General features: G+C 44.0%; 2 protein-coding genes across 2 annotated transcripts; one reads left to right on the top strand and one right to left on the bottom strand.

The window, feature by feature from the left end:
* Positions 1-6,630: 6,630 nt before the first annotated feature.
* Positions 6,631-63,218, top strand: LOC116966357 (transmembrane protein 150A-like). The gene is made up of 7 exons (XM_033012538.1): positions 6,631-6,951; positions 40,969-41,016; positions 43,137-43,208; positions 54,394-54,461; positions 56,226-56,356; positions 60,135-60,312; positions 62,608-63,218. Exons 1-7 carry the CDS (start codon positions 6,887-6,889, stop codon positions 62,829-62,831), a joined length of 786 nt encoding a protein of 261 aa, XP_032868429.1. The 5' UTR covers positions 6,631-6,886; the 3' UTR covers positions 62,832-63,218.
* A 15,053-nt stretch (positions 63,219-78,271) lies between these two features.
* On the bottom strand, positions 78,272-105,933 carry LOC116966369. Its single transcript, XM_033012552.1, has 10 exons — positions 105,885-105,933; positions 103,687-103,868; positions 103,053-103,251; positions 101,781-101,985; positions 97,011-97,184; positions 89,941-90,049; positions 86,981-87,129; positions 83,383-83,488; positions 81,906-82,004; positions 78,272-79,350 (listed from the first exon to the last, which is right to left on the bottom strand). The coding sequence occupies exons 1-10, from the start codon at positions 105,931-105,933 to the stop codon at positions 79,099-79,101; spliced, it is 1,524 nt and encodes a 507-aa protein (XP_032868443.1). The 3' UTR covers positions 78,272-79,098.
* Positions 105,934-109,547: the final 3,614 nt, after the last annotated feature.

Here is a 109,547-nt window from a genome sequence, read left to right as displayed (position 1 = left end):
ACAAATCTGTTTAGTCAAAATACTCATATTTCATTCCATCCTGGCCACACACTCATCTCCCCGCTACCTTCAGGTAGAAGGTACAGGAGCCTGAAGACTGCAACAACCAGGTTCAGGAATAGCTGCTTCCCCACAGCCATCAGGCTATTAAACTTGGCTCGGACAAAACTCTGATCATTAATAGCCCATTATCTGTTATTTGCACTTTATCAGTTTATTTATTCATGTGTGTATATATTTATATAATGGTATATGGACACACTGATCTGTTTTGTAGTCAATGCCTACTATGTTCTGTTGTGCTGAAGTAAAGCAAGAATTTCATTGTCCTATCAGGGACACATGACAATAAACTCACTTGACTTCACTATAGTGGAGTAGACAAGAAATGCTGCTTCACCCACTGAGTTTCTCCAGCATTTTTGTCTACCTTTCATTCCATCCTATCGCACGATGCAGGTAAAATGTATCCTAGGTTATGAGGGATGAAGTCACACAGAGGCATCGATCTTAATCTTTCATACATCTGTCAACACAGAAGTGATTAAGTAATGAAGAATTCCAAAGGGTACCTCCTGGTTCGAAAATAACACAATCTGTTATTTGGACATGGTGTGTAGTAATGTGTAATGAATGAGTAAGTTTATTGGCCAAGTATGTAAACATACAAGGAATTTGCCTTGGTGCTCCATTAGCAAGTAACAACACGACATACAGTAAACAATTAAGAATAAAACATAAAACATGAAAACATTAAGAATAAAACATTATAGTTTAAACATGTGAATTAAACAAAATACCAGAGCACAAGGAGGCTACAGACTTTTGGTTATTGAGTAGAGCTACTACTCGTGGAACTGCAGATGCTGGTTTAAACCGAAGATAGACACAAAAAGCTGGAGTAACTCAGCGGGTCAGGCAGCATCTCTGGAGAAAAGTAATAGGTGACGTTTCGGGTCTAGACCCTTCTTCAGCCTCACCTACCAGTCTGAAGAAGGGTCTCGATCCAAAATGTCACCAATACCTTTTCTCCAGAGATGCTGTCTGACCCGCTGAGTTACTCCAGATTTTTGTGTCCATTTGGACATGGTGGACTGATTGGGGAAAGGCGACACAGACCTGTCAAAGAGACATTTGGTTTAGCTAATTTGACATTTAATTTAATGAGGTAACGTCCTGAGTCGATGGAATAAATGCATTTGATATAGCTTAAAAGCACTTTCAAATAAAGTTATGCATAATAGTTTAGTTTAGTTTAGAATACAGGCCCTTCGGCCCACCCCACCGACCAGTATCGACCAGTGCACTGACCAGCGATCCCCGTACACTAGGGGTAATTTACAATTTTACCCAAGCCAATTAGCCTACAAACCTGTACGTCTTTGGAGTGTGGGAGGAAACCGGAGCACCCGGAGGAAACCCACGCAGGTCACAGGGAGAACGTACAAACTCTGTACAGTCAGCACCAGTAGTCAGGATTGCCACCGTGCCAACCTAATAGTCTTCTCATCAAGACTGATGTTCACGGAATAAAGGGTGCAGTAAAGGTATGGGTGGAATATTGTTCACTGACAGTTAAGATAATGTACCAGGGAATGGTTGTCCTTTAGACTGGAAGGAAGGGTAAAGTGATGTTTCCTTGGGATGGCTAACCCTAAAGGTGCATTTCAGAATATACTTTAGATTAGATTAGATTAGATTAGACTTTATTAATCCCCTTATTCAGGGGAAATTCAGATATCCTTGCAGCACACTAATAAAAATACAACACAGTATTCATGAAGAAATTCAACACCAAAACATAAAAACATCCCCCACAGTGATTCCCACTGTGGGGGAAGGCACAAAGTCCAGTCCCCATCCTCTTGTCCACCCAAAGTCGGGCCTATTGAGGCCTCCACAGTCGCCGCCACGGCGCCCGATGTTCTCGCCGGGTGATGGTACTCCGGCGTCGGGAGAACCCCCAGCGGCTTCGGGTGCCAGGAACGGCCGCCTTCCCACCGGAGCCCGCGGCTTCCAAGCCAACAGACCGTGCCAGACGGAGCTCCGCACACTGGCGATCTCGGTGAGAGATCCCAGGCTCCGGGATGTAAAGTTCAACGTCGCAGCTGGCCGCTCTGCAGAACCGCGGCTCCACGATATTTTCATCGGCGGTCCCAGCATACTGGAGTCCCAGCGTGGCGACCCAGGAAAGGCATCGCCTGCCCCACGACAGCGCTCCAGCGCTGCGCCGACGCCAAAGCCGATGTTCTGGCCAGGTCCCCTCGGGGAAACGTCGCTCCAGGACCAGCTGGTAGGCCGCGAGGACAGGTCGAAGACGCTTCTCGGAGGAAGGCAACCCCTCCGACCAGGTAGGGACTTGGAAAAGCAGTTTCCCCCTTCCCCCCCACCACCCCCCACACATAAAAAGATTTAGACCCCCTGACTGTACACTTAACGAACTAAAAATAATAAAAAGGAAGGGAAAAAAACGGACAGCTGCAGGACAGGCAGCCGTTCAGGACAGCGCCTCCTCCGAGAACTTGGATTTGGATGTAAACAGTACATTTTTCAAATTTGCAATTAACACAAACTTAGAAGTATAATCTGTAAGGAGGTTATTATTGGACTTCAATGGGTTCAGTTCAGTTTTGTTTATTGTCACGTGTACTGAGGTACAGTGAAAAGCTTTTGTTGCGTGCTAACCAGCCAGTGGGAAGATAATACATAATTACAATCGAGCCATTCACAGTGTACAGATACATGATAAGGGAATAATATTCAGTGCAAGGTAAAGCCAGTAAAGTCCGATCAAAGTTCAGCGCTGCCCTTTAGTTGTGGTACGATGGTTCAGATGCCTAATAACAGCTGGGAAGAAACTATCCCTGAATCTGGAGGTGTGCTTTTTCATACTTCTATATTTTTTGCCTGATGGGTGAGGGGAGAAGAGGGAGTGGCCAGGTTGTGACCCATCCTTGATTATGCTGCTGGCCTTGCCGAGGCAGCGTGAGGTTTAAATGTGAATCTGTAAATTGAATTAGATTTGTACAAGGCTGCTGGGTGTACAAGGTGTAAAGATAGAGGCTGAGGATGCTTCCTTGCAGAGCACCAGTGTTAAGGGTAATCGTAGAGGATAATTTATCCCCTATCCTCACTGATTGGGGTCTGTTGATCAGTCGAGGATATACTGTAGTTGCAGAAATAAATGCTCTTTTGGTGATGAAGGCAAATATTTAGTCAATGGAAGCATCTGATACAGGTGTCTCCCTTATCCAAGGATGAGTGTAGGGCTAGGGTGATGACAATGTCTGTGGACCTGTTGTGGTGGTAGGCGAACTGCAGTGGGTCAAAGCCGCCAGGTAGACTGGATTTAATGCGTTCCATAACTAGCCTTTCAAAACATTTCATCATGGTGTATGTCAAAGCCACAGGACGGAGGTTATTTAGGCAGGGGATATAGACAGCCTGGTGAAACTGGCAAACCTTTCCCCTGCCTTTTTGTTTTGCCATAGATTCGGGAACACCCTGGGTTATAAACACCCGACTTACATGCAGCCATTTGGCAGATTTTCCAGCTGCTATGAGGCTCTGGGCATATTTTGCCATGTGGGGGGGGGGGGGGGGGGGGGGGGGAGGTTTCAAGTTCAAGTTCAAGTGAGTTTATTGTCATGTGTCCCAGATAGGACAATGAAATTCTTGCTTTGCTTCAGCACACAGAACATAGTAGGCATTTACTACAAAACAGATCAGTGTGTCCATATACCATTATATAAATATAAACACATGAATAAATAGACTGATGAAGTGCAAATAACAGATAATGGGTTATTAATGATCAGAGTTTTGTCCGAGCCAGGTTTAATAGCCTGATTGCTGTGAGGAAGTAGCTATTCCTGAACCTGGTTGTTGCAGTCTTCAGGCTCCTGTACCTTCTACCTGAAGGTAGCAGGGAGATGAGAGTGTGGCCAGGACGTTGTGGGTCTTTGAAGATACTGCCAGCCTTTTTAAGGCAGCGACTGCGATAAATCCCCTCGATGGAAGGAAGGTCAGAGCCGATGATGGACTGGGCAGTGTTTACTACTTTTTGTAGTCTTTTCCTCTCCAGGGCGCTCAAGTTGCCGAACCAAGCCACGATGCAACTGGTCAGCATGCTCTCTACTGTGCACCTGTAGAAGTTAGAGAGAGTCCTCCTTGACAAACCGACTCTCCGTAATCTTCTCAGGAAGTAGAGGCGCTGATCTGCTTTCTTGATAATTGCATTAGTGTTCTCGGACCAGGAAAGATCTTCAGAGATATGCACGCCCAGGAATTTGAAGCTCTTGACCCCTTCAACCATCGACCCGCTGATATAAACGGGACTGTGGGTCCCCATCCTACTCCTTCCAAAGTCCACAATCAGTTCCTTGGTTTTGCTGGTGTTGAGGGCCAGGTTATTGTGCTGGCACCATATGGACAGTTGCTCGATCTCTCTTCTATACTCTGACTCGCGGTATATCTGAACATCCACAGTTAACTACACGTTGCTCTTGCCCTTTATATTCTTGAGTGGCCGTATTTCCGACTTGCGAATTGTTCGGTTTACGAACAGTTCCCAGGAACAGAATCGGTCATAGCTCAGGAAGGACCTGCAGTTTTACATTAATGAACACATAAATATGAGACTGCCCTACACCTGACTTCTTCAGCCCAGCTCTGCTGTGTATACTGACACCCCTACTACTTCAAGAGTCTCTGACTCGAAATGTTGGCCAGTTTCTCTATCCAAGAATGCCGCTTGACCAGCTTTTGTTTCATTTTTCAGACTCCACCGTCTCTATTTTTGTTTGTTTTTTAATTTTACACAATTTTGTTTCTCTTATCAAAGTTACAAAATAGTCCGGCCCCTCCACTTATCTTGGCATTGGATTCCAGATCACACTGACCCTGTGGCTGTTAGAAAGAATGCAGTGTCCTGTGGGAGTCTTCCTGTTCCACAACAATTAAGGCTGGGTCTGTCCAATGAGACCTTAAACTGGTACCCTGTCTTGCCGCTCAGATGAAAGCAAATGATCCCAGGGTATTATTTTGAAAAAAGAGCAGCAGATTTATTCTTGGTATCCTGGTTAATAGTTATATCTCAAAGGACAATTCCCTTATCATGTACTCTGAGAAAATGGATGGATTATAGTCATGTATTGTCTTTCTGCTGGTAGACAAAAGTGCTGGTGAAACTCAGCGGGTGCAGCAGCATCTATGGAGCGAAGGAAATAGGCAACGTTTCGGGACGAAACGTTGCCTATTTCCTTCGCTCCATAGATGCTGCTGCACCCGCTGAGTTTCTCCAGCACTTTTGTCTATTGTCTTTCTGCTGACTGGTTAGCACGCAACAAAAAGCTTTTCACTGTATCTCGGCACACGTGACAATAAACAAAACTGAACAATAATATAACACTTCAACATGGCTTTTACCGCTCAATGTTGTAAATGGCGGCAAGTTTGCAGATTGGTTCAAGTTCAAGTTCAAGTTCAAGTGAGTTTATTGTCATGTGTCCCTGATAGGACAATGAAATTCTTGCTTTGCTTCAGCACAACAGAACATAGTAGGCATTTACTACAAAACTGATCAGTGTGTCCATATACCGTAATATAACTATATACAAATTGGATATAGAAACAAGGAACTGCAGATGCTGATTTACACAAAAAGACCCAAAGTGCTGGAGATATCTCAGTGGGACAGGCAGCATCACTGGAGGAAAGGAATATCTTCTGCCTGAAGCATGGCCCTGACCCAAATCGGGGCCCATCCATGTTCTCCAGAGATGCTGACTGACCTGCTGAGTTATGCCCCTGTCCCACTTAGGAAACCTGAACGGAAACCTCTGGAGACTTTGAGTCCCACCCAAGGTTTCCGTGCAGTTCCCGGAGGTTGCAGGTGGTTGCCAGAGGTTGCAGGTAGTGGAGACTGACAAAAACCTCCGGGAACCGCACGGAAACCTTGGGTGGGGCGCAAAGTCTCCAGAGATTTCTGTTCAGGTTTCCTAAGTGGGACAGGGTCATAAATTGTGTCCTTTTGCAGATTTTAAAAATATAATGACCCTCAGATCCCCATCGCTGACAAGTGATGTTGAATGAAAACTAAAGAGGTCCTTTGGTGGTCGTATATGTGGTGACACAGAACAATAAACTCAGAAGTGACTGTATATGAGTGGAATTAACCCTCGTGGTGGAAGGGGCAACTTCAGGAGAGGAAAAGGCAACATTTAAGGTCTCAAAGTGCTGGAGTAACTCAGCAGGTCAGGCAGCATCTCTGGAGAACAGGGATAGGTGACATTTCGGGCCAAACCGAAACGTCCCCTACCCATGTTCTCCAGAGTTGTTGCCTGACCCGAGTTACTCCAGCACTTTGTGTCCTTTTTGTGAATTAACCAGCATCTGCAGTTCTTTTTTTTTTTACACAAAGGCAACATTCTTGATGTGTACGTTTTCTCGAGGATTAAAAGTGATACAAAATAATCTATAATATCTTGGTGGGTTTGGGGGGGCGCCAAACAAATACTTGTTGAGCCCTGGTGTGTATCAGACCCCGGGGTCTGCGGGGAAAGAGTCACCCGTGGAGAAGGAGCAAGCGAGAGGCGAGAGGGGGAGCTCGGAGCGACAACTGATACAACTTCCTTCAAACTCCCCGCTGTTGCTCTCAGTCTCCGGGTGTGTGAACTCGCTCTCGGAGAGTGATTCATCGAGCCGGAGCTGAATACGGTTCGCGGTTCCGGCAGCGCCCCGGTGGAGAGAGTGAGAGTGAGAGAGGGGGTTCCCACCTCGGATTCTTGTCATTTCTTTTCCCTTCTTGATGGTTCGCCCCGATGGTGTGAGCGACTGGAGCCCGCTGCTGCTGGACGCGGTTTGATCCCAAGGCTCTGGAGTCACCATGAGCGGCTGGCTGTTCCTGCCTCTGCTGAACAGCATTTTATCCATTGCAGGAACGTGGACAGTGTGAGGATCAATTTCTTGTCATCTCCACCTAACTCCCTCAGATTGCAACTCGGGTCTTCAAAAACAAACTCACTGTTTTTCTCCTCTTTTCACTCAAATATTCAGAACAAACTTTCATCCGGCTCCTGTTTTCCCACTCCGAAATTCCCCAGCCTTTTTCAGTGTCTGCTTTTGGATTCTCTTCCCGTAGCTCATATCCACATCTGATAAAAAAAAAAAAATGAGCCCAGTCTCTCTGAGATCCTCTAAGCTGACAATTTTCAAAGGTCTCGGCTCCAAAACGTTACCCATTCCTTCTCTCCAGAGACTGTCTGTCCAGCTAAGTTACTCCAGCTTTTTGTTTCTATCTTCGGTTTAAACCGGCATCTGCAGTTCCTTCCAACATACTTTCTTCATGCTTTCCACTAACTTTAAAGTCGTTATTGTTAGACATGCAGGAGCTTCATTGTAAGTGATTTACTGTTGAATATGATGTTGAAATGTATTTATTAACGTGTTAATGATTTGTTGGGGGGTGTTGGGGATGAGAGAGACGATGAGAGAATTAATGTACTGATATGTGAGCTGCTGATTAGTTAAACTCCAAGGTTTATTTATTCGTGATTCGATCTTAAAAGATATATGCCCTTGAATTTATAACGCGTTCTTTGTTTTAATTCTCAAACATACAATGAGGCCAATGCTCCAACTCTCAAGGTAAAGTGTGTTTTCGTGTGATGCGTTCCTTTTTTGCTTAGTCAAGCACATACATAGTTAAAATAGTCTGTGCCTTTTCATCAAACATTAAAATCAGAACAGGCAGATAGATGCAATGAGTAATTTAGGAATGCCTTCATATTGTTTCCACGACTTTTGCCAAACTCTTTGAGTATGGGACCTCAGAACTGTTTCAAAATGCGCGGAGGCACCAAGGCTGGGCCTTCAGCGACTTCATTCAATTCCCGAGGCTTTCTTTTTTGGGCTGGATGGGGTGCTGTTTTGTGGGGAGCAAAATTGACAGACTTATAGATGCATGTAACAAAATAGCAGCACTTGGTCCACAGCCTGTGGGGTCCTGGTGATTCCAGATGCTCCTTAAAAGTTGTGAGGGTACCCGCATCCAACACTTGTGAGAGTATCTGGCGTTACCACTTTGCTCCAGACGTCAACAACCATCTAGATCAGGGGTTCCCAACCTTTTTCGTCCCGTTTACCCCTGGCAACTTTAATAGCACATAACAATGTCATTTCACTTATTTATGAACCACTAATGATGAACAGATACTGGCATACCAGAACCAAACACAGTCAGTCAATGAGAAAATATATGTACAAATCCAGAATCAACAAATTGACCCCCCCTGGGTTGGTGAAATTTACCCCAGGTTGAGAACCCTTGATCTAGATGAACTAAAAATCTTCCCTCGGCTAAACCTCTTAATCATTACCTTTAAGACCAGTGGACGTCTAAGGTAAGGATTAAGAGGGAAGCTGAGGGAAAACATTTATCTATGCCTCTTGGAATCTTGTACACCTCTCTCCTTCACCCTCAGCTGCCTGTGTCCAAAGGAAAACAAACCCAACTCATCCAGTCTCTCCTTCTTATAAATGGAGTCTTATCAGCCGGTGAAAGTAGGAACAAGGACCTGCAGAGGCTGGTTTACCGAGGAAAGGCATAAAATGCTTGAGTAACTCAGCGGGTGAGGCAGCATCCTTGGCGATCATGGATAGGTGACGTTTCGGGTCAGAACCCCCTTCTTCAGAACCTTCAGATCAGAATCTGAATCTTCTCTGCTCCTTCATCAGTGAAATCATTTAACTCCTGTAGAGTGGTGAACAGAATTGCATGTAGTATTCAGGCTGTAGTTTTGTTAAGTTATAGAGTCATACTGCGCGGAAACAGACCCTTTGGCCCAATCTGCCCACAGCGACCAACATGCCCTATCTACACCAGTCCCACCTCCCTGCGTTTAGCTCATAATCCCTCTAAACCTGTCCTATCCATGTACCTGCCCAAATGTTTAGAAAACGTAAAGGTTGCGATAGTACCTGCTTCAACTTGTCCCATGTACTCCCTGCTCTTACATTCAATATGCCTGATAATCAAGTCAAGTATGCCATATACCTTCTTTACACCCCGACATCTCCATGTGTTGCCACCATCACGGATCTTTAGACGTACAGCAAGGTCCCTTTGTTCCACACTACAAGTCAAGTCACTTTTATTTCTATAGCACATTCAAAAAACAACTCTCGTTGACCAAAGTGCTTTACATTGATGGAGGTACTAACGTTATACAACATTGGTTCATAGATTAAGTACATACATAAATACCTACATATAGCCCTCCCTCAGAGGACGTCAAGAAAGGCTTGAGAGTAAAGATGAGTTTTAAGTCTCGACTTTTTTAAGTCGATGGAGGGGACAGTTCTGATGGGAAGAGGGCTGCTGTTCCACAGTCTAGGAGCTGCAACCGCAACTGAGCTTATGCCTAGACCGCGGGATGTTCAGTAACCCCAAGTCGGCCGATCTGAGGGACCTGGAGGTGGTGTGGTGGGTAAGCAGACTTTTGATGTAGGTGGAGGCAAGCCCCTTTGTAAACATAAAGAAGGATCTTGAAATCTACACACTATGTCCCTGCCATTCATGATATACGCCCTACTTAACAAACACTCTCAAAATGCATCACTTATATTTAGCAGCATTACATTCTATCTGCAATTGCTCTGCCGAGCTACCAACTAATTAGCAGCATTTTGTGCGTTCTCTCACTATAAACAACACCAGCACTTTTTGTATCACCTGCAAACTTACCTGAGTTGTTAATGAATATAAGAGCAAGGTTCCCAGCATCAGTCCCTGTGTTACACCACTGACCACAGGCTTCCAATCACAAAAGCAGCCCTCCAATGTCACCCAATATCTCCTGTTTCCGAGCTAATTGTGGATACAATCTTCTAAAAGGCCTTGGATCCCAGAGGTTCTCCTGTTTGGACCAGCCTTCGAAGCTAGACATTGTCCGAGGCCCTACAGAAGTACAAGTAGATTACGTGAGCTATATTGCATTCATCAATATATTCTGTTTGATTTCAAAAATACTCTATTGATCAGAAAGGATCTCCGACCAATAATTCATTGCTGACTATCCTTGATTCATCCCTGTCTTGCCACTAACATTAGACTAACTGGCCTGTAATGATATCGCTTATCCCTAATGCAGTTCTTGAATCAAGGTACCACAATAGCAGTCCTCCTGTCATCTGGCACCGTATCTGTGGCCACAGAACCTTTACATTTCAATGTCAGGGTCCTGGCTTGGGATAAATCTCATGGCCTGGAGCTACATCTACTTTATGACCACTAAGATATCTAATACTTCCTTCATTTTTATTCTTAGCATGCTTTCGAATTTATACCGCCACAAATGAAATCTCCAATAACAATATCTTTCTTCTTGGTGAATACAGTTTAAAAATGATACAATTCAGACCTTGTCCATGTCATCTTGTTGCCCACATGTCTCTTTGGTTTGTAATGGATCCCATTCTTTCCCTGGTTGCTCACTTGCTCTTAACATACTCATCAAATACCCAGAGATTTTCCTTAATGTCATCTGATATTTGTGGCCCCTCGTTGCCCTACTAGTTTATTTTGTAAGCTACCTTCCTGTTGTCTCGATACTCTCGGAGAACCTCCCTCCGATTTCAGTCCTCTATACTTACCATATAGAAAAATGAAAATAGGTGCAGGAGGAGGCCATTCGGCCCTTCAAGCCAGAACAACCATTCATTGTGATCATGGCTGATCGTCCCCTATCAATAACCCGTGCCTGCCTTCTCCCCATATCCCTTGACTCCAATGGCCCCTAGAGCTCTATCTAACTCTCTCTTAAATCCTTCCAGTGATTTGGCCTCCACTGCCCTCTGTGGCAGGGAATTCCATAAATTCACAACTCTCTGGGTGAAAATGTTTTTTTCTCACCTCAGTCTTAAATGACCTCCCCTTTATACTAAGACTGTGACCCCTGGTTCTGGACTCGCCCAATATTGGGAACATTTTTCCTGCATCTAGCATGTCCAGTCCTTTTATCATTTTATATGTTTCTATAAGATCTCCCCTCATCCTTCTAAACTCCAGTGAATACAAGTCTAGTCTTTTCAATCTTTCCTCATATGCTTTCCTTTGTTTCCGTATCCATTCTGTGATTTGCCTCATACCTGCTCCTCAGTCTCCCAGTAACCGTGGGGAGCACCAAAATATAATGCCATCAAAGAGATCGCTCTTGTTGTTATTTCTGAAATCAACCCATATGGCCTCATTGAAGAGCCTTCTAAGACATGCAGTGATGGTCTCCACCATAAATAATGTCTGAAGAAAGGTCCCGACCAGAAACGTCACCTATGCATGTTCTTCAGAGATGCTGAGTGACCTGCTGATCTACTCCAGCACTTTGGCCATTCTGTTCCATTCACGCCCCCACCCACCTGCCATCATTAGGCCTTAACTTTCTATACCCTGGAATGATGGGTCCATCAGAGCTCATCTCTTCCCACCCAAACCAAACCCTCCCAGGTACCTTCCATTGCGACCGTAGAAGATGCAACACCTGTCCCTGTACCTCCTCCCTTGACTCTGTCCAGGGACCCCAACAGTCCTTTCAGGTTAGGCAGAGATTCACTTGCACCTCCTCCAACCTCATCTACTGTATCCATTGTTCTTATACATCGGCGAGACCAAACGTAGACTGGGCGATCATTTTGCTGAACACATTCGCTAAGTCCGCCTGAACCTATCTCATCTCCTGGTTAGTAAACATTTTAATTCTCCTTCCCATTCCCACACGGACCTCTCTGTCGTGGGTCTCCTCCATTGTCAGAGTGAGGCTAAACATAAATTAGAGGAACAGCATCTCATATTTCCCTTGGGCAGCTTGCAGCCCAGTGATATGAATATTAATTTCTCTAACTTCAGGTAGCCCCGGCATTCCCTCTCTCTATAACCCTCCCACACCCAAGTCTCACTAGCTTCTCGTTTTCACCCAACAAATAGCTAATAACAGCCTGTTTTCTTCATGATCGTAACTTTTTTCATTCATTGTTCTTTATCTCTCCCCGTCATTGTCTATATCTCTCATTTCCCTTATGCCTAACCAGTCTGAAGAAGGGTCTCGACCCGAAACGTCACCCATTCCTTCTCTCCGGAGATGCTGCCTGTCCCGCTGAGTTACTCCAGCTTTTTGAGTCTATCTTCGGTTTAAACCACCATCTGCAGTTTCTTCTTACACATCTTTTAGTTTAGATTAGTTTGGAGATACAGCGTGGAAACAGGCACTTCGGCCCAACGAGTCCATGCCGACCAGCGATCCCCGCACACAAGGGACAATTTACTGTTTTATCAAGCCAAGTAACCTAGAAACCTGTTTGTCTTTGGAATGGTAGGAAACCGTAGTTCCCGGAGAAAACCAACGCAGTACACGGGGAGAACGTACACACTTACAAACTCCGTACAGACAGCACTCGTAGTCAGGATCGAACCCGGGTCTCTGTCGCACCAGTCGGCTTCCTTGCATTAAAATAGATGATATTCTTTAGTCTTCCATTCCTCCATATTCCTTATCAGGCTCATGTCTATTCTTCCTACTGAGATGACTGTGTGTTTGTCTATCATATTTGACTGGACTCACACCAACGTTTTATCTTTCTCCCTAGGATAGTTTCAAAGAAATCTGTAACTGTGAGTTGGTTTATATTGCGAGCAGTCACTTAATAATTGGTCTGAAGTTAGTGCTGAAGGCACAGCAATGGCCGATTTCAAGGCTAGAAAGAAAGAAGTGAGCATATCTCGTGCTTTGAGTTGATTGTGGTGATGCATTTTTATTGTTTTGGTTTCAAACTTTGTATGTACAGTAAATCTTTTGCTTGTGCTCCATGTCTGGGTAATATTTATGAAACACATTCAATGACCTAGAACATGAGGTGCAGTCCACATAGAGTATAGTGTCAGTTGGGGGCGGAAAGGAAATGTATAAAATGCAATATGTGTATTTCTTTGCTAGTGTATTCTGTGTAAGTGTAACCCGGTTTTAAGCAAGGTTGATATTTGTGGCGATACAAGTTTAATGATGGTTGAGGATAAGTGGAAGATAGAATGCGAGTGTTTAGCATTTGTTCGTGTAGTTTCCTTTATGTAGTAGATACTGGTAGCATAGGTGGTGAGAGCAGGTATTGGGGGGGGTAGGGAGGAACTGCAGATGCTGGTTTAAACCGAAGATAGACACAAAATGCTGGAGTAACTCAGCGGAACAGGCAGCATCTCTGGAGAGAAAGAATGGGTGATTTTTTCGGTCGAGACCCTTCATCAGACTGGTCAGATGGTCTGAAGAATGGTCTCGACCTAAAATGTCATCCATTCCTTCTCTCCAGGTATTGAGCGGGGTTGTTCTGGGATGCCAGAACTAAAGGGCCTCTCCCACTTGGGCGTCATTTGCGTGTCACGCAGATGGTGCGGGAAGATTTTGTACATCCCAAAATCTTGGGGCGCCGCACGTGACCGCGCGTCACTGCCAACGTCACCTTGCACGACGCACGGGTAATGCGCACCATGCACGCGTAATGCGCACCATGCACGCATCACGTCATGCGTCGTGACGCGTAAATGATGTGGCGTAAATTACGCGCAAGTGGGACAGGCCATTAACTGTTCCTTCCCGAGATGGCGTGGGCCTAACTCAACGAAACATCAGTGAAGGGAGGTGCCCATTTGAAAACCCCTGTGATATACTTGCATCTACACAAGCAGTTTTTTAAAAGTGTTTGTTAAAATATAGGCAGCTGATTATTGCATATGGAGTTAGTTATTGTCCTTAGCATTAGTTGGTATAATCTGTTTAGATAGCACTTCGTCTTTGGGCTTGGCTTTCTTGGCTTTCGTGGCTTTCTGGTTGAGCACTTATCCTGGTGTTATAGACCAAGTGCTTTGTGCTTTAATTGTAATTATCTACTGCATTTTGAAAATAACAAGATTATGATGTGTGACACAACCCAGTAAACTGGAGTAGAGTGTTCGGCCCCTGAGCCTAATATGTTGCAGCACTCTCTGAGTTATAACAGCCATAAGCTCCACTTACCCGAGAGGCTGATAATATCGCATCCATAAAAACGTCAACCAGAAATACATCAAAGCAGACCGTCCATCAAAGAAAAGCTGGCCCTTTAAAAAACGTTTGTATGTGTTGGAAATTGATGTATTGTCATCAGGCTAAATTCTTAAAGTTCTTAAAGAAGGTAAGATTATCTCAACTGTCAGGTTTATCTCAACTGTCAGGCAAGACATTCAAAAGACTCTCAGTCTGAAGAAGGGTCCCGATCGAAAACATCACCTAGTCCGTTTCTCCAGTGAAAAGCTGCCTGAACCACTGAGTTACTCCAGCATTTTGTGTCTATCTTCGTCCAAAAGATTAGTTGGATTGACAAATTTACATCCAGTAATTGTGCTGTATTGACAAATGGTGTGTAAACTAGGCTAGGTTTCAATTTCAGTGTTGTGCCAAGGCTGCGAGTTTCTCAACAACCAATTCTGTTAAAATGGCTTTTTAAAAGGGTATACGAGAATATCAATTACTTTTTCCAGAGTCTGTAGTAACGCGTTTATTAGAATGTGTGAAAGGAAGTTCCTTTGAGGCAGAAAGATGTACCGTGCCTGCCAAGTTATAGGCTGTGCTGTAAAAATGTTATTGTAATTCTGTTCAATAATAGACTGGCGATTAGCTCAACAGGGTTATTCATCTCATTAGTCGCTTGCTGCATCTTTCAGAAGGTCACATAACTGGGTGGGATTAATTATGCTTAGTCAAATCTTTAATTCATGAAATGCTGGAGTAAATGAGCAGGTTAGGCAGCATCCCTGGAGAACATGGATAGAAACATAGAAACATAGAAATTAGGTGCAGGAGTAGGCCATTCGGCCCTTCGAGCCTGCACCGCCATTCAATATGATCATGGCTGATCATCCAACTCAGTATCCCGTACCTGCCTTCTCTCCATACCCTCTGATCCCCTTAGCCACAAGGGCCACATCTAACTCCCTCTTAAATATAGCCAATGAACTGGCCTCAACTACCTTCTGTGGCAGAGAATTCCATAGATTCACCACTCTCTGTGTGAAAAAAGTTCTTCTCATCTCGGTTTTAAAGGATTTCCCCCTTATCCTTAAGCTGTGACCCCTTGTCCTGGACTTCCCCAACATCGGGAGCAATCTTCCTGCATCTAGCCTGTCCAACCCCTTAAGAATTTTATAAGTTTCTATAAGATCCCCTCTCAATCTCCTAAATTCTAGAGAGTATAAACCAAGTCTATCCAGTCTTTCTTCATAAGACAGTCCTGACATCCCAGGAATCAGTCTGGTGAACCTTCTCTGCACTCCCTCTATGGCAATAATGTCCTTCCTCAGATTTGGAGACCAAAACTGTACGCAATACTCCAGGTGTGGTCTCACCAAGACCCTGTACAACTGCAGTAGAACCTCCCTGCTCCTATACTCAAATCCTTTTGCTATGAAAGGTGACGATTCTGGTCTGGGCCCTTGTTCAAACTTCTGATAAAAGGATACCGACCTGGAACATCACTTATCCGTGTTCACCAGGGATGCTGCCTGACCCGCTGAGTTACTCCAGCATTATAACCATATAACCATATAACAATTACAGCACGGAAACAGGCCATCTCGGCCCTACAAGTCCGTGCCGAACAATTATTTTCCCTTAGTCCCACCTGCCTGCACTCATACCATAACCCTCCATTCCCTTCTCATCCATATGCCTATCCAATTTATTTTTAAATGATACCAACGAACCTGCCTCCACCACTTCCACTGGAAGCTCATTCCACACCGCTACCATTCTCTGAGTAAAGAAGTTCCCCCTCATGTTACCCCTAAACTTCTGTCCTTTAATTCTGAAGTCATGTCCTCTTGTTTGAATCTTCCCTGTTCTCAAAGGGAAAAGCTTGTCCACATCAACTCTGTCTATCCCTCTCATCATTTTAAAGACCTCTATCAAGTCCCCCCTTAACCTTCTGTGCTCCAGAGAATAAAGACCTAACTTATTCAACCTTTCTCTGTAACTTAGTTGTTGAAACCCAGGCAACATTCTAGTAAATCTCCTCTCTACTCACTCTATTTTGTTGACATCCTTCCTATAATTGGGCGACCAAAATTGTACACCATACTCCAGATTTGGTCTCACCAATGCCTTGTACAATTTTAACATTACATCCCAGCTTCTATCAGCATTTTGTGTCTTTCCTTAGTAAACCTGCATCCGCAGATCATAGTCTCTAATTCATGGCCTCCTCTTTCCGCAAAAATGTTAGCAAGATTTTGATTTGAAGCAATTTTTTGATTTGATGAAGGAATTGATTTAAGAAATTTTGTAGACAGAGAAAAAGAGAAGTAGGAATGGATAAGGATACAAAGTGCCGGAGTAACGCAACAGGTCAGGCAGCATCTCAGGAAAACATGGATAGATGACATTTCGGGGCCAGACTCTTCTTCAGTCTGAAGAACTGAAACATCTCCTGTACAAGTTGAGCTGGGATGCTGCCTGACCCATTGAGTTACTCCAGCACTTTGTATCCTTTTTTGTAAACCACCACCTGCAGTTCCATGTTTTTACAGAAGAATGAATTGGTTTAACGAATAACAAGAGTTTTCAAGGAGCGTCAATCTAAAATAATCCCTTGATTCTGTAATGTACTAAACCAAAGATATATTCATTTCATTGAATGAGCTGGATGTCCTCTCACAAATTTAAGTGCGAGTTATTGCTTCTTTACTTAAGTTCTTTGAAAGCCCAGATCTTTGAGGAGCATGACTTTAGGGTGGAAGGCAGGATTGGGTCCAAGGCCTCAGATGAATTAACTGATAATTGCTAAACAGCAAAATGCATGTTACAATTGGATTTAGTTTAGTTTAGTTTAGAGATACACTGTGGAAACAGGCCCTTTAGTCCACTGAATCCACACTGACCAGCGATCACTAGTTCTATCCTACAGACTAGGAGCACTTTACAGATGCCTTTTATATAATAATAATGCCTAATAATGCCTATTATTAAAGAACCTACATATCTGAACATCTTTGTGGGGGGAAATTGGAGCATCCAGAGAAAACCATCCATCGTTAGTATAGTGGTTAGTGTCCCCGCTTGTCACGCGGGAGACCGGGGTTCAATTCCCCGATGGGGAAAACGTTTTATTTGTGGAATTCCCTGCCACAGAGGGCAGTGGAGGCCAAATCACTGGATGGATTTAAGAGAGAGCTCTAGGGTCTAATGGAATCAAGGGATATGGGGAGAAGGCAGGCACGGGCTATTGATTGGGGACAATCAGCCATGATCACAATGAATGGCGGTGCAGGCTCGAAGGACCGAATGGCATCCTCCTGCATCTATTTTCTATGTCTAAAACCCATGTGGTCACAGGGAGAACATACAAACTCCACACAGACAATACCCGTAGTCAGGATCTCTGGTGCTGTAAGGCAGCAACTCTACTGCTGCGCCACCGTGCCGTTGAGTGGCCCCTGAGCAGGGAGGGTAAAATATGGCCTAAGTTCCATCTGATGAATACTTTTGAATAACTTCATTTGGAATTTGGGCAATAATAGACGAGGACAGAGATTGACATCCTTATCTTTGAGTAAGAAGATTGTGGGTATGAGTTCCAAAGGATAGACTTTCAAACCTGACCTGGCTAACTGGTCTGTAATTCCCCCTTTTCTCTCTCGCTCCTTTCTTGAAAAGTGGGATAACATTAGCTATCCTCCAATCCACAGGAACTGATCCTGAATCTATTGAACATTGGAAAATGATCACCAATGCGTCCACTATTTCTAGAGCCACTTCCCTGAGGACCCTGGGATGCAGACCATCAGGCCCAGGGGATTTATCATCCTGCAGTCCCATTAGCCTACTCAATACTATTTCTCACCTAATGAAAATTACTTTCAGTTCCTCTACCCCCTTAGATCCTCTGTCCTCCAGTACATCTTGGAGATTGTTTGTGTCTTCCTTAGTGAAGACAGATCCGAAGTACCTGTTCAACTCTTCTGCCATTTCCTTGTTACCCATAATAATTTCACCCGTGTCTGCCTTCAAGGGACCCACATTTGACTTTGTGCCTTCAAGGGACCCACCCTTCTTTAAAATGATGTTCTGATCTGGAATACATTGCCCAAAGTTTTGAGGAAATCAGATTCAAATCTAATTTTCTAGTATTTTTATTTTTTATAGAAAGCGAGAAAAAGAGAGGGAAGAAAGTTACAAATAAAAAAGAAAGCAAAAAAAAAAAAAAAACACAACAGAAAAACAAGGGAGGTGGAATGGGTTACCTGTAATACATCAATGGAGATAGGTTCGTAGGTTATAAAGTATAGCTTTTCCTCTGTTCCTGAGTTCAAGTTTCAGCTGGGTCCTCGTGCTGTGCCAATCTATCCCTTCAGATAGTTAATGAATGGAGCCCAAATTTTATGGAAAAGATCTTGTTTGTCCATTAAGACAAGTCTAATTCTTTCTAAGTATAGGGTCTCCGACATTTCCGTAATCCACATTTTAATTGTGGGGGTTGTAGGGCCTTTCCAAAATTTTAATATTAATTTTTTTCCGGTTATTATACTGTAATTGAGGAAGTTTCTTTGGTTTGTTGTGAGTGTTAAGCTTTGTTCTGATATTCCAAGTATTATTAATTTTGTGTCTGGGTCCAGTTTTGTATTAATAACTTCTGAAGTTATTTCAAAAATATCTGTCCAGAAATGTTTAAGTTTTATACAGTTTGCAAACGTATGTGTTAAATTAGCCTCTAAATGTAGACATTTATCACAAATAGGAGAGATTTGTGGGAAGATTCTATTTAGTTTTATTTTAGAGAAGTGTAGTCTATGTAAGACCTTGAATTGTATTAAAGTATGTCTGGCATTTAATGAACATTGATGTATTTGTTGTAAACTTTCGTCCCACATATCTTTCGTGATAGGATGACCTATTTCATTTTCCCATTTGTATCTATATGGTTCGGTCGGTGGTACCTCGTTATTTAGTAGGGTGTTATAAATATAAGCTATTAGTTTTTCAGTATTAGGATGCTTGTTCAGACATTCATCAAGAATTTCTGATTCCCTATTCCTGTAAACTTGTGTATTAGATTTAACATAATCTCTAATTTGTAGATATCTGAAGAAATTATTTGAGTGCAGTCCATAATTCTGTTGTAACTCTTGAAATGAAAGAAAAGTACCTTTCCCATAAAGATGTCCTATATTTTTGATTCCATGATTTTTCCATTGTGTGAAACCTTTGTCCATAAAGGATGATTCAAATCTAATTTTAAGCATGGAATTGTGATTTTACTCAAAGATTAATAAACAACTGTGAAAAAGCAAACAAATGGGATTAATTGGAAGGGTCCCGACTTAAAATGTTGCTTGTCCATCTTTTCCAGAGATGCTGTCTCTGAGTTACTCCAGCACTTTGTGGCTCTTTTGTAAAATAGGATCAATTGGTATCTTTTTCAAATATGGTGTTCTGTGCTATGCCCTTATGTGTTTCTACAAGTAAAGGTGGCGTTGTGGTCTTCTAATGTACTTGTTTTATATGTAATAAAAGTCAGGCAAAATAGCCAAGGGATCCAAGCCCTGTGGAATGTTGAAAAAACTTGCCGACCCTGTAGCAGGAAGAACTAGTTCAGGTTGGGGAAGATGTCCTAGTCATAGAGTCATAGAGTGATTCACTGTGGAAACATGCCCTTTGGCCCAACCTGTGCCCACACTGGCCAACATGTCCCAGCTACACTAGCCTGCGCTTAGTTCATATCCCTCCAAACTTGTCCCATCCATGTACCCGTCTAACTGTTTCTTAAAACGTTGGGATAGCCCCAGCCCCATCTACCTCCTCTGGCAGCTTGTTCCATACACCCACCACCCTTTGTGTGAAAAAGTTACCCCTCAGATTCCTTTTAAATCTTTTCCCCTTCACCTTGAACCTATGTCCTCTGGTCCTCGATTCCCCTACTCTGGGCAAGAGATTCTTGTGCATCTACCCGATCTATTCCTCCAAGGAATAGAGACAAAGCCTTCTCAACCTCTCCCTATAGCTCAGACGGTCTTGTCCTGGCAACATCCTCGTCTTGCGAGATTCTGTACTGTATCTAAATATTCTTCTCATTTCTTAAAATAAGTTTATATCATGTAGTTGTACTGAGAACTACCTTCAAGAGTCACTTGCAATCTCACCCCGTTTACATTTGAAACCGAGTAACATACTGCTTCTCTGTACAACAGTGGATTCTATCCATTTATTGCCTTCAGTTAACCTTCCACAAACCAAACAGTGAAAGTTGAGCCACTTACAATATTCCTCTCCACCCCTCTACCCAATCTGACTGCCACAAGCAGCAGTAAATTGTGACCATTAAGTAGGTGTTGCCAATGTTTGACCATCCAACACTGTGTGTGTGCCAGAGTAATGGTTGGATTTGGAGGAGAGCAAGTCGGGAGAGTGAGTTAGATGTAGGAATCAAGGATTTATCAAAAATTGGACAGTCATTTTAACCGCATGAAACAGCAACCTAAAATAAATTGTGTCCTTGCTATTGAGGATATAAAATTCAGATTTAGCTAATTAATGTGGATCAAAATAATAGGAAGTAATATGTCTTACATCTTTATGAGAGACCTTTCTTCAGACTGGTAGAGTTGCTCCCTTACAGTGTCAGGGACCCGGGTTCGATCCTGACTACAGGTGCTGTCTGTACTGAGTTTGTACATTCTCCCTGTGACCTTGTGGGCTTTCTCTGGGTGCTCCGGTTCCTCCCACCCTCCTAAGACGTGCAGGTTTGGTGAACATTGTAAATTGTCCCTAGTGTGTAGGATTGTGCCAGTGTACAGGGTGATTGCTGGTCGGCGTGGACCTGGTGGGCCCACCGTGCTGTATCTCTAAACTAAAACTAAACTAAGAATAGGGAGGAAAGGGTCGTAGATAATGCTCCATAGATGCTGCCTCACCCGCTTAGCTCCTCCAGCATTTTTCTCTACCATAGGGAGAAAGGGAGTGAGAGAAAACAGTGAAGAAATTAAAGTGGGAATGAGAAAAGGAGAAGACTGGGAGAACTGAATGTAGATAAGTACGATGATGGAGAAAGAATTGGAGGAAGAACCAAGACATCGAGCCAGGAAAACAGGAAGCAGAAGCCAGTTTGATTTTCACTCCATGAGGGCAGCATGGTGGTGCAGCGGTAGAGTTGCTGCCTTATAGAGCTTCCTGCGCCCGAGACGCGGGTTTGATCCCGACAACGGGCGCCGTCTGCACGGAGTTTGTACGTTCTCCCCGTGACTGCATGAGTTTTCTCCAAGATCTTCGGTTTCCTCCCACACTCCAAAGACATCGTTCAGTCGGAAGAAGGGTCTCGACCCAAAGCATCACCCATTCCTTCCCTCCAGAGATGCTGCCTGTCCCGCTGAGTTACTCCAGCATTTTGTGTCTATCTTCGGTTTAAACCAGCATCTGTAGTTTCTTCCCACAGGTTTGTTGGTTATTTGGCTTGGTATAAATTGTAAATTATCTCTAGTGTGTAGGACAGTGCTAGTGTATGGGGTGATCACTGGTCGGTGCGGACATTGTGGGCCGAAGGGCAGTTTTCCGCACTGTAAATTAATCTAAATATGGTTTGCACCTGCTGAAAGTCTGTGTTTCCAGGCTGGCCATTTACCAACACTTTGTATTTCCATCTATTTTCTGCTGTCAACAGCTAAAGATAGAAATAACAAGTACACCAGCACGTCAAATGATGGGGAATAAGAACAACAGTATTCTGAGTTGGTTAAAAATGGATTTACGATGCCATTTTAATAATTGATTGTTGGTCCAATGACAAAGGTAGAAGAAGTGTTGAGGACATGTAGGCAATTTTTATTAAAATTATTAAAGAGATTAAAATCCTGAATTTTAAAAGTACCAATCTCTTTATCGATTACTGTGCCACATATCAGTGAGTACAGAACTGGTGGGACATTGCAGATGAATGTGAGGGTTAAGAGATGGTGTAGGAGTTTTACATTCTGTAGGCAATGGGACCTGCCAAGGGCCAGACCAATACTGAGATAAGGGCCGAGGAACACCATCACAGGGTTGACATCTGTTCCTCTAGGGCAACTTTCTTATTGATGTTCGGAGATTTTAAACTAGTTGGCAGGAGGATGGGGAGAATGGATTCAGGCGATAGAAAAGCAGATCTAGGATGGGAAAGCAGGAAATTAATGAGAAGTTTTGGAAGGCAGAGTAAAGTTCCAAAAATTTGAAGAGGCTAACTTAAATGGTGTGCAACTCAAGAGTCAAGAGTGCTTTATTGTCATATGGCCCAGATAGAATAATGACATTCTTACTTACAACAGCACAAGAGAATAAGCAAACAGTATTCTGCAAACAACATAATAAATGAGAAATATATATATATATATACATATATATATATATATATATATATATATATATATATATATACACACAGGACCTACACTGAACATTATTTTCTCATTTATTATATTGTTTGCAGATATATATATATATATATATATATATATATACACACACACAAATACATGCACATAAAAACAAACAAAACAAAAAAATAAAAATAAAAAAGAGACGTGAAAATATTATATTATTACAATATTATTACTATTACTGGAACGCAGCTGAAAGAGGGTCTTATTAACTTAATATTCCCAGTTACAGGGTTTCTAGCTGAAAATAGAATGGGGAATGGCAATAATGGTTAAATGAAACAATTACATCTATGAGAAAGATCATCAAAGTTTATGGTTGAATTAAAGAGGTGTGAAAGGCCAAGCAATCTACTGTGTACTACAAACAACCATACAGTTTAAGGTGAAGATAGATACAAAAACTGGATTAACTCAGCAGGTCCGACAGCACCTCTGGAAAAACACAATAAGGAGAAAAGGAGAAAAGACTGAATTGAATAATTGATGAACGAATGAATAAGTTTATTGGCCAAGTATTCACATACAAGGAATTTGCCTTGGTGTTCCGCCCGCAAGTGACAACATGACATACTGTGACAGTTAAGAATGACACATAAAACATTAAACATTAATAATAAAATAACAAATAATAATAATGAAGAAGGGTCTTGACCCAAAACGTCACCCACTCCTTTTCTTCTTAACCCGGTGAGTTACTCCAGTTTCTTGTGTCTATCTTCGGTTTAAACCACCATCTGCAATTCCTTCCTACACATATAGTCAAAGGTGTATGGAAGTGAAAATTTGTAGAGAAGTCTTTGACGAGTGTAAAAACAATGGGGCTTTGATTATGGGGGATTTCAATTACCCAAATATTAATGGAATGCAATTGGTGTTAAATATGTAGAGGATTCAGACTTCCTAAACTGTATTCAGGTTGGTATGAAGTCACCCAAACAAGAGGGGAAGCTTTTCGCTGATAATTGTTTGCTGTACCGTCCAATTAAGTCAGCTGATGATGAAGATGCTCTCCAAAAGGATCTCGATACTATGGTTGAGTGGTCACAACAATGGGGCATGCAGTTCAACCCTTCCAAATGTGAAACTAGGCGTGTCACCAGAAAGAGGAATCCAGGCGAAACATCTTACAACATACCTGGTGCCACCCTTTAAGAATCCAAACAAACCAAGTATCTTGGCATCAAATTACCTGGATCAAATGATCTGCGTTGGAATGGTCAGACTCATCATGCAACGGTGAAAGCAACAGGTGTCCTAAACTTTCTGAGGCGCAACTTTCATCATTGTACAACTTCTGTCAAGGAGAAGCTATACTTCACCCTCGTTAGACCTCATTTGGACTACGCAGTTGCAGCATGGGACCCATACACAAATAAAAACATTTCTTCCATCGAACGTGTCCAAAGACAGGCAGCTCGATTTGTTACTAACACCTATGAGAGAGAAACGAGTGTCACCAAACTTCTGAATTCTCTGGGGTGGAACCCTCTCCAAGACAGACGTGAAGCTCACCGTTTGACCTGTTTTTACAAAATGTTAAATGGTCAGCTCGACATAGATTACAAGACCTACATCAAACCCAAACCAATTAGGAGCAGATGAGGGCATTCGATGCAATTTGTGATCCCAGCTACAAAGACAGATGTGTATAGCAATTTGTTCTTCCCCCGCACAATTAAAGCATGGAATAATCTCCACGCTACTATAGTTACCCAACCAGATGCAACTAAATTTAAAGTAGCTCTTTCTTCCCAATAACCCTTTCTGGCTTAAGCCCTCTTTACCACCACCTCCAGTTTAAATTCCATTTGGAATATTTTGGAGGACCAAGAAACCAAGAACCAAGAAGCAATTTTCCATTTAGTTTTAGGGAATTAAAGGGGCTGTCCCACTGCAGTGACCTCATTGGCAAGTTTGGAAGAGTTTAGGAGAATTTGAAACACTATCATGTTGAAGACCTCCTTCGACCTTCTTTGACTATGTTGAAGACTAGTTTCGACTAGTTTCTGGAAAATTAGACCCGAATAGTGGAGAGTGAAGACGACCTCCTTTAATCTCCTTCGACCTTCCTTCGACCTCCCTTCGACTATGTTGAAGACTATCTACGACTACCCTCGATTACTTACGAATAAAATGCCGACCTACTGCATTATCCATGTCTGCCTTTATTGAGAAGTTAGTAGAGGGTATTGTGATGCTGTGGGTTTAGGTTGGGAAAGATCCTCGTATTGGGGGTGTTGAGTGTAAGGTAGGTTCTCTCATATGCTTCAGTCAATCAGTCAACGGTATCTAAGTAATAACAACTGCAGATGCTGGTTTATACCAAAGCTTGACAAAAAAATGCTGGAGTAACTCTGTGGGTCATGCAGCATATCGGAGAATATTGGCAGGTGATGTTTCAGGTTGGGACCCTTCTTCACACTGATTGCATTAAGGGGAATGGGAAGGAAAAGCTGGAAGAGAAAAGGACAAATCACGGCCGACAACAAATGACCGCAGTCGAGGGGGTTCCCTGATAGTTGGACAAAGGTGAGACATAGAATCAGGTGTGAGCCCAAGATATATACATAGTTGCAAACTGTGAGGCTAGTTAATGCATTTTTAAATTAATGGGGGTGGAGGGGGGTGGAGAAACGAGAGCAAGGTCAAGGGAGTGGGTGGGAAAATAAGAGAGCGGGGGGTGGAGAAAAAGGAGGGGGTCTTACAGCTTGACCCCCAATTGTGTACAAACACAAGCATTGTTTGTATATTGCAATTTGACTGGTGAAGTTTGGATGAGGTTGGTTCTGGAGTGTAGGCGTTCGTATTTGAACTGTTTTCTATTAGCTGTGAAGACTGACTGCACTGCTGCACGGAATCTGTTGAAGGTGTAATATTGTGGCAATAGAGATTGAGCAATGTGTTAGGGTCGTGATGCTGTTTTGTCTGACATTGATCTTCACTGAGATCAGCTCATTTGGTTTGTATCATGGATTGCAGGCAGTTGTGAAGCAAAAATGAGATGTAGGCAAATTTCAATGGGCAGCTGAATTTGAGGAGAGAGTTTCTCTAGTTCTTCGCTCTGAGTAATCGTCTTCATTCACCCCACCAGGCTCCACATTTAACTGATCAGCGTTCACCACTCCATCAACTCCAACAAAATTCCACTAATGTATCCTTCCCTCCTCCCTCAACACTTCAAGGGGGAATGCTCCCCTCGCGACGCCCTGGTCTCCAGGTCTCATGAAGCACTTAAGGGCCTGTCCCACATACGTGATTTTTTTCGCCAACTTGCTGGCACCCGTCATAGTCGCAGCAATTTGCCGAAAATTTTTAACATCTGAAAATCCAGCGGCGACCAGAAAAAGGTACGACTCTTTGGGCGACCACTCACGACCATACAGGCGTCACCACGCGGGTTTGAGCCAGATTAATAAGCAGGTTGAGCAGAAACAAGGACATTCAAAAAGGGCATCTACAGATTTTAGGCAAGGCATTTGACGAAATCCCACATGGCAGATGAGTCAATGAAGTAAAAGCTCATGGTTTCAAAAGAGGGTAGAAAATTGGATTGTAAATTGGCTCAGTGATAGAAGGCAAATTGCTGTTTCTGTATCGAGAAAAATCTGTAACCAGCGTGCCTCTGTACTCTATACCTTGCTTTGATGAACATAGGTTATTTTTTATCTTTGAGTGCAGGAAGATCATAAATAAGTCTGTAAATTATATAAATATTGGGTTTGTGGAGGAAATCTGATGGTGAAAAGGAAAGGATTAGACTGTAGGAATATGTTGATGGTTGTAGTCAATTGGGTGGTGAAGTAACAAATGTAATTCAATCCAGAGAACTGTGTGGTAAGGCCTCTGAGGAGGTGCAACACATGCAAGTGAAATACATTACAAATGGGATGATTCATTGGAGGTAGTCTCGGAAAGGGGGATCCTTCTTGAACTGCGGGGCATCTTGGACAATACATCTCACCCCCTCCTTGGCACACTGGTCAACCTGAGGAGCACCTCCACCAAGGAGCAACACAGAACGCCACAAGAGATCATTTTTCCCTGTGGCCATCAAACTGCACTCCCTCACCCCATCTTTGCACATCCCTCATCCTGGACTTTCCCATTCAATAATTTAATTTCATGCGATATGTGTAATATCACACATATGCTGTGGAATAACTGTTCACTTACATTTCATTATTATTCTAATGCACCTGACACTTTCAATCCCTTGTAACTGAATATTTTGACTGTTGGCAGACCAATTTCCCTCTGGGATAAATGAAGTTGTATCGTATCGTATACTGAGAATTATGGAAGAGCAAGACAGAAGTGTAGCTATGAGGCAAGTTGGGATAGGCTGAAGTTGTTTTATTTGCAATGGAGAGGGCTGAAGGGAAACTTAATTAAGGTGTATACAATTGAGTCGCCAAGATGGGTTAAATATAAAAGACCAGAGTTACCTCAACAGGGGATCAAATTCTAGTGGATATAGATTTGAGGTAACTGGTGGAAGAAAGATGAGGTGAACATTTTTCAGTCAGAGGAGTCTAGAAGTCACTGCCTAGGGTTGCCAACTGCCCCGTATTAGCCGGGACATCCTCTATATTGGGCTAACTTGGTTTGTCCCATACGGGACCGCCCTTGTCCTGTATTTGACTGCTACTACTCGGGTCGAGGGGACTGTCAAGTCGGAGCGCCTCACCCGTCCCGATGTAGTGCAGCCCATGGAGTGCAGCAGCAGCGCCTCGCCCGTGGCCCCGTTCGGTCGGCAGCCCGGCCAGCTGTCCGACCTCCGGACCCTTGCTTCCCGCCGACACCACCACCCCTCCTTCTCATGGCCGATCATCGGTTCATGAGTTGGATGGGGTGCCAGACTTTGCGTGCAGCAGAACTCAAAGCCTAACAGGCGGGCCTGCTGAGGAGTTTTGGCCCAGGCCGCGCAATGTCGCACGCAAAGTCCAGCGCCCGGGCCAACTCATCATTCACCCAGCCACGGCCAAGTCTGTCAATGAATTGCCGTCGGGAATTTAGAAACATAGAAACATAGAAATTAGGTGCAGGAGTAGGCCATTCGGCCCTTCGAGCCTGCACCGCCATTCAATATGATCATGGCTGATCATCCAACTCAGTATCCCGTACCTGCCTTCTCTCCATACCCTCTGATCCCCTTAGCCACAAGGGCCACATCTAACTCCCTCTTAAATATAGCCAATGAACTGGCCTTGACTACCCTCTGTGGCAGGGAGTTCCAGAGATTCACCACTCTCTGTGTGAAAAAAGTTCTTCTCATCTCGGTTTTAAAGGATTTCCCCCTTATCCTTAAGCTGTGACCCCTTGTCCTGGACTTCCCCAACATCGGGAGCAATCTTCCTGCATCTAGCCTGTCCAACCCCTTAAGAATTTTGTAAGTTTCTATAAGATCCCCTCTCAATCTCCTAAATTCTAGAGAGTATAAACCAAGTCTATCCAGTCTTTCTTCATAAGACAGTCCTGACATCCCTGCAATTTGTCCCTTATTTTGACCTTTTTTGGGAGTGAGAAAGTTGGCAACCCTATCACTGCCTGAAATAAAGTTGGACATTTACGCCTTACTTACATTCACGTACACTTACGTATACTTGAAGAGACATGATTTTCCAGGTAGTGAATCATGTATTAGAAGCTGGGATAAATGTGCACTAGGAAAAAAACTGTGTTAAAACTAACATGTGCCTGTACAGAAAGACCGAATAAACATTGAACTAGTTCTGAACAACACTTTAAAGTTGCTGTGTATCAGCGTGAATAGAGAAGCTTTGTGTGGTGTTTCATTCACAGTGTGTTTTAATATGGGAGTTCATGGTCATTGCATCAGTAGCTGGAACAAGATATATTTACACCACTGTAATAAATCAATGCTGGTTAAACATTGCAGAGAGCATCAGTTTGAAAAGATAGCTGCGGGCAAGCTGGAAAATGAGACATTTTGTATCACAAGATAACAAATCATGGGGAAGGTCATTCAACTCGTCACAGTTCAGCCATCCAAAGAGCCACAAATAATCCCATTTCAGTATCCATCTTGCTCCCGAAGGATTCTAACAACAACAACCTGCTTTTATTTGCCACAATATCGCAAGTCATTGTGCAGGGGTGTTAGACTAAAATGGGTCAGAGAGTCATAAGACTGGTCTCGGTTAGAATTAAAGCATGTTTAAAAAAAACTAATATAGAGAGTTAGTAGATGTTGGCATCTGAACCTTCCCCGTATAACTTAACTAGCAAAGAAATAAATTATCATTGGTCGGATAGTCGACGACTAAACCGTCTCCCCCACCTGTTTTGCCAGGTGAGGAGGGGGCTGTGGACCCCCAGCAGAACCAAAAACAAGACCGTTCAAAGGGTGGATGAGCTTCCAGCGAGTCAACGGTCATCCACACTTCAGTAGAAGTTGCGATCACAGTCGTACATGGCATTGTAAGGAATGATGATAAAGCACACACACACACCAAAATGCTATACTTCCAGCAGCAGGAACTGGAGGACAGAGATGTGTGGTGCGTCCGTCACCGTTCCTGTTGGAAACCAGCACCACTGCATCGCGTCTGAAGAAGGGTTTCGGCCCGAAACGTCGCCTATTTCCTTCGCTCCTTAGATGCTGCTGCACCCGCTGAGTTTCCCCAGCAATTTTGTGTACCCACTGCATCGCTAATGTTTTCAACAATGTTGAATGAATGACTCTTCATCATAATACAGGGTGTCGGGGAGATTTACTACGATGTTGCCTGGGTCCATCAAGACTCAAAACGCTCAATAACAGTCACGACAAAACAACTTAGTTGCATCATACACAATACATCGGTCTTACTCTCTACTTTTACTGTATTTACAAATGTAATACTACTCGGCATAGTGACACAGTGGCACAGCTAGTAAACTTGCCGCCTCATAGAGCCTGATACCCGGGTTCGATCCTGACCCCTGGTGCTGTCTGCGTGGAGTTTACACTTTGTCCAGTTATTCTGGTTTCCTCCCACATCCCAAAGACGTGCAGGTTTGTAGGTTAATTGGCCTTTGTACATTGCCCCCAGTGTGTAGGGAGCGGAAGGAGGGTAACATGGAACTAGTGTGAACAGGGGAACGATGGTCAGTGTGGACTCGGTGGGCCATTGGTCTGTTCCATGCTGTATCATGAAACTAACCTAAACTGTTACAAATAACACATTTTTTTGAGAAGAAGATCCATATCTGTAATCTCAACCATCCACAGGACCAGGTCAACAGATGAATTATCACTTTTAGGTTTCCCTCCTAGTGACACGTTAGCTGGTTTTATGAGTTTTTGCTGTTCCTTTATCATTGCTGGGTCCAAATCCTGGAATTACCTAACCTTAACCAATAGGGCAGTACTGTGGCACAGTGGCCTTACAGTGCCAGAGACCCGGGTTCAATCCTGACTATGGGTGCTGTCTGTACGGAGTTTGTACATTCTCCCCTTCACCACATGGGTTTCCCCTGGGTGCTCCGGTTTATTTTCACACTACAAAGGCGTACGGGTTTGTAGGTTAATTTGGCTTTGGTAAAAATTGTAAATTGTCCCTATTGCGTAAGATAGTGCTGCCAGGGGATCACATGGACACAGTGGGTCGAAGGGCCTGTTTCCGCACTGTATCTCTAAACGAAATGAAACTAAATTAAACCAAACTAAACTCGTTTGTGTGTCAGACGACGTATCGCTCGCTGTTGGCTTCTGTTGTTGTCCAACACGTTGACAGAATTGTTTGCCCAACGCATCACAGAGTGCAACGTATTGTCGTTTCCGGGGATCGCCTAGAGGAGGTTTCTGTCAAGATCCCCACTAAACTAAACTAAACAACACTGCTGGAGTATCCTTACCACACTGAGTGGTTTAAGAAGACAATTTGTCTTCACATTCTCAAGAGAAAGCAGACAGGGGGGATAAATACCGACTCAGTAGTAACACTCACATCCTGGGACCAAACAAAAGTTGTCACGCTTTGTTTTAGATAATGCTTTGGAGTATTCATATTTGCATGAAAATAATATTCTGTATTTTTATTAAATGAAATACCATACCATGTATACTTGTAAAGTAGATTTTGATCGCATTACATCTAACAAAGGTAACATTGAAACTTACAAATAACCATTAAAAATACCACACATTGTGGCCGCATAAAGGGCCTGTCCCACTTGCGTGACCTAATCAGCGAGTTCTGGTGAGTTTGCCCTCGACTCATATGCGCAGCATGGTCGACACGAGGTCGTAGGAGGTCTTCGTAACTCTCCTTCATGCTCGAGAGTGGTCTCCGCGTACTCGAGGCCTCAACTAGGTCGCAGCGTTTTTTTCAATATGTTAAAAAATGCCCGCGAGTAAGAAAAGGTCGGCGTGGAAAAAATCGATACTTTTTTTACTCGTAGGTTTAGCTGTAGTAGGTCGTAGTAGGTCCACATGTTAGTCGTAGGTAATCGAGGGTAGTCAAAGGTAGTCGTAGATAGTCTTCATCATAGTCGAAGGGAGGTTGAACGGAGATCGATTGAGATCGAAGGAGGTGGTCTTCACTCTCCACTATTCGGTGACCAATTTTCCCGAAGTTAGTCATAGCTAGTCGTAGCTAGTCGAAGCTAGTCTTCAACATAGTCGAAGGAGGTCTTCAACATGTCATTTTTTCAAACTCTTCTAAACTCGCCAATTAGGTTGCCCAAGTGGGACAGCCCCTTAAGTTCATGTTATAGGAGCAGAATTAGGACATTTGGCCCATCAAGTCTGCTTCGCCATTCAATCATGGCTGATCCATCTTTCCCTCTCAGCCTCCTGCCTTCACCCCACAACCCCTGACACCCGTACTAATCAAGAACCTATCAATCTTCACATTAAAATGACCATTGACTGGGCATCCACAGCCTTCTGTGGCAATGAATTCCACAGATTCACCACCCTTCAAAGAGAGGAGAAAGTGAGTTTCTCAGTGATAATAATACATCACAAGAAGCTTCACAGGAACATAATTGGGCAAGATTTGAAACTGAGGCATAAGGAGGAATCTGGGCAGGAGATCAAGGGATTAATCAAGGGGAAAGGGTTTTAAGGGATTGGAAGGACATATGTGCATTTGAGAGGGTATCAGGGAGACCCAGTGGTATGAACATTGACTTTTATAACTGCAAGTAGCCCTTGCTTTCCCTCTCTCTCCATCACCTCCCTTTCCCCGGTTCTCCGACCAGTCTTATGCCCCTGTCCCACTTAGGAAATCTGAACGGAAACCTCTGGAGACTTTGCGTCCCACCCAAGAATTCCGTGCGGTTCCTGGAGGTTGCAGGTGGTTGCCGGAGGTTGCAGGCAGTGGAAGCAGGTAGGGAGACTGACAAAAACCTCCGGGAACAGCACGGAAACCTTGGGTGGGGCGCAAAGTCTCCAGAGGTTTCCGTTCAGGTTTCCTAAGTGGGACAGGGGCATTACTGTCTCTGACTACATTCTATCTCTGTACCGCCCACTCCCCTGACATCAGCCTGAAGAAGGGTCTCGACCCGAAACGCCACCCATTCCTTCTCTCCAGAGGTCTCACTTAGTTACTCCAGCATTTTGTGGTCTATATTCACTATGATGTTGCCTGGGATGGAACGTGCCTGTTGCAGGGAGAGAGTGAATAGGCTGAGCTTATTTTCCTTGGAGTTCCTGACAGAGGTACACAAAGCAATGAGAGGTATAGATCAGGTGGAGAATAGAAAACTCTACAACTACAGGGCACAGGTCTTCTTATAGAGTCCACATCACAAGATTAGAGGTTGTTCAGCCAGAGTTGAACACACTTCTCGGCATCTGCATACAATGGCGTCTTGTGCTTCTTGTGCTTCTTGTGCGTGGTGGTGGAAAGATTGGTGGAAACAGGGCCGCGACGTGAACGCTCTTTCCTTGACCCCAAGACATAAGTTATAAGGTAATAGATAAGAGGTTTAGCTGGGATCTGGCTAAATACATTTTTACCCAGTGGGCGGTAGGCTGGAATGCGCGGCCTGATTGGGTGATTGAGGCAGATACTCTCACAATATGTAACAATTGTATTGAGGCAATCATTTGGCTTGGCAACATGTCAGCAAGTACTGTTCAATAGATAGGGTCCCAACCCAAAACGTCACCAAGCCATGTTCTCCAGAGATGCTGCCTGACCCAGAGTTACTCCACCCCTTTGTGTCTTTTTTTGTCAATCAATATTTGCAGTTCCACGTTTCTACATAGATAGATTCTTGCTGGATAACATGGGCTTGCTGGGCAGAAGAACATTTTTCTGTGTGGTATGACGTTAAATATCTTAGGGAGGGATACCTGAGGTATGGGTGTAGGCATGGTTGAAGGTTGTGGAACAATAAAAACCATGACTGTATTAAGATCTGGGTGGAGTGATAGGGAGAGTCATAGCTGTTATGAAATATGAATGCGTTGTGAAAAGGTTAGATTTCAGGCTTATGTGGGTTGGGAAGCAATAACAGGTGACTTGAATCTAGGGACAATAGAAGAATGGAATGTTGTAAATTGGGATATGGGCAGCAATGTTTTGAATGAAGTAAAATCTACAGAGGTTGAGAAATAATTGAAGCAGCCCATGAGAGTATTGGAATAGTCATTCCTAGATGTAACCACATCATGCTGGTTTGCTGAGGCAGAACTGAGATGGACAATGTTAAGCAGGCAATAGTTGAAGAGGGGATGAAGTCAGAACTTGCATTAATAATGTATTTGGTGACTTCAGGACATTGTGAATCATTTCATCGCCAGTGAAATAACTTTGAATTGGTTTACTGTTGTAATGTCAGACAAGTGACAACAAATTTCATAATTCAAAATCCTACAAACCAATGTGCTGTACGGTGTTGGTGGGCGATGCGGTGGCGCAGTGGTAGAGTTGCTGCCTTACAGCACCAGAAACCCGGGCTCGATCCTGACTATGGGTGCTGTCTGTACGGAGTTTGCACGTTCTCCCAGCGACCTAAGTAGGTTTTCTCCGAGATTTCCTCCCACACTCCAAAGACGCACAGGTTTGGCTTGGCATAAAAAATGCACAAATATAACATTATATTAAATGTGCAAATATACCATTAACCTAGTGTGTGTAGGGTTGTGTTAATGTGCGGGGATCGCTGGTCGGTGCGGACTTGATGGGCCGAAGGGCATATTTTTCCGTGCTGTATCTCTAAACTAAACTAAACTAAACTAAACTTTATATATATAAAGTCCATATATTGACTCAGAGACCATATCGCTTCCCCTGCTTTCTTCTCGGAGTATGAAGCTGGTCTTCTATATCTACCTGAGAGGGCAAGTGGAGGCTCGGTTTAACATGTGAAATCAGTATCTCAGGGAGTGTCCTTTGTACAATAAGTATCAGCGTCAGCTGAGAGGATTAACAATTGTTTTTGAGACAAGTTAAATAAACAAACCTTCTGACGTAGAAATGACGATGAAGGCAAAGTTAACCTCAAAATCAATTCCAACTCCTGGTCACTTATTGTGTGAGGAGACATTTTCTTGACACCAGATCTTCAGATCTAAATTTATCTTTCATTAGTTTATTCTTCAGTTCCTTGGCCCATCTGCCTGAAAAGTAAAATGATTTTCAGGTATAGCTTTCATGTTTTAAACGACCTAAATCCTAAGTGGTAAGGGTAGTTACTGGAGAGGATTCTGAGGGATAGGATATATATGCATTTGGATAGATGGAGGCTGATGGTTTTATACTTGGGAGATCATCTCACAAATTTGAGTTATTTGAAGAGGTAACCAAGGAGGTTGATGAGTACAAGGTCGTGGACCTAGCCCATGTCTATATGGACTTCTGGAAGACCTTTGATAAGATTCCACATGGTAGGTTGCTCTGGAAGGTTCGATCGCATGGCATTCAGCGGGAGCTAGCAGCCTGAATACAGAATTGGCTTCATGGTAGGAAGCAGATGGTGGTGGTGGAAGGTTAATCTTCGGACTGGATGCCTGTGACTCGCGATGTGCCTCAGGGATCGGCACAGGGCCCATTGCTGTTTGTGTTTATATCGATGATTTAAATGAGAATGTGCAAGGCATGTCTGAAGAAGGGTCTCAACCCGAAATGTCACCCATTTCTTCTCTCCGGAGATGCTTCCTGTCCCGCTGAGTTACTCCAGCTTTTTGTGTCTATCATGGTTAGTAGGTTTGCACATAACACTAAAGTAGGTGGCATTGTAGACAGTGAAGAGGATTAACAAAAAATACAGCAGGATCTTGATCAGGTGGGCAAGTGGGCTGAAGAATGGCTATTGGAGTTCAATGCAGATAATTACGAGGTGTTGAATTTTTGGAAGTTAAACCAAGGCAGGTCCTTCACAATGAATGGCAGGGTCCTGGAGAGTGTTGTAGAGCAGAGGGAGCTAGGAATACAGGTGCACAGATCTCAAAAATGGCGCCACTGGTAGATAAGGTGGTCAAGAAGGCTTTTGGTGCATTGGCCTCCATCAGTCAGGTTATTGAATATAGAAGTTGGGGTATTATGCTGCAGTTGTACAATATGTTGGTGAGGCTGCATTTGGCTTATTAATTTTGGACACACTGCTATCGGAAGGATGTTGTTAAGCTGGAAAGACTGCAGAGATGATGGATGAGGATGTTGCCAGGACTCGAGGTACAGCTATAGGGATAGGTTGAGCAGGTTAGGACTTTGTTCCTTATAGCACAAGAGAATGAGGGATGATCTTATAGAGGTGTATAAAATGATGAGGGGAATAGTTAAGATGAATGCACAGAGTCTTTTAAGCAGGGTTGAGGAATCAAGAACTGGAGGACATAGATTTAGGGTGAGTGGTGAAAGATCTAATAGGAACCTGAGGGACAACTTTTTCATTCAGAGGGTGGTGGGTATATAGAATGATCTGGTAGAGAAATCAGTTGAGGCAAGTACAATACAACATTTAAATGACACTTGAACAGTTACTTGGATATGAATGGTTTTGAGGGATATGGACCAAATGTGGGCAAAGAGGACTAACTTAGACAGGGCATCTTGGTCAGCATGGACATGTTAGGCTGAAGGGATCGTTTCTGTGTTGTCTGATTCTTGACTCCTTGATCTATGACTCTAAATTGCATTATTTTTCAGGATCTTCCTTCAGTTATCTTCTTTTAAAGTCAAAAAGCTTGAATGTTGCCAGTATATCCCTATAGCTCATAACATGTAATTGATTCGGTTTTCATCTCTGTTCTGCGCTGACTATAGAATTTCTCCTTCCTTATAGATAGCTGGTACATTTTAATTTGATCATAACACTGAGCAGTTTAGTTTGATCAGAGCATGGCACTATTTGGCCTCAACATCTTAATTCCCTGTTATTTCAGCAATGCCATTAATACCCTAATACCTCGGTAGCCTTGTTCACTGATGTTCTGTAGTTGAACACTGTTGAATTTACAAAAACTTCCTGGCCTGCCTTGGAACCACTGTTAGACAATGCAGCTATTTCCATAATGTATATTCCTATCCTTAGGGAGATATTTTCAAAGTGTTCAAAATGTTTGCAATCACACCTTGCCTCAAACATCCACCATCCACCAATCTACTTCTGTGCATTTAAATTGAGTGAGATTGAAACCTCTTCCCTGATTATCCTGGAAAATGTCCCAAGACTCTTTGGAAGAGAATTCTCAAATAAAATTTGACACTGAGTCCCATGAAGGTGTACAGTACAGTACAGGAAGCCACGCAGAATTAAAAAAAAAGTAGGTTTGAAATATCTTAGAGGGAGTGGCGGTGGTTTGGAGAGGTTTCAAGGAGGGAACCCCAGCTAAGGTATTTGAAATATATTTACCTGATGTAGTATTGATTTAATAAACACTGTTGGAATGCATCTCAATAAACTGAATGGATTCTATGAGACAGAAATCCCTTTTCTTTTTTAGTTTACTGTCTTCCGATATTAAACGTTACTATTGTCAAAGTAAATTGGTTAATATTTTTCTTCACATTTATCTCTTCTAATTGTCCCCGGACTTAAGGGTCTGTCCCACTTTCACGACCTAATTCACGACCTTTATACTCGTGGATATTTTTCATCATGTTAGAAAAAACACCCCGACCTACTTGATGCCAAGGGTACCTACGACTAGCTTCACTGCCTGCTACGACCTACCTACGACCTCCTATGACCTCGTGATTACCATGCTGCGAGTATAAGTCACGGGGCAAACTCGGCAGAGGTCGTGAATTAGGTTGTGAAAGTGGGACAGGCCCTTTAGACTTGATTCCACTGCATGGAAGAGCAGTAAAATCTCTTTTTACTTTTAAAAATAAGTTTTTGCTACTTCTGATAAAATGGAGATATTGCAAAGGCAGAAGACCTGATGATAAATTTGACCTCATTATCTATGAATATTATGAATAAAGGAGGATTAAAACCAGCATCCTGATCCAAAACCTTTTCAATTGTAATTGCTAGTGAACTAAATTCACAGCTATACCCAAGCATTCCCCTTCCCATTCCCACACAGACCTTTCTGACCTCGGTCTCATCCATTGTCAGAGTGAGGCTAAACACAAATTGGAGGAGCAGCATCTTATATTTTGCTCGGGCAGCTTACAGCCCAGAGGTATGAATATTGATTTCTCTCACTTCAGGTAGACCAGGCATTAATAATAATAATAAAACATTTTTAGGCATTCCTTCTCTCTCTATCCCCCCATCTCACCTAAGTCACACTAGCTTCTCATTTTCACCCTACAAACAGCTTACAATGGCCTGTTTCATTTATCATCTCACTTTTTTGCAAATCTTTCATTCATTGTTCTTTATCTCTCCACATCACCATCTATATCTCTCGTTTCCCTTATTCCTAACCAGCCTGAAGAAGGGTTTTGACCCAAAACCTCACATTCCTTCTCTCCAGAGATGCTTACTGTCCCGCTGAGTTACTCCAGCTTCTTGTGTCTATCCCAAGCACCAACCCTTTGTTCCTTTGATAAGATACATTCATTGTTATATGGTATATAGTGTTCTTCATGGATCAGTCCAGGGCCTCAAAGGTTCCGCATATGTGGAGGAAGGAATGGAGAGTTGTCCATGTGTTAGCAAAACATGCTCCTGGGAACAGTGCGTTGTATTGACTGGACTGGGAAGTGATAAGAGGACATAGAAGAACTGAGGAGGCAAAACAAAGATGGATAAAGTTCAAGGGAAATGGGAAATCATTCATTTTGGATATGAGAAAAATAAATTAGAATAGTTTCTTGCTAGTGGCATTCTGGGTGTAGTTTTGAGTATCTACAAATCAATGTTTCATAACTTCTTTCCTAAAGCTCCACACCTTTCTGCTACTCCTTCCTTGTTTAAGAATATTTATATCTACTGGCAAAAACACTGTCATGTGTTCTTGTTTATCCACATATGGATCAGTGTCAAATTTTGTTTGATAACCAGTGTAAAGGGCCTTGGGCCATTTCTCTCGGGAGGTTATTCTTCAGATTCAATACTGACCTGACATTGCAAAAATTCATTGGATCTTCTCCTGTTTCCATCACTTGGTCCACTACTGTCTAATACCTTTCCCTTTAAGGTAGTGGAAGGTAAGACCTTTTTTTCACCCAGTTTTATTCCACCAGGGAGGACTTACCTTCCACTACCTGCAACCTCTGGCAACCAGCTTCAACTAGCATCGCAACCGGCTTCAACTAAAAAATCACCGATTTTTAAAACGGCAACCTATTTTTAGACGCGGCCGGTTTTGAATTTCTTTGAAATAATCGCCGGAACATAGAAGAAGCGGAAACCACTTTTCGACCATTAGGGAGACTGACAAAAACCTCTGGGAACCACACGTAAACCTTGGGTGGGGCGCAAAGTCTCCAGAGGTTTCCGTTCAGGTTTCCTAAGTGGGACAAGGCATAGTCATACACTGTGGAAACAGGACCTTCGGTACAACTTGCCCACACAGCCCAACATGTCCCATCTACACTAGTCCCACCTGCCTGCATTTGGCCCATATCCCTATAAACCAACTTATCCACGTGCCTGTCCAAATGTTCCTTAAACGTTGCGCTAATGCCTGCCTCAACTATCTCCTCCAGTAGCTCATTCCATACACTACCCACCCTTTGTGTAAAAAAGGTACCCCTCGGCTTCCTATTAAAACTTCCCCATTCACCTTAAACCTATGTCCTCTGGTTCTCAATTCCCCTGCTCTGGGCAAGAGACTGTGCGTTTTACCCGATCTATTTTGAGTCACCCAAGTGATTTTGTACACTTCTATAAGATCACCTCCTCATCCTCCCGCACTCCAAGGGATAGTCCTAGCCTGCTCAACCTCTCCCTATAGCTCGGACCCTTGAGTTCTGGCAACATCCTCGTAAATCTTCTCTGCACTCTGTCCACCGTGACACCATCTTTCCTATAACATGGTGCCCAAAACTGAACACAATACTCTAAATGTGGCCTCACCGACATCTTGTATAACTGCAACGTGACCTCCCAACTTCTATACTCAATACTCTGACTAATGAAGGCCAAAAAAGGGATAGTCTTTCAGATTCATTTTCAGTTATGGGACATTGAACTTTTTTAACACTTGTTAAGACACAAAAGGCCGGAGTAACTCAACGGGTCAGACAGCATCTTCTAAGTCTTCTAAGAACACTTGTATATTATAAAAGGTTTTAGAAGTAGGGGAAGGGATTGAAGATTTGGAAAAAAGGATCTGGAATGTGGGAGTTGGCAAAAAGGTAAAGTTTTCGACTTTATTTTAATGAATGTTCACGTGGAATACCTGACCTGATATCAGCTGTCAGGATTGAAGTAAAAGGACAAAACAGAAGAAAGACATTATAGACCTTACATTTAGAATAATGCCCTCTCTAACATATCCTGTCATACTCTTGCGTTTGATAAAATATAAAGTTGTAGCGGCTCGCAAGGGTCGGGCCATTTCCACTATCGAACCCCTCGACACGGGAATGGATGAGTCTGGGGGCAGCCCTTAGTTACAGGGATAGAGGGAGGTTGCACCTAAACCCCTGCCCTTTACCCCAAAGATCCTACAGCGAGCAAGATCGACCGCTCGACGAAAAAGACGTAGTACGGTCATGGGCAGATTCATGGGTAATTTTTGGCCCCATTTCCGTAACCGGCTTCCGGCTCCGCACCAAAGATCCCGTAGGATAATAGTGCGGAGACGGAAGCCGGTTACGGAAACATCCTCGTAAAAATAAAAGTTATTTGGTAAAAATCTTCTCCTCATTTTCAGAATTATAATTTATTAACACAAACAGTTCCCCAGCAACATTGATTACACTGCGAGTTGAGTCGGGTCGGGTCGGGTCCGGTTACTGAAATGGATGAAAAAAAGGCCCACGTTCCGTTCCGTTACGTACTACACGTCAGCCCATTGCATTTAACAGGATTGGTCTAACTTGCTCCGCTATAAGATCTTTGCTTTATCCCTGTTGCAGACTCTTGTAGACTCGTCTGGTCAGGAGAAGGACAGTGATTTAAATACCTCCCGAAGCACCTGGCTCCTCGCCTTCACTTCGGGATTATCGTCACGCCACAAAGTCAAGCAATATTAATCCAATTCTTGACTTTACTCCAAGTTTAGATGCACACACTGGAGTTATTGTTCTCTCCATGTGGCATCCTTGCCCTCTTAAATAACTTATTGTCTGGATACCACATTCTCTACTTTCCAATTAAGATTTATGATATATAAGTACAGCTGAAAGTGTTTCAAATTAATTTTCCACACAACACAGTTCAAAGGAGCGAAGGAGAGAGAACAAAACATTCCATAACCGTGGCAGGGTTTCAGCCTCAAAATACTGGACTGTCACTCGCCCCTCTCCTGTTCCTCCACAAAGCAATGGCGTCCAGATGAAATATATTCGTACTGGAGACAGACACAAAAATCTGGAGTAACTCAGCGGATCAGGCAGCATCTCTGGAAAAAATGAACAGGTGACGTTTCAGGTCGAGACCCTTCTTCAGACTCGAAGAAGGGTCTCGACCCGAAACGCCACCTATTCCTCTTCTCCAGAGATGCTGCCTGACCCGCTGAGTTACTCCAGCTTTTTGCGTCTATCTTCGGTTTAAACCAGAATCTGCAGTTTATTCTGGTTTGACTTCAGCATCAGAATCAATGAAAAAGCAATATCTCTGTTTTCTAGAGTTGAGGAAACATTTTACTTTGCATAAACCGGAGACAATATTTTGACGGTATGATTTCCTTGATGTGCTTGCAGTTTAGCTTCTGAAGTGGGAGCTTAATTTATACCGACTGATGACAATGCACAAGTTGACTGAGATAGAGCCATTTGCATTTCCACAGGATGGATGAGAATTACCGGAGAGTGAAATGTTGTCAAACAAGGTTCTATGTCAAACGTGTTTCCATCACATCAGAGGATTGTCATGGTTACATCGGTTGTGACGTTGAATGTATTTTGGGAGGGTTAATTGCTGTCAACAGCTTTCCTAACGGTCTCTGTTTCTCTTTACAGCTATGGTCTTGCCCGGGCTAATGACCATGTGTGTCCCTTGAGCAACTGGTGAGTTGACTTTTTTAAATTTATTAATTTATTAAAACCAAGTAAATGTAGCTTGAAATGTTGGTGCTGCCCTCTCCAGCTATAGCCACCCCAATCAAACGAGAGCTTCCTGAAGCCAGTGCATCAAACCTTATTTGCACTGTTAAGAGGTTTTCTCTTAGTTGAACGCTGGCTTTAGACAATAGCATATTACTGAACCATTGTCAGTAGTTGCCATGCAATGGTTTCAGTTCAGTTTAGTTTATCGTCATGTGTACCGAGGTACAGTGACAAGCTTTTGTAACATGCTAAGCAGTCAGCGGAAAGACAATACATGATTACAATCGAGCCGTCCACAGTGTATAGATACATGATAAGGGAAGGGCATACTGTTCACTGCTTACAAGCGGCAATATATCAAGTGGCGAGATGGGAGAGGAAAGAGATAGCCCCGTCTAGAATACTTCATTCATTTTTGCACATGACTCCTTATGAAGATAGACAAAAATACTGGAGAAACTCAGCGGGTGAGGCAGCATCTATGGAGCGAAGGAAACAGGCAACGTTTCAGGTCGAAACCCTTCCTTATGAAGAATCTACCGGTCTTAATTGCGGCACAAAATGAATTTAAATCGAATGGACACATAGCAGAAACTAAGTTTATATTCAGTTCAGTTTAGTTTATTGTCACATGTACCGAGGTACAGTGAAAAGCTGTTGTGCCTGCTATCCAGTCAGCAGAAAGACAATACAGGATTACAATCATTTACCATTCACAGTGTGTAGATACTTGATAAGGGAATAACGTTTACTGCAAGGTAAAGGTATTGTGTCGTGTATAGAAGGTTTGATTACATTTATAACGGATTTATCAGAGTATGTAGTAGCCATTTAGCTTAACTCAGTATGTTATAACTACGTTTAAGAAGGAACTGCAGATGCTGGAAAATCGAAGGTAGACAAAAATGCTGGAGAAACTCAACGGGTGAGGCAGCATCTATGGAGCGAAGGAAATAGGCAACGTTTCGGGCCGAAACCCTTCTTCAGACTGATGTGAGGGTGGGGAGGAAGAAAGGAAGAGGTGGAGCCAGAGGGCTGAGGGAGAGCTGAGAAGGGGAGGAGAAAGTAAGGACTACCTGAAATTAGAGAAGTCAATGTTCATACCGCTGGGGTGCAAACTGCCCAAGCGAAATATGAGGTGCTGCTCCTCCAATGTACGGTGGTCCTCACTCTGGCCATGGAGGAGGCCCAGGACAGAAAGGTCCGATTTGGAATGGGAGGGGGAGTTGAAGAACTATAACCAGTTATCTTTAAATTTTATCTGCCTGTAATTCTGGCGCAGACTCCCAAGGAGCTTAGTTTAGTTTTATGAAGATCGTGGGAGAGACATAGTTTTCGACCATGCACGAGCATGACCACGAGGTTGTTTGAAACGTACTTATACAAGAAGAAACTTTTATGATTAATCTTACTGCTTGCACTACTACAATAAATAAACTATTAATCAAGAGACTGTTTTTGGAAGATTCAGCTTTCGATGGCATTGAATGTCTCATGGAGAGCTCGTGGGTGCGTATAGATTACCTTCTGATCCACGGTCACCAATTAAGGTGACTATCACGGACTAAATCCTTGTCACTGTCACTGCAGAGCAGATACAGATTCTGTTGGGAAATTCAGGACAAATGAACATGAACATTCAGAAGTGGGATCAGAAGATATTATTATGCACAAAGGGTAATAGCAATCTGGAACTCTTAAAAACGATAGGATCTCCGACAATGAAAACTTTCATGACTGAGGTTTTTTTTAATTGGGTAATGTGTCAGTGAGTATAGATTAAAGGAGATAAATGGGAATTTAAGTGTAGATTAGATAGGAACCAACTGAATGAAGGAATAAGCCTGAGGCATTGAATGATCTACTAATGTTTCTTATGAAACAAGACTAAAGAGGATTGGAGTGAGATCGAATAAGTGAGACTATTTGATGCCAAATTGTGTTCTTTGGAGTTCTTGCTTAATACTGAACTGTTTAAAAAAGATGTCTGAATCATGTAATCATGAAGCAAAAGTAAGCAAGCTTGTCTTAGACTGCTTGCGTATAAATTATCTGAGGTGTCTGCTCTCTTTTTTTTGCAGGGTGTACAATCGTACTTGTTCTGTTCAAGTCTTGGTGAAATGTTGTGCAATTGAAAACATGCCATTCGTAAGGTAAGGAGAGGATCGCAATGATCTTAGCAGTAATGCTTATGAATTCAAGACAGACAGGTACTCCAACATCATACGTTCTCAGAAATCCCAATATTGTGTAGGAAGGAATTGCAGATGCTAGTTTTAACTGAAGATAGACACAAAAGGCTGGAGTAACTCAGCGGGTCAGACAGCATCTCTGGAGAAAAGGAATAGGTGACGTTTTGGGTCGTGACTCGTCTTTAGTCTGAAGAAGGGTCTCGACCCGAAATGTTACCTATTCCTTTTCTTCAGAGATGCTGTCTGACGCACTGAGTTACTCCAGCCTTTTGTTAATCCTAATATTGTGGTTAATTTGATTGAGATATCAAAAAATTATGAAGGGTGGTGACAATAATTGATAGAATAAGACGTGTTTCCATAAATCTAAGGGCTTAAGATGGGACAACAAAGTTTAAACATTAGAAATTTGGAACGCAAAGCAATGAAAAAGAATTACAGAGACTTACAAGGTTGGATGGTTCATTGGCAATGTTAGTGGAGGAGACCATGGTTAAGATGGTACTCATTTTATGAACCACTAAGGTCACCATATGGACAAAGAGAGGATGTACACATTTTCTCTTGTTTGTTCACCTGCTGTCACATTGGGAAGAACAAACAAGATGGTCGCCCCTTTACAGGAAGGAAGTGGAAGTTTTGGAAGGGGTGAAGAGGAGGAGGGTGAAGAACAGAATGGTGCCTGGATTAGAGGATATTAACTGCAGGGTCAGGTTGGATAGACTGAGATTGTTTCCTCTGGAACATTGGAGGTTGAGGGTAGACCAGATAGAAGTATATATAATTATAAGAGACATGGATAGGCTCGACAATCAGAACATTTTTCCCAGGAACAAAGTATCAAATACTGGAATGCATTGCCTTAAAGGGTGAGGGACGGTTTAAAAGAGATGTGTAGGGCAAGTTTTTTTACACAGAAGGTGCAGTAGTGGGTACCTGGATTGCATTGCCTGGGGTAATGGTGGAGACAGGTATGATAATGGCATTTTTAGAGGCTTTTGGATAGGTATGTGGATATGCAGGAAATGGAGGGATATGGATTATGTGCAGGTAAATACGAGTTGGTCTTGATATCATATTCAGCATGGACATTGTGGGCCGAAGGGCTTATTTCTGTGCTGTCCTGTTCTATGCTCTATATGTTAACTATGTATATTTTCTGTATACAAGTAATTGATTTAACCTACCCGTAAGGATCCCTCTGAGGCCTTTATCTTAGAATAAAGGGAGGTCATTTAAGACTGAGATGAGAAAAAACTTTTTCACCCAGAGAGTTGTGAATTTGTGGAATTCCCTGCCACAGAGGGCAGTGGAGGCCAAGTCACTGGATGAATTTAAGAGAGAGTTAGGTAGAGCTCTAGGGGCTAGTGGAGTCAGGGGATTTGGGGAGAAGGCAGGCACGGGTTATTGATAGGAAAAGATCAGCCATGATCATAATGAATGGCGGTGCTGGCTCGAAGGGCCGAATGGCCTCCTCCTGCACCTATTTTCTATGTTTCTATGTTTCTATGATTGTCCTGTGATAGTCAATATCCGAGGAGCGAAGGGCCTGACCATTCTGTGCAAGGAATCAGATCGAACATTTGAGGGCCATGTCCCATGCATGAATAATTTCGTAGGTAGTCGAAGGACAAGAGTGTATTAGAACCAACTAGCAGGACAACCGCTTGGAATTATTTTCTGCTGCTTGTGTGGAAGGTAACCTCAGCATAAATTATTTAAGATGACTGCCCTGTTTCTGCAGTGTGATTTTTATGTAATTCCATGCCACCAACATTAGTTAACTGAAGAAATTCTGTCAGATCAGTTAGTATCAAAATTAGAATGACAGGTTAACAACTTCACCTCATTAGAATAGTCATTGTCTTGAGTACAATATGGAAAACACACAGCTTCTTCTTGCTGCTATCAAAATTTTGAATGGTCCTGTCATGAGCTAGGGTGTAGCCCAGATCTTCCAACCTACCTTGTTGAGCACCTTGCACTTTTAAAAAAAAATCTGCACTTTATAATTGTAATGCTCTAACACCACAAAATTCTGCACTCAGGCATTTATCTCTTTACACCAGCCGTTGTACTTTTGTATGGCTTGATTGAACTCATGCATTGTATAACTTGACTGCATATAGCATGCAAACAACTTTTTTCACGGTATTTTGATACGCGTGACAACAATAAACCTATACTAATACAGAAACTGTGAACTCTTTGTAAATCAAAATGCATAAAATTGCAGCCACAAGACATTTTGATAAATCTCCTTTTCGGGCGTATGCATGCTTTCTTTCAGCATTCCAAGCTGCGTAAAAAAGTGGCACTGTGTACTTACATATGATTATTTGTTAGTTTGTTCTGATAATACATATATTTATGCCTTATAGTCATGGGGGACTAGAGAAGACGAGGAGGTCCCAGTCATTGTAAGGCAGAGGTCCTCGACTACCAAAGCAATTGTTTGTTCATGAGAGAATGCTGGGAGAACAGCAGAGGGGAGGGGTGAGTGAGTAAAAAAGTGTGGCCCAATGGTTAGTGTTTACACTTCACAACTTCAGAGACCCCAGTTTAATCCTGACCCTAGGGGTTGTCTGTTGATCTTGCTGGCCTTCCACCCTGCACTCGACCACTTGGACAACAGACTCATGGGCGGCAGGCTGTTGTTCATCTGCATGATGCGTGACGTTAATGCTATCATCCCTTCCATACTCATCATAAACCCCTGAGAACTAGTTCCTAATGCAACTGGGTCCTCAAATTCCTCATCTTCCTCCTTTGCAGACTTTAATCAGTGCCATTGTTGGGCAGGACATGTAGCAGCCTGAAGTCCCACAACACTAGGTTCAGGAACAGCTACTTTCCTATAATTATCAAGTCCTTGAACTGACATGGACAATCCAAACTCTACCTGGGCAATGGAACAGCATGAAACACCATTGCAGCACAATGGACCTGTTTTCCATTTTGCACCAATTTCTGCACCAATTTTTGCACCAATTCTTGTTTTGCACCAATTCTTGTTTTGCACCAATTCTTGTTTTGCACCAATTCTTGTTTTGCGGTCTCTTTCTGCTCATTCTTGTCTTGCAGAATATATGTGCAATTCATACATCATTTATAATTTTGTCTGCTGTCTGAGTCTATGTGTGTGTGTGATGCTGTTGCAAGCAAGGTGTGCATTATACCTGTACCTCACAACACTTGCGCATATGATAATGAACTCAACTTGACTCTGGGTGGTGCGGATTGGACCAGATTGTTAGAATACACCGATTTAAACACAATAAAGACAAGACAATGGTTGCCAATTACCAAGTAGTGGTCTAACTATACCAGTCCTCATTCCTCGAGATAGCTTGGACTCATTATTCCTATCCACCTAGTCCTTGTCTCACCCTTATCTCCCAATCTCAAAGCGATAAAAACAATTAACATTCTACGCAAAGGCCTGCTGGATCTCCCAGTTACTAACCATTCTAACTCCTCTTCCCATTCCCACTACCAGTCTGAAGAAGGGTCTCAACCCAAAACGTCACCCATTCCTTCTCTCCAGAGATGATGCCTGTCCAGTTGAGTCACTCCAGCTTTTTGTGTCTACCCACACTGACCTTTCTGTCCTGGGCCTCCTCCATTGCCAGGGTCAGATGCGAACAGGAGGAACAGCACTCATATTCTGCTTAGGGAGTTTATAACCTAATGGTATGAACATTGAATTCTCCAATTTCAGGTAACTAATCTGCATACAAACCCTCCCTTTTTTTGCCCCTATCTTCCCTGCACCCCACTTAGAGTTGCAGCTTTTCCCCTTCCCCATTCAAGCAAAGAGAGATAGCGGTGCAAGATCAAAAGGAATAGGAGTAGAATTAGGCCATTCGGCCCATCAAGTCTATTCCGCCATTCAATCATGGCTGATCTATCCCTCCCTCCTAACCCCATTCTCCTGCCTTCTCCCCATAATCTCTGACACTCATACTAATCAAGAATCTATCTATCTCTGCCTTAAAAATATCCACTGACTTGGCCTCCACAGCCTTGTGTGGCAATAAATTCCACAGATTCACCACCCTCTGACTAAAGAAAATTTTCCTCATCTCCTTCCTAAAATAATGTCCGTTAATTCTGAGGCTATGATCTCTAGTCCTACACTCTCCCACTAGTGGAAACATCCTCTCCACATTCACTCTATCCAAGCCTTTCACTATTCTGTATGTTTCAATGAGGTTCCCCCCTCATTCTTCTAAACTCCAGCGACTACAGGCCCAGTGTCGACAAATGCTCATCGTAGGTTACTGTAATGTATTGCAATATAGTGAATTGTGCTGGTCATAGCAGTGTATCAGTGCATAAAATATGCAGCCAAAGAAAAATATTGGAGTATACTGATAGTGGTTGTGTACCAGTGTGTCATCATCATCAGCGGTCACTCGAAACAAATATGACTGTCCTCTTTTGGGAGGATGCCTGTGCGTGACTTTGTTTAACGTGGGGAGACTGGTGCACAGACAGCCACCACACAGTCCTTGACAGATCTGGGTCAGGATCCAGTGGCATGGAGTCCAAGACGACCGGAGACCCTTTTCTGCTGCAGCCTTCATCCGCCTTCCCAGCCGTTGTGACGCTCCACTAAGGTCAGCCATCATCCTCCGCCTGTTCCACCGCTGAGATCTTGGTTGGATTGCTCTTTGTCAGGGGCCTCCCCCTCGACCTTACCGCCATGGGTGGCCCTACCAGGAGAATAGCTCCAGACGGCATCGCTCTCAGGATCTCAGGACCACACAAGCTTCTCCACCACGACAAGGTGACAATCCACAGAGAAGGTGCCAGTGTGTACTGCCAATGAAAGCATACTGGTGGTGTTAAAGGATGTACTGCAGTGAAGAAATAAGGAGCCGCAGATGCTGGTTTACAAAGGAGTAACTCAGTGAGTTAAGGGCCTGTCCCACTTGGCTGTCATTTGCGCCTCACACAGATGGCGCACGAATATTTTGTGCATCACAAAATCCTAGGAAGGCACGCGCGGCCGCACGTCACTGCCTATGTCATCGCGCACCATACGCGCATCACGTGCGTGTCACAACGCGCGCATCGTGCGTAGTGACGTGTAAATAAAGACGCGTAAATTACGCGCAAATGATGACCAATTTGGACTTAAGGTAGCAGCATTGGAGAATGTGGGTGGGTGACATTTCTGGGCTGAAGAAAGATCACGGCCCGAAACGTCACTTATCCATGTTTAGTAATGCTGCTTGACCCACCGAGTTACTCCAGCATTTTGTGTCAGTACTGGAGTGAACTTGTGGTGCAAATGACCTAGAGTTGAATCTGAGTAGCAAAGGCAACTTTCTTGAAACACTCCATGTGGTTTCCCTGAGGAGTATGAGTTGTACCGAAACTAAAGTGTACGTTGATACATTGCGGTGAGATAAGCCCAATGCCTCGCAGTTTGTGTTGAGTCTTTGCTCGATAATGTTGCTGAATATAACCACTGCTAATATGAAACAGGTGGAGTTAAAGCCCCTGGCAAGGGAGAGGCATTCATCAAGTAATGGTTTTGTTATTTGTCACGAGCAACTCAAAAACAGGCAGAGATGTTCGATGGTATGGAGCGCTGATGTACTTAATGTAATCGAAAAGCAAAAGCTGTAGACCCAATCTGAATTGCTTCTTCCTGGGACAGGAACGGTATCTTTGGATTGAACTTTTACAATTAATACATCTAATTGATGATCTTTCAAGAAACTGCAGGGAACTGTGGACGCAGCCCAGACCATCACCCAAACCAACTCTTCCTTCCTTCCAATGACTCCAGCTACACCTCACGCTACCTCGGCAAGGCCACCAGCATAATCAAGGACCAGTCTCACTCCCTCTTCTTCCCTCTACCATCAGGCAAGAGATACAGTAGTGTGAAAACACATGCCTCCTGATTCAGTGCCAGTTTCCTCCCAGCTGTTCTCAGGCAACTGAACCATCCTATCAACAACTAGAGAGTGATTCTGAGTTACTATCTACCTCATTGGAGACCCTAGAGTATCTTTCTTCTTCTTCTTGCGTATGGCGTGCACAGCCTAAAGTTGTTGGACAACTTGTTTAGGAAGGAACTGCAGATGCTGGAAAATCGATGGTACACAAAAATGCTGGAGAAACTCAGCGGGTGCAGCAGCGTCTATGGAGCGAAGGAAATAGGCAACGTTTCGGGCCGAAACCCTTCTTCAGACAACTTGTTCTATTTGATCTTCCGTTTGTGCATGTCGAGTTGATTGCATTAGTCGAAAGAGGGCGGACCACGTGAAGGTTGCAATCTTCCACCCCAGAGTATCTTTAATCTGGCTTTACTGGACTTTATCTTGCTTTAAACATTATTCCTTTCATCATGTATCTACACTATGGATGGTTCGATTGTAATCATCTTTCTGCTGACTGGTTGGCACGCAACAAAAAGCTTTTCACTGTACCTCGGTACATTTGACAATAACCTATACTAAACTAAACTTTCTTCAACTTCTCCCTCCATTGGTGCTACCCGGCCAGCTAATTATTTCCAGCATTTTCTATTTTTATTTCCTGGGCACATGGGTTCAACTAAACCGACCCTCACACACACACACACAACTGGAGACGGAAGAGATGAAGAAATTGACTTGCTAAGAACTGAATACTTGAGCTCGAGGAGGCTCAGGAGACTTAAGAGCTGGTCATAGAGTCAACATGTCTCAGTTCCATAGTCCCACTTGCCTGCGTTTGGTCCATATCCCTCCAAACCTGCCCTATCTATGTACCTGTCTAACTGTTTCATAAACATTGTGATAGTCCCTGCCTCGACTACCTCCTCTGGCAGCCTGTTCCATACACTGTGTGAAAAAGTTACCCTTCAGATTCCTATTAAATCTTTTGGCCTCCACCTTAAAAAAAGTCACGGAAAGTGAGTGGAATACTGAACCAAACAATGTACAGTTCTGAGTTTAAGAAGGAACTGCAGATGCTGGAAAATCGAAGGTAGACAAAAATGCTGGAGAAATTCAGCGGGTGCAGCAGCATCTATGGAGCGAAGGACATAGGCAACATTTCGGGCCGAAACCCTTCTTCAGACTGGATGGATTGACATCTAGATAACTCAGATTTGTTCCCGTGGTGTATCACCCCCCCCCCCCCCCCCCTTTCTCCTCCAGCCTCACCTCTAACCTCCCAAAACACCCAAATAGACTGGATCTCATCAAAGAAATGTGAGCAGATTGAGATCAGGATATATTTGATTCAAAGCAACACATTATAATCTCTGTCTCTTGTGTGAAAATAGTATCACTCATTTGCTCACCGCCTGTTCCGCCTTTCCACGTAAGACCAGCCTCTCATTGCGCTGTTTCCTATGAATGTAAAAAACCTCTTTAAAAAGGAATATTAATGTCGTCCTATCTGAAATCTGAACCTCGATTTTTCTGTTCAATAAATGAGAACGTTCTGTTACTATTCCCGGTTACTTCCTGTATCCAGTGACTAATGGAATAGATAAGGGGGAACGAATGGATGTGATACGGTGGGATTTCCAGAAGGCTTTTGATAAGGTCCTACGCAAGAGATTGTTCAATTAACGTTAGAGCACGTGAACTTGGAGTTAACATACTGACGTGGATTGAGATTAGGTTAGTGGAGTGAAAGCAAAGAGTGGGAATAAGTGGATCCTTCAAAGGCTGATACGGTTGATTAAAATGGAAATTGTAGATTGCTTTCTTCAGAGAAGGTTTGATTTCAGTAGTAGGGAAGTTTCATTGCACTGAGTTTGAATCTCAGTATTATGTGGAGTTTTGTTCTACTTAAAAAATAAGACACTCTCTATCAAGGGAGTGTGCCAGAAATTCATATTTTCCATATATGAAAGATTGAATTAAAAGGGAGTTTCAAAAGATGTGAGGAAGTCTCATTGAAACTTAGATCATTCGCAAAGGGCTAGACAGGATAGATGCTCTCCCTGGCTGAGAAGGCTCTGAACACATGGTGTATTTTGATAATAAAACTAGACTGCGATAGGAGACATTTCTTCACTTAGAGCAGTGGTTCCAACCTTTTTTAGCTCATGGCCCCCTTGGGATCTTTTAATTTTTCTGTGCCCCCCCCCCTGACATTATTAACGGAAAAAAAGTACTTAAATATTATAATACCTTCCATAAAAATATCAGTGTTTATTAATTGCACATATATTCTCTTTTATTCTATTCCACAAACATCAAAAATATTTCAACTACATAGATTTAAATTTATTAGAACTGAAATTTAAGAGGCAACATGGTGGTAGCTCTGTGGCCCCCTTCATTGAACCTGTGGCCCCCTAAATCCCAAAAATTTTCTGTGGCCCCCCTGAAATTTGCCATATGGCCCCAGGTTGGGAATCACTGACTTAGCGGGTAATGGGCACTTGGAAATTTCTAATCTGGGTGGCTGTGGAAATTGAGTTGTTACGTTCATTCCAAACAATCGATAGATTGTGTAGGAAAGAACTGCAGATGCTGGTTTAAACCGAAGATAGACACAAAGAGCAACTCAGCAGGTCAGACAGCATCTCCTGAGAAATGGAATAGGTGACGTTTCGGGTTGAGAAGAAGTGTCTCGATCCGAAATGTCACCTATTCCTTTTCTTTAGAGATCGATACATTTATGGGCATCAGGGCTATCCAAGGATATGGGTATAGTCCTGATACTGACGAATACTCCTGTTCTTTTTCTTATATTCTTATGCACCCGTTTATTCGGGTTTTTACAAAGCATGCACTAGAACACCAAAAAGCTTGTGTATCTCAGAGTTCTGCAATCTGGAGAGTCACTCGAAACAACAACCGGCTCCTCTCCCTGCGCTGTAGAACGGAGCGGTTCAGGAGATCCTTCATCCCTGCAGCCATTAGATTTTTTAATTCGGACTGCTAGGCTGTAGGGGGGTGCGTTTTTGCATTTTTTAATTGTTAATTATTGGCCTTTTAAAGTATTTATTGCTCTCAGGTAGTGTCCACATTGTATTTTATGTATTTTCTGTCTGCGTTTGTTTTGAATGTGTGGGTTTGTTGGTTGGAGGCTTCTGGACATCTGAATTTCCCTGAGGGGATCAATAAAGTATTTATTATTATTATTATAATAATTATTATTATTATTATAATAATTATTATTATTATAATAATTATTATTATTATAATTATGTACACCCGAATTATTATAATTATAATAATAATAATAATTATAATAATAATAATTACGTGGGATCCCACGTATTATTATTATTATTATTATTATTATTATTATTATTATTATTATTATTATTATTATTATTATTATTATTATTATCTCTCAATATTTGGATAACATTAATTAAAATGGATGAGTTTTCATTTTCCACGTTTCACTACTTTTGTCAGATCCTTGCCCTTCTCACGTATCGTAACTCACTCCCCTCCACAGGTTCTCTTCACAACATACCTTCCTATTTTGTCACTAACGAATTTAGCAACTATTCCTTCTGTGGCTTAATTCACCATTTATAGACATTGTAAAAAATGTAACTCGTGCATTGATACCTCTTGTTACATCTTAAAAAGACAAGTTTATAGTTACTTCCTATTTCCTGTTGACCATATCATCTTTTATCCAATAAGTCATGTCCTACACCGCAAGTTTTTATCTGCCTTTTTATAATTCTGCGTTTGTGTGTGTTTTTGTGGTTTTATGACTGTTGGCAGATCAATTTCGCTCCTGGGATAAATAAAGTTCTATCATATCATATTGTATCATATCGTATTGTATCGTTCAACACAGATGCAGGGAACAAGATCCCATAGATTTTAATGAGGATTTTAGGTCTATGGATTAGGAGGTGACTTTTTTAGTGTGTGCATGTGTGTGTGTGTGAGAGAGAGAGAGAGCGAGAAAGAGAGAGAGAGTGAGAGAGAGAGAGAGAGAGAGAGAGAGAGGGAGAGGGAGAGATAGAGAAAGTGTGTGAGAGAGTTTGTGTGCATGTGTGTGAGAGAGAGAGAGAAAGAGAGGGAGAGAGAGAAAGTGTGAGAGAGAGAGAGAGAGATAGGGGGGGAGAGAGAGGGAGGGGGAGAGAGAGAGAGATATAGGGGGAGAGGGGGGGGGAGAGAGAGAGAGAGGGAGAGAGAGCGAGAGAAATCCCACGTATTTTTAATCGGGTGAAAGGAGGATCAGTAGCTGTAGATGATGTCCTTCGGCAGATTCATGACCTGATTTAATTTCAAGTAGCTGTATTTCACTGTTTGCTGTATCCAAGGCTTCCCCGATGCAAGAAGTGCAATCGGCATCTTTTGCCAGGGCAGTCACTTTAAGCTGTTACATCTAAAATGAATAGCAGGGATTGTTGAATGTGTACATTATTTAATGAAGTGATGTAGTTGCTGCAGCAACAGTCCTTGCCTGATTACAGAACAGAGTCCAGTGGGATATTACTGATGTCATGATATTACATGTCTGACATTAAAAATGATTGACTATTTATCTTTAATGGCAGTCTGTGGCCTTTGGCACTGTGAGTCCAGACTACTGTACGTCTCGACTTTGCATCCTACCTGCAGCCGCAGCCACGTACACCCCCTGCAGATCCTTTATGAAGTAGTCTGGAAGTACTCTAGGGAGGAGAGGCCAGATCTTGGCAATTGGGTGAGATGTGGACAAGGTGGAGAGGAAGCTGCGGTTCGGGAAGAAGGAAGCAGAGGCAGGGGGAGCTGGGAGAATGGTGGGAGGAAGTACAATTAGAGTACTTGAAGTACTCGCCAGGAGTGGTCTCCTCAGTCGCGCAAAAAGTCGTAGCGTCTTTCTGGTCACCGCTAAATTTTCAACATGTTGAAAAATTTTCGGCGACAGTGGGTTTGACGCCAATGAGCGTAGCTTGACTTCTCCTGACGTGGGTGGAGGTCGTTGGTTGTCACCAGGATGACGTAGGTTTTCGCCTGTTTTTCGGCAACCTACTACGACTATGACAGTCGCCTAAAAAATCGGCAAGTGGGACAGGCCCCAGGCCCCTGTAAGGATCCCAGATAATCAATTTCTCATCCAGAGCCACTCTGCCATGTGATTTCATGTTATTTGTGGTCTCCTGCTTCCTCGTCTCTGAATAAAGAGCATTATCTCCACCATCATATCTGACTTCTGATTTCAGCACCAGTGGCATGAACCTCCCTGAAAACTCCCTCTACAGCGCCGTACTCAATTCAGTGTCTGTTTTATGTGAGTATATTACTATTGTACTATTGCACCAACTAATGGCTTCTATTTTCACTCAATAGATTTTTATGCTGTGCAGTTTGACTCAGAATTTGTCTTGATGAAGCAATGAATCTGAATGTTAGAAACATTGCATGATCATAAAGACTGGTTATACGCATAACAGAGTGATCTGTAAAAGTTTTTTTTTAAACTCATTTTCATTCTGTGTCCCATTGGGTGATAGCACAAGTGAACCATGCCCTGGGTTGTGTCAGTATTACAACTCAATTAATATCGATAATTTCAGATTTTGATAATCCCCCTATCTCATATCCGATCGGAAAAGTCCCAGTTCTCCCTAGAGGGATTCTTGCTTCATATTAACACGTTCCTTCATATTGTGGGATGTTTGGGATCAATTAATACAACTTATTTTTGATCTGAGTCTTGGTCCGTGTAGATTAGTTGTATGAAGGTTTGCTCCCTTTGTCAGTAGTAAGGACCTTTGGGGTGGATTCAATGCATTTAGTTTAGTTTAGTTTAGAGATACAGCGTGGAAACAGGCCCTTCGGCCCACCGAGTCCGCACCGACCAGCGACCCCCTCACATTAACACTATCCCACACACACTAGGGACAATTTACACTTATACCAAGCCAATTAACCTACAAACCTGTATGTCTTTGGAGTGTGGGAGGAAACCGAAGATCTCGGAGAAAACCCAGGCGGTCACGGGGAGAACGTACAAATTCCGTACAGACATGCGCCCGTAGTCAGGATCAAGCCCGGGTCTCTGGCGCTGCAAGAGGCGTGAGGCAGCAACACTACCACTGCGCTACCATTTCTAAACAGATTTTGCCTTGCATCCCAAAAATGACCAAAAATGTAACACCAGTTGATATGAAATAATTTTACTCATTTAAATCACTTTAATGGCTCGGGCATGTAATGAAGCTGAAACCGATAGAGCAGAGGTGTCACTCTGTTAATGTACAAGATGAAGATATATTTTCAATGCAAATTTTAACGCACTTAAACATGATTTGTAAGATCAGGAATGAGTGTCCCAAGGTGTAGGATGTTGACACTCTTTTCACCAGAGCAGGAAGGAATTAATGGAGATTTCTAAAATTTTGAAGGAATTTAAGAGCCAAATGGAAATTTTATTTGGAATATACAAGAACCTGCAGATGCTGAAATTCTGAACAACAAAAAAAACAAAAATGGTGTAGAAACTCAGTGGATCAGGCACCATCTGTAGAGGGAAATGGAGAGATGCTATTTTGGGTGGGGACCCTCTTCAGAGTTTCCAACTCAGGAACAGTGACGTACATTAAAAATAGTCTCTGGGAAAAAGCGATGAGTGATGTGTAGCAAAATTAATTTTATCTAAGGAATTGTTGAATTTACAAACATTCTGAGGGTATAGTGAGAAAATGAAGTATTTTAGCCCAATGGTGTTTCAATTTAAACAAATAAATCTTTCAGATATTATTAGACATGGAATCCCTTACAATTTTCAAAGAAGAATCAATTAGTCTCTAGAAGGGGAAAATGCATTGATTCCTGAATAAGATGAAGACACAAGATGATGGAATTAGTTTAAATTGACAAGCAAAGGTAATTTAGACAGGATGGGATTACTATTCTGTGAAATCAATCTTTATGACTTCAATTTGTTCCCAATTGTGGGACAGAATGTGCAAGAGAGTAAATGGGTGGCAAATGGCTTGAAGTTAGGCGAAGGAACCTATTTAACAACCTATCCCTGGTTTGATTCTTCCAGTCGCTGCCGTGTGTATTTTTCGACATGCTCAGATATTGGATCGAAAAGTGGATGATGCTACGTTGAGTAAGGGTGCCATGATTGTTGGCTTCTTTGGTTCTGCGGGAGGCTTCATTGCTGGAAACTGTAACGTAAGTGCTTGTGAATAAGACGAGATAGAATGACTTTACTTGAACCTTCCAATGAAAATGTCTGATATATTCGTCGCGGATGGCATACCGTTAAATGTTTACCCGAATTAACAAAATATAACCATATAACAATTACAGCACAGAAACAGGCCATCTCGGCCCTACAAGTCCGTGCCAAACACTTATTTCCCCCTAGATCCATCTACCTGCACTCAGACCATAACCCTCCATTACTTTCCCGTCCATATACCTATTCAATTTATTTTTAAATGATAAAATCGAACCTGCCTCCACCACTTCCACTGGAAGCTCATTCCACACAGCTACCACTCTCTGAGTAAAGAAGTTCCCCCTCATTTTCCCCCAAACTTCTGTCCCTTAATTCTGAAGTCATGTCCTCTTGTTTGAATCTTCCCTACTCTCAATGGGAAAAGCTTATCCACGTCAACTCTGTCTATCCCTCTCATCATTTTAAAGACCTCTATCAAGTCCCCCCTTAACCTTCTGCGCTCCAAAGAATAAAGACCTAACTTATTTAACCTTTCTCTGTAACTTAGTTGCTGAAACCCAGGCAACATTCTAGTAAATCTCCTCTGTACTCTCCCTATTTTGTTGACATCCTTCCTATAATTGGGCGACCAAAATTGTACACCATACTCCAGAATTGGTCTCACCAATGCCTTGTACAATTTTGACATTACATCCCAACTTCTATACTCAATGCTCTGATTTATAAAGGCTAGCACACCAAAAGCTTTCTTTACCACCCTATCTACATGAGATTCCACCTTCAGGGAACTATGCACAGTTATTCCTAGATCCCTCTGTTCAACTGCATTCCTCAATTCGCCACCATTTACCATGTATGTCCTATTTTGATTTGTCCTGCCAAGATGTAGCACCTCACACTTATCAGCATTAAACTCCATCTGCCATCTTTCAGCCAATTCTTCCAAATGGCCTAAATCTCTCTGTAGACTTTGGAAATCTACTTCGTTATCCACAACTCCCCCTATCTTAGCATCATCTGCATACTTACTAATCCAATTTACCACACCATCATCCAGATCATTGATGTACATGACAAACAACAGTGGACCCAACACAGATCCCTGTGGCACCCCACTAGTCACCGGCCTCCAACCTGACAAACAGCCATCCACCATTACTCTCTGGCATCTCCCATTCAGCCACTGTTGAATCCATCTTGCTACTCCTGCATTAATACCCAACAATTGAACCTTCTTATGTAAATGTGAATAAGGCAGAATGTGAAAGGTATTTAGGTATAAGGTGAATGTGAAAGTGAAAGGTATATAGTGTGATCACCTTATAATGATAAAAAACAAACGTCATAAAAAAGAAGTAAAATATTTTGTCCATTAACAAAATGTTTCAGCTACTGAAAAGATGGGATGCGAAAGGAAATCTGTACTGCCGAATAGAAATTGAAAGGGTATTTCTATTAAAGGGAAGAACATTAAAAAAAAAAGATGAAAGGTTGCAGTCCTGACCCATCTACCTCATTGGAGACATTTAGTCTGACTTTATTGCACTTTACTTACATTAAAGGTTGTCCTCTTTATCGTTTATCTGTACACTGTGGATGGCTTGATTATATTCATGTATAATCTATTCTTTGACTGGATAACACACAAACAAAAGCTTGTCACTGTACCTCAGTACACATGCTAATGGTGATAAACTAAACCTCGCTAAACTGAACTAATGAACATTGTCACTGGGACTGTGATTCAAAAATGACTTAGACATCATTGAACAAAGTGGTCAAGCCATCACCAAAAGAAGGACGACTCTCAGTATCAGTGAATAGACCTCTTCAGCCCACACCCATTCCACGTTGATTCATAAAACCAGAGATGAAAAGCTGGAATCTAATGGTGCGTTAACTCAGTGGACAATAAATGAATGAGCAGAAGCAGGCAACATTTGCCATTTTTAAACAAGTTTGTAAAAATCAACAATTTGTACAGATCATATGTACAGTATTCAGAAATGCACTGTTCAATGAGTTATAAGTAAGGTCATAAGGGATAGGAGTAGAATTAGGCTATTCTGGCCCATCAGGTCTACTCTGCCATTCAATCATGGCTGATCTATCTCTCCTTCCTAACCCCCATTCTCCTGCCTTCTCCCCATAACCTGTGACACCCGTACTACTCAAGAATCAATCTATCTCTGCATTAAGAAATATCCACTGACTTGGCCTCCACAGCCTTCTGTGGTGAAGAATTCCACATATTCACCACCCTCTGACTGAATACATTTCTCCTCATCTCCTTCCTAAAATAATATCCCTTAATTCTGAGATGATGATCTCTAGTCCTAGACGCTGCCACTAGTGGAAACATCCTCTCCACATCCACTCAATCCAAGCCTTTCACTATTTGGTATGTTTCTACGAGCCCCCCCCCCCCCCCCCTCATTCTTCTAAACTCCAAGTTGAAGAGTTGAAGTCAGTTCATCTCCCCGAAGTTTAAATCACAGTTATTTCACCTATGGATTAGTTTGTAAAATCTATAATTAGATTGGCCATCTAATAATATTTCTCAGTTCGACTGGTGGCATATCCAATCTGGCTATATTATACCATTATCCACCATGTTCCTTTCATTTTACAGTCACTTTCCATCTAGTAAATAGTATGATCACCTTAAGATGTTAAAAACAAGCTGGATAGAAAATAAGTAAAATTTGCCCTTGGTTAGCTGAATGAAAGGGTGGGATTTAAAACGATATCTGTATTGCAGGATAAAAATGGAAGGGATGGTTCTATTAAAGGGATGGATTATAAGATTCAGATTCAGATTTAGATTCAAACTTTATTGTCATTGTGCAGTGTACAGTACAGAGACAACGAAATGCAGTTAGTTAGCATCTCCCTAGAAGAGCGAATATAGAATATGAGCAATAAATATATATACGTACATACAATTGTCGTAGTGCAATTTTTTTCGGGGGAAGGAGTGTCCGGGGGGGGGGGGGGTGACTGGCAATCACCGAGGTACAGAGTTAAGTAATGTAACAGCCGCAGGGAAGAAGCTGTTCCTGGACCTGCTGGTCCGGCAACGGAGAGACCTGTAGCGCCTCCCAGATGATAGGGGGGTAAACAGACTGTGGCTGGGGTGAGAGCAGTCCTTGACGATGCTGCGCGCCCTTCGCAGACATCGCTTGCTTTGGACAGACTCAATGGAGGGGAGTGAGGAACCGGTGATGCGTTGGGCAATTTTCACCACCCTCTGCAGTGCTTTCCATTCGAGATGAAAGATATTGGCACTGGTGGATGAATGGGGGTAGTTGAACAAGCAGCAAAATGTTAAATGGAGAGACCATCCGAATGTTAGGAGATGGGGCAAATGGGAAAGCCAACTGAAAAGTATTGGCCATAATGACTAATGAAAAATACACCTCAGCGAGTGATCTGAAAGATGAATATTGGGAATGATAGGAAGTGGGAACATGACTATATTAGCAAAAAGCAAGCTGCTGGAGGAACTCGGAGGTCAGGGATCATTTATGGGGGGGATGGACAGACAACATTTTGGGTTGGGACCCTTCTTCAGGACAGGTCTTCGAGATTGGGCCTCTTTTACTTTCTAAGCAGTTTTTCTTCATCTGCTCATTATGGTTGATGAGTAAGCCAGCGTGGATTTCTTATGAATGTAACTTCAATTGAATGTGTTTGTGATGCTACTTGAGGGCATTCTCCACCATTGTACTAATGTGAAGGAGTACTAATGTGTTGTTTCCTTTACAGCCATCGGTTCTCATGGTGCTACACTACTTCGGAGCGACACTATGTTTTGTCAGCGGTTGTATTTATTGCATAATACAGACAGCTTTAACGTTCAGGGTCCCTATAACGGGAAAGGAATGCTTGTTGGTGCCTTTACGTGGACTACTGACCAGTTTACAAGTGGTCGTTTCTATCAGCTGTATCCTTCTTTGACGCTGCAGGTGATGAATAGTTTTCAGTCATGTTGTTGTCTTAACTTCAACTGAATGAGAGGGGACGATACAGGGGAGCTTTCGTTCCTGAATTGTAGGATACTAGAGCATAAAATCAGACCAAATGCTCCATTGGGTTTATGTTGGTTACTTAAAAGAGCTTTCTAAGTATCAAAATTCCACTTGCTTTTGTCACAATGCAAAAATTCATCTTGCTCAGAAAGCCATTTGCGAAACACCTGTAATAGTCTCATTTTCAATGCAATTGGCTGCATCAGTCAACCTCATCACACAGTGGGTGGAAACCGATCCAACACTCTTCATCACTATCTACTGATGTGTTAGAAAGTGACTATTTATGAGCATCTGATGATTTTTTATTAGGGTTCAACTGCAATGCAATTCTCAATATATGAACTGACTCGATCCAGCTGCCAGGCAAGCTAATCACACTAACAGATAACCCTTGAGTCATAGAGTGATACTGTGTGGAAACAGGCCCTTCGGCCCAACTTGCCCACACTGGCCAACATGTTCCAGCTACACTAGTCCCCCCCCCCTGCCAGCAGTTGGTTAATATCCCTCCAAACCTGTCCTATCCATGTACCTGTCTAATTGCTTCTTAAACACTGCGGCTCAGTCTGAAGAAGGGTCTCGACCCGAAACGTCGCCCATTCCTTCTCTCCAGAGATGCTGCCTGTCCCGCTGAGTTACTCCAGCATTTTGTGTCGAACTGCTTCTTAAATGTTGGGATAGTCCCTGCTCCAACTACCTCCTCTGGCAGCTTTTTCCATACATCTATCACCCTTTGTGTGAAAAAGTTACCCCTCAAATTCCTATTAAATCTTTTCCCCTTCACAAACCTATGTCCTCTGGTCCTCGATTCACCTCCTCTGGGCAAGAGACTGTGCATCTACCCGATCTATTCCTCTCAAGATCTTTTGCACCTCTATAAGATCACCCCTCATCCTCCTGCGCTCCAAGGAATAGATTCCCAGCCTACTAAACCTCTCCCTGTAGCTCAGACCCTCTAGTCCTGACAACATCCTCGTAAATCTTCTCTGTACTCTTTCCAGTTTGACAACATCTATCCCATAACATGGTGCCCAGAACTGAATACAATTGAGCTCGAATGAGTAAATCCTGCAAATGCACCAAGGCTTTCATATGTGTAGGTGAAACAATTCATAACAGCAACTTCTCCAAGAGAATGTGAGGGTGGAAATTACTCATGGAGAAAGCTTAATTGGAGATTTCATTGATGACTCTATGATGTTCACTTCTCTTTCACCTCCTCTGAAAATGAAGGAGTCCATTCTAGCGAAATCGAAACAGTTCTTAGCAACTACCTTATCAAGCCTTCTCAGAATTTTACATGTCGGAAGAAGATAATTTGGGATACTGTATGAAATTTTGGTCTCCATGGCTGAGAAGAAATGTACTTTTCTTGCAGTGTAGGTTCAAAAGATGAATTCCTAGAATGAGCAGATGGACCCATAAATAGAGATTGAGAATGAGTGGCCTGTACACACTGAAGTCAACAAGTTAAATTCCATCTGCTGATCCATCGTCATTAGCCCATTTCTTTATTTAATCCAGATATTTGGTAAACTGAGATGGCCCTTCGCATGACGACCTGTATGAGTAATTTTGGTGTCCTCTGCAAATTTGTTGGGTAGATCTGAGGGTAGATTCCAAGGGGGGGGGGGGGGGGGGGGGGGTGGGAGTCCTGTCGTAAGAATGTCCAGACAAGAGGACACAGGTTCAGGATAAAAACCTGATCATTTACAACGGAGACATTTCTTGGTGTAGATTTCTGAATCTCTCCACGTCCGTTGAGACAGAGTGTCGTCAAAGCTGGGATTGTCTAGAGGAGACTGAGGAAGCAAAGGATATGGAAGCAGATGAGAAAATGGACAAGGCTCAAGGCTGATCAGGAACTTTTTGAATGCCAAGAGTAAACTTGAGAGTTTACTAACTTATTCCTGATGCTTCCTCTTATTTCAGACTATAATATCTCCTTGTGGTCAAATCAGATGCATTTTCACACAAACACTCTGAGTTACGGTAAAAGTTAAAAAGCAAGGAAAAGGACTGCTTGTGCGTTGGATTAAGTGGTTGGGTTTAATGGTGACCTTAGGATAAACTAACCAGTGCATCTGAAGATGTAGACACCACACGGAGCTCTACAGAAAGAGATGGAAGTGAGGTGGGTGGAAGGTTCGTGCATATGTTTTGACAATGACTGTTTTTGCTGCATTTTATCCTTAACTCTGTTGTAGATCTGATCTTTTTTGTCCACCCCGATCTCACAAAGCAACACATAGGAGTCATTTGCGAATGGATCTTGGCCACGAATTTCTATGTTTTTATCATGTCCTTTACCTTTGAATTTTACTACATCACCACTTCCGTTCTCCACGTATTGATCAGCAGGCCCGACGATGAGAAAATCGCCATCCTGTCAGAACAACGAGGTACAGATATGTCTACGTTTGACAAATGAGCAGCGGAACGCCAAGCACCGAGGGCTGTGCAATTACGGGCAGGTGGAACCACATGATTCTTCCTTCCATTTAGATTATGTACCGTCAGTCTTTCAGTCCCTATCAACAAATGTGTCTCTTCTTTGGAATCTATAGGATAGCTTTTTCCTCTCCATCCAACATCCACTTTTACACAGCGTGAGACTGTGGGAGACATCATTGTCCCCATCATTCCTCTCCTGTGTTTCTTGCCGATTCTCAGCTCCTGAATGTACAGTAATTAAGTTTAAGAAAAAGAGTGAATTATATATTTTTGCTGCCTGTGCATTGCCCTTTTGTTCCCACTGCCCCCCCCCCCCCCCCCCCCTCCCGCCGCCTAGCATGTTCCACAATCCAACAAAGATATGGAAAGGATGACAAGGAATAGTGGTTGGGTTGGATGCCCCTGGCTCGCCTCCATTAGCTTTGTTCAGCTTCTTCACATGGTTCCCAGAGGAACTGCCATTGGGCTTTGAGGTTCCTCCACCACTTTAGCGTTGGAGGATATATAGTGAGCCGGTCAAATGGTGACGAAGGCAGAAAGAAGGTAACGGCTAACGTTGCCTTCCAGTTTCCCCAGAGGTTCTGGCCTTCTGTGCCCAGCAGCCATAAGGCACGTGGCTGCCTTCAGGTCTGCAGTTGAAGGCCGCAGGCTTGTTTCCGAGGATGAGGTGCTGACAATGGACTATGTGCTACCAATGGGGCCTGATATACACATCTCACATCAGGGTAGGTGCGCAACCCAGAGCAGGTGGACAACTGGGCCCAACATTTCTGCTTTACCCTGTTGATGGGAAGATGGCAGCCACGACTGCGAAGGGAAGTCACTTCTCAGGTTATTTTTAACAGTCAAATGCACTTGCAATGGATCAGATCCTTCCTTCCTGGCTGCCATCTCTGGAGCTTCCCAAACCTTAGGAAGAGCAAGGCCATTTCCATTGGGAGAAATTGCGTAAAATGAACAGTGTCCCTCTGTGCTGTTCTGGGCTCCAGTTAGACAGCACCTGAAGAACTGGTTGATGAGGAGTTGAAGGAGGAAGTGTTTGAAGTTGCAGAAGTTCCCGTGCACCCCACCCCAGGCACGTCACTGCCTTGCTGCTATACAAGTTGCATGCCCAATTCTCCCCTTCCTCACAGACACATTCTCTGCTGTGCAGACTCCCTCAAGGTGATGTATACCTTTTAATCGTTTGTATTTTTGATATTGATAATGGCAGTCAAGATTGGTCACCCAATCCAGTTACCCACAGAACCATTCACAAGAGGCTCTGTTGGTCCACTGTGCCTGTGCTGGCACTTTGGTTATGTTCCCTGCAGCCTAGTTTTCGCCAATAGATCAATTAAATATATTTCCACCGCCCTTTCAGGCAATGCATTCCAGATTATAATAACTCATTGCATAACGGCTACATCCCTCATGCTGCCGAACTACTTATACCAACAGCGCACGTCTCTGTAACTCCACACCAAATCTCAGGTATGCGATCTTGTTTAGTTCCACTGAACCTCCTCCCGCCCGGCCTCTTGCAAGAACACTGTCCCCTACTCTCAGTTTCCCCCGCTTCGCCCCATTTGCTCCCAAGATGCGGCTTTCTTCTCTCGGACAACCGAGATGTCCTCTTTCAGTAGTAAACATGGCTCCCCCCCCCGCTGTTGTAGATGGATCCCTTCCCTTTGTCTCCTCTGTATCCCGCAGTTCTGCTCTTGCTCCCTCGTCCCCAGGAGGAACGAGAATAGAACGAGAATCCCCTGGTTCTTACCTTTCAGCCCCCCCAGCCTCCGCATCCAACACACATTCCCCAACATTACCGACACCACGAATGTGATCCCACCACCAGATCCCCCCCCCCCTTCTGCTCTCCACAGAGACTACTTTCTCCACAACTCCATGGTTCATTCACCTCTTCCGGCCCAAAACAGCATCCCCAGTGGCAGGGGTAATGTACTTTTCCCTGCCACTGCAGGAGATGTAACGCCTGTCTCTATACCTCCTCCCTCACCTCCATCCAAGGACCCCGGCAGTCCTAGCCCAAAAGAGACAGGTGTTCACGTGCACCTCCCCTAAAGTCATCTACTGTTCCCGATGTGGCCTCCTTTACATCGGCGAGGCTAATCACAGACCAGACGACTGTGTTGATGAACACTTGTGCCCGCTCCACCTACTCCTACTGGATCTCCCAGTTGCAAACCACTTTAATTACTGATGAAGGGTCGCGACCCGAAACGTCGCCCGTTCCTTCTCTCCATAGATGCTGCCTCACCCGCTGAGTTTCTCCAGCAATTTTGTCTACCTTCGATTTTTCCAGCATCTGCAGTTCTTTCTTAAACACTTTAATTCCTCTTCTCATTCCTATACCAACCTATTTGTCCTGGGTCTTCTCCAATGTGAGTGAGGACACATAAAAATGTGAGGAACAGCACCTAATTTTCTATTTGGGTAGCTTACAACCCAATGGTATGCACATTGTATCCCCTCCACCCCCCTCGTTCATTCCCTCCTCCCCATGTATTCAGTGTGCGCATCCATTCTTGGTGCCCACCCATTTCTCCCACCATTCTTCTCCCCTCCCACCCCCCCACCCCACTACCTCGATTCCCTTCCACACACATCCCTATCTCTGACTTTACATTTTAGTCTTCTCTCCTTATCTGACACCTTGTCTCCTTTTCATCTGCCGCCTTAGTCCACCCATCTGCCATTCTAACGTCCCGCGTATCATATTGAATGGCGGTGCTGGCTCGAAGGGCCGAATGGCCTACTCCTGCACCTATTGTCTATTGTATCCACCCATCACTCGCTTTGCCCCGCCCCTCCCCCTTTTCATTTTTCTCACCCTCGCCATTCATCAGTCTGAAGAAGTGTCCCGATCTGAAATGTCACCTGTCCATGTCCTCCAGGGATGCTGCCTGACCCACTGAGTTACTCCAGCACTTTGTATTTTACTCAAGATTCCCAGCATCTGCAGTTCCTTGTGTCTCCTTTAGTTCTACTGAAATCTGGATGTGCCTTACTCAATAGAGAGTAGGGGGAATAAAATGGAGTTCATTGTTTGTGTTCATATTTAATTGTTTGAGTTCCATTGTTATGCACTCAGAGAATAGAAAATGTACTGTACTGTTTGTAGTTCTGTATCATGCTCAGCTTTTAAATCTCCCGGTAATAAATTCAGTACCAATACCTCAAACGCAAGCCAGCCTCGTTGATGCTATGTTGTTGCAGTGTTGCACTCAACCTAACCACCGATTACTCTAATTCCTAATAAATTAATGATTTTTGGTTCCACTTATTCCTAACCCGTTCTCGCCTTTGAATTTGCAGCTGATCCGGCATTGATCCTGGCTTTGATTGGAATTCCCACAGCTTGCATTTATATAACGGTGGCTCAGGAGATGCCGAGGTCACTTCTAAGCTGTACATTCGAGGGTTTAAGTGCAGCGGGGATGTTAAACAGTCACAGGTCTCCCTTATTTGACAACATCTTAAACCAGGCCTTTGAGTTAATAGGAAAATTCCTCGCCACTATTCCAAAATTAACCAAATGATCTCTACTGCAGCCCAATCACTAAACCAACATCAAGCACCTTGGATTGGAAAGGGCTTTGTTTCTGAAGTTCATTTGCACCTTTCTGCAAATTCCAATCGGGTTCTCTGTGAGTGAAGCATGCAGGGCGTTGTGAAATAGCACATGACATACACTTTAAAGTCACTTGTACAAACTTTATTTGTGCAGTTATGTCCTCTGCGCACTCATACTAAAGCAGGCCTAACTTGGGAGTTGACTTGCTGTGGTATTATTTCGGTGGAACCCATGATCTCCCATTTGGACAAGAGGCCATAGTTGTCTTGGAGGGAAGATCTCCAGGAAGCAGCTTCCTTTGGTGTTCAGTCCCAATCTCCACTTGCTGCCAATGGAGTGAATACCCACTTGTATGTTTGCCTAATGCCTTGCCTTCCTCATGTCCTGCCCAGTCATGTAACTGAAACCCTAGACTTATAGACAATAGGTGCAGGAGTTGGCCATTTGCCCTTCGAGCCAGCACCGCCATTCAATGTGATCATGGCTGATCATCCACATTGAATGATGGTGCTGGCTCGAAGGGCCAAATGGTCTAGTCCTGCACCTATTGTCTATAAGTCTAGGATTTCAGTTACATGACTGGGCAGGACATGAGGGTACTTGAGGTATGTTGTCAATATCTCATCCTGATAGATTTATTTCTGTCATGACCCATCCTCCAAACTCCACCTTCCTAAACCACAACTCTCCCTAGCAAAACGAAATGTGTAGGAAGGAACTACAGATGCTGGCTTAAACCGAAGATCGACACAAAAAGCTGGAGTAACTCAGCGGGACAGGCAGCATCTCTGGAGAGAAGGAATGGGTGACGTTTCGGGTCGAGACCCTTCTTCAGACATTCTGAAGAAGGATGTCGACCCGAAACGTTACCAATTCCTTCTCTCCAGAGATGCTGCCTGTCCCGCTGAGTTACTTCGGCTTCCCCAGCAATACCTCCGTTTCCAATCCTCAACCCACTGAGGACCTGCAAACTAACTGGCCTCCTCTCCTAAGTTCTGAATCACATAGCAAGTAGAGCTAAGCCTTTCCCCACAGTTACAACCTCCAGAACCATTGTTTTTGAAAAAAAAACTTAATCTACTTCTTTAGCCTCTAAACAATTATTTTAAATCTATGCCCTTTAATTATCGCTATCGCTAAAGGGAAAGAGCTCCTTTCCACTCTAATTTCCTCCAGCCTTGTTGTAACGCATTGTATGAAAATCTTCCCCGTTCACAAACTCTATTGTTTTAATTGAATTGGATTGAATACATTTTATTAGCCGAGTGTCTACCTTCCCCAGCAATACTGCCGCACAAACTACTATTACCTCAGTTTTTTTGTGTCGTCTGCAAACATACTCATCAGACCACCTACAGTACATTTTTGTCCAGATCCTTCATACATATCACAAACGACAGAGGGCCCATTCCTGAGCTGCAGAGGGTGGAACACACTCTGCCACTGCCCTCCTGTCTTCTATGACCAAGCCCATGTTGTATCCAACTTATTAAAGGGCCTGTCCCACTTGGGCGTCATTTGCGCGTCATTTCTGCGACATAATTTACACGTCATGACGCGTGTGTCGTGATGCGTGCGTGGTGTGTGGTGACGTAGGCAGTGATGTACAAAATCTGCGCGCGCCATCTGCGTGACGCGCAAATGACGCCCCAGTGGGACAGGCCTTTTACACGCTCTTTATGTATTGGATTCAAGAGGAGATCTTAACGATCTTAACAACCAGGGTAACATGAACACTCCCCCTCCCATTCCGTATAAACGACCTCTCTGTCCTGGGTCTCCTCCATGGCCAGAGCGAGCAACACCGGAAATTGGAGGAACAGCACCTCATATTCCGCTTGGGGAGTCTGCATCCTGGGGGCATGAACATTGAATTCTCCCAATTTTGTTAGCCCTTGCTGTCTCCTCCCCTCCCTCAGCCCTCGGGCTCCTCCTCCTTTTTCCTTTCTTCTCCCCGCCCCCCCCCCCCCCCACACCCCCCATCAGTCTGAAGAAAGGTTTCGGCCCGAAACGTTGCCTATTTCCTTCGCTCCATAGATGCTGCTGCACCCGCTGAGTTTCTCCAGCATTTTTGTGTACCTTCGATTTTCCAGCATCTGCAGTTCCTTCTTAAACACAATAACATGAACACATACTTGAAGTTGATACGCCTTTTCAATTTTTTGTAAAATTAATGGCACGGTGTCAATAGTTGATTGACGTAGATGGATACATTTGGTTTCCTGGTGACACATATTTAATGTGGCAGAGAGAACTGATGGACTCACAGTGTCGTACACGCCCATTGTAAAGCTCCTTCAAGCACAGGTCCAAACAGACACCAGCTCTGAGTTTGTTTGTTGATGAATGAAGGAAGATGTGGCGGTTGCTATGGTAACAAACAAAGGGCAGCAATTAAAAGTATATATCGAGTAACAAATTGGAGCAAACCACATTATGGCCATTTTGAGCAGAAACCAATCACCATGTCCAGCTCACAGCAGCCAGGTCAAAGGGTGAAAAACATCACGCCTACTTCATCACCAAAACATCACCCGTTCCTGCCTTCTCCCCATATCCGCTATTTTTAAGAGCCCTATCTAGCTCTCTCTTGAAAGCTTCCAGAGAACCGGCCTCCACCGGCCTCCACCGCCCTCCGAGGCAGAGAATTCCACAGACTCACAACTCTCTGTGTGAAAAAGTTTCACCCATTCCTTCTCTCTGGAGATGCTGCCTGCCCCGCTGAGTTACTCCACCATTTTGTGTCTGTCTTTGGTGTAAACCGGCATCTGCAGTTCCTTCCTTCATACACACTCTGGTTCGCTAGGCAGGCCTCACCAATGGCATTTGCACATAGATCTTAAAGCAGGGGTCAGTCAGCATGGTTAAAGTGGGGTCTCCATGGAAACCTCAGCCTGATTGCATCTTTGGCCCTTGTGGACCCAAGCCTCTGTGGTTAGGGCAGCATTCAATAGCAGATGGGAGGCAGAGTGAACTGAAATTATCAGTCACGGAAGCCTCGATGTTCTCCAAGAGATTACCAGCAATAATGTTTTGAGGTAATAAATGATAACAGGCTTTAAAATATATAAGCATTAGGGTGACACGGTGTTGTAATTGTTGAGCTGCTGCCTTACAGCGCCAGAGACCCGACTTCGATCCTGACTACAGGTGCTGTCTGTACGGAGTTTGTACGTTCTCCGTGTGATAGTGTGGGGTTTCTCCAGGTGCTCCGGTTTCCCCCCACACTCCAAAGACGTACAGGTTTATAGGTAATTGGCTTAGTTAAAAATTGTAAATTGTCCTATTGTGTAGGATAGTGCTAATGTTCGGGGTGATGACTGGTCGGCGGCAACTTGATGGGCCGAAGGGCCAGCTTCCCTGCTATATGTAAAGTCTTTTTTTTAAAATATTTATTTTTATTAATAAGTAAGTAAGTATCCTTTATTGTCAATCAGACTTTTCAGTCTGAACGAAATTTCGTTGCCTTGCAGTCATAACATAGAATAAAATAACAAAACACACAATAAACACAGATTTAACATCCACCACAGTGAGTTCACCAGGCACCTCCTCATTGTGATGGAGGGCAAAAGTCTTAAAGTCCTTGTCTCTTCCCTCCTTGTTCTCCCTCTACGCCGAGGTGATCCAGGCTTCCGTGGTTGTGACCCCGCCGGGTGACGGTAAGCCCCGCGGCCGAATCCGAGCTCCGCGAACGGGCCGGTTCAAACTCCGCGGCCAGGGGCGGTCGAAGCTGCCGCCCTCCAGTCCAGCGGACGAAACTGTCGTTGGTGGGAGCTCAATTGCAATTGTACAAAAAGAGAATGACCGACACATAACAGTTATACAATTTACATACTGCTTCAGTTTTAACATTTTATGAACTAATAACTAGATCGGAAATGTCTAGATGTGTAAAGTCTAACATCTGAAATTATCTGAAGTTTAATTCCAAGCTAAATGGGTCAATTTGAAATCACAGAGATGTCTTTGCTTTGAGTGTGGTGTTTCTTATCAAACTGTATGCAAACTGGACGTGTCATAAATCATGAACGTTTTGATCCAATTTGTGCTGTTGGGTAAACAAGAGGCATTGTGCACACCACTAACATCATTACATGCGCCAAAAAAGGTGGAACAATGTTGTCGTCATTAGGGTGGATCGCGACAAGAAATGCTGCCCTCTTCCCCAGTGGATGGGACTTCAGAAAATAGGTACAATATATACACACCGTTGCTCTGAGCTATTTACTCATTATAAATGTGTGGAAATAGATTTGCTCCCATTTCAACGCTGTAGAATCATAAATCTCTACACAACAGGTGGTGCAGTGGTAGAGCTACTGCCTTGCAGGGCTAGAGACCCGTGTTCAATGGGCGCTGTCTGTACGGAGTTTGTACGTTCTCCCCGTGACCTGCGTGGGATTTCGCCGAGATCTTCGGTTTCCTCTCACCCTCCAAGTACGCACAGGTTTGTAGGTTAATTGGCTTGGTATAGATTTAAATTGTCCCTTGTGTGTGTAGGATGGCGCTAATGTGCAGGGATCGTTGGTCGGTGCGGACTCGATGGGCCGAAGGGCCTGTGTCCATGCCGCATCTATAAGCCAAAGCCAATCAGAGCATCATATCCACAGTGGATCAAATAGATTTTAAACATGACAAAGTTTTTTGACTTGTTCCTCCTTCCTGGTGAGTTTGAGAAACTTGAGCATCCTATAGTTGAAAACATTTTCCTGAGCCCCCCTCCGATCCTTTCATCGAATAACTTAAATCTTTGCTCCCTAATTACTGGCCTCTCCATAGTGGGAAGTAGACTATATTATCCACTCCATTCAGATCTCTTTTATGCTCCTAAATTAAATGTCTTCTTATCTTCAGCTTCAAAGCAACAATCTGGCTTATTTTCCTTTATAATTAATCTCTAATTACAGACATAGGGGCACACAACACAGAAACAGGTCCAATGGCCAAACTTGCCCAAGATAACTAAGATACCCCATCTACACAGGTAGATGGAGCATCTTACACAGGTAGATGGGGCATCTTACACAGGTAGATGGAGCATCTTACACAGGTAGATGGGGCATCTTAACTTCGTCTAAACTTTCTGTCTAAATGCCTTTTAAATGTTGTTGCAGTACCTGCCTCAACGACCTTCTCTGCAGCCCGTTCCTTGTACCCAGCACCCTCTGTGTGACAAAGTTGCAGGTTGGTAGGTTAATTGGCTTCTGTAAATTGCCCCTAGTGTGTAGGACGTGAAAGGAGAATAATAAAGAACTAGTGTGTGGATGATCGTTGGTCGGCATGGCCTCGATGGGCCGAAGGGACTGTTTCCATGCTGTATCTCTAAACTAAACTAAAATTAAACAAGGAACTAAAGAAAGACATAAATAACAGCGGGTCAAGCAGCATGTGTGAAGAACATAGATAGGGTGACGTTTCGGGATGGGACACAAGGGTTCTGACCAAAAACGTCACCTATCCATGTTCGTCGGGGGTGCTGCCTGACCTGCTGAGTTACTCCAGCACTTTGTGTTTTTAACGCTTGTGGGCCTGTCCTCTATAACCACTGATGCCAATAGAGGACACATTAATGACTGATGGAAAATTATTGTAACATACAACTTTACAACCATTAGATGAGATAAACACGACTTCACTATATGTGCCTCACCTCTTGTGTACGTTTCATTTTTAAGTAGCAGTAAAATAAACACAGTTCCACCCTTGAGATTGCCTCTTCCTTAGTCAAATATTACAATGTACAAGGCCAGGGAAAGAAAGTAAACATAAAATTTCCATAAATTAGCCGCACAGCTGTGGGACTGACCTTTGGAACGGATGTAAAAGAACTTGTATTTCTGTCAGGATTTAAAGTCCCATCAACTCTCTTAATTATCTAAGGATGCCGTGCAAACACCATAAATTCTGTAACCTGGGTGGACATAGTTTTCAAGTCTGCCTCCTATCAACCTTTTTCCATTGTTTCATAAGATGACGAGAAAAAATAGGAAGGGAACCTTTGCAGATTTGTATAATGAGCTGCATATGACTGGACTGGAACCTGTGTATTGGCCCTGTGCACAGCAGCTTCCAACACTCCATCTAGAATGTACTCTCGATACATCCTGTCCCACCAGCAAGAGCATGGTGGCAACACAGTTGGGACTGAGCGGTGTGGAAACCATCTTGTGGTGTCAATGAGCAAGAACATACTCTTGTGACAACCACCTACAGCCCTCATTGGTAGGACGACAGATGGCACAATGGGCTAAGTGTTCGGCTGGCAACCGGAAGGTAGCCGGTTCGAATCCCGCTTGGAGTGCATACTGTCGTTGTGTCCTTGGGCAAGACACTTCACCCACCTTTGCCTGTGTGTGAATGTGTGTGAATGTGTGTGAGTGATTGGTGGTGGTCGGAGGGGCCGTAGGCGCAGATTGGCAGCCACGCTTCCGTCAGTCTGCCCCAGGGCAGCTGTGGCTACAGAAGTAGCTTACCACCACCGAGTGTGACTGAGGAGTGAATGAATAATGCGATGTAAAGCGCCTTGAGTATTAGAAAGGCGCTATATAAATCCCATCCATCATTATTATTATTATTGACTTCTCCAATTTCAGGTAGTCTCTGCTTTCTCCTCTCCTTCCCAGCTCTCCCTCAGCCCACTGTCTCCGCCTCTTCCTTTCTTCTTCCCGCCCCCCACCCTCATATCAGTCTGAGAAAGGGTCTCGACCCGAAACGTCGCCTATTTCCTTCGCTCTAGATGCTGCCTGCCTCCTATCAACCTTTTCCCAATGTTTCACAAGATTACTCGAGAAAAAATAGGAAGGGATCCCCATATCCCTTGATTCCTTTAACCCAAAGAGCTAAATCTAACTCTCTCTTGAAAACATCCAGTGAATTGGCCTCCACTGCCTTCTGTGGCAGAGAATTCCACAGATTCACAACTCTCAGGGTGAAGATTTTTTTTTCCTCCTCATCTCAGTCCTAAATGGCCTTCCCCCGTATTCTTAAACTGTGACCCCTGGTTCTGGACTCCCCCAACATCAGGAACATTTTTCCTGCACCTAGCCTGTCCAATCCTTTAAGAATTTTATAGGTTTCTATAAGATCCCCTCTCAACCTTCTAAATTCCAGTGAATACAAACCCAGTCAAACAGCAGTTGAGGGCATGTGAGGGAGACTAGGGGAATAGGGAAAGTGGGAATGGGACTAATGGGATTGCTCCTTGGAGCTAGTATAGGGCTCCAAAAAAACACATCAATCTTCATCAAGGTCACAGAGCTATAGCTGTTATCGTGATCAATCATAAGATATTCTCTGTTTCCTTCAAGATGTCTTCATCATTCCCCAGAATTTACAAAGATTGCATCTCCTCCATGATTATTAGTAAAATAACCTCTCATTTCAGATATTTACATTTTTAATTTTTAATTTTATTTGATAACTTTTCTTGAACTCTGGAACATAACAGTTTTTACATTCAAACTAATGGGTAAAGCCTTTTTGATTTTGATTTGTGTACGTGAACAAAGAGTTTTCCCAGGACACAATAATTGTATTAGATCGGGAATGCTTGTAAACCTACTTGAAAAATAAAACATAATTGGTAAGATTATTTCTGCCCTTTTTAAATTCAGGTTTCCCAAAGACGAATATAAGTGAGTAATTCTTTTCATTAAGTTCTCTCTCACTCTCACAATCGAGTCTTCTCTCCTTGCATATTCACAATATTGGGATCTTTGTTCTGAATATAGCCACTCTCACTATCAAGTCTTTGTCTCATGACCCATTATCAAAGCCCCTGTCGCCCTTAGCCATTCTCAGACTATCTACTCTCCTCCATTCCATTATTAAGCAGCCTTCACTCATGGTGAATCTCTGGAACTCTCTGCCACAGAAGGTAGTTGAGGCCAGTTCATTGGCTATATTTAAGAGGGAGTTAGATGTGGCCCTTGTGGCTAAAGGGATCAGGGGTTATGGAAAGAAGGCAGGTACAGGACACTGAGTTGGATGATCAGCCATGATAATATTGAATGGCGGTGCAGGCTCGAAGGGCCGAATGGCCTACTCCTGCACCTATTTTCTATGTTTCTATGTTTCATTTTAGTGCTGGTGAAGTACAGGAAATTATGTTAAATTCTGGGAGAGAGGTCAGTCCGTCTCTTGGCAATCGGAATAGAACACAATTTGAATGAATCAATGTCTGTTCTTGAATGTTATCTGTTCTCCACCCTGTTTACATCACATGCAGGTAACTGCGAATCATCTCCGTGAGGCTGGAGCCTGAAGCTGGGATTTTCTGTTTTTAATGCAGGAGGAACCAGGCGTAATACTGCTTCCTGGCGATAATGGAATCATCCGGCTCTCGTAACCATTTCAGCTTGAAATTAAATCTTTTTTCAGATAACTGAGTACCAGTCAGGCATGCCAAGGTCAGCCAGATGATTGCATGCCCTCTGCTTATGATAACATGTCAGAAACAAAGAAACTGTGAAATGGATGGTAAAAATAACATTTCATTTTATTTCCCTATACTTTTCCCTTCACTCTGGGTGCTCCTGAACCATTAGCTCAGTGTAGGTGGGTTTGCCTTATTTTTGGCTGATCTTCATGTGTAAGTTGCAGCATATGTTTTGCCATGATAGCCACTCCCTCTGTGTCCCCACTTTAAGTCCATCCCACATTGGTGCTATTTCCTGCAGGAATAGTAATCAGTAGATATCATGGTATCATGAACTCGGAGAATTACATTCGTAGGTACTCAAGGCTATTTTTTTAACTTGTGGATATTTTTCAACATGTTGAAAACACGTCCTGACTTAGCTGATGCCCCGAGTTCCTATGGCTGACATTACGAGCCACTACATAACATCTACGGAATCCATCGGTCTCCTATGAGCTCGTTGCCGACATTACCCGACATTCCCCGAGTTCAAATCAAGGGGAAAACTCGGAAAAGTTTGTGAGTAACTCGGGAAAGTGGGACAGGGCCTACACTGGAATCTCCGAGGGGAAAGGATGAGCAGAGAAGGGGAAGAACAAGGGAGAAGTCACACTGATGGATGTCTAGTTCTGAGGGAACATCTGGTCAAGGGATGGGCACGAAATTTCGTTCAGACTTCGGTCTGAATGACAATAAAGGAAACCCTGTAACCCTGTAACACTGATGGAATGGCCGCGCCAGTGGAAGGCCCGAACCGAGGGAGAAGCTGGGCCAGTGGAGGGGCGGCATTTTGGCCCATCGAGTCTGCACTGACCAGCGATCCCCGCACATCAACACTATCCTACACACACGAGGGAAAATTTACACATACACCAAGCCAATTAACCTACATACCTGTACGTCTTGGGAGTGCGAGAGGAAATCGAAGATCTCGGAGAAAACCCACGCGGTTATGGGGAGAACGTACAAACTCCATATAGACAGCACCCATATTCAGGATCGAAACTGGGTTGTCATGTTTTAAGTCTTGGCCTTCGAACACACGGTCAGATGAGCTCTGACAGTAGGCATACAGTAGGTATACAATGTTTGCATTGATTTAGAAACAAGGAACTACAAAAATGGACAGATAGTGCTGCAGCCGCCCGATAGGTCAGGCAGCATCTGTAGAGAACATGGGACAGGCAACGTTTCAGGTTGGGATGGTTCATTTGCACACTCGGAGGTCAAACTTTACTTTAAGACAATGGTCCTTCACCAAACTGCAACACATCACCCCCTGACAGTCAGCATCCATGATGAGACCTTGATCAATGTGGATCACTTTTAATATCTTGGGAACCAGCTCAGGCTGCACCTCATTCGCACCAGGAAGTTTCCCTCCATTTAATGGGGTGTGAATCTTGCCAAAAATGAATCTAGTGCTGAATCACTCATAGATTAGGACAAGAGTAAACAGATGTCCCAAACAGAGTTGGTCACGTTGGAACATTATCAGCTCAGGACACAAAAGGATGACTGTGCAAAATGCTTTCAAGCAACCAGCTGGCCACTATGTACACCATTGCCAGCAATCACTCCAGGACTGCAGGCAAATATTTAACCACCTAAATTAAACACCCAAGACATCCTGTTTTAAAATGCTTTATTCAATTTAACTACGTTTCAAATCTTGTCGTTAAACATGCTGGGCGCCAATGTAAGTGGCGACTGATGCCGATTTTTTGTGGCCTCTTTACAACTGCTCCTTGTTCCTCAGTGTGTCAGGATGTTGCCACTACAGAGGCCGGCTAAGGTGTGGGAGCCATCGTTTAGCTCCCCCTCTGCCCACGACACCAAGCAAGACTCACGCTGATAAGAAAGTAATTGAAAGTCCGTTGTCCATTGACACGGGTGGCTGGGGGTTCTCAGAGTGAAGGTGTGGGTTGGATGGCAAGCACATTGTGACGGTAGGGTGGCACAGCGGTAGAGCTACTGCCTTACGCCCCTGTCCTACTTGGCGGCTTATTTCGGCGATAGCTGATGCCTGTGTTGCCGTGAGCTGTCTCCGCGAGTGTCGTCACTTTTTTCTTGTCGCAGCTGGATTTTGAAATGTTCAAAACCTTGCAGCGACAGTGGGCTTGACGTTGCCTGATGTTGCCTGTCGTCTCCTGTCGTAGGTTGTCGCCAGGATGACGCCAGGTGACGTACGATGTCGCAAGGTCATGACCTCGGCAAATTCCTTTTGCGACAACCTGCGTCATCATACGTCAACCGGCGACAATGCCTGCGTCAAGATACGGATCAAAATGGCGCTACTTGTCTTCAGTTGTAGCAGACAGTGTCGTATCTTGCTGTATCGTGCCGCGGGTGGACGCATGTTGACCTCGGTTGTCGTTGTTTGACGTCTGTGCGGTCGCAGGATGTCGTATGTTGTCGCTGTTGTGGTCATCCTAGGTCCGGAAAATTTGTGATGCCAAATGGCGTAAATTATCGCAGCTTGTCGCCCATCTTGACGGTTTTTCGGGCGTCAGTCAATGATGCCGGCAGTCGCCGAAAAAAATCGCAATGTGGGACAGACCCAATACAGCGCCAGAGACCCGGGTTCGATCCTGACCACGGGTGCTGCCTGTAGGGAGTTTGCACGTTGTCCCCGTAGCTTGCGTGGGTTTTCTCGGAGGTCTTTGGTTATCGCCCACACTTCAACGATATACAGGTTTGTAGTTTAATTGGCTTGGAATAAAATGTAAAATTGTCCCTAGTGTGTGCAGGATAGCGTTAATGCACGGGCCGATGGGCCTGTTTCCGCGCTGTATCTCTAAACTAAAACTAAACGAAAGCTGAGTGACAGCTCCTCCATTGTTGACCTGTCATCCAGAAGCACTTGTCCCGCCAGCTGTAAAATTGCACCGAGTGCAAATACATCTGACAAAGCATTCCCTTCAGTGGAATTGCGGCCGATAATTCCCAGGCAACTATCAGTGAAGAGAATTTCTAACATCGCCCTGCAAATAATCAAAACCTCTCTGGATAATTGGAGCAAACACTGGGTGTCTGGCCAGAGCTGAACATTGAGGCTATACTGCACTCTATTGACACATGGGGCCTGATTTTTAATTCACCCTTTCCCACAACATCTACCTACGATCTACCCTGAATCATTCCCAACCCCATCAGTGCTGCCTATAATTAATTAGCTGCAGCAGACGCTGCCTGAGACTGATTATTGGTGAATCCCTCATTATAGGCGGTTGCCATCATAGAAAAGGGTCCATTTCACGATTTCCCCCGACTCGAAACCACCTCAGCTGCTCATTCATCAAGAAACATGAATTGGAAAACATTAATACATTTTGTGTTGATTTATTTACTTTTCCAAATAAATTTCCATGAGAGTGAATTTTATTCCATACGTCCAACTTTTGGATAGTGATCTGTAAATTCTGCAACAGTGCATCTCCATTACCTGAGTGTGGGGGTCATTTTGTAGATAAAGAACAGGTTTCTGCACTAACTCTGGACTTGGCCCATGAGTTGAGGCGATTGTAAGTTGTCCACATGCATCTGGAATGGCGAGCACACTCCCCGTATCTCGCCGTACCTGCTAAGGTCTTTCTTGAGGCATTCAGCCATGAGGTACGGGTTTGTGAAGTTACCACTCACTGCTTTAGCCATCAGTTATTAGCAGAGCCCTCTCTTAAAGCAACTTTCACATCCTGAAGGTGTCTCCAAGTTCTTCACAACCAATGAATGAGTTCGATTTTCCGTTTGTTACTTCTGTAACAAATGTCTTTATGGCAACCAGAGCACAAACAGCGAGGGCCTTACTGAATAGTAACCAGTTTGCCCTTGCAGTGCTGTTGATTGAGGGATGAACATTCGCCAAGGTTTCCAGGCAAAGCAGTAGCCAGGTAGTGCCCAAGATCTTTTACATCCATTCAGACGAGCAGACTGAGTTATAGTTTAACCTCAAACATGTGTAACCAAAGAATATATAACTTACTTCATTAAAAAAGCTTTAGAAAGATCATGGAAAACACCACACATAGTTACATTTTATGGAAGGTAGAGAATTTCAAAAGTGCAAAATATCATTGTAGTCTATATCGGCTGGGACTAACTGTGTTGTATGAAAAAGTCGTTGACTTTTCCTCCTTTATTCTCAATGTTACTGAATCTTTTCTTGGGAATGAGGATTACAGTGTGGGGATGGGATAGGAGGAGGAGGGGGGGGGGGTAGGGTGAGATTGTTCCGCGCCCAGTTCCTGGCTAAGGGATCCTCTTGTCCATGTTGGCTGCATCGTACACGGCATCACAGAACGCGTTGTAGTTGACATCGTCTTCAGTGCCGATCTTCACCCAGAATCTTTTCATCAGGACACGGACGTCTCTTGGGCTGAGCACGTTATCCAGATCCAACTCGGCCAGCACACGGTGGAACTGCGGCTGTGAGACACTGCCGATCTTCAGGCGGTCGAAGTCTTCGAACAGCGGGAAGAGCTGGACTCGTTTCTTCCCCACCTGCCAACAAGAAACATTTATTGATGCTTATGCTGCGTCACCTGATGGTCAGACCACTTACTGTCGAACCCTCCGCAGTGGGGTCACGAGGACTGTCACGTGACGTCATGGGGTTAAGGGGAGTGTCCTGCTACATCAGTGGATCTTACCTTGAGATCACCAGTCGACAGGTAGCTGAGCTCGAGTCAACACCCTCACTAGGCAGAAGCAGCAATGACTCAATATGTTAGAGAGTCCCAAACGCACATGTATGTCAAACCTATCTCATCAAATAAAGTAACTGTTTGACCACGTAGTTTGGACTCCCTACACTTACATCAAAGCAACGGGTGAAAGCCCCACCAATTGCTGAGTAACCCTAGTGTTATTTACAATTATAACTGTGTCCGGGAATGTGGATTAACCATCACCCACGTTACAGATGATGCCACAGTTATTGACATTTTCTTGCAATGACACATTGCTAATCTACTTGAATATTTGCATTTCCATTTATCCACATGACATTTTGCATCTGGCATGCCCTGTAAGACACTGTAATTGGCTGGATTTCAGCAAAACAGGTTTCCAAATGTTTTATGAACAGGCTACAGATGGTGGAATGTTTCAAACAACTCTGTGCTAAACCTCTTGTTTGGGCTATCAGTGGATAAAGTGTTGTTGGCTGGTTGACTCCATCGAAAATCCTGCGTTCAGTTCAGATACTGCACTTCAGGTTTGTGTGCCTAGATTTGCCTAAATGATCCCTGGGGTACAACGGTAATTTATAAGGGCAGTATACATTGAGAAGATTTGCATCCTCTTCATTGCAGTATTTAGGATGATTAAAGGAGTTATTAAAATCAAGAGAGAGAAGTCGTAGTCAAAGTCAAAGTCACGAGCATGCGACTGCATGCGGCAAGCGCGACCTAACGTGGTCGCTTGAGCCGTACGGCCTCGCGGGGCCGGTCCCACTTAGATCGCCGGAGCCGTATGGAATTGTGCGGAGCTGGTACCGACATCGCGCGGGGCTCCGAAAAACTGCCACTGTCCAAAAATTCCGCGGCCCGCAGCCGCATTGAGGCCGTACGCACCGCCTCGACGGGCATGCACAGCGTCTCAACGCCATACGCAGCGTCTTGATGACGTACGCCTTCGCTCGAACTTCACGTCAACTTGTACGGGATCACTGGACCTCCGCACGGCCCCCGCTTCCGGTTTGGTCGCGCTCGCCGCATGCAGTCGCATGCTCGTGGGACAGGCCCTTTATCCAATTGAATGGCATAGACCAGAATGGGGGGCATAAGCTTAAAATTAGACCTGCTGACTGGATAGCAAGCAACAAAAGTGTTTCACTGTACCTCGGTACGCGTGACAATAAACTAAACTGAACTGAGTATTTCTTCAATAAACTATAATAGAAATCTGGAATCTTTCCAAATTTCTTCCCAAAATTTCAAGGTTGTGGATCATTCAGACTTTATTAGCTGGGTTGATAATTGTATTACAGGTTAGAAAATTAAGCTGATTCTTCACTTAATATTTTCTGGACAACCAATTTGCTAGGGGTGAGACAGAAAATCGAACTCTAAACCCTCTATAGCACAGTAAACAAAGTCAATTTACTCAAAAACAGTCTGTGTAAGAGTACAGTCATTAAAAACTGCACCAACCACTTCAAATATTTCATATTTCATCCCAAATTGCAGTAATGGAGGATATATTTGTGCCCTAAATTAATCGCAGTCACTCAGTAAATATGATTGAAGATAGACACAAAAAGCTGGAGTAACTCAGCAGGTCAGGCAGCATCTCTGGGGAGAAGGAATGGGTGACGTTTTGGGTTGAGACCCCTCTTCAGTAAATATGATTGATAAGGGAAGGCTAGAGTATTATCATTATCATAAATCATTTCTAATGCTGCCAAAACCTGCGGGTCAAGCCAGAGAATTCTTCAATCTCACCTTGAGGATATTAGAAGCAAGTAAATGGTGGTGCGGTAGTCACATGTAGGCCAGGATAGAAGGCTTCTCATCATCCGTGGTCACTCGAAATGAGCATGACTGTCCTCTCCTCTCCATAGGGTCGTCTACTTGTGGATCAGCAGATGTCTGTAGAGGCCGATCCGCGATCCACACACCTTGGTGCAACGTGGGCGGTGGAGACTGGTGGTGGTGGGTAGTCGTCGAGACCCCTTCTCTCTCTCCTTACGGTGCTGTCGCTCTGTCTCTGCGACACGGCGTTGTTCCGTTTCACGACGTGCAGCTCCTTCCTGCACGGATTTCCTCCAGGAGCGCCTGTCCCAGTTGCTCGATGTGATGATGAATTTCTTCAGACTGTTCTTGATGTTGTCCTTGAAGTGTTTCTTTGGCCCGCCGGGGGGGTCACCGACATCCCTTCAGTTGAGAGAACAGGATTTGTTTAGGGAGACGTGCGTTGGACATGCGGATGACATGGCCAGTCCATCGAAGTTGAAGGCTTCGACATAGCTTGATAGTCAGGAGTCTGGTGCCTCTATCACCAAGACACTTTTCCACCCGAGACATTAATTATTAAATTCCTCACGATGTGCTTACCTTGTCCGCCAGCCGATTCATGGCATCTTCTAAAACACAGATCTCTTCCGCAGACAGTGTGTTGAGGGTCCAGTCTGGAGGTGGCTTGTACTCGATCACCTACATTACGGGAATATTAGGACCATTAGTGATCATATACTTTGCTGTAAACTCAAGTCACGCGAGCACTTACACATCCTCCAAATGACAATGGGATATGAAAAACAGAATAACATTTAATGACACAAAGTGCTGGAGTAACTCAGTGGGTCAGGCAGCATCACTGGAGAACATGGACAGGCAACGTTTCTGGTCGAGATCCTAAAGAAGGGACCTGACCCAAAGCGTCGCCTATCCCTTTTCACCAGAGATGCTGCCTGACCCACTGAATTACTCCAGCACTTTGTGTCTTTATTTGTAAACCAGCATCTGCAGTTCTTGTGTTACTTGTCTCTATAATGTTTATTGATGTAGGAAGATAAATCAAAAATGAGGACATAAATAGCAAAAGCCATGAAGGAACTCTTCCTAACCTGTGAACACACTTATTTTTCTATGAATATGATAAATCATTAAAAATACATTGAAACACATATCTGAGAATCAATGAACCATACAAGAGGATAGAATGGGACGTTCGGCCCATCACACTCCTGCCAGCCCTTCTAAAAAAAGTGTAGTCGCTCTCCCACACACACTAGGGATAACTTTCAATTATACCCAGCCAATTAACTATTTGTGTTTGAGTGTAGGAGGAAACCGGAGCACCTGGAGAAAACCCACGCACATCATGGAGAGAACGTACTAAAGGTCTGTACAGACAAGTACCAGTAGTCAGGATCGAACCTGGGTCTCTGGCGCTGCAAGCCAGCAACTCTACCGGTGCGCCATTGTGCCACCCACAAACATATATACTGTGCATGCATATGTCTGAAGATCGGTTTTGACCCGAAACGTCACCCATTCCTTCTCTCCGCAGAAGCTGCCTGGTTCCGCTGAGTTACACCAGCATTTTCTGTCTATCTTTGGTATATACCGCACATATACATACATACAGTACAAAGGAGGACGACAGAAAATGCTGGAGAAACTCCGCGGGTGAGGCAGCATCTATGGAGAGACGGAATTGGCCACTTTTTGGGTCGAGACCTTTCTTCAAAGGAGCTCCAACCTTTACATGGGTGTCTATGTGAAAGCAATAAACTGTGCCCAGCCCTGAGGCTTCGGCATAAAACATTGCCTATTTCCTTCACTCCATAAATGCTGCCGCACCCGCTGAGTTTCTCCAGCAATTTTGTCTTCCTGAGGCTTTCTAAATGTAAATATTCATGAAGTGACTAACTTCAATACATTATTGCATAGCAACATGGTTTCTGCTGTTTATACTAAATTGCGGATACGTGTGACAAGAATATATTTCTGGTTCAAGTCTCCAGGTGCGTAATAACTGATTTTACTTGTAAATCTTAGAGTCGCAAATAGAATCAAGCTTTGTTACCTCAGTTTGAGGACACTTCTCAAGATGATCAAGTGTAAAAATAGATTCAATTTCATTGATGAACACCTTATAATCAACATAGTCTGGCTCCTTGCAGGATTCGTATCTGGAAAACAAGCAAATGCATCGTGTAAATTTAAAGCTTTGACATGTAATCATTAGTGCATAGATCAATTTAATGTTGAAAGAACGTCAAAATGGTATTCTTCAATTTAACTACTTCATTTAGTTTAGAGATTCAGCATGGAAACAGGCTCCTCAGCCCATCAAGTCCATGCTGATCAATGATCACCCAGTTCTATGTTATCACAGTTTTGCATCCTACACACTAGGGGCAATTTACTGCAGGCAATTAACCTACAAACCTATACTGGAGGAAACTGGAGCACACGAAGAAAACCCATGCAGTCACAGGGAAACAGTTTAAATTCTGTCTGTGTAGAGCCCATAGTGAGGATCGAACCCGGGTCTCTGGTGCTGTAAGGCAGCAACTCTACCGCTGTGCCACCATGCCCATGTTCTCCAGGGATGTTGCCTGACCTTCTGAGTTACTCCAGCACCTTGATGTCTTTTTTTTAAACCGTTCCTTAAACTGGATTATTAAGGAGAAGAATGTTATAAGGTCATAAGGTCATAAGTGATAGGAGTAGAATTGGGCCATTCGGTCCATCAAGTCTACTCCGCCATTCAATCAGGGCTGATCTCTCTCTCCTAACCCCATTCTCCTGCCTTCTCCCCATAACCTCTGACACCCACACTAATCAAGAATCTATCTATCTCTGCCTTAAAAATATCCACTGACAGCCACCACAGCCTTCTATGGCAAAGAATATCACAGATTCACCACCCTCTGACTAAATAAATTTCTCTTCATCACCTTCCTAAAAGAACATCCTTTAATTCTGAGGCTATGACCTCCAGTCCAAGACTGTCCCAATAGTGGAAACATCCTCTCCCATCCACTCTATCCAAGCCTTTCACTATTCTGTATGTTTCACTGAGGTCCCCCCTCATTCTTCTAAATTCATACACATAGCGTATGGTTTTAATACAATGTTAATCATAGTTAATTCAAACTATTACAAACATCCCATGTAAAGATTATAGTTTTCAATGTACCACAATGTCCCAGTTTTGTATGGAAATTATATGAAAATTTTCGAATTTGCTAACATTTGCCCAAATCAGTCAGCAGCTTCCAGGTATCTATAGTTACTGCCCAGGGATTGCTGCTGGGCTGCTGCCAGCGTTAAGGTGCTGGTTCCCAACTTCCAGCCACTGCCCAATATTGGGCTGCGAAGGATTGAAACTGAAGAATTGTAAGGGGATCAAAAAGGTTTAATTCCATGTTTTAATTCTGTGATTAATACAAGTAGATAGGGTGGTAAAGATGGAGCTGGAGATGGAGCTAGAGTTAGTGCTGGAGATGGAGCTGGAGATGGAGCTGGAGCTGGAGATGGAGCTGGAGCTGGAGATGGAGTTGGAGATGAAGCTGAGCTGGTGATGTAGCTAGAGGTGGAGCTGGAGCTGGTGCTGGAGCTGGAGATGGAGCTAGAGCTGGAAATGGAGTTGGAGATGGAGCTGGAGCTGGTGCTGGAGCTAGAGCTGGAAATGGAGTTGGAGATGGAGCTGGAGTTAGAGCTGGAGGAGCTGGTGATGGAGCTGGTGATGGAGCTGGAGATTGAACTTGAGCTAGAGCTGGAGATGGAGCTAAAGCTGGAGATGGAACTAGAGCTGGAGATGGAGCTAGAGCTACATTTACTTTCATGTGCAAGAGTCAGGAAGTCGTGCTGCAGCTTTATAGGAGTTTGGTTCGACCACATTTGGAGTATTGCATGCAGTTCCCATTCTGGAAGGATGTTGAGGCTTTGAAAAGGTCACAGAGGAGGTTTACCAGGATGTTGCATGGATTAGGGGGAATTAGCTACAGGGAGAGGTTGGACAGACCTGGATTGTTTTCTCTGGAACGCCAGAGGTTGCGAGGAGCTGATAAAGTTATATACATTTATGGGAGGCATAGATAGGGTAGACAGTCAGAATCTTATTCTCAGAATGGAAAAATCAAATATTAGAAGACATACTGTAGCTTAAAGGTGAGAGGGGCAAAGTTTAAATGAGACTTGTGAGGCAACTTATTAACACAGAGGGTGGTCGGTGCCTGGAACGTGCTGCCAGGATTGGTGGTTGAGCAGATATCATTAGTGGCAGGCAATTACAGGTTTTTTTGACAGGCTTATGGATATGCAGGGAATGGGAGGGATATGAATCATAGTTTTGGCATCATGTTCGGCACAGACATGTGGGTCATATAACCTCTGGAACTGTAGTTCTGTGTGTTATGTTCTCTGTTCCAATGAGTTGCAAATCCAAAAAATAAAAATCATTTTGACTGAGTTATCAATTCACTTATCATACTAAGTTAAAAATATGTACTTTAAGGCCAAATGTTTGACTGCTGATGAAAGGTTTGGAAGCCACTCCAATAAGGAGTAAAACATAGCAACTGTAGGAACTTGCCCTGAGAACCAATTCCACAGTGGCACTGGGGAAGAGTTGCTGCCTCAGTGCCAGAGACCTGGGTTCGATCCTGACTACGTGTGTTGTCTGTACGGAGTTTGCACGTTCTCCCTGTGAACACGTGGGTTTGCTCTGGGTGCTCCGGTTTCCTCCCACATTCCTAGGACATGCATGTTTGTAGATTAATTGGCTTCTGTAAATCGTTTCAAAGTGTGTAGGATAGAACTAGTGAATGAGTGCCTGTTAGACGGCGTGGACTTGGTGGGTTGAAGGGCCTGTTTTCACGCTCTATCTCCAAACTAAACTGAAATTACTAACATCTACCTGCTGCCCAACGGTGAACTACTTTGACCCCTGTTCCTGCATGGCAGAATACGAGGTGAGAGAGGTTTATTTATCAAATAAATTCCCCTTGAATTCTGCTTTAACATTTGTTATGTAGGCTCGTTTGAAATAGAAGCAGGAGAAAATTATATGGCCCTTTGTCATTCAAAATGATCGACATTCAAGCCCCTCTTTCCTTCCTGTTCCGCAGAGCCTCTTGCTTTTCTATAGACCAAAAAAATCTTGGTCTTAAATATATTCAATACATCAGTCTCCATGCTCTCTCTGTTCAGGCATTCACAATCATCTGATATTCCAGTGTTTCTTCTGTTTCTTGTGTTTCAACCTGTGTGAGTTTGAGCTCTTTACACTCCTCATCTCTGTATTAAATGGGAGAAATTATGATCTCTGTTCTGGATTTTCCAAACACACATCCTCTCCGTTTCTACGTTGTCAGACGCTTTTATATTTCAATAAGATTATCTCTGGTTCTTTTCTCAACTGAATCAAGATCCAACTTGCTCAATCCTCCCTTTAAAATAACACACGGCTGACCTTATTTGAACAATTATAATAATTTTTTTAAGCTTTTGGCGCTACCGTTGACTTTATAAACGTTTATGGATTTTTGAGGGATAAATATTAACTGGTAAACCAGTGAGAATGCCATTTTTATCCTTTGATTCACTTGATTTGTTTGATTTATAGAAGTCCTGCTTTAAGCAAAAATGTAACCATAATGTACAAATCTACTTACGCTTTTTCAAGTATTGCCATTTCTGAAGGTTGCAGTTCGAACCCGTCTAAATTGAGTGCTCTTCTGAAGTTATTCTTCAGAATACGTCCACTGTTCAACTTGTCAAAGTCCTTCATATGATCACCAATCCTGACCCGGTTTCTGTACACCTGAACCAACACAAAGTAACTGAGGAACAGCTGACAACATGGCACATATTCGAAGCATCATATGGAGTGGATGTGGAGATGATGCTTCCAGTAGTGGGAGCATCTAGGGCCAGAGGGCACAGACACAGAATGAAAAGATGGACCTTTAGAATGGAGATGAGGAAGAATTTCTTTAGCCAGAGGGTGGCGAATCTGTGGAATTCATCACCCCAGATGGCTGTGGAGACCAAGATATTTAAAAAACTGAGATTTCTAGGTTCTTGTTTAAGAAGGAACTGCAGATGCTGGAAAATCGAAGATAGACAAAAGTGCTGGAGAAACTCAGCGGGTGAGGCAGCATCTATGGAGCAAAGGAAATAGGCAACGTTTCGGGCCAAGACCCTTCTTATAGGTTCTTGATTAGTGAGGGTGTTGAAGGTTACGGAGAGGAGAATAGAGTAGTGAGGGAAAAATAGATTAGCCATGATCGAATGGCGGAGCAGACTCGACGGGCTGAAGGATTACTGCAATTCTGTTTCCATGTCTTATGGATTTGCCCCACCCCAATCATTCCTTATTCTCCCTGCTCCCATCCAGCAGAAGGTACAGAAGCTTGAAAGTGCACATCACCAGATTCAAGAGAGCTTATCTCCCTCCTTAATCAGGCTTCCGAATGGTCCTTCCATAAGCCAGGGTAATTGTTCGATTCACTTCTACCCCAGTGAGTACTTGCGTTTGAACTTAGTGTATCCACTACGTATGTAGGGTCTATCAGATCTGTATGGATAGCATGCAAAACAAAGCTTTGCCAGCAACCAGCAATCATGCCTTACACTCTCCTATACACTAGGGACAATTTACAATTTTTACTGAAGCCAAATGACCTACAAACCTGTACGTCTTTGGAGTGTGGGAGGAAACCGGAGCACTGAGAGAGAACCCACGCGGTCACAAGGAGAACACACAAACTCCATACAGTCAGCACCCGTAGTCAGGATCGAACCTGGGTCTCTGGAGCTGTAAGGCAGCAACTCTAACACTTCCCCACCATGCTGCCCATGGATGGAGGATAGAAACATAGAAACATAGAAAATAGGTGCAGGAGTAGGCCATTCGGCCCTTCGAGCCTGCACCGCCATTCAATATGATCATGGCTGATCATCCAACGCAGTATCATGTACCTGCCTTCTCTCCATACCCCCTGATCCCTTTAGCCACAAGGACCACATCTAACTCCCTCTTAAATATAGCCAATGAACTGGCCTCAACTACCTTCTGTGGCAGAGAATTCCACAGATTCACCACTCTCTGTGTGAAAAATGTTTTCCTCATCTCGGTCCTAAAAGATTTCCCCCTTATCCTTAAACTGTGACCCCTTGTTCTGGACTTCCCCCACATTGGGAACAATCTTCCTGCATCTAGCCTGTCCAACCCTTTAAGAATTTTGTAAGTTTCTATAAGATCCCCCCTCAATCTTCTAAATTCTAGCGAGTACAAGCCGAGTCTATCCAGTCTTTCTTCATATGAAAGTCCTGACATCCCAGGAATCAGTCTGGTGAACCTTCTCTGTGCTCCCTCTATGGCAAGAATGTCTTTCCTCAGATTAGGAGACCAAAACTGTACTCAATTCTCCAGGTGTGGTCTCACCAAGACCCTGTACAACTGCAGTAGAACCTCCATGCTCCTATACTCAAATCCTTTTGCTATGAATGCTAACATGCCATTCGCCTTCTTCACTGCCTGCTGCACCTGCATAGCTGACTTCCCTCTTTAATGTCTGTCAATGAACAAGCTTTCACAACAACTGTCACCGTTATGGTAATTATTTCTCATAAATAATATATTTATTTCAAAGCTCGATATATTTATTTTCTTATTTGGCATCTAACTTGCCAGACAGACATGATGGGATTTGAGGTCGTAATTGCAGATCCTTGGGGGAGTAATGAGCGTATATTATACAGGGTGTAATAGTGCCACGTTGCTCTGCCATCATGCCCCATAGAATGGAGAGGGTTACAGAGAGAGCAGGATTTAAAACAGCTGTTGAAATCGAGGTGTTGCAATTCCATAAGCAAATGTTAGTGAACGAACCCAGGAACCATGGATGAAGGGGATTTGATCCAACTTGGAATAAACGGCAGAATAAGGGTTTGGACACGCTAGAGGCAGGAAACATGTTCCCGATGTTGGGGGAGTCCAGAACCAGGGGCCACAGTTTGAGAATAAGGAGTAAGCCATTTAGAACGGAGATGAGGAAACACTTTTTCTCACAGAGAGTTGTGAGTCTGTGGAATTCTCTGCCTCAGAGGGTGGTGGAGGCTGGTTCTTTGGATACTTTCAAGAGAGAGCTAGATAGGGCTCTTAAAGATAGCGGAGCCAGGGGATATAATGACACATAATGTAGTTGAGGCCAGTTCATTGGCTATATTTAAGAGGGAGTTAGATGTGGCCCTTGTGGCTAAAGGGATCAGGGGGTATGGAGAGAAAGCAGGTACAGGATACTGAGTTGGATGATTAGCCATGATCATATTGAATGGCGGTGCAGGCTCGAAGGGCCAAATGGCCTACTCCTGCACCTATTTTCTATGCTTCTATGTTTCTATATGGGGAGAAGGCAGGAACGGGGTACTGATTGGGGATGGTCAGCCATGATCACATTGAATGGTGGTGCTGGCTCAAAGTGCCGAATGGCCTACTCCTGCACCTATTGTCTGTTGTCTATAATACTGAAGATTCAGGTTTATGTTGGGTAACAGTGGATTGATGTGATATTGGAAATGGGATGAATGGGACCAGTACATTGCAATAAATTGTGCACGTTATGTTTACCTTGGTTTTAATCTTTTCTAAGATGCAGTTAATGTCATTCGAGGCCCCCAGTTCATGGATTCCCTTAAAATCGTTCAGCTGCTGAATCTCATCCATCAATTTGTCATACCTGTAAGAAAGATGAAAGAGTATCAAAAATAAAAAAAAACAACAACGAGCTTCTGATGTCCCACAGCCTGATAATTAAACTAACCAGATCCAGGGTACAATTATTTTTGTCCTAGATCCATCTCTGCTCAGTTCAGGATCATCTCAGCACCCCCAGTGCCCAATCCCAAGGCCTCTGGATACCCCAAGGGGAGAAGGGTTGAGAAATAATGAGGTAGGGAAAAGTGGAGGAAGAGGCGAGCATAGATCAACCACAATCATATTAAATGGTGGGGCTTGAAGAGCATGTTCCTCTTTCTTCTTAGGCCCCCCTCAGTCTTGGCTGACCATGGGTGTCTCCAGGGTGTTATTCCCTATATGGAGGACGCCTGTGCGTGACTTTGTTTAACGTGGGGAGAATGGTGCACGGACAGCCACCATGACGGATCTGGGTCGGGATCCAGTGGCATGGAGTCCAAGACGACCGGAGACCCTTTTCTGCTGCAGCCTTCATCCGCCTTCCCAGCCGCTGTGACGCTCCACTAAGGTCAGCCATCGTCCTCCGCATGTTCCACCGTTGAGGTCTTGGTTGGATTGCTCTTTGTCAGAGACCTCCCCCTCGACATTACCGCCATGGGTGGCCCTACCAGCAGCATAGCTCCAGACGGCATCGCTCTCAGGATCTCAGGTCCACACAAGCTTCTCCACCACGACAAGGTGACAATCCACAGTGAAGCCTGCTCCTATGTTCTTGTATTTTTTTATGTTCTTGTGAAATCATCATGTCCAGGATCCAACCCTTGATAACCCAGAGGCCATCTCATCAAACCTCAGTGTCAAACTCCCAAATGCCCAAAGTCCAACTCTCCAAAGTACATTGTGCTGTGGCTTAGAATCCAACTCACAATGTCCTAATTTCCTAATCTGCATGTCGAAGAACCAAAGATACCAATGTCCAACACCTAATCTACCATGGCCCAGACTGCAAGGTGCTATAACCAAGCTCAAGTGCAAACGGACCAACATACAACCAGCAATGTCATGGCACTATTTGAGGCCTCCGCAGTCCCCGCAACGGCGGCCCGATGTTACAGGCCCTCTCGCCGGGTGATGGAGTTCCGTGTTGGGAGAACACTCTTCAGCGGCTTGGAGTGTCTGGAACGGCCGCTTCCTCCCCGGAGACCGCGGCTCCCAAAGTCCACAGGCCGCGCTGGTCCGAGCTCCGACACTGGTGATCTCGGCGAGAGATTCCAGGCTCCACGCTGTTTGAAAGTCAGCGCCGCCCGTGGCTGGACGCTCTGCGACCACAACTCCGCGATGTTGGAGTCGGCGGTCTCAGCACTCCGGATGTTACCACACGGCGATCCTCGGTAAGGCATCGCCTGCTCCGTGATGGTGCTTCAGCGCAGCGCCGCCGCCGAAGCTGGGGTTCTGGCCGGTCCCGGCAGGAGACGCCGCTCCAGTCCCGTTGGTAAGCCACGAGGAAGGGACGAAGTTTCGGCTCGGAGGGAAGCCACCTCTCCGACCAGGTAGGGACAGTTTCCCCCTTCCCCTCCCCCCCACCCCCCACATGAAAGGACTAGACCTCCAACAAAACTTTTTAAACACACTGAAAATAAGGGTGAAAGGACAGACTGCAGGCAGAGCAGCCTTATACAACAGCACCCAAGACATGAGCCATTGCGATCCGTTGCGGGATAGAATATGGGCCACAGGGTTTTGTATGAGCTGTAGTTTACTGTGGGTGGAGGATGGGAAGACAGCCAGAGTAATGGATTAATAGTAAGATTAAATGAGAACTTACCAGTTTGAAGTTTGATCTGTATTTTATGAGGAGTTACTATGAGGGATTACGTGAAGAAGCCCGCCAGGACGCATGCGTGTCATTCTTCAAAGCAGCGATGTGAAATCACAGATAACTGTAATGACTAAACATAGTAAGATTAGAGAAGAGATACCAGTTAAGTATATGATCAAGGGTGGGAGCGGAGGGCACGTAATCCCTCATCGTAACTCCTCATAAAATACAGATCAAACTTCAAACTGGTACATTCTCGTTTAATCTTACTATTTTACTTCGGAGTCACGTGAGTGACTACGTGAAGATTTTAAAGCTCTGTGATTTCATGCCGTGGAAAAGAGTCCATGCATCACGTTTGCCTTGATGACTGTAGGAGGAATTGTGTTAACATAATTTGGACATGAATTCGACATTGAAATCATAAAATTTGTTAACACAAAATTATAACCCCTTTTCATGGGTTTAAATTAATTAACAGAACGTAAAATTGTTTCTGCAAACGTTCCAGGTTTCATTACTGGTTTATTGTAAAATAATTGGAATGTTTTTTCCCCCCAGACTATCCTGCTGCCTTGAGGATTTGGTCCATTGGTACATCCAACTGTATCGCTGCCGATGTAGCTGCAGCCCTGGTGGAATGAGATTTAAAATATTAGTATCCACCCCAGCCTGTGTTAGCACCTGTTTCAGCCATCTTGAGATGGTCTGGACCGTCACTCTTTTGTGTGGTTGCTAGTGGCTGACCAAAAAGTGCCTTCTCATTGCATCTTAGGATTTTCAGTTGTCTCCATGTATAACGACAGATGTCTTACTATACACAGACGGTCATCTGTTGGGTATGACCTAAATTGTATATTGAGGCCTGCTGATCCCTGTCTGTTCTGCTTACTAACTCATAGATATGAAACGTAATATTTTCTGTTGAGGAAGTCATGTTGTCCAGTCTTAGTTTATGCAGTGACTGTACCCTCTGTGCCGTGACCAATGCCATTAGCATGACTGTTTTTAATGTCAGTCTGTGTAGGGACAGAGCTGTTGCTGGAGACCAATTCCTGAGCATCTTCAGGATAATACTTACATCCCATATTTGGAGAGTACCTGGTTCTTGGGGGATTAGTATTAAAAATTCCCCTCATAAGTTTTGTTACCAGTGGGTGAGTCCCAACAGAGTAACGCTCTGTCCCCTGCCATAGGTAAGTCGATAGGGCACTTCTGGCACAGTTGATGGCACTGTAACTGAGCCCCTCATCATAGTGGAGGCCTGCCAGATATTCCAGAACAGACGGGATGTTCATGTCTCTGTAGGTGATGTTGTTTTTATGGCAGTACATCTCCCACTTCCTGATATAGACCAGATACTGTTTTTTGGTTGACTGTCTTTGGGCCGCCGAGATCATGTTCACTGTTCAGTCCGTCAGTCCCAGTTGTAGTAGAGGTGTTTTTAAACTCTACAAATTAATAAGTTCAAATGTTTATGGCATGGGTGGCTATCCCTTGTTACGGGATGTAGCAATAAATCTGGTCTATGTGGGATGGTGATACATGGTTCTAATACCATGTTTAATACCACTGGGAACCATGGTTGAGTAGGCCAATCGGGTACTACCAAAATACCAGACGCAGAGTCTTGTTGTATTTTCCTTAATACCCGACTGATGAGGCAGGAAGGAGGGAATGCGTAAATAAACAATTTCCCCCCAATGCAGCGAAAATGCATCTGTCGCCGCTGCCCCAGGGTCTGGTTCCCATGAAACATAATTTGATAACTGGTAGTTAAGTCTGGATGCAAATAGATCGATATCTGGTGTTCCATATTTTGCTGTAATATCAGCAAATACTTTTTTATTCAACATCCATTCGGTGTTTTCATTAAATTTGCGTCACCTGGTGTCTGCCACTAAATTTAGTCTTCCTGGTAGGTAAGTGGCTGATATCCAAATATCTCTCTGGATACACCATTGCCAAATTGTATTAGCCAGATTGTCACATGATGTTGATTTGTTTCCACCCATGTGGTTAATGTATGCTACCACGGTGGTATTGTCTATCTGTAGTCTAACATGCTGGTGATATGACCCAGTATAATATGACTTTAGGCCATGTAATGCACCCAACATTTCCAGGTAGTTTATGCCCAGTGTGAGTAATAATGATGCCTCCTGAGCAGTCCGATCTACCTCCACAGCTGGTGATGCTATTGGTGGCTCCCCACCCAAGTGCACTGGCATCAGTTTGTAGTACCATGGAAGGGTTACTGACAATGATTGGATTGGAACAAAGCCGATGTATCTATCCACCATTTTAGTTCCATTTTAGCTTTGATTGGTAGTTTCATAGGTCTGTCAAAGTGACCTGCATTAATTTAGAGTGCTTGTATTTTTGCTCTCTGTAAGTTTTGGTAATGTAGAGGTCCAAATTGTGTGGCTGGAAAGGCAGCCACCATTTTGCCAATTACTTTTGCTACCAATCTGATGGATGGTTTGCTGATGTCAATGAGGTTATTGCAAGCCTCTATTCAATCTCTAGCCTTCCCCTTAGGCAGAGTCACCGACATGTGAACTGAGTCAATGGTGAACCCCAAATAGTCCATAGTAGTGGAAGGCGTTAGTTTAGATTTAACTGGATGGATAATAAATCCCAGTTTTTCAAATAACTGTTTTGTGGCTGTTACAGTTTGTTTGGCCAATTCCAAAGATTTGCCCACAATGAGTATGTCATCTAAATATGCCATGACCATGTGTTTACGTTTCCGTAGAAACGCTAGGGCTGGTTTCAAATTTTTGTGAACAGCCTGGGGCTGATGATTTTACCCATTTGGCAGTGCTTTATACTGCCAGAGTTGTCCCATCCAGTTGAATTTTAAGTAATTTAAGTGGTCACCTCGTATAGGCACTGAATAGTAAGCATCTTTAAAATCGATGCTGGCCATGAAGTAACCTTTGGAAATTAATTGTTTAGCAGTAACAAAGGTTTCCATTTTGAAGTGAATATATTGTACAAATGTATTCAATTTTGTCAGATCTATGATGATGCGACAACCACCATCTTTTTTGTTTTTGGTAAATATATTGGACACGAATTCTAATGGTGGTTCGTGTTGAGTTTTCTCAATTACACCTTTTACGTAAAGCCGCTCCAGTTCAGCTTGCGCTTTTGATTTTTCTTTATCAGAAAGCACGAACATTCGGTTTGGTATATGTTGAACTGGAGGACTGTACTTGTGTATAAACTCTATTGTATATCCCTGGATACTGCTTAAGATGTAAGTATCGGTTGTTAACATGCTCCATGCATTCAGAAAAGAGTGTAATCTCCCCCCAACCTCCATGCTCCCTGTATTTTGTAGGGAACCAGACCCACCTACCTCCACAGTTACCAGTGGCAGGTTTACTTCTTTTTTGTAGGTTCTTCGCTGCTGTTGCGCTGGTGTCTGGATTTTCGGTTTGGTTGGCGTTGGAGGTCCCCGCATCTTCCAAGAAGGCCGGCCTGGGCCATGGCCTAAAAAGACTCATGTTTTGAGAACCGGGCCTTCGAGCTTTCACCAGTTCTGCTGGTGGGAGCGTAGGGGTGCTGTCTTTGGCTGTAGTGGGTTTTTGTTGGAGTCCCTTTTATTAGTCCCAGGGTTTTTGCTTCCTCATCGAGCTCCTTGACTTGCTTCGATAGGTTGCCTCCAAACAATAGTATTGGTGGTTTTGTGGTCCCAGGTTTGCACAGTCCCTGCACCCCTTGCACACTTGTCTTTCCTTCTGCGGACCCCTCTTCCAGGTCAGCCCAGAACTGACCCGCAGTGCTCCCCTCTGATGAGGTAGAAGCACTGTGCAGCCCTTCAAGAGGTACTGCTGTGGGTTTATCATAGGGCCCACAGTGACCCGACTCCATCTCCCGGAGTCTGTCACGTTGGAGCAAATGCTCCACACACCGCTCCATCGGCTCCAGCGCTCTCGGTCGCTGGCCGCCCGCGGTTGTTCAGTCGGGCTCCTCTGAGTCCACGACCTTGTTTGTTTTGTGTCTAGCCTTACCGCCCGGCCGCATGGATCTGGCCGGTGCGGAGGCGACATCGGGCACAGCTGATCCCACTATCGGTGATCCGAGTGCCGCTGGCTGCTGCTGGCTGCCCGCTGCTCCGCGGTCCTCCCTCACCAGCTTTGTCACAGCCCGTTGGTTTCTCCACCTGTAATCAGCATGGGAAAACACAAAAAGACCGCAGCTCTTACCTGCAGGTCCTGATTTAAATTGTCGCTACGGGGGAACGTCGTTCCACCCCGCCTCCTCCGTTTTCGACTTGCCAAAAGTCGACGGCCCCATTCTGAATAGTCTCCCGCCCGGCCGTGGTGTTCTGGCCGGCGCGGGACAAAAGGTCGGCACAGCTGATCCCTTACAGGGCTTGTGCCTTCAGCTGCTGCTGGCTCCCACAACTTCGCGGTCCTCCCCAGCCAGCTTTACTCGCAGCACTTGTGGACACTATTTTGTCCAGCTTCCCCCCCTGTGTAAAAACAGCGCGGGGACAAAAACTATCGCAGAGTAAATCACTTACCTGCAGGTCGCGGTTTCAAACTTACCGCTGCGGGGGAACGTTCCACCCCGCCTGTCGTTTCGCAAGCGTGAAAGCGATATGACACGCATGCGTCCTGGCGGGCTTCTTCACGTAGCCACTCACGTGACTCCGAAGTAAAATCAGTGATCTTTCAGTCATCTTTCCCTCAAGAGTTACCATGCCTGGCACTTGTGGGAGACCTCTCTCCTGGTACCCTTAACCACTGTAGAACATTTGACATGGTCAACCAGCGCATCATCATCCAACATAGATTGGGCCCTTTACCCATTCATCCGTGGCCAGAGTTAACTTCATCTTCTATTTTTTCACTGATATCTCTCAATGGCCATGGGATCTCTATGATAATAGGGATGCAGTCAGCATGGGCTCTATTGCACATCACTAACTTGTGCAAAGAGTTAAAGGAGGATAAGATTTCCCTACTGACTGGTAAACTTTCAAAATCCACCATCAAGACTGAAATATGGGCAAAGCCCATTTGCCAGAGATTTGCTGAATCTGTGATAATGTAATATACTCATTTCAGGGATTGGAGGAGGCAAGGTGGGGGCAGGGAATGAAGTCAAGCCTCTTCTTCTGATCTCTCGGCAGAGCCAGTATCATGCAGTAATGAACATACATACTCACATCTCTTCAGGCTTCGGCTGGGGATCTACTTGGTCCAGGAATCTGACATAGTTGACACCCAGTTCATCTGAGAACACTTTCTCCAGCAAATCCACCTCATTCTCTGGCACTTCTATATTCAGCAGAGCAAGAGATCGATGAAACTGAGACCGAGACAAGTGGCCTTTGTTTTCCCTAGAAATATGACAGCAACAACATTAGGGACATGGATGCCACAATGGACTATTTATCTCCTAAACTCTGTTCTATCATTCATTAATGTCCATGTCACTTGCCATAGTTTTCTGAATATAAAGAACAAAGAGTGTTGTGTAGGAAGGAACTGCAGATGTTGGTTTAAACTGGATAGACACAAAAAGCTGGAGTAACTCAGTGGGACAGGCAGCATCTCTGGAGACGAATGGGTGATGTTTTGGGTCGAGACCTTTCTTCAGACTGATTAGGGCAAGGGTTCCCAATCTGGGGTAAATTTACCTCCAAGGGGTAAATTTTGCCTACCCAAGGGGTAAATTTGTTGATTCTGGATTTGTACATATTTTTTCTCATTGACTGACTATGTTTGCTTCTGGTGTACCGGTATCTGTTCATCATCATCATTTAAGCGCCTTGAGTATTTAAGCGCCTTGAGTATTAGAAAGGCGCTATATAAATCCCATCCATTATTATTATTATCATTAGTTGTTCATAAATAAGTGAAATAGCATTGTTATGTGGTATTATGTGGTACAGAATCCTGTACATTGACTTCAGCTCAGCCTTTAACACCATCATCCCACAGAGACTTGTGGAGAAACTAACCCTGCTGGGCCTCAACACCACCCTGTGTCACTGGATCCTGGACTTTCTGACAGAGAGACCGCAGACAGTCCGTGTTGGCAAGAACACCTCAGGCTCGATCACGCTGAGCACTGGCTCCCCTCAAGGCTGTGTGCTCAGCCTGCTGTTGTTCACACTGCTCACACATGACTGTGTTGCTAGATTCAGGGACAACAGGATTATAAAATTTGCAGATGACACCACAGTGGTGGGACTCATCGGTGGAGAGGTTGAAACAATGTACAGGGAGGAAGTGAAACAACTAGTGGACTGGTGCGGCAACAACAATCTAGAATTAAATGTAGAAAAAACAAAGGAGATGATTGTCGACTTCAGGAGGTCGCAGCCCAAACACACACCCCTCAACATCAGTGGCACCACGGTGGAGAGAGTGGAAAGCATAAAGTTCCTCGGAGTGCAAATAACAGATAGTCTCACCTGGTCCAGGAACAATACTGGGATTGTCAAACGGGCCCATCAGCGACTGCACTACCTGAGGAAACTCAAACAGGTCTCACTTCCCACCAACATCCTCAGGACTTTCTACAGGGGTACGGTGGAGTCTGTACTCACGTACTGCATGAACACGTGGTACTCCAACTGTAACTGCTCAGACAGGAAGTCTCTGCAGAGGGTAGTGAGGGGAGCAGAGAGGATCATTGGTGTCTCGCTACCCTCGGTACAAGAACTGTTCCAGAGCCGCTGCCTGAAAAAAGCACTGAGCATAGCAAAGGACAGACTGCACCCACTCCACACACATCTAGATCTCCTGCCATCAGGAAAGAGATACCGCAGCATCAAAGCCCGGACAACCAGACTGCTAAACAGCTTCCTTCCACAGGCTGTGAGGCTGCTAAACAGTCATTCCACCTGATTCTGCTGCTTTTGCACTGACAATTTAATAACTGGCACTGAGTAATAACTCTGGCACTGGCTCAGGTCACTTAAATCAGCTGCTCTGGACATTTTATGACTTTTTAAAATTGTATTTTAATGTTGCTTTTATTACCTGCACTTTTTATTTAACTATTCGTACTGTTTTTATCAGGAACTGGATTGTTTTTATTTATGTGTGAAATGTTTAAGTTTTTATGTGCGATGCTCCGGTATTCCCTGAGAAACGTCTTCTCATTTTGCACTGTACAATTTGTTGCTTTGCATGATGACAATAAAGAATGATGATGATGATGATGACAATTAAAGTTGCCAGGGGTGAACGGGACGAAAATGGTTGGGAACCCCTGGATTTGGGATAAGTGAAACGAGAGATATAGACGATGATGTGGAGAGATAAAGAACAATGAATAAAGGATATGCAAAAAAGTAACGATGATAAGGGAAACAGGGCATTGTTAGCTGTTTGTTGGTGAAAACGAGAAGCTGGTGCGACTTGGGTGGGGGAGGGATAGAGAGAGAAAGGGAATGCTGGGGCTATCTAAAGTGAGAGAAATGAATGAATGAATAAATGAATGAATGAATGAATGAATGAATGAATGATCAAGTTTATTGGCCAAGTATTCACATACAAAGAATTTGCCTTGGTGCTCCGCCCGCAAGTGACAACGTGACATGCAGTGACAGTTAGGAATGACACATAAAACATTAAACATTAATAATAAAACATTATTGATTAAACATGTGAATTAAATAAAATACCAGAGCAAAAGGAGGCTACAGATTTCTGGTAATTGAGTAGAGCTACTACTCGTGGAAAAAAAGCTTTTTTTATGTCTGGCTGTGGCAGCTTTGACAGTCCGGAGTCGCCTTCCAGAGGGAAGTGATTCAAAGAGTTTGTGGCCAGGGTGAGAGGGGTCAGAGATGATCTTGCCCGCTCGCTTTCTGGCCCTTGCAGTGTACAGTTCGTCAATGGAGGGAAGGTTGCAGCCAATAACCTTGTCAGCTGATCGGACGATTCGCTGCAGCCTCCAGGTGTCGTGCTTGGTGGCTGAGCCACACCAGACCATGATGGGGAAGGTGAAGACAGACTCTACGATGGCCGTGTAGAATTGGACCATCATTGCCTGTGGCACATTGTGCTTCCTCAGTTGCCGCAGGAAGTACATCCTCTGTTGTGCCTCTTGACTGTGGAGTCGATGGTCGCCCCCCATTTAAGGTCCTTGGAGATGATGGTTCCCAGGAACTTAAAAGACTCCACAGATGTGACTGTGGTGTTGTTGATGGTGAGTGGGGTGAGGGGAGGGGGAGGTCTCCTAAAGTTTAAAGTCTGACACAATATTCATACCACTGGGCTGTAAGCTGCCCAAGCGAAATATGAGATGCTGTTCCTCCAATTTGCATTTAGCCTCTCTCTGACAATGGAGGAGGCCCAGGACAGAAAGGTCTGTGTAGGAATGGGAAGGAGAATTAAAGCCTCCAGCTGTTTAGTGGTTAGTTAGAGTGTTGTGTGCAGTTTTGGTTGCTATACCATAGAGAGAATATGATTGAGCTGGAAGCAGTGCAAAGTAGATTCACCAGGATATTCCCTGGGGGGGGGAGTTGGGGAAAACTTTTTCTAATCTTTTACCTCGACGGAGATGCGATTTTTTTCCGTATCGTATCTTCGTCCGCACTGCGGCCTAACATCGAGGAGTTGGCTGCCTTTGCTGGAGATCGACCAGAAGCTCCATCGCGGAGGCCTGCGGAACTTACCATCACGGAGTTCGCGATCCCTGTCGGGGATCGACTTTGGGGCTCCAACCGTGGGTGCCGGCGGACTTTAACATCGCGGAGCCCGTGGTCTCTGGTTAGAGACCGACATCGGAGACTCCAAGCCGCAGGAGTTTCGACCACTCCAACACGAGTGTTTTGACCGCCCCGACGTGGGAGTTTCGACCGCCCCGACGTGGGAGTTTCGATCACCCCGATGTGGGGGCTTCGATCGCTGGCTGCGGGGACTTCGATCCCCCCTGACTGCGGATGGTTCGACTGCCCCGACCGCGGGAGAATAAGGAGGAAGGAGATTGGATTTTATTGCCCTCCATCACAGTGTGGAATGTGGGAAATCCGCTGTGGTGGATGTTTATGTAACTTTTATGTAGTTGTGTGTCTTGTTGCTTTTTTTTAGTATGGCTGTATGGTAATTTGAATTTCACTGTACCTTAATTGGTACATGTGACATTAAGCTGACCTTGAAACCTTGAAACCGTTCCTGAATCTGGGGTTGTGCGTTTTCACACGTCTCTGGGTTTTGCCTGATGGGAGAGGGGAGAAGAGGGAGTGGCCAGGGTGTGACTCGTCCTTGATTATGCTGCTGGCCTTGCCGAGGCAGCATGAGGTATAAATGGAATCAATAGAAGGGAGGTTGGTTTGTGTGATGGCCTGGGCTGCGTCCACAATTCGCTGCAATTGCGTACGGTCCTGGATGGAGCCGGTCTCAAACCAAGCTGTCATCATCATCATCATCATCATCATCATCATCATCATCATCATCATCATCATCATCATCATCATCATCATCATCATCATCGTCATCGTCATCGTCATCGTCATCGTCATCGTCATCGTCATCGTCATCATCATCATCATCATCATCATCATCATCATCATATTCGTTGAAAACATCAACGGGCACGGTGCCTTACAATGCTCTGTACGACAGTGATCGCAACTTCTACTGAAGTGTGGATGGCCATTGACTCATCCGCCTTTTGACAGGTCTTGTTATTAGTCCTGCTGGGGGTCCACAGCCCCCTCCTCAACTGGAAAACCCAGGTGGGGGAGACGGTTTAGTCGCCGACTATCCGACCATGGAGCAGGTAGCACGGGATTACATGGTACCCGTGGATGGGGGGGAACTCCCCCCGACCTGAATCCTCGGAGCTGTGTCCTAGGATGCATCCTGATAAATTGCAGCAAACAGCCTTGCAAAACTCACTGGATGTTGTAATTATGGCCTTTTTGTTTAAAGATTACATACAATGTTTTATCATATAAAGAAACAAATAACCAACGTACTTGTCAAAATCATTGAATACGGGAAGTGTTATGAGACGCCTGTGGCTGATTCGCTCCTTCAGACGACACATCAAAGATTCGAACTGAGTTCTCTCCGGAGCGTTTAAGACGTCTGCATCCACTGTGCCAACCTTGGGCAGCAGGTAAGTCTCTAATGGTGGAACCTTTACAGTTGGTGCCTTCTCCAATTCAGGGATGGTGAACACTGGAAAGAGAATTGGCTCACCTTAAATAGCGCAAAGAGATGAACGAAATGTCCATCTATCGCATATAACACATAATCCTCCTAAATGTTCGCCGCCTACAACACGGTCCCAACACTAGTCACATCTTCCCATCTCAACCCCTTTCCGCCTTCCGCAGAGACTGTTCCCTCCACCACTCCCTGGTTAACTCATCACCTTCCCACCCAAACCACCCTCTTCCCCTGCAAATGCAGAAGATTCAACACCTGTCGCTATACCTCCTCTCTCAACTCTGTCCAGGGACCCCGACAGTCCTTTCAGATTAGGCAGAGGTTCACTTGCACCTCCTCCAACCTCATCTAATGTATCCGTTGTTCAAGATGTGGACTCTTATACATCGGTGAGACCAAATGTAGACTGGGCGATCATTTCGCTAAACACCTCCGCTTAGTCCGCATGAACCTACCGGATCACCCGGTTGCTAACCACTTTAATTCTCCTTCCCATTCCCACACAGATCTTTCTGTCCTAGGTCTCCTCCATTGTCAGAGTGCGGCTAAATGGACATTGGAGGAACAGCATTTCATATTTCGCTTGGGCAGCTTACAGCCCAGGGATATGAATATTGATTTCTCTAACTTCAAGTAACCCTGGCATTCCCTCTCTCTCTCTTCCTCCCCCACCCATCACACCAGGTTCCCATTTAACCTAACAAACAGCTAACAATGGCCTGTTTCGTTTCTCATCGAAACTTTTTGGCATATATTGCATTCGTTGTTCTTTATCTCTCTACATCATCGTCTATATCTCTCGTTTCCCTTATCCCAAACTAATCTGAAGAAGGGTCTCGACCCGAAAAGTCTCCCATTCTTTCTCTCCAGAGATGATGCCTGTCCCACTGAGTTACTCCAACTTTTTGTGTTTGAATTATAAGTCAGGTGAACACAGTCTAGGATTCAAAAGGGCAACAGCATAAAATGGCAAATCAAATGAGTTACATGGAGAAAGTCAATAGCTTTTAAAGACATCTTCTGTTACTCCATCTATCTCTGTCCCCAAATTATGGTTCATGTAAAGGGTTTAGTACCTGAGTCAATGTCTTTGGTGAAATTAGTCCATATAATATGGCCAGGTTTAAAGGGATCTTCATAACAATTCGCCAGAGCATTGAATTGAGCATCATTTAGTTCTGGGTCAAATCCTATCATACCAAGAACCCTCCTAAAGACTGAAGTAGGGATTCTTCCACTGCGCAAAGGGTCAAAGTCCTCAATGAAGTCAACAGTCTGAAAGGGAAAACATTTTAGTTAGACTCACTGACTATAGTCCTGTCTTTAGCTCAATCTGGGTGCAGATAGCAGCTGGGATCTGCCTGTGCGATCATTCTTCAGCAGCCATATTATATGAATCAGAGACGGGATGAGGATTCACATGTTCACAAGTTATAAGGGTGGAATTAGGCCATTCAGCCCATCGAGTCTACTCCGCCGTTCAGGGTGATCCCTGGGAGCAGCTTCTAACGCTTGGGTACCAGAGATCTTTGTGGATGGGTTGGGGCAGGGGTGTCCTTTCGCAACATCCCCTCCCATCTCCCACACCAGTTGGCCACATGTAGCACAACCAGACCCTGCTTAAGGCAGATGCCCAAAGGAAAGAAGGGAGAATTTGAGCCAGAAATGATGAAAGTAAACAAGGAGAGAAAGAGGAATCTGTGAACTCACCCTGACTCTGTTGACCAAGATATGGTGGCGGAGTCGGGCCATCAACTCGCCCACATCCAGCACACCGCTCTCTATCTTTTCCTCTTGTTTAAAGCCGACTTCTTGTTCTTCTGGCGAAATCACAATTGGTTTAATTGCTGGTAATTCATCCTCAAAGGAATCCACTCTGAAACCTGTAAAATCTGATTGAGAGACACACAAGGTGAACTGTTGTGCCAAATGCTTCCCATCCTCTACACTTCTGTGCAGCGACAACAACTGGTCTGAGTCAGCGTGTTATTTTACCTGTCAACATTAGAAGATATTACTGGGAGATTGAAACCTTCACGTGGTCCGCCCTGCTTCGACGAATGCAATCAACCCGGCGTGCACAATCAAATCAGATCAAATAGAACAAGTTATCCTACAACTTTAGGCTGTGCACGCCATACGCAGGAAGAAGATATTACTGACTCCTGCATGCCACTGAACTGAGTCACTGAAAATAGACACAAAAAGCTGGAGCAACTCAGCAGGTCAGACAGCATCTCTGGAGAAAAGGAATAGGTGACGCTTCAGGTCGAGACCATCTTCAGACTGAGAGTCAGGGAAGAGGGAAACGAGAAATATAGACGGTGTTATAGAACTGAAAATTCTGTTTTCACTTTGAGGCAACTTATAGCCCTGTCCCACTGTACGAGTTCATTCTAGAGTTCTCCCGAGTTTGCCCTGATTCGAACTCGGAGATTTACGGTAATGGCCGCTTGTCGGTACTCGGGGCTCTTGTGGACTTTTTTCAACATGTTGAAAAATCTTCACGAGTCTTCCCGAGCTTACCGCGTTTCCCGAGTACCTGCCGTTAGCGTTACGAGCCGCTAAGAGATGTCCCCGAGCTCCGATGTACCCGCTACGTTCATTCTACGTGCTTACCACGAGTTTGATTTTTTTTTAAACTCGGGAGAGCTCTTGAATGAACTCGTACAGTGGGACAAGGCTTTAAAAGTTAACAGATTCCAAGAGGTCTAAGGACAGCATCTCACATGAACAGTCAAGCCCATAATATGAATCGTTGACATAGAATTTGATAGTTGCTGATCGGCCTACAGATTTGAACAGTTAGTCCAAACATGCAAATGATATCTGAGCACAAAAGTTCAAGTTTAACCAGAGAGGAAGCAAATTAATGTAAAAATAGTTTCTCTGTTTAAGCAACACAGAAGGAACTATTTGAAACATGTGATGCTGGTGAAAATGGAAAAAGGGTCTGCCTTGTTTTCTGTCTGAGAGAAGCATTGATACAGGCAAAGCGTTGGTAAAAAATAGCACCGCATTTATTAGACTTCTCAAAAATAACAATTACGATGGAAACTGCTGCAAGTCAAGTTACAGGGCCTGTCCCACTTACGCGACCTTTACAGGCGACTGCCGGCACCCGTGATAGGTCACCGATTCAGCGGCGACCAGAACGACAATAGACAGTAGACAATAGACAATAGGTGCAGGAGTAGGCCATTCGGCCCTTCGAGCCAGCACTGCCATTCAATGTGATCATGGCTGATCATCCCCAATCAGTACCCCATTCCTGCCTTTTCCCCATATCCCCTGACTCCGCTATTTTTAAGAGCCCTATCTAGCTCTTTCTTGAAAGCATCCAGAGAACCTGCCTCCACTGCCCTCTGAGGCAGAGAATTCCACAGACTCGCCACTCTCTGTGAGAAAAAGTGTTTCCTCGTCTCCATTCCAAATGGCTTACTCCTTATTCTTAAACTGTGGCCCCTGGTTCTGGACTCCACCAACATCGGTAACATGTTTCCTGCCTCTAGCGTGTCCAAGCCCTTAACAATCTTATATGTTTCAATGAGATTCCCTCTCATCCTTCTAAACTCCAGAGTGCACAAGCCCAGCTGCTCCATTCTCTCAGCATATGACAGTCCCGCCATCCCGGGAATTAACCTTGTAACCCTACGCTGCACTCCCTCAATAGCAAGATTGTCTTTCCTCAAATTAGAGGCTACGACTCTTTGGAGACCTCTCACGACCATAGGAGACCTCTCACCACCACGGTCGTGAGAGGTCTCCTATGGTTGTGTGAGGTCTCCAATGAGTTGTAGCGTCTTTCTGGTCGCCACTGAATTTTCAACATGTTGAAAATGTTGGCGACCTATCACGGGTGCCAGCAGTCGCCTGTAAAGGTCACATAAGTGGGACAGGCCCTTTACACGTTTTCGGAGCCCAGAAGCTCAGTACTGAGCATGTCCATTTAACCATGTTAGAGGTTATAATCTTGTTCCAGGGTGATAACTTTGCAACCAAGCGATATGCCAAGGTTGGATAGAAACATAGAAACATAGAAAATAGGTGCAGGAGTAGGCCATTCGGCCCTTCGAGTCTGCACTGCCATTCGATATGATCATGGCTGATCATCCAACTCAGTATCCCATCCATACCCCCTGATCCCTTTAGCCACAAGGGCCACATCTAACTCCCTCTTAAATATAGCCAATGAACTGGCCTCGACTACCTTCTGTGGCAGAGAATTCCACAGATTCACCACTCTCTGTGTAAAAAATGATTTTCTCATCTTGGTCCTAAAAGACTTCCCCCTCTTATCGTTAAACTGTGACCCCTTGTTCTGGACTTCCCCAACATCGGGAATAATCTTCCTGCATCTAGCCTGTCCAACTCCTTAAGAATTTTGTAAGTTTCTATAAGATCCCCCCTCAATCAATGTCATAGGATTATGACATTTACCTTAGAGATATTAAACCCAGAAGATGATATTATACTGTAGGGGGAGAGCTGAGTGTGTGGTGCAGAGGAAAATACAGCTAAAGTCCCATTGCAGTTCATTGATGTATCCACAGGAATGAAATAGCGGAAGCCATTTGAGTTGGATGGGCAAAACATAGAAAAACACAATGAGTTGGTGCCACAACTTCCTAAACATTGCAAAACTGGCGAAGAGCCAAAGGGTGGTTGTGGCCTTTGCCCTGTAGAGAATGATTGAATTAGATTCATTATGAATTTGAAATGCTTGCTTGATCAGCAGCAATTATGATAAAATCAAAAAAAATTGAGGAAACATTATTTTGAATTGAACAGCAATTAACATTCCTGACAAAAATAAACTTCAGAACAAAAAGAACCCCAAACTACTGTTGGTAAATGTATATGAGGGGAAAATAACCTTTATTAATAAGTTGTGATTAGTCTCATGACCTCAAAGTTAAACTTTAAACATCAATGTTTGGCTGTACTCATGGAAAAGACTATATCCTGATTTAGTAAGAAATTATCTGTATGAAGAAATGAAGAATCCAAGTATATCTTAGAATACAAAGTTGGTCTGCAGCTGGGAAGAATCAAAAATAATTCATGCCCAGAGCTGTGCCTTTTACTTTAAAGATTTAGAATGGATGGCCATAAGTTGACCGCAGAACACAATGACACAGGTGGTAGATCATGTTCGGCACAGACATTGTGGGCCAAAGGGCCTGGTCTTGTGCTATACTTTTTTAAGTTCTATATTCTATCAACAGAGTGTGTGAGTTCCCAGGAGAGACACAGTGGAGTTCTGTGCTACCTGATGCAAGAGTAAACACGTCTGGTAACTGAGTCAGGCAACGCTGCTGTGCCAGAAGTGACCCAGATGTGGATCTTACAATCACTCCACTCTTTTATACCTCTCCACCAACAGCAGCATTGACACTCTCGGACATTCTTTAATTGAACTTTACTGGACTTTATCTTGCGCTGGACGTTATTCCCTTTATCAATGTATCTGTACACTGTGGAAGGCTCAATTGTAATCATGTGTGGTCTTTCCGCTGACTGGTTAGCACACAACAAAAAAGCTTTTCACTGTACCTCAGTGCACGTGACAATAAACTAAACTAAACTAAAATAGTACCATCGTCTGGCAATGCCCACTGAAAGGAATACTCTGTATTCCCCTCCTGCCAAACGAGCTGGAAAGTTCTTGGGGAGAGGATTAGGGGAGACATTCTTCCATGTTTGGGTCACGCTGAATGAACCATTCGCGTTTTAAAAGCCACCCAAGCGCTGTGCACTTTGACCATTCCACATCTACACCGACAGCTGCACAGATCTGGCAGAAGAATTTGGTACTAAAGAACCAAAAGCCGTGGAATGCTTTCAAAGTGTTTATAAAAGATAAGATCAATTTGTTCTTGTACGTAGCCAAGCATGTTTAACGGGCCACATTAGTTTTATTTTTATCCTTACAAACTGCTTTCATGTGATTTTTCTTCCCCTTCAGCCCCGGAGCTCCTGACCAAGATTCCACATCAACTAAATGTCATGGAATGAAGGGGTTAAAGGTATGCCTGTGCATCAGTTTGTGGCACCTTCTATCCATGTACTGTAAAAGGCACTTCCTCAGGCATCCCACATTTTAAGTTAACATTAGCAACCAAAAAAGAAAGAAAATGTTGCATCATTTGGCATTGAAAATGTTGAAGCATATTGCAGGCACAGTCTATCTTGTCCAGTCAATTTATGCTCCATCTATATTAACTTTCTATAGTGAAAGGTACAGCTCTGGGCATAAACAAGTTCAAGTTCAAGTTCAAGTGAGTTTATTGTCATGTGTCCCTGTATAGGACAATAAAATTCTTGCTTTGCTTAAGCACACAGAAAATAGTAGGCATTTACTACAAAACAGATAAATGTGTCCATATACCATGATATAAATATATACACACATGAATAAATAAACTGGTAGTGCAAATAACAGAAAGTGGTTGCTAATAATCAGAGTTTTGTCCGAGCCAGGTTTAATAACCTGATGGCTGAGGGGAAGTAGCTATTCCTGAACCTGGTTGTTGCAGTCTTCAGGCTCCTGTACCTTCTACCTGAAGGTAGCAGGGAGATCAGTGTGTGGCCAGGATGGTGTGGGTCTTTGATGATACTGCCAGCCTTTTTGAGGCAGCGACTGTGATAAATCCCCACGATGGAAGGAAGGTCAGAGCCGATGATGGACTGGGCAGTGTTTACTACTTTTTGCAATCTTTTCCTCTCCAGGGCGCTTAAATTTCCGAACCAAGCCACGATGCAACCGGTCAGCATGCTCTCGACTGTGCACCTGTAGAAGTTAGAGAGAGTCTTCCTTGACAATCCGACTCTCCGTAATCTTCTCAGGAAGTAGAGGCGCTGATGAGCTTTTTTGATAATTGCGTTCTTGTTCTCGGACCAGGAAAGATCTTCAGAGATGTGCACCCCCAGGAATTTGAAGTTCTTGACCCTTTCAACCATCGACCCGTTGATATAAATGGGGCTGTGGGTCCCCCTCCTACTCCTTCCGAAGTCCACAATCAGTTCCTTGGTTTTGCTGGTGTTCAGGGCCAGGTTATTGCGCTGGCACCATATGGACAGTTGCTCGATCTCTCTTCTGTACTCTGACTCATCCCCATCAGTGATACGCCCCACAATAGTGGTGTCGTCAGCGAACTTGATGATGGAGTTCGCACTGTGGTTCGCTACGCAGTCATGGGTATAGAGTGAGTACAGCAGGGGGCTGAGCACGCAGCCTTGAGGTGCTCCCGTGCTGATTGTTATTGAGGCTGACATATTTCCACCAATACGAACAGACTGTGGTCTGTGGACGAGGAAGTCGAGGATCCAGTTGCAGAGGGATGCGCAGAGACCCAGTTCTGCGAGTTTGGTAACCAGTTTGGAGGGGATGATTGTGTTAAATGCCGAGCTGTAATCAATGAATAACAGCCTGACATATGAGTTTTTGTTGTCCAAGTGGTCCAGTGCGGAGTGGAGGGCCAGCGAGATCGCATCCACCGTTGATCTGTTGTGGCGGTACGCGAACTGCAGTGGGTCCAGGTTTTTGTCGATGTAGGAGTTGATTTGCT

The sequence above is a fragment of the Amblyraja radiata genome, chromosome 37 (assembly GCF_010909765.2).
Source record: "Amblyraja radiata isolate CabotCenter1 chromosome 37, sAmbRad1.1.pri, whole genome shotgun sequence".
Classification (NCBI taxonomy): Eukaryota; Metazoa; Chordata; class Chondrichthyes; order Rajiformes; family Rajidae; genus Amblyraja; species Amblyraja radiata.
This window is presented reverse-complemented; position numbering and strand designations above follow the sequence as displayed.

What these genes read in the sequence shown, in the direction of transcription:
- LOC116966357 (XM_033012538.1), top strand. Translation starts at nt 6,887, where the DNA reads ATGAGCGGCTGGCTGTTCCTGCCTCTGCTGAACAGCATTTTATCCATT. An exon ending in ATTGCAGGAACGTGGACAGT is followed by an intron (nt 6,952 to 40,968) that starts GTGAGGATCAAT and finishes TTCTCTTTACAG; the next exon opens with CTATGGTCTTGCCCGGGCTA. An exon ending in CAATTCAGTGTCTGTTTTAT is followed by an intron (nt 54,462 to 56,225) that starts GTGAGTATATTA and finishes TGATTCTTCCAG; the next exon opens with TCGCTGCCGTGTGTATTTTT.
- LOC116966369 (XM_033012552.1), bottom strand. Translation starts at nt 105,933, where the DNA reads ATGGTTAAATGGACATGCTCAGTACTGAGCTTCTGGGCTCCGAAAACG. An exon ending in CACCAAAGACATTGACTCAG is followed by an intron (nt 101,986 to 103,052) that starts GTACTAAACCCT and finishes TTCTCTTTCCAG; the next exon opens with TGTTCACCATCCCTGAATTG. An exon ending in ATGGCAATACTTGAAAAAGC is followed by an intron (nt 83,489 to 86,980) that starts GTAAGTAGATTT and finishes CTTGTTTTCCAG; the next exon opens with ATACGAATCCTGCAAGGAGC.